Source organism: Aquila chrysaetos, chromosome Z (genome assembly GCF_900496995.4).
Source record: "Aquila chrysaetos chrysaetos chromosome Z, bAquChr1.4, whole genome shotgun sequence".
Lineage (NCBI taxonomy): Eukaryota > Metazoa > Chordata > Aves > Accipitriformes > Accipitridae > Aquila > Aquila chrysaetos.
Window position 1 is genome coordinate 74,002,005 of NC_044030.1, and position 144,179 is coordinate 74,146,183.

General features: G+C 37.8%; 1 protein-coding gene and 1 long non-coding RNA gene across 3 annotated transcripts; both read right to left on the reverse strand.

Moving 5' to 3' along the window:
• Positions 1-879: 879 nt before the first annotated feature.
• Positions 880-70,757, reverse strand: SLC1A3 (solute carrier family 1 member 3). Of its 2 annotated transcripts, none has more exons than XM_030004827.2 (10): positions 70,584-70,757; positions 68,706-68,980; positions 49,952-50,089; positions 21,675-21,879; positions 20,242-20,284; positions 10,888-11,183; positions 9,066-9,299; positions 6,294-6,488; positions 4,711-4,845; positions 880-3,445 (listed from the first exon to the last, which is right to left on the reverse strand). In XM_030004827.2, the coding sequence occupies exons 2-10, from the start codon at positions 68,884-68,886 to the stop codon at positions 3,241-3,243; spliced, it is 1,632 nt and encodes a 543-aa protein (XP_029860687.1). In that variant the 5' UTR covers positions 68,887-68,980; positions 70,584-70,757; the 3' UTR covers positions 880-3,240. The 2 variants fall into 2 exon arrangements, with proteins under 2 accessions (XP_029860687.1, XP_029860688.1); XM_030004828.2 differs by lacking the exon at positions 70,584-70,757 and adding an exon at positions 69,394-69,518.
• On the reverse strand, positions 44,093-47,461 carry LOC115336976. Its single transcript, XR_003922001.1, has 2 exons — positions 47,410-47,461; positions 44,093-45,446 (listed from the first exon to the last, which is right to left on the reverse strand). It is a non-coding gene; the product is annotated as an uncharacterized LOC115336976 (long non-coding RNA).
• Positions 70,758-144,179: the final 73,422 nt, after the last annotated feature.

Genomic DNA, 144,179 nt, shown 5'->3' on the forward strand with positions numbered 1-144,179 from the left:
TAACCCTCTTTCTTTAGCTCTTCCCATCATGATAGGAACTCTAGAAACACAAAGACACTTACCTGGGTTGAGTGAATGAATGTGTAGACAACTAGAAAAATAATTGGGAAAAGTTATGCTCATGCATGTCTTCTCTGAATTTTTTTTTACAAAATTGGCTGCGTTATATATTGTCTTGACTCAAAATACCACAGACAAATTCACAGAGGTCATTGTCCAGTGGTTTGTTGGTGTATGTTTGGGAAGGCAGGACTTCTCCCTGCTGCCTCCAGCTCTTCCAACCAACACAACTTCCCAGATGAAAGTGATTCAGCTCATGTCTTTTATATCTTTCCCAGTCCTTCTGACAAGACATTCACATCCATTAGATGATAACTGCTATCTGAAGTTGTTGCCGAATGAACCCTGACACCATCACAAACCACTTCTGTGAGAAAAACAGTGGGTTGTCTAGGATGGCTGTAATGTTATGACGCTGTAATACCCCAGTCAATGGGGGTTTCAGACCATCTAATTATACATCCAAAAATGAACTGGCAGCTTTGCAGTAGCTGAATCAATGAAAATGTAAATACTTACTTTTTTACCATTTTGCAGATATCAATATGAATTTGTATACTTGAATTTGAATGAACTTAAGTAGGATGAATATTGGTCCTTTTTATTTTTAATGTTCCTCCTTCCCCTCCTTTACTTATTTATTTTTGATCATGAAACTAAGCAGGTATTTGAAGTGAGGAAGCCCTGCTATATCAAAGCCCTGCTGTATGAAATGGCCTGGAATTCCTGAAATCTCATGTTATGAGTGTCAGCTCTAAGTTTGTGTGAAGCTTCTATTACAGAGCCTCTGAAAGAAATTCTAAATCACAAAAAAAGCAGTAATGTAAAACTATTTTTATTGAAAATACATCTACAAAGTAATGTTTCTCAATCCACTGCGGGTGCATACCAATGCAGAACCAGTGAGGGATGGGGAAGGGAATCTTTCTATAATACCTGATTTCCATAAGAAACAAAGTTAGTATAAAAAAAGATCACATTCTTTGTGACACAATTCATTTTTCTCAGCTGATGTCATAGAAAGACAGCCATTTACATTGTCTTTGCAATGTATTTCCAAACAAAATCTTAACAGAAAATTAAATTGTTACACCATAAAATCTACAGTTAATGTTTATACACACATTCTGAATACAGTATCTATATAAAAATATCTCTAATTACATATCAAAAGATGCCTGTCTGTATCCTAGATTTGCATTCTGTTAGCAAAAAATCCCCCATATTTGTTTTCTTTCAGTCAGAGATTCATTTAGAGCTTTGTTGGTTTGACTGCTCAATACTCTGTATTAAACCCTGCTCATTTCATTCACTGGAGAGTTCCTGCTTGTATTGTCTGGGTTACTGAGCTGGAGAAGATGGGGCAGAGTTTTCAGTCCTAAAAAACCAATCTTGCCTGGGAAAAGATTTGCCTTCAACCAGCATGCTGACTTTTTCACTACAGTTACTTGTACACTGTATTTATATTTTCTAGTGACAGAAGCAACATATGGAATGGTTTTTGAGTGGCAGCTGGGACATTGCAAGAGAATCCTTCATTCATCAGAATTTTTTTGGTAGGGAGAGGGAGAAAGAAGACAACCAAACATTTTAATAAAAAAGATCACTCAACACTATTGTGCCTGTTGATTAATATTTTTTTTGTTCCCTCAACTGTAACTACTTTATAAAAGTTTCCAGTTTAACCTCTATAATAATAAACAAATTCAAAATACATAATTTATATTTCTAGAAAAGGGCTTCATCAGGGAATAATCTTGAAATGAACAAATAATGCCACAGGATTACAAGTGCATTGTCTCCCTTTTTTCATTCTTTCCTTACATATTCCCTGAAAGAAACCTACAATATTGCGCTTTAAAATCCTTTCTAATTAAAATTTCAACATTTATTATAATATTTACTATTTTGCAATTTATATATTTTTCCTAGTAAAAAGTAAAAAAGCACCCATTAGTTTTACTTTCTAAAGTGTTATTTTTTCTTTTTGAGATGCTACTGATAAACACACAAGGATTTTGAAATTTCATATTGAGATAGGGAGCATTCTTCTTCAGATTGAAAATTGTAAATCCAGCTAATAGCTCTATAACTTATCAGTGGGATGACCAAACATTTGGGAGGTTTCCAATTAGAAAAACCCAGGGATTCAGATTTAGAATCCAGTCCCTTTAGGATTTGAGCATCTCACCCTTCTGCACCTTCTGCAGAAAGCTGGTGCTGCCTTCTATTATTATTATTGCATATTAAGTAGATAATTGGCATACCCAGAGCATGCTATGGGTTTTTTTCCAAAGAGAGATGAAGACACGTTTTCTGTCCCAGAGTCAATACAGCCTAGGGCCTTGCTCCTACGAACACTGACACACATAAATTGTTCAACTGGGTTTTGATGTTGAAATTAAGGGGGCAAATCCAGATTGGAGGTACATACATACATATGTAAATATTTGCAAGTCAGTGGGAGCTGACTAGGCTAAGTTTTTTTCAATATCAGCTGAGGCTAATGTGAAAAACTGTCTAGATAAAGTAACTTTCTTAGAAATATTTCAACTCAGCTGATAAAAGTGCTAATTTGGGGTATTTTTTTCTTTATTTGTGTTTTCCCCCTTTTTATCCTTTTAATTAATGTCTTTCTCTTTATTGTCCTGCTAGTATTTGAACAACAATATAACACTAGAGAAAAAAATCAGATAAAAAACCGAAAATCCTGTTAATTAACTTAGCTGGATGCAGTTATCAAGTTAGAAGTATTGATTGTGTGTTTATAGAAGTTAGGAAATTTGCAACAGGTATTTAAAAAAATAAAACCATTTTCAGGCTCTGTTATCTGTTTTACCTTCCAGCTCAAAAAAAAAAAAAAAAAAAAGTTCACAGGACTGAGTAACATGTGAGTAACATATACGCTGATTTTTGTTTTTATTTGAGAATCTCTCTTTTTTTGTCCTCAGTTAGCACAGGTGTAGCAGGACCAGTGTTGTGGCCTGTTTATTTTTTCTAAGTGGGAAGCCAACATATACTGTGATCACTGCTAATTTGGAATATATTTTCATTAATTCTTTCCAGTGCTAGCATACAGGGAAAAATCAAGGAATAAGTGAACTTGGTGAATTCAAGATATTAATGGCTGGAAAAACTGTGTGTTTTCCACAGTTGTGTTGGACTCATGCTTTCTTTACCCTACATCTTGGTTTCACTATCTAATGGTTTCTCACTCTCATTTTCTTGTGAGATCAGTTGGTATGGTTTCTTCATTTCATTCTCCTCTATCACAGAATTACCCATTTCAGCATCCCTGTTCTTCAGCTCATGCCGTGATAAATGTTCAACAATTCCTGCTCCAATGGAGTCTCCCAAGACATTGGTAGTGGTACGGAGACGATCCCTAAGGAGAAACAGTGAGTCAGCTTTGATTTCACCACTTGTTCAGGGAAGCATGCAGACTAGCTGTTAAAATGGCCTTTAAAAATCTACTAGATGATTCAGCTATTTTATATACATTCATTTATCTGAACTGTTAATGCCATGATTTCTTCTACAGAAATTAACAAATATACTAGGACTTGGAATCACAAAATGTGTTAATACTCTTGGCAGCTTCACAGCAAGAAACAGTTGTGTGATGAGGACAACAAAGGGAGCACACAGCAGATGCTTCTTGGAGGGATTTCTATACACTGGTGGTTTGAGTTTATATCCTCTGAACATGTAAGCCAATGAGAATCTACCTTGTTAGGGTCATTTCTGTCATGACTGTAAACTATAGTCAGTAATTTAGGGTGGAATTGTGCTGAAATAATTCAAATTAAACTACAACAATTCAGCCCTCTTAGCAGGCTCTGCCCAAAAGATGTAGAAGGCAGCTTGATGAGGAGTGACTGGCACTGTTACTTGATAAGCATCCACCTACATAAGGCTGTGGGCATGTGGTTAGATAATCATTTGAAGACATTATGTTCTCATAACAACACAGGCAACTTCTTCCAGGGATCACTTGAGAAGACTGAAGAGTAAAACCCTCTGGAAACTATAACTAATAGGCATTAGATGAAATAGAGGTCGGAGGAAACCTGTCTTGATTTTGCTCCTGGACCTAAGGGATTTCCCCATATACCTACAGGTGTCAGTCTTCTACAGACAGAGGCATGGAAAAACTGAGGGGCAATACATTGTGGTAGCTGGATAAGAGAGTTACACAACTGTTTTTCATTTCTGTGTCCATGGGGTAGACGTATGAACCTTTCCCAGAGTAGATAGTCAGCAGGCCTCCAATGTGAGTCAGATCTGAACCAGCTCTGACCCTAATTAATGGAAAGGTTTTCATTGCCATCCTACAAAAATAGAAGACTAAAGCAATTCTTTGCTGATTTAATTACAGTGTGTCTGAAATTTTTCTTAGTACCCTAAGGATCCAGGTTTCTAAGTAACCCTTTCACGTGCAAGAGGAACCATCATTAAGTAACACCCCTCACCATCTGCTCTAAGAAAATACCTTAATCACAAGAAATAGTGATTCTTTTTAACACTTCCTTCCAACTGCCTTCCACAGCAAAAGAAGTGCACCACTGACTGCGATATTGCCAGAATGTCCCTGGCTATTGCACTTCTAAATATGGTCTAAGCCCTTAGTGACTCCATAAAAATACTTACAAGAACCAGTCCACTGCAATGATAAGAGTGATATCATCTGTAGGCAAACCTACTGATGTAAGCACAATGACCATGGTGACCAGTCCAGCTTGAGGAATGCCTGCAGCCCCAATACTGGCAGCTGTAGCTGTGATGCTGTGCAAAGAGATGGCAAGAGCAATTAATTGACTTCCGTAATAAACTCTCCTTATCATCTGGCAAACATTAAAACCAGGTTTGAAGCAAGAATGCATTTGATTGGTAGTAAATAAAAAGATGAGACCAGCCCCTTATATTAACACTGCATAGCTTCAGGGGAGTGTGGATCTTAATCCAAAATGTTTACACTAAACCTTTATTCAGAACCCTTGAAACACTATTTTGTTAGGTTGTAAATCCCCTACTAGATGCTAAGGGCCAGACAAAAACACAGCTACATGCCCACACCCATTGAACAAACTCACTCCACAAGCTCAAACATGTTAAAAGAAAAGCTGAGGAGGTAATTTTGTCCTGGCAGAGCTAATGCAAGAATTTTTATTCTCTGTCTGTCTCCCTATAACTTCATGCCAGGTGAAGTATCTGTCCTCCAGCAGTTGGCATTCTGCCATCAGAAAAGAGAAAGCTGCCAGAAACCCTGAGTCATACAGTCTAGTAACTTGATAGAAATATGCTTGTTCACACCTGGTTTAGGAAGAATTTGTTTTGTCAGGTGATTTGGCAGGGAGCAGCTCTAGTACTAATGAAGGTGAAACTATTGCCTCGGAATGTGAAAGCAGAGTTTTGCCTTCTCTTGATGAATATTGAATTAAGCTGGCGGTTTTTATGGAGAGAATCACTTCTCCTTGAAAATCTTCTACATTCCCAGTGCATTATATCTGAACTTCCAGTGTTCCTGAGTGATAAATAAGTCTCTCTCTGTCCTACAGTGTCCCTCTCTCCCCTTGCTGACCTTTTTTCTTCTGCACATGTACCCATCACCCTTATCTCTTAAACTGTTTGATTAACATAATGAAATTAATGCAGATCAGTTATCACCGAGTGCTACTCAGTGGGTTGTTTGCTGTTCCATTTCAAGCATGAAGGCTTGTGTGCTTGAAAACATACCTATCTTCTCCACCTCTATCAGCTGGTGTAATAAAAGGTATTACTTGCTCCTTACACAGCTTGCTCTATTTGTATCCTGAGACCATCAGGACTAGGAAAACACTACCTCTCCTAGCTTTAGCACTGTGACACTTTTGTGCTACTGCTTTTTACATGCATTATAAACTACCTGGTATTGATTGTGAGCCTATAGCTCCCAACAGCTGCATGAGTTCTTAAGAAAAAAAATTTAAAAGTCATTAAAAAATGTTCTTGTTAACTTTACTAAGTGCGGTGATAAGTGTGTCATGTTACAGTTTTTTAAAGGTTTACCTAATGGACAATACGTACTGGGGGGGTTCTTTTGTGGAGAAGATGTAAATCATTACAGTTATTCAGCTACTGTAGCAGTTCTTGTTTTTAGCTTTAGACACTCTTGTTTAATCCTGCATATAACAGCAAGAAGGAGTCATTGCAAAGGTGCTTTTATTAGATGTAGGTAATAATGGCTTCTGTACCTGATTGTGATAATCTGCCCAAAGTTCAGATCAAAGTTGTTAACTTGTGCAATGAAAATTGCAGCCAAAGCCTCATATAAAGCAGTTCCATCCATATTAATTGTAGCACCAACTGGTAGTACAAATCTTGTAACTCGTTTGTCCACTCCATTTATTTCTTCTAGACACTTAAATGTAACAGGTAGTGTTGCAGAACTGAAACAAAAAGAAAGAATGTAATACATGATATATATTCTACAAAGAGGGAATGAAAAGTGTCACGCCTTGTAATGACAAGAGACATTATTCTGTCTGTCTTAATTTTTATATGATGTAGCAAAATATTTTTTTTAAAAATGCAAAGGCTGAATTTGAACACTTCTAATGATGGAGTACCTTATAATGCTCTTGGAAACTTTTTCCAATGGTTAATTACTGTTGCGCTCTACGTAGTCCCTAGTCTGAATGTGTCTAACTTCACTATTTTGTTACGAGATTCTTCTGCTAGGCAGACGAATCTATCTAAAAATTCCTGCTTTGCATTTTTTATGTCTTGAAGTTATGATTGAATCATCCCTAAGCATTGTTTTTCTGAAGTGATATAAATTAGGCTATTCAAGCCTTCAGTAAACAGCATGTTTTCTCTTATTTGCTGGTTCCCCTGGAAAGGGCATTTTGATGGATAGTTACATTACTTTACCACTTGTGGGTTAACACCAGCAGGCAGCTAAGCACAACACAGCCACTTGCTTACTTGCCCCCACACCTTGAGTGGGACAGGCAAAGAGGAAAGGAACAGTAAAAGCAAGAAAACACAGGGGTTGAGATTAAAAAAAATTAATAAGTGAAGGATAAGTGGAAGAAGAGAGAAAGAAAACAAAACAAGCGATACTAAAGCAATCACTCACTACCTCCCACACGTAGACCAGTGCCCAGCCAGTTTCTGAGTAAAAGATGGCTAGCCTCCCTACAATCCCATTTTCCCTTTGTATTGCTGAGCATGATGTATGTGGCATGGAATATCTCTTTGGTTAGTTTGGGTCATCTGCCTGGTTGTGTGCCCTCCCAACCTATTGTGCACCCCTCAATCTACTCACTGTGGGGGCAGAGCGAGAAACAGAGAAGGCCTTGACACCGTGCAAATACTGTTCGGCGATAGCTAGAACACCAGTGTGTGATCAGTGTTATTTTGGTCATAAATCTAAAACATGGCACCACACAAGCTGCTACAAAGAAAGTTAACTCTGTCCCAGCCAGGCCCTGTAGACCACTTAATCTTGTTCCCCTGCTGCTACATCCAAATATGGTATGAATGCAAATTTCATTTAAAGACCAACCCAACTGAGCATTTTGGCTTCATATGCTACAGCAGTGCCCATTCAGCCCACATGATGACAAGTTCCTTTCCAGAGACACTGTCTCAGAAGGAAGGGTAAGGTGGCCATTTTATAAGAGCTGCCTGGGCTCTTTGTTCTTAAAAAATGTATACCTGCATCTGATTACACCAAAGTAAAGAGGTTTTTCAAGACCCAGCAATTCAGATTACTCTGTCTCAGTGACCTCTTCATTGCTAACTACTTAAAAGACTTTCATGTCTTTGAGAACTTTACTAATATTGACAAAATAAAATACTACTAAAATGTAAAATAAAGAAGGGCTGTGGATGATTGTACTAGAAAAATCTCTTTGATGACAGTCAATTTTAAATAGCTATTAAATACACTCACAGTATAGTATGCTCTCTTACATCAATCTAGGTTCTTACTGAGAATCTTGAGCAATGCCAAGTGTAATGTCTTACAGAAGCTGGAACGTACCCACCGGAGTTGTAGCTTCATTTTATTTTCTCTTAAACTATATTGACTGCCATTAGTTATATTATCTTCTTTTAAAAATCATTATTAATCAAATTCCCCTTTAGGCATTCCACAAACTTGCAAGGATTGACATCCAAATGTCAAACGTGAAATTAGTAATTGTTCCTCTCTACCCATTAACATACTGTCATAATTTTTCTAAGTCCTCAAGAGCTTTTTCAGTGATACAAAACCTAATTAGATTCCACAGTAATGGTCACAATAGCTTCTCATCCAGATCTTCAAAATAATCCCAAACACCAGAGACTTGAATTTAGTAATATAGAATGTCTGACTTAAAACATTTGTCTTTATGAGACAATTTTAAAATCTATTAAAATGAAAGGTGTTTTATGGAAAGTCATATGGTATAGAAATGTATATTTAATTACAATAATGTTTCACCATAGATGAAAACAAGTTTTTTGTTCATATGTTGCACCTATAACTTCATCAACAAAGAGCAAAAGTGACATTTCTGTTGCAGGTTGTATATCCATCACTGGCTATCAGGCTTTTGAGCACAGAACATCAGCTGCCAATAAGGACTCTCAGCTCTCTCAGAATCCTCTGTGAACTTTCCTGTTGCTGCTCTATTTTGTCATGCATATCCTTTGCCAGCTGCATTCTTTACCAGTAAGCCATTACAAACTACTTAAAAAACTCAACCACCAAGGGTAATCAAGGCCACAAGGGTTCCAGCCATACAGTCTGCATCACCAAACAGATTCATTTCATCTCTGTTCAGGGATTCTTATAGAAAACAGAGTTCAAGTCAATATAATGATAATTATCTCTGTTGGAGAGCAGCAGAACTGAAATAAAGTGCCCAAGTGAATACTTGCATACAGAGTTAACCAATTACATGAGGCAAATTTGTTTCTCAAACCAGTAATATTATAAAAAAAAAATATGGCCTTAAAATATTGTATTATACCTGGAAGATGTTCCCAAAGCTGTGACTAATGCCTGGATTAAGCCTCCAATAAATACCCAAGGGTTCTTACGAGTGATCAGGAAGTAGAGAAGAGGTAGGACAATGACAGCATGAATTAGCAAACCGATGATAACTGTTACAGTATACATGGCAAGCTGACCACCGATCACACCCATATCTTCCATTTCAACAATTTTTCCAGCAATCAAGAAAAGGATTCCAAGTGGAGCATACCTGCAAATAAGAAATCATATCAGTATTGTACCGAACAAAGCAGAAATTCACTCCCCTATCCATACCTTTTGTGTTTATATGCATGCATGAATGTAGGATTTCACTGTTAGGATGACTGTAATTATTCAGAAGCAGCTCAAGGGTTCAACACTTTAACTCTTAACAGTTCAAACCACAGCAGTGAATGTTTCTGATGGGCTCCATTGGATTCAGGATCTGTTAAGGATGTATAGCATGCCTTTCAGACATGTAGGGAGATGAGCTCCCTTTGGAATTCAAGTGTCATTTAAAAGCTAGTTTAGCCAATTCTGTTACAATTCTATCTGTATGAATGAAGGCTCAACTGACATAGCTGTAGACTGTGCCAAGTACCCAGTTCTATTATCTCGCCAGTGCTGTTTCCCATGTTGCTGGGGAACGAACCCAGAGAGAAGGCTGATAATTTCCAATGATTTCAAGCTGCTTCTGGCCATGGCCCATTTTATCCAGTGGGGCACTGGATAAATGCTTTAGTATGAAGCCACCTGTATGACAGAAGTTAGCTGCATTGTGGGGCAGCAGCAAAGGTGGTACGATCTGCTTTTTCCTATCGGTAAGCACAGCTGCAGATGAAGAAAGAGCTAGTGCTGAGCATAAAACTCTAACATAATTCTGCTGCAGCTGGACTTCTGGTGCAGCCTTATTTCTATAAATGTCCACTTGTCTTTTCACACTAAGTTACCACAGAACAAAGTTTATCCAGCATATCTCCACTGCACTTTAAGCCATCAAATCCATGTAGAAATTTCTCAGAAGTAACAATTCTTATCCACTGCTTTATCATCAGAATTTTAGTTACTGGGAAAAATATACTTATTTTTAGTTTTGTATCTAGTACTGCAACATATAGGTGTGTGTTTTTGGATAGGCTTTTGGTGTTGATTTGTTTGTTTGTTTGTTTTCTGTAGTAAAGAAGGCAACAAGACACAATTTCTTTCACAATTAACCTTCTACCTAACAAATAATGAATCTTCATTGCTGAAAAGTCTACATACCTAAAGTTTGAGGGAAAAGTTATTGGTTTTATTTACCTACTGAACACAATAAAGAAAGCAGGAAAATTATGTGTATGTGCAAGTGCAGCTACAATGCAAGGACATATGTATACACACTACACAACTGCAGGAACCAGTTGTGTTGAAACTAGTGAAAATACAGTCTTGCTGCATAGAAATAAGATTATGGGGGAGGTTTGCCAGTTTCCTTTAGTGCAGTTAGATTAGGATGTAAGGAAACTTTGATAGCATATTGTTGTGATTGCTATCTTTATGAAGACATAGAATGTCTATGTATAAGCATAGCAAGTTCTGCCATAGACCCTGATTTTTCTCCTGTCAAAAGCTAAAGACATTGAAAGAGCAGGTATGTTTGGGCAAATTATTGACATTCAGAGTTACAGTTCTTGGGTTCATTTATGAAAAAAGCCACAAGTTAGGTAAGATCTTATTGTTTGACCTCCTGCCAAACAGAATCTTGCTATCCAGTGCCTGATTGTAATGAAAAAATATTGTTAGTAGCTTAAAATGGAATTTATCAAAGAGGCACTTACCACATGATTAGAGCTACCAATCTCATGATAGCTTCATTAAGGCTATCAAAGAAGTCTTTTAACGCCTGACCTTGCTCCTTCATGCTTCCAATCACCAGGCCAAAGCTTATTGAGAAGACCACCAAGCCAAGGGCATTCACTCCATTTACAGAACCTGGAACAGGAACTATTTCCTCTTTCATTTGGATGAGGGTTTCCACTGCTTCTGACACATTGCTTATTATGGAAGCCACTGTGGATGTGTCATTGGATGGAATATCTACTTTAAACATTCTCTTTTCATAGTTAGTTTTGAACTGTTGAAATGAAAATAAAACGAAGATAGGAATTCTGTGAATTATAGCAAACAAAGGTAAAAATCACACATTAAATCATTAATTACTATTGTAGGGCATTTGAATTCTTTGTGTAATATTTGTTGGTAAAATGTACTGTGTCGAAAACCTGACTTTCCTGAATGCAACAAAAATACACATTAACTTCAAGAGCTAAATCTTCACCTTTAGCTTCAGAACTCACTTTCTCATAAATATATCAAAATCAAAGACACAGATTTGTCATGCTCATGAATTTTGTGACAAAACTATGATACTTAGTTTACATTTTTATACATTGTTGTTTTTCCCAGCAACATATTTCCAACTGTCAAATAAATAGGTCTCTTTTGGCTAGTGAAAATATTTTCATGTGCTCTGGAGTTTCCTTACTTCTTCATCTTTTTGAATAAAAAAAATTAGACTGAAAGTAACTTAAATATAACATACCTCTTTTTTCCTTAGCTATGGCAAAGCCATTAGTTTTCTATGCTTCACAGTAATACATCACCACTTTTCTTAATTAAGAAAAGGGGTCTACATTAAATGTTTCCACTATGGAATGGGCAAATAAATTTCAAAATCTCAGTGTGTCCCTAAACATCTACTTTGAAAACCAGTCTTTCACCACCTAATGCTTTTCTAGAGAGAAACGTGCATCACAAATATTTTTGTCTGAGCTCAAAAAGCCCTGCAGCCCTGTCCTGATTAAATTCTGTTGAACACAAAGAAAACTAAATATCACTAATAAAATGTTTCTAATATATCTCAGGATTCTAAATACCCTATTAAAGCCATGGGATGCTGGTGTGAAGGTTATTCAGCAACTTTGGATTTTTATTCCTTTGGGCTTGCAAATAAAAGATAAGTATTAAGTCCGGGAGCTGTAGTATTATTAGTATTATCTGGACAGTGTTGCTCACTCCAAAAGTATTTGAGTGAAATGGAGTACTTATGACTAAGATGGGAAACTTGAATTTCAGTATCTATCTACACTTACCTAATTTTCTGTTATTTTCCACACCTGAATAGTTTTATGCACATTTTTGCTGTATCCCCTGAAGAATTTAAGTCTTTCAGAATTTCAGGTAAAACTTGCTTACAGGAGATTTATAGAAAGTTTCTGAATAAGATGTAGCAGAACAAATTTCCATGGAGGTCAGAATGCTTGAGTTTTAAATGAAATTTGCTAAAATGTTTTAAGATTTGGGCTGTGGTTAGAGGAGACAGCTGAGCTGTTTGAACAGTTGGCTGACACAGAGAAGCCCAGTTCCACTCTCTCACCCACTCACATCCAACCTGTGATAATTTGTCCTCTGTGTCAGGACTAGTTTGATCTCTCAGTAAGCCAGTTCTACTTTTTAAATTGGCAAAAAACTTACCAAGCAAAAAAAGTGGTCATTTGGGGGTAAAGGCTATGGAGATGAATCAGCTCACTGACTGGTGAATGCCAGACAGAGCAAAACACTGAGACTGTAACTACACAGCTGGGGAAGGAGGGATGGGATTGCCTCTTTAAGTGACAGAGAGGTATTAGAGTGGAAATGGAAATTTTCTAGAAGTGCTCACTAACGGGTTTTTAATTCAGTCCTGACAGGAATGATAAAATACTGCCTAGCATTGTACATGAAACACTTCTAATTTTTTTTTTTTAATGTGTATAGTTATGATACTTGTGTTACAAGTATATTTTTACTACTGTTTTTCAGTAGAAAAAAACATAGGTAAAAATTCCTTAATGCAAGTATCTGAAGGGTGTAATTATGTTGGACTTGTGGGTATACAGATTAGACAAACATAAAAAAGCAAGCTGTTTAATGCGGACTGGAATTAAAGCCTAATTTCCTACCAAATTTCTTATTTGTTTCCTATTTTCCCTAGACACACCATAACTGACTGTGCCCTGATTCTCCTCCATTACCCTCAGGTCCTCCTCTCATTCCTACCTATTTGACTAGGTCAAAAGCCGCACGTGAGGCGGCTGTCAGTCGGTGTGATACGTGTGCTGCCTGCCTGGCTGGCTGCTGCCTGTTGGAACAGGCCATGAGCTAAGTCATAAACTGCTTTTCTTTCAGTGCCAGCACAGTCTCACTTTGCCTGAAAATTGCCCCTCTCATGTCAAAATAGGTTGGAATTGACTATTGGGCTCAAAAATTATGGCAGGGGACTGAGAAGAAGTTGAGCATTTACAGGGGAGAATGCACAATCACATGAAGTTTCCTGCCTTTAAAAACCCCAGTTAGAAATCGTTTTAGGTTGTAAAAAGCATATTCCTTCTCCTTTGTGCTGATTCTGGAATTCTGTCCCAGCAGGAAGATGCCTCTAATTCTTTATTAAAGTCTCTTTAGGGGTATAATATGGATTTTAGGACCTCACTTAGCAAAGTCTATTTCCATTTCAGCTACTAGACTGGTACAGGGAGATGTAGATCTTATCTGTTGACTCACCCTGTTGGCCAGACTTAAGTGTTCAGGAATGTTACTAGGGAGGATAGTCTTTCTAGAACCCATTCCAGAGCAATAGAGAAATGGTTTATTTAGAGTGAGATTCAAAATGGGAATCTGAGTGATAGGATTCAGAGCAGCTTTATGTGCTCTGGGACAGTCACTTGAACTAACCTTTCTTTCACTGTTGCTAAATGAGGTTAAGGATAAGTCTTGTGGCTGTAGCTGTCTACTTATGCCCAATGCTGTCTATCAAAAGTCATGAGAAGGCTCCTGGTGAAGCAAAAGAAATTAAGGAAAACCAAATATGGAAAATGTAAAGGAGATACCCACTAAGGAAAAAGTGTAGGTTGAGTTTTATTCTTGTTAGTACTTTTTCAGATGACACTAAAGGCAAAATACAAGATTGTATTTTGTGTGTGGAACGGTGAAAAAGTCAACTGTTTATAGGAAGTGACAGGATGAAAGACCACCTTCAAGATGATAGAAAATGTCAAAGGTTTTGAAATAGATGAGGTAACAGCAAAGTTGACTATTACTGCTCTGCAAAGAAACTGGTGATAGATCATTTTGTGAGCTTTTATGAGATTCCTACTTTCAGGCAGATCTCTGTCTTGGTGGGAATCAAAGTTATCAGCTGTTCATGTAGCCCAAACTGACATTTTAATATCCCACTGTGATTCTGCAGATCCTCGTTCTTTTGCAACATTGAGTAATGGAAGAAACTAGACAAAGAAAAACTGCTCATGTAACAGATTGTAGGCTTAAGGGTCTCAGAAGAGCTGGTTATATTTTACTAGAAGTCCACATACCTACACTGCTCATCTGTGATGGGCTAGAAAACATCACTGAGGTGCTGTCATTTCTGAGGATGTTTGATGCATTTTGTCTCCAGGCAGAGGTATTTTTGCCTGGTAAGATGTTAGATGCAAAATAGTCATAATTTTTCCTTAAGTTCATGTATAGAGAACAAATTAGGAGCAAGGTAGATATTATTTGGAACATGTTAATACTAATAGCTTTCTATGAACAACCTTATATGCAAGTAAAAATGTAAAAATAATGGCATTTCTGGATTTTTTACAAGACACAGTGCTAATGAACAACTTAAAAATGAATTTTAATTAAGTTAGCTCTTTATGAAATAGACAATATAATTACTTTATTGCATAACATAATGAATTAGTTCATACTTTTATTATTATTTTGTTTTCATTAGTGGTACAAGATACCCACAGTCATTTGACTTGAATATATTGCATGACCTTTTAAGAAGCAGCATTATAACACAGCAGTAGCACATTCCAGTGGTTAACTTGCAGAGAAGGTAATTGCATGGGTAACTGCTCTGAAAACTCATAATTTACTGTCAGTACTCTGAGATAGTATAATTAGCAGTGTCTGTGCTAAGTCTGTATGATTATGTAGTTTTTACTGAATGATGACTTTAAAAGCAAGAAGTTTGCTTAAATGCAAGCCTAAAAAAATGAAAAGAAATGAAAATAAGGCAGTGATATCCCATCTTGCTAATTAATTTTTTCTTTCCTTTCCATATGGACCCGTGTGAAAGCATCTAAATTGTCTGCAGAAGAGCTGATGATATAGGTTAAAATATATCTTAACAACCCAAAATTATCATGAGGACTAGACAGCATATATTAGTTAGTATTCATGTCTGGATGTGTGATTAACCCTTCCAGTCCCCTTGATAAGAATGAGTTCAGAAAAGAATTTTTAATTAAATATAGCTCAGAAGAAATTAGATGGGATATTAGAAAAAATTTCCTTACTGAAAGGGTTGTCAGGCATTGGAACAGGCTGCCCATGGAAGTGGTTGAGTCACCATCCATGGAGGTGTTCAAAAAGCGTGTAGACAAGGCGCTTCAGGACATGGTTTAGTGGGCATGGTGGTGTTGGGTTGACGGTTGGACTCAATGATCTTAAAGGTATTTTCCAACCTAAACGATTCTATGATTCTATAAATGCAGTTATCAGATGCACCTTTCTAGTTCTTTAAGCTTCAGCTGGCATCAAATTCCACCTATTCACAACAGAATAACCCTCCCCAAATCATTAAATTGATTCTGTTTCTCTTGATTTCCCAAGTTCACCTGTGTTTCTTTTGTCTTTTGATATATCCCCAGAGCACAGCACAAAGAACAAGCAGTTAAAAAGCAGTATCTGCTTAACAAGGAGACTACTTGTTACTGCTCAGCCCCAGGCTAGATAGCATTTTTGAATTTAGCAAAGAAAGAGAAGTGAAGAGATAATGGCCAGAGCTGAAAGATAAATCCAAAGATTTCTTTAGCTACCCCTGAACTTGGGGTGAATATAGAGGTTTAGAGAAAATTTTGAACAAAGTAATCTAGTTTTAACTAAATGTGGAATATTTATCTAGGTGCAGTCTTTCAGAGTGTACTGTTACTGATAAAAATCACAAAAGCCCCCAAATGATAGTGAAGGTAGCAACATACGTCATATGGAAATAACCAGCATCAGAAAGTATGCTGTTTGGATTAACAATCTGCTGTTTCCAGTGATCCCCATCTGCCACTGATTTAATTCGAGGAGGTCCTGATAGAGTCAGGTTGCCAACAGGACTTTGGTCTTTCACAGGGAGAGAGGGAGTAACTCATGAAGAACAGAGTTAAGCTAAAGCCCAACATTTTCCAGATTGTTCTTAACTTGACCTGCTGGCAAGGGTGGCCCCTTGTCCCTGTAGACTTTCCTGGGGCATGGGCCTGAATGCCACCAGCTAAGACTGAAATGGTTCTGCCAATTCTCGGCTGAAAGGTTTGAATGAAAGGATTTCCTTAGCTTTTCTGTGGGCTCTATTTCTCTCCTGCAGGGACTCCTCCTAGCTTCTGGGATCCACAATGGGGGGGGGGGGGGTTCCTTTTTGGAGGGGAAGGGGCATTTTGTTCCACCTCTCTTCCTGTTTCTGGGGAAGAAAATGTGCAAAGAAAGGAGGAGCAGGAGAAGAAGAAGCAAGAGGAGGCAGCTTTGTTTGCCTCACAGACTTGCTGGGAAAGAAGAACAGGAAAGGCAATCCAAAGAACCATTAGACTGAATGAAGAACAGTAGAAAATTTAGGAAGACCCTTCCTAAATAAGTCCTAAAGTCTCAGTCTTACTTCCTGACTCTTCTTCTTCCAGCAGCAATACTACAAAAACTTTTGCAATTCCACCTAGAAGCCCTCTCCACCTTGGTTACCCTCTTCACACAGCTCCATTTCATCTTGCAGGAGAGCATTTCCACATCCAGAAAACTAACTTTACTTCACTAAAATTAATTATGCAAAGAAAAGTACAATTTTCCATGTCTTGGTTTTACAAAATTTGAGTAATAGTTGTTCTTTTGAGGTTAAAAACTTTGAAAATGATAGTTGGTCCTGTGTGTTAATGGACCTGCTTTGGGAAGTGCTTGCTGTTGATGGGGAAAGTAACAGGATCAAAACTTGCTGTGAGTACTGACACAGTCATTAGACGACCTGTCTGCCGGCCATGGTGAGAAAGGAAAAAAACCTTCCAGTGGGTTCCAATGCAGACCTCTGTCAGGAAAGAAACCTGCCTAAGGGTTCTATAAAACAGAGTGTGAGCGCCTATTAAATCAAAAGATGTGGTCTGAATGTGGAGTGCAAATGCCAGTGATGGTTTCCAGGTGTGCAAAGCTGTGGATCAGTATTAAGGCTTTGAGTGTGGACTACTATAAGTAGTAGTCTGGTTTGTGTTTGGGCCAGCAAACACAGTGTTACAGAACCAGATTAGTGCCAGATGGATCATCCTTTTTCATAAATCTTGTGAGAAACATATGAAAAACCTGATGTAAACTTTTGAAAAGGAAGTTATGGAGTCAGATGTACAAAGTCATCTGGATACCTATGAATCTTACATATACTTGTTCCTCCATAAAATGTTTTTAGTTTAAAAAATCTGCTACAACAAAATAACTTATACTTAAAAAATCTAGGTTTTGCTACCTGATTCAAAAGGTAATAGTATCAGTATGACAGATTTAAAATCCTGGTGCTTCAGTAAGCATAGCTGTTGATGAATGTCAGAAAAAACTTCCATTAAATATTTCCTGGTTTTTGAACCATTTTTTTGAAATCCCTTTAAGCTGTAAAGCACATGAGAAATACAATATACTTAATGTAAACAGAATCTACAGGACATCTTTAATTAAGAACACAAATTTAGGACTGATAGTCACTAAGTCAAGTTTCCTAATGCTGTAGGATACTTTATCGATAAAGAGAATTTTTCAAGCTATATCTTAAAATTGATGAGGTAGTTTGTTCCCATGACTCCTAATTGAAGATTTTTCCAGGACCTTATCTTTTAGGTAATGAATTTTAAAAACCTCACTAATTCCCACTTTAATTCAGTTACAGTGACTTCCATTTCTTCTTGTATAAACATTTTTCTTAATCTTATAAAGGTCTGCTATCACTTTGGTTTTTGTACCTGAATAGTTTTTAAATCAAGTTTCTTTTTGCTTTATACGCTGTGTTCTTTTGATAATCCCAGCAACTCCTCTCTCCATTGTGCTCATTTTGCCTGAATCTTCAAATGAATGTAATGACCCAAATGTACTCTGTATTCCAGACAGTCACATTCCTTTGGCTTTATTTCCTCTCTTAGAGTTATGTCACCTAATATATCCTAGAGCTGAATTAGAGGGGTTTTAATTTTTTTTCTTTCTGATGATGACTTCTCATCTCAAAGCAGAAATTACTGTTGATTTCTAAATGTTTATTTCACATGGGATAAAGAGCTACAAGGAGATAACCAAACATGCCAATGTCTGCAAGAGCCAATTCACTTTGTTGTTGTGACTTTATAGTATTACAGTGTGCCAGGGACATACCACCTTTGGCATTTGTTAGATATCTTGATACGAAGTGCTTGGACTTTCTTGTCATCTGTAAATTTCATTATGTGCATCTTATGGCAATGTCATTTATAAAAATCTGAATTAAGGTATGCCTAGTCTTTCAGCATCTTCCATGGCTATCTCCACAAATTTTACAGTTCTTACAATAATCTTATCCCCTGCTCAACTATTTCACTTCCCTCATATTACAAACTTTGTTTTACAAAGTCCAGAGAGATTAGCTGCATTGCACTTCTGTGGCACAAAAGAAAAAAAAAAAAAAAAAAAAAAAAAAGAAAAGAAAATGAGCAATCTTGTGGAAGAAAGGTGGAAGGTTATTCTGGTACAATCTATGTTTCAGAAACCTGTGTTATTCTTTATCTTTTTTTTTTAATGCATTTTTCATTTTCATGTATTATGAAGTCTTTACTCTTTGCTTCAAGGTACTTCTATCCTTCCGTACAATTGAGATCAAGCTAATGGGTTATTAGCTGCTTAAATCAATTCCAAAATCTTTTTGAAATTGCAATTCGAAAGGCACTATTATTGCTTTCCCCAATTATAGATAATAACTTCCCAACTTGAGTTGGAAAAATACTTGCTGCTAGATCTGTAACATCACGCCCTAATTCTTTCATCATTTTGAGATAAAGATGATATCATTCCCTGACTTTATTACAATAAATTCTTTGAATTTTGTTGCTAGTTTAGAGATAGACTTTTGTCTTTCCATACCGTTCTTCTGCATCACTGTCCTGAGTTCATCATCATCCTTGCTGAAAACAGAGGCATAGCATTTGTTGGTTTTGGACCTGTGTCTAGTTTATCTTTAATCTTGACCAAATCTTTAATCTAGAAAGTCATTGCTTTTTATTGGTCTCTGTTTACATAACTAAAGAAAATGTTACTGTTCCTTTTCAATTCTTCTGCAAGATGTAACTCAGCTGATCTTTGGAAAGTTTCTACTTCATCCTCTTGCTTCTTGACCTCCAGATTTCAGCTTTTTCTAATTGCTACAACAATAACTGGTAAATATTATCAGTTCAAGACTGTCTGTGGGGTCAATATGAAGCAATTAGATTATGGAAATACACGTTATATATTTCACTGAATCTATACTGTCCTCCTTTTAAAAAAGGAATGTAACTAGTTACTATTATTTTCTCCATAGAACAGTTGAGGTTAAGACCAGGCTAATGACAGAGGAATTTGGGAAGCAACATAGAAAGAACATTCCTATGCACTCCTACCATAGGTGACAGGAAGTCCCCTAGTTTGATTTTGTTATTGATGTCCACAAAATTGTTTCCGCTGTTTCGAACCTATGCACATTTCTCACATGACATTCTTGAACATCTTCCAGTCTTTGTTCAGATGGTGTGTATCTCAGTATCTCCCAATTTAACATAACACTGTTTATGAAAAGTAAATTCTGTATTGACTTTAATGAAACTTGCTGTAGACTTACGAATTTGACATTTTGAAAAAGCTTATTTTCTGATTTGCTGTGCCAGGTGTTTTATTCACTTCTCATAGCAAATACTGAGGTAATATGATTGAAAACAAGGCACAGATTTGGTTTGGTTTTTTTGACAGCTGGCAGCACACATAAGATTTGTTTCTGCTGTAAGTACAAGTATATGATATTCCTAAAGAAAATGCTATTACATTTCAATTTCTTACTTTGTTATGTTTTAGTTAGAATAACAAAACATTTTTACCTGTTTAAAGCAAGCTTCCACCAGATTTGGAGGGAACATATTTCTGTGAAAAAGAAGGAAAAAAACATGAGAAGTAATAAGATTCTAGTAATACCTTAAGTAGCGGCACAGCTAATAAAAGAATTGACCACCTAATTTTCAAAGGAATCCTAAGACAAATATGTAATTATGTATAAAGTGAGTAGAGCTTTGCATATAGCATTAGACTGGTTAGCTTTATCAGGACGAAATGTAGTAGGGTTGGATAGATACTGGCAATTGCAATCTCTGTATCCAATATTGCTTATCAGGTCTGGCTATGGAGCAGAATGTTAGCTAAATTATCAAATGAACAAAGCTCTGTGGGTCAGTGCTGACTTTTAATTTTGTATTTATTAATGCTTTCTGAATCCAGATTAATAAAGAAGTTATTAATATTTAATGCATTTGTACTTCTCAAACATTTTTTGCAGTCACATAGCCTAGTACATCATGACAGTTATCACTTAATTTAGAGTCTTGTTGTGATGAAGAAATAAATATTTCTGAAGTCTGAGTATTCTTATATGATTATATATGTGTGTGTATACTTGTTACATATGGGGGTTTGTTTCTTTGCTTTCCAGAATGGTGACATTTCTGAGGGAATTAGAAGCAGCCTAACTGAATAAATCTTGAGGAATCTGAGTGCAAACCTCTTCATGGGTCTTTCTGAAGTCCCCCTTCCTGGCAGCATGACTCTTGGAGGCCTTTCTCCATGTCTCTGGCTTCTCCAAATGGGTTAGTGGAACACAAAATTTTGGTGGCTTTACCTGTGGAAAAGCTCCCGAGTTCAAAACCTCAGCTTCCCTACTCCCTGGAATACATCTGTGACATATTAGCTCTATAAAAGAGGCATTGCAGAGACTCTGAGCAAGGAGAAAACAAGATTTTATATCTGTGCCCCTCTACTTCAAGCATTTTACTTGCCTGTTCCTGGAATTTATTTCCCATCTATACAATTTAACAAGTTGAGTAGATGCACCCAGATTGGCAGCTACAATTCAAAATTAAGATGAATAGCTAAATCAGGGATCCATGTCAAGTGAGAAAATTGTCGGAAGTTGGAAATAAAGGAAAGCAGAGGAATTTAGTAGTAAGGACTGTGCTACAGAAGGAGGGGAAAAGACCCATGCAGATAGCAGAACAGAAATCTTTCTTTTATGCATGAAAGAAAGAACCTTTCTTTGAATATTAAAAGCAGTTTCTTCCATTGCAACAGCTCAATTTGAAAATAAATCCATGTATTCTTTTGTAGCGTTGTAGGGGTTAGAGATATTGGTATCACATAGTTGAAAGAAATTTGGCTAGTTTATGTAGTCACTGTCTAAAATTCTCTACATTTGTTCTCGTATGAATCTAAATATTACTGTCATTTCTATCAGTACAGAAAATGTGCAATATCATAGCCATACCTGATTAAATCAAGAAAGGCATCTGCTGCTGTCACTTGCACAATTTTGCCTTCTCTGTGCATGTTTTCTTTAGTACCTTTCCCAGGGTGGATGATGACCACAATGATTATACCAATCAGTACAGCAATGATCGTAGTACTCATGTAGTAGACTACTGCTCGGACTCCCATCTTCCCTGATGCTTTACTATCCAGGGCAGCAATTCCTAGTAAATTGAAGCACAAGGACATTCACCTCATACAGTTGTGAGTAAAGACTATAAACTCAGCATGATGAGAATGGTTTTGTGGGAAGAGTTTTGATGACCGGTACATTTAAAGCTATGCAAGGTAAGTTGGCCCTCTTTTGCAGCTTGTACTGCCACTGTCTTCCCATCCCACTCCTAATGCTTGTTATTACATAATTTATTACAAGAGTTACTGTGCTTTGTTAACACTTTGTTAAAAAGCAAAGATTATTGTTCTGATGCAGTGTGGCATTCCCTATGTTCCAGTGAGCCAATTCATGGGTTTTGATTAACATAGTCAGCATAGTCTGAAAAATGTGCCTTAGAAATGTGCTGCACCTAATTCGTAATAGTAAGAAAGAAAGCAGAGTACTCTCAAGTAATGTTGATAATGTTTGCTACAATTAATGTGTATGAAGAGTTTTCTTCAATCCCTAATGGAATGACCTCAGTTTACCTCTGTCCCAAGCCATGGGAGTTTAAAACAGATTAAATGCTGTTAACTTGTTTCAGAAAATCTGTACTATTGTATGAATTAGCCTTTAGAGTCTTTTATAAGCTTTGCAAAACTTGCGACATTAATCCTAATTCTTGGCTCGTCTTAATGCATCTGATCTAATGTGAATACTAGGGTGCTTACTATGGCATCTGTTAAAGTGTTTGTTTGTCAAATTGCACCAACAGAACTGCACTGTTTTTTTTAAATGAAGGTGCAGTTCTGCCAGAGAAAGAGCTCTGAATCTCTGAGAAGGAGTGTCTCATAAGGAGCGTCAGAAATAGAAATGCTCTTTCTCTTTCCAAGCAGGTGCAGTTAGCGTTCTTCTCCTTAACATGCCCCTTTACTTCTTCTCCTTAAAATTTCAAGTAGTCAATAACTTCCCCATACTTCATCTGGAGGACTACACCATCTGTCTCAAAACAGTGCTGATGCTTCATGTTGGAATCCAGCTTTCAAAGTGCAGGAATGAGAAAATTGGTCAGGAAAGAATCTCTTTGCTTTACCATCTCCTCTTTTAGCCCCCTATAAAACTGTCTAATTCAGATGTCTGCAGACTGCCCACACATTTATATAGATGCCATCTCTGAACATACAAAATATAATGAAAGTTGACCACCTTCTGCTCTCGCTACCTGTCTCAGAGGAGAAAGCATTTTAAATAAGGCAACAGGACTGCATAAATATCAATAATATAGAAACATAAAACTAGAATCATGACCTGGCAAAACTAAATGTTTTCTCAAATCATTGTAGATATATTGTACTTCTATCTTCTAAAGGAGGAAATATGTGCTACTGGAGTTACAGTGAAAATACTCTAGTCACTGATGTAACTGAGATCAAGGCTGTGTTCCAGGCTCTGATCAAATCTTCAAAGTATAAAACCAATCACATGCTTCATACTTACCCTTTCATTTCAGCTAGCGTTTGCCTGTCCTTTCAGCAGAAGCCATTAGAACCAGTAAGATTTGTACCCACAAAATGAATTGCAAAGGGAGATCACTAGATTTGCACCCTGAATTCCTTGATTTACTTGTGCCATTGTAGTGCAAGAACAAAGTGTTACTGGCACAGCAAGAAACTGAAAATGGAAACCCAACATTTGAAGCACTTGATCCTTCATTTCTCTGCCTGGCTTTTCCATCTGTAAAACTGGATGATAATGCTTGTGGTAAGTTTACATTTAATGTTTTGAAATTCTTTGAGGAAAATGGTAAGTGCTACCAGGTAACAAACATTTTTCTTATCTTTACAAACAGCAAGTAAGCCCTGTAGCCTTATTGCTGGTGGATAGAGGATCGATTACTTTTTTTGAGTCCTCAAAATAATGTGAATGCAAAATAAAGCAAATATAATTGACCAATGCATAAAAATACTGGTAATAATTTTTGGAGAATTTCAGAGCTGCTACTGAGTTGCACAATGTTTATAACAGACAGCATTTGTTAAAAGTTGTATTTTTAAAGTATTAGTATGCAACTTAAAACAAAATATAATTTAAAAAGTGAAAATGCATGCATACTAGTCCAGGCAACTTTATATATTTTAATTGCCGGTTTATGTTCTTACTTGCTCTTTCTAAAGTAGCAGCAAAGGGCTGTGTATTTTTTCATTTTAGCTAAGATCAGCTTTAAACTTGGTTTACATACTGAGCATGAAAAGGTTAACTTACATAGTTTGCTAGGTAGGTTTGGAAATGCACAGATGTTAAATCAGTCAGTTCCCAGTATCCTGCCCTTGCCAGGTAATAGATTCAGCACCAGATGCCAAGCCCTGTCAGTCTGGAGGGTTTGCAGGCATACGTGCTTACTGCTTTAACCAAGCCTGACCTTCCTTTATACTCCACACTTGATACTAGGTTGAGTCTCCTACACTCCAAAAATCACTAGGAGTCAGTGTAGGGCGTATCTTATCACTAAAGATTGCTGCGTTGAAGGATTAGAGCTTGTGATCCTATTTCTTTCTTGGACTGATTCTGGGATTGAGTGGTGAACCATGTGCAAGTGATATGTCAGGAAGCAAGAGTCATGCTCTTTCCTTTATAAGCTGCTTTCCAGCTTGCTTTCCTATTATGCACTCCAGCTGTGACTACATGGCCCCTTACTCTAGTAAGGCCCCCCGTGCTTAGTCTCATTCCTGCTCTTGCTATCGTATAAAGGACTTCTCAGCTTGAAAGTAGGGAACAGCAATTCCTCTCTTGAACTCTAACCACTTATGGCATGTATAGCAGCAAGCATTGAAAGCAGAGGGATGACAGGCTTAAGTATGAACAAAAGCTATATGAGGAGGAAGCAAGTTCTAACCTCAGCGAGCCCTTGCTGGGGAGCTGCAGGGCAGCCTTCCCTCCCCCTGAAGTTAATGGGAAGTCAGGGAACTCACAAGAGGGACACTTGGTACCGTCCAGGGCTGAAACTGCAAAAGCTTCCAGCATACCACCAACAAGAAATTTCTAAAAAAATATTTTAAATCTGTTTTTAAAACACGAGAAAATGAAGGGGGTTGTTTTCTTTACATTTTAAGATGTTGACAAGGTTTCTCAAAGCTGAATGGGACTGTGGGAGGGTCCTTAATGGAGAAGCAATAAAGTTTGCTCCAAAGTTTTCATGTGTCGCAGACCATTGTATCCTCAGTGTGTCCTTTCACAGCCAGCCAGCAAAAATCCCATTGTCCCGCGGGAGATGTATGTGCCCCTTTCATCCTGCTTGCTGCTCTCTCCTCCACATGGCCGCTGGCTCCAGCACCTCTGGCTCCTCTCTTCCTCTACCCTCCCCTTCACCAGGGGGCCTGGGAAACTTTGCTGTGCCACCGGTCCCCATGCACAGGGATGCCTCGGAGTTGTCAAGGCAACCTGGAGCAGAGCGCCTGTAATTTCTCCCAGCGTGTGTGCGCACACAACATGAATGGGAATGATTTTTTAAGTGTTGATGGGCAGGGAGGGAAGGAGGAAAGGAAGACAATAAAGAAGGGGGCAGGCATAAGTCTGTAAAACTGCAAACAAACCCAAGCCCTTACCCCTGTCCTCTCCCTTCACCTACTCTTTCCCTCTCTTCAGAAGTAAGTGAGGAATCAGTCGCACTGCGAGTGAAATAAAGACATGACAAGAAGTTCTCCAGAGTGTCAGGGCAAAAAAGGAAAGCACTAGGTTGTTCTTTAACAAATGTGTTAGAGAAGAAATGAAAATATTTTAGGATGTAGGAAAGTCAGCAAGCAAGTATGTGATTGCAAGAGAAGAAGAAAGAGAGAGAGAAAGGATGGGGGGAAAAGGAGAAAAAAAATCTAGTTGGGGCAACTTATTAAAAATTCTGAGCTGTTAATCTGATAGTTCTGATTGTTCACCTGACTTGATCATGGTTCTGCAAATCAGCATGAACTAACGATGCAGCAACTTTCCTGAATAGTTACAATACTATGACTGGTTTTGTGTCAATTATATTTTTTTATATTGTACTTCTGATTCTAGATTATACAGAATTCTAGAATTACAAATCCAGAGTTGCTGCTATTTTTTTTTTGTTTTCTTGACATTGAAAATAAGCTGTACATAATCTATATGTAATCTTGGGTTATACTAGGGCACACTAGCGCCAAGGGATGGTACTGTACTCCTCAGTAAGATTAAAGGTAAAATATACTAAGTATGTTTTCTTTAGATAACACTTAAGCCAGTAATAGCTTTGGATCTCCTTGTTCAAAAATAAATTCCAATGAATTATTTTGAAAGCCAAAAAGCAGAGCCTATGCTAGAAAGTCCTACAACTTCAGAACACTTTCTCCCTTTAATTATCGCAAATGCATTGACTGATTTTTTTGCAGTACAGTCCAATGTCCTCAAGTCATAAATTATGAGCTATTTGAGTTTAAGTACGTACCTCATTTTCCTGTTACAATACCTAAGAGCTTCTGCCTCTGGGTTTTTTTAGGAAGAAGGAATATACATATTTACATAATTAGACAGAATATGCATATTTACCACAGTGATAACTGGTTGGCAGCTGGTATGACTGAGGCTGTATTTCTGTGTGTAAACTCCTAGTCAGCAAAGCATTCTTGGACTTACATTTGTCCTCAGTGTTAATCGCTAACTAATGTGGTTTGCTGAATCAGGGTCCATAACTGGCAGTTTTTAAATGGGATCTTTCCTTCGCTCAAAGTGAGTAGTATGCCACTGAAGAACTGGGCAAGTAGCAAGGTTCATTTTCTTTTGCTTTTCCTAAAAAACCAACTACTTACCACTGATCCTAGTACCTTCAGTGATTTTATCATTTGTCAGAGCAAGTGAGACTCTGTCTCTGTGGGGAGAGGGTATGCATGTGAGCATATGCATATATGCATTTGTATAATTTCACTTTGAAAACAGTTAAAATGCTCACCTACTGCTTTTCATGTTGAAAGTCCTTGTTTCTGAAATCTTTCTGCTGCCCTTTAAAAACTTTTGGAAAAACCAAGAAGTTTATGTGTTTGCTTTCCTATACTAAAATTCTTCTGTTTGTAACAAGAGAATCTAACACTTTGCCCACAATATTTTTAACTCTTGGTTTCTTTAAAATCACTTTTGATGCATAATGACAAAAATTTTAAATATATAATAGAATAGCTCAGTTGGAAGGAACCTGCAATGATCATCTAGTCCAACTGCCTGACCACTTCAGGACTAACTAAAAATTAAAGCATTTTATTGAGGGCATTGTCCAAATGCCTCTAAACACTGACAGGCTTGGGGCATCGACCACCTCTCTAGGAAGCCTTTTCCAGTGCTTGACCACCCTCTCAGTAAAGAAATGCTTCCTCATGTCCAGTCTGAACCTCCCCAGATGCAGCTTTGAACCATTCCTAATGTAGTTCTTGATCCCCTAAGAAGTCTCTATTTTGGAAGAAACAGTGTACAGTGACCCATACAGACAAGCTGGAGTAATTCTGGAGTTTGCCAATTTGTGTAAAATAAATTTCAACTCTGCCATTTCTAGCTACTACCAAACACCTTATTCACTGGTGAAGTCAGTATCCTGCTGAGACATTGCAATATGTTGTTGCAAATATATGAAACAGTTCTGAATGACTGTGTGGAACAAACTGTGCATTTGGGTCTTCATACGTATTGACTACTGGAAATAAAAAAGAGAGGATTTCTATGATCATGATGAATTCTTTCCTTATTCAACATATTAGAACTGAATTGATGGCATTTCCTTGCTAATGTAGATTTTTACATAGATTTCCTTTAGATGTTTTGGACTCAGTCTTTAAAAACAGAACGTTATGAACAGAGTATATTTTTATTGCTAATTATTTTCCTGTTTATTTTTTACAGTCTCTTCATTAGGAAATTGCAGTTTCTTGTTAAGGACTCCTATGGTGGAACAGCAATAATGGCAACTGTTGACTCAGGAGTGTTGCCCTAATTTTGTTTCTTTAAGGTTGTCTTTCACTCTCCTAATGAAGCAGTCTTAAATGAGCTACTCTTGACCCCCTACATCCACTAAGCACTGTGTGATGAGTAAACTCTCAGTGTGAGACCATGAGAACAATCCCTTTTGTGTATGTTGACGAGGATTTGTGGAAATGAATAACGCTGTGCAAGGTCACGGTAAAATATGCTGACAGAAAAATTGTAAGGAAAAGCAATAGTTAGGTAAAGACAGTGGAAGTATTGCCAGAGTTTAATTAACATGATTAAGCCCTAGAGTTTTATTCTGATAGCTGCTGAGCATGTCCTGAGTGGTGCTGAGCATTCCCAGAAAATAAAAGTTAAATAATATTTAAAGCTTTGACAATTGAACCCTTCACAAGATCAGGTCCAAAATTAGTCCAAACTCTAGACTGTTATTTTTAATAGCAGTAGCAGTAAAAGAATAAAATTGCAAAGAAAAAAGCTAAATAACATTTTCAAAGAACTATATGCATTGGTGAAACTAATTAATATTAAATCAGTACAGGTAATGACTTCCTGAAGCGACATATAATGTCTGAAATATAGCTCTGTATGCATTTTTGCATGAACTGATGGGACAAGCTGCCCCCAAATCTCAGTTTAACTTATCCTTATTTGAATATGGAAATTTAAATAATGAAATTAGATATTTCATTAATTTTTCCAGGTCCATTAAGAACATTTGGCAAATATCTCATAGGAAAATTAGCAGTTGTACTTGATCCAAAATTACGTGACCATTATTAAGCCAAGCTGACTAATGAAACCCATGGCTGGGACATAGTAATGCAATTCAATGAGCCAATTAAATGTCTAAGAGTGGCTTCTAAAGGACTAGACCTGCCCCACAGCTTTGTAGTCCTGCCCTGTCCTTTGCCACCAGAGAACCATTAACTTTGGGTTTTGGAGGGTTAGTTTTTCTGTCAGTTTGTCATTCTGAATCATCTCAGAATCGTATCATGTGAACACTGGAACTTTTACAAAGGAAGCAGCAGGAAGAGCATGTCTGGGGGTGGAAAACTAACATTTTGGCAGGAGTTTGCCATTGCTTCAAGTTGGCTATATTGTTAAACTGCATCCTTTGCTCTTTGGTGGCAGTGCTGCTAAAGCAAGTTAAGCATTCCTAACTTCACCCTGCTTATCTTCAAGCTGGCTCTGTTCTCACCAGGTGGCTGAACAAACACCATCCAACATTTGATGGCAAGGAGAAAACAAGGGTGTGTGAAAGAGCACCTGGGCTCAGGAGAGCTCTGGAGGGCCACGGCTACTCAAACCAGCACTGCCTTCAAAAAAAATCAGCATAAAAATATACCCTTATGAAGATACACTCACGTTCCTGTTACATGTAAGAAAAAATCTCACTGCATGAGTGAACCAGAGAAATCACAGACCTTTAACAGAAAGATGGGACTTAACAACAAGTAGAAGAGTCCACATAAGCACTTAAAGAAAGCGATGTACCTTCCTTTGTGGATTCTCCACTACCACAGTGAGGAGAAAGGTTGTATATGATGAAAAAAGACCTTTTCTAGAGGATGCTAACCTAATCCTGCCATACGTACTTATTTATGACTTTCCTAGAGTGCTTGTTTTGAAATATACCTGAATGTGGATGCTGGATACCTCTCAGTGATTCCGAAAGCTTTTGCATGTGCAAAAATGATGGAAACTGAACATTGCACTCCCTCTGTTGGTCCCATACATCTTGATGGAAACAGCGTAAAAATATGCTAGCAAATAAGTGTAATGTGTGCTAGCTTCAAACATATTTCCTCCATCCCTTTCTAACTTTTGTTAAGGGAAAATATTTTGTAAATGACCACGTTTTTTTATCCTTCATCCTCTTGGCTGCAAACACATGCTCTTCTAGCCACAGTTTATTCATTAGAAGGAAAACCTTTATGAAACCATGGTAAGAGAATGTCAGATCATCATTGACTAGTGTGAATGGTTATATTGGGTTTGCGTGGCAAGGTTTTGGTAGCGGGGGGGCTACAGGGGTGGCTTCTGTAAGAAGCTGCTGGAAGCTTCCCCTGTGCCCGATAGAGCCAATACCAGCTGGCTCCAAGACAGACCCGCCGCTGGCCAAGGCCAAGCCCATCAGGGATGGTGGTAGTGCCTCTGTGATAACAGATTTAAGAAGGGAAAAAAGTTGCAGCAGGCACAGAAGCTGGGTGGGGGAGGAGGTGCTCCAGGCGCCGGAGCAGAGATTCCCCTGCAGCCCGTGGGGAAGACCATGGTAAGGCAGGCTGTCCCCCTGCAGCCCAGGGAGGTCCACGGTGGAGCAGATATCCACCTGCAGCCCAGGGAGGACCCCACGCCAGAGCAGGTGGACAGGCCTGAAGGAGGCTGTGACCCTGTGGGAAGCCCACGCTGGAGCAGGCTCCTGGCAGGACCTGCGGATCCGTGGAGAGAGGGGCCCATACTGGAGCAGGTTTGCTGGCAGGACTTGTGACCCTGCAGAGGACCCATGCTGGAGCAGTCTGTGCCTGAAGGACTGCAGCCCGTGGAAGGGACCCACACTGGAGCAGTTCGTGAAGAACTGCAGCCCATGGGAAGGACTCATGTTGGAGAAGTTCATGGAGGGACCCCACGCTGGAGTAGGGGAGAGTGTGAGGAGTCCTGCACCTGAAGAGGATGAAGCAGCAGAGACAATGTGTGATGAACTGACCTCAACCCCCATTCCCTGTCCCCCTGTGCTGCTGGCGGGGAGGAGGTAGAGAATTTGGGAGTGAAGCTGTGCCCAGGAAGAAGGGAGGGGTGGGGGGGAAGGTGTTTTAAGATTTGGTTTTATTTCTCATTAGCCTACTCTGGTTTGATTGGCAATAAATTAAGTTAATTTTCCCCAAGTTGAGTCTGTTTTGCCTGTGACAGTAATTGCTGAGTCATGTGTCCCTGTCCTTATCTTCACCTACGAGCCTTTTGTCATATTTTTGTTTCCCCTCTCTGGTTGAGGAGGGGAGTGATAGAGTGGCTTTCATGGGCACCTGGCACCCAGCCAGGGTCAACCTACCACAATGGTAGAGACCCAAATAATCTCTAGTGGCTTTACAGTGATTTTTACCTTTCAGTTAGCCATGAATAATGAAAGACCATTTTGTTATTCATCACTGATACTGCTCTTTCAGTAGAATAACTTCACTTTATGAAACTCTGCTTGGTTTCAGTGCATCAAGATTAGTTGTCATCTTATAAAAAAGTATGACAATAATCTCTGCTGGAAAGTACTTCCTGGGCCATCAAGTATAGTGTTCTGATATAGCAGGCAAATATATTATACAGTCTTGGTTAGAAATTTATTGAGCTTGAGGTGCAAATCAGTTGCTATTTTTACCCTAACTCTTTTCATGGTAGGGTATTCCACAGCCTTGCTCACATCTTACTTTTCTTGTTTCCATGCACAAATAACTTGACTGGTGAGGTTGACACACCTGAGGGACAGGATGCTGACCAGAGAGACCTGGACAAGCTCAAGAAGTGGGCCCATGTGAACGTCATGAAGTTCAACAAGGCCAAGTGCAAGGTCCTGCACCTGGGTCAGGGCAACCACCAGTATCAATACAGGCTTGGGGATAACTGGATTGAGAGCAGCCCTGTGGAGAAGGGCTTGGGGTGTTGGTTGACAAGAAGCTTAACATGACCTGGCAATGTGTGCTCATAGCCCAGAAAGCCAATTGTACCTTGGGCTGCATCAAAAGAAGTGTGACCGGCAGGTCGAGGGAGGTGATTCTGCCCCTCTGCTCCGCTCTGGTGAGACCCCACCTGCAGTACTGCGTTCAGCTCTGGGGCCCCCAACATAAGAAGGACATGGACCTGTTGGACAGAGTCCAGAGGAGGGCCTTACAAAAATGATCAGGGGGGTGGAACACCTCCCCTATGAGGACAGGCTGAGAGATTCGGAGTTGTTCAGCCTGGAGAAGAGAAGGCTCCAGGGAGACCTTACTGTGGCCTTCCAGTGCTTAAACTGGGCTTATAAGAAAGATGGGGACAAACTTTTTAGTCGGGCCTGTTGAATAGGACAAGGGGTAATGATTTTAAACTAAAAGAGGGTAGATTCAGATTAGATGTAAGGAAGAAATTTTTTACAATGAGGGTGGTGAAACACTGGAACGGGTTGCCTGGAGAGGTGGTAAATGCTCCATCCCTGGAAACATTCCAGGTCAGACTGGACGGGGCTCTGAGCAACCTGGTCTAGTTGAAGATGTCCCTGCTCATTGCATGGGGGGTTGGACAAGGTGACATTTAAAGGTCCCTTCCAACCCAAACCATTCTATGTTTCTTCCTTTAAATTTCTTCTCTGTTTCAGGACAGTGTCAGTCAGTGAGGGCAGGGAAGAATTCCATAAACCTCCCCAGATGGCTTGTTGCTAAATAATTTATAGACAGCAAAGTATTACGCCTCCCAGTAAAATGAAATATGTAGATATGGTACACTTAGATGCTACATTTATTGAGTGTCAGCGATATTTGCATTACTACAGGAAACCTCTTGCAGGAATATGCTCTACTGTTCTGAAAACATAGTTGATTTACTTTTTGGGTTTGCAGTATAACAGAATACATTTGGAGAATGAGTAGGAAAGTACATTTCTTGAAACTCACATCTGCCTGAGAAGGACCCTGCTGTGGGGCTGTTTAGATACCCATTTAACTCTTCGCATTATTCCATCTTTTGCTCACAGTATTGGAATGTGCCAGACAATATGCTTTTTGAAAGGAAACTAGGGAGTAATTTATCTTCTTTATGTGTGCTAAGCAGAGCAGGAGGGAGAGGCAAGCAGGGATTCACAGCAAGCCATGGAGCAGTGATTAGTAACAGCTGACAGTCTCAAACCAAGACTCTCTTTCTTTGGTTACCTCATTGTAATAACAGAGTACAAAGGACTGACTGTCTTCAAGCCAAGAATCAGAGACCCAGGAACACAGAAAATAGCAGCTCACAATTTTTTTGGTAACAAAACACTACTGCTACCTGCACAGTGCAATTCTAAAAAGACATCCTTCTATGTCCAGACATTTGGACTAAGCTTTCCTGGAAATGGGATTCTTCTGTTGAGCATAAAGCTGCTTATTTTCTGAATCAGGAGTGAAAAAAATGAGCACATTTGCTTAAGAAAAAAGCAAAATGTAATATCGTAAATTATTTCAGTTTAGTTAGGAAAAAAGTTAATTGTGGTAGCTGAAAAGCCAAAGCACATTAAGTTAGCTTGAATACTACAGGACATGTTGTTACAAGACTGAAATAAATATGCTAGTGGTTGTAAGACTTCTATCCTATTCCCCAAGGATGAAAACATTAATTTTCACTTATTCTGAACATATTGCCAAAAATATCTGCTTGAAACATGAAACATACCGCATCCTGGCAAGATACCACTGATAAAGATACCTTTGCCTTCTGGATGGTGTTAAGCACATTACTTAGTGCTCCATAAAAATCCATAATGCAATTTCTTAAAATATATGTGGAAGCTTTTAATCTGCTGAAACGCTGGTCTGAGTTTTGGCAGACTGTGCCTGGAGTCCTTCACAGACATGTTTTTGTATGTGTAGCACTTATTAAATAGCATTCCAGAAATATACAGTGCTTGTGTTATCTGACTGGCTGTATACTATGTGATGAAGCTGTAAACTATTTAGTATCGTAAATCACTTCTGATCTACTTTAGCTGCTACTGAAAAAATAATATGACATCCTTGAGAATACAGATGTGAGATTAGAGGTATCTGTAAAGGAACAGTAGCTAGTAATGCAGTCTAAAGTAAAAATGCATTTGCTTTTACATCTTTGGTATGTTACAGATGTCTGAAGAGACACTCCTGTTGAATTGCCAGAAAAATGAACACAATTCTAGTCAGAGAGGTGCAAGATTTAAAGAATGGAAAATTAAGGTTGCCTGTCTAAAAAAAAATAGAGACGTATCTCTATCTATGTGCAAAATTACATGGTTTTTGGGGTATGGGATTGTACCGGCCTGTAACTTGTCACAGCTCTATGCTGGAGGTTTCACCTTCTCACTCAAAATGTGATCTAGTATTGTTGGCCTGCCAGTTCTTGGCTTCTTCACTAAAACTTCCAATAATAGACTCTAGTTGCAGTGATAGTGTCTTTTATTTGGATGATTGTCCACTAGGATCTGACACTAGTTAAGTTAATTTTATAGCGTTCATGCAGCAGCCATGATTTGGAAAGAAGCTTAGCCCATTTGGATGTGACTCAAATAAGATTTGAAGTAATAGTAGTGTGTTACTAATGCATCTGTTAACAACCTGGTCTTTGGATTTCTGCTTGGAATGTTAATTTTAGCACAATTTTAAAAACCCTGAGATCATCTTTCTTTGCTAATTCAGCAATGTTAAGGTAATTTGGAAAAGAATGGTGTGACATTGCCTTTAGATATGTTCAACAAGACTTCACTTTTTTGAGTAATCTGAAGTTGCTCTGGTAACGGCCCACTCCCTAAAGAATCCTGTGTATTTTTTGTTGTTGCAGTAGCTACTATCTCATCTTCTACCAGGTTTACTAGTAATCAAAATTGCTTTGTCTTTTTTTTTTCTTTCTTTAGAAATCTTGTCAGTGACACAACACTGATTGGTGCATCTGTGTCCAACTTAAAAGTGATAAATTTTCATTTTGCTTTCAAGCTAGCAGTTCATTCCTCTGCTGCTGTTTTATCCATTGCTCTTCCAGAGAATTTATCTGAGCTGTTCATGGAGCTGTTGCTCTCCTTTTTGTCTATGTTATACACATCCTGCTGGTGTTTACATGTTCTTGTAATCCTTTCAGTTTATTACATTCCTTCCCATGTGCCATGCATTTTTTCAGTTTGTACTATTTTGCAACAGTATGTATGCTTCCATAGACTGTTCTTGATGAATTCACACTTTGTTCACTGACTTTTCTCCTCTCACACCTCAAGTATAGTTTTAATTTCTGCAAGTTGTAGTGCTATCTGCATTCACATGAAGCAACATAAATCACTTTGAATGGAGCTCCATGCTGCCGTTGCTATTCTGCTCCCCATATTGATATAAAATTAGCTCAGTTATCTGTCTATGACAGTGAAGTCAGCAATGTCGACAACATCTCAATCTGGGGAAGTTTGTCCTGAAAGACATTACCCCTAATACTGTATTGACTTTGGTGCAGGACCTAGTATAGTGGGGCCTCAGTCCCTCTGACTGCTTGAGTACAAAAAAGATGCACCACTACGTACTATTATCTCTCTGCATCAAAAGGAAATGCATGTCGCTCTTTCATGTCTCTAAGTCATTATTTTCATTAGAAATTGCAGAACAGTAACTAATTTGACAATACGGAGTACTTTTAGATTCTCATTTTTCAAAGAATCACATTAACTTGGATTTGATAAGAAAAATTCTGCATGTGAAGTTTTATGTGGCATCAAAAAATGTGAATCTTGTATTAATAAAGAATCTAGAAACAATCTGAGACTTCCTTTATCAAGTATAGCAAAATCTATTTAAAGAGCATGGGATCTGATGCGACAAAATTTGAAAACATTTGTATAGAATTTAGAAATAGAATAGAAAATATAGAAATAGCAGCATTTTAAAACACCACTTACAATCTATAAGTTAACATCTTGATAATGAATAAGAACATTCTAATGCATAACATCATAAGCATTTTTCCATTTTTTTCATGGGCCATAGGAGTAAATCGTAGTTTAATTACACCCTAAACCCCCCCCCCCAAGAATTTAATGGGTAACAATCAAATCAACTTTAGGAAAAAAATACTTCCTATTTGTGAATTTAACGTCCTCTGGTAATATGCCATATGAATACTAAGGAGTCATTACTTTAGCTGCAATTAGTGTATTACATTTTAAATTGTTGTTATAATTTGGGTTTTTTTTCACAATTCAGTAATGATGTTAAGGCTGTTCTGAGAACTCATTACGAAAGTGTGGAATTGGAATTTCTTGTGAACAAGCTTTTGTTTTCCTTCTTTTCTCTCCTTTGTTTCAGTGACCTCTTGAACTTTGGGTCACTGATTCAGTTACAGCCTTACAACATCAAAGCCGTACATTTTTTGCTTTCTCTTTCTCTACCTTACAGACTTGTAGGAGGCAATGGAAAGTAGTTAAGGCTTCCTCTGGAATGCCTGACAGTAGCAATCAGTGCTTTTTAATAATATTATTCAGCTTTTTTCCAGGGTGTTACAGTGCTAAGTACAGCTGAAAAATAGGTTTTGGCTTCCACAATTCAAGTATTACACAGTTGCCATCTGGGCATCATCTGCTTGCAGGAGATGAATTTCCATGAGAAGTCTGAGGTACCAAAGAAAATATCAGCTCTTTTTAAACTAAACGCATGAAAGACAGGAGAGGTTTTTTAGATCATTGTTATTATTGGACTGTGATGTTCTGCAGAACAGAAAAGAAGCCTATTTACTTTTTAACAAACTATTAAACATCCTATCTTGAATTTGAAAGCTTTATTTTCTTTATGGATGTGGGCCCTTTGCACAGCTTCATTAGCCTTGAGCCAGATATTAGGCAGGCTTAGTAAGCTAATGTTCTCTAACTTTGTTTTCAGGATTTGGGGAGTTAAGACATACTGCAATTTTAAATATTGGACAAAGCTGATTTTTAGTGCAAGAATGTATTCATTAATGAAATAGCCATTCATTAGATGAACTCTTGACCAAAACCTACTTTTTCTCTATGAAAAGAAACTATATTCACTGGAGAATCTCTGATATTATCTAAGTATTCAGATCTAAGTTAGAAGTGGGTGGTGAAATGTCAGAATAAAGTAAGTATTTAGCTTTGCATATGAGCAGAGAGAAAATAAAAGAGCTGTTTATGGAGGAAAGAATAAGCATTAGTATGTTAATTCTAGTGCAAACAGTGCACTTCTAGTACGATGCTGTACTTTTTCTTATCTACCACCAGTAAGGAGCTAGTGGTACAGTTATCTGAGGATGAAAAGGTGTAATTATCTGAAAAAACATTAATTCTGTTTAAGTATATTATTATTACTACAAACCAAAGCCTGATCCTGAGCACATGCTTAACTGAGGCATCTAAATAAATGTTTGTGTTAATGTACTTGATCCAAAAACTTCTTCACAACTTGTGATATGCTTGAAGCCCATCAAACTCTTCAGTGAAGTAGAGATGAATATTGCTTAAAGATTAATACCAGATCTGATAACTCTAACTACTCAGGAACTAAAACTCATGCTCTCCAAATACTGGAATACTTTAAACCCCCAAATTTTTTCAAATAAGTGCTCTTTGTTGTGTGACTCTTGATTTTTCAGAATACAGTCAGGATCTATTCTTGAGCTTTTCTTCACAACCAGGGGGCCAGGAATTTAATTTGCTTTGATACTTGACTCCCAGAGGTGATGGGTCTTTAAGAATAACATTAAGATCTGAAAGCTTCTGTTGGCATGGGAGTTGAGCACTTGACTGTTTTCTTTATTTGCATGTTTCTTACTCAGTATTAGAACTGAATTGCTATTCAGTTGTGTGAAACTGTAAAGAATTTTATCTTTTCATTCCCACATGATATGGCCAAATAAATAATGAGACTTTTTTTTTTTTGCACAAGCCTTTCTGTATCCTCATATTTTCACTTCTCAACAGTGAGAGATCAACACTGTTGAGAAGTGTTGTAGACAACACTTTGTAGATCAACATTGGTATATCTGCTTTTGGTAGACTCCTGCAGAGAAAAAAGTCCTTTCAAGATATTATGAATAGAAAGAATACATGGAGCTTTTTTATCTGGTGAGCCACGGATCCAAAGTTTAAGAGCTTGCCATCCCAGGTGCTTTTCTTCCAGTTTTGCTAGATGTAACTGTCTTCACAGTAACAGGAACTGAAAGTTTGTGGTATACTAAACTGCCCTGTTTGCTAAGTGTACAAACCTCTGAGGAATCTGTGTTTGTACTGATTGCACGTGTCCCTCTTTCAGATGGAAATGCCATGCTTTACAATGATGAGCACTTGGTCAAGATAAAAAATGCTAAATATAGGAACTTTCTTAACCTGAGAATGACATGAGACTCAAGAAAGACCAAACTTGAGAACAGGTGGGGGCCTGTAGGATTTTCTTTTTTCCCCATTTCTGGAATTCAGGTGGTACTTGCTACCTTCCAGATACACACAGATGGGCTTTTAGGTAAATTGAATTAACTTGGCTGTGGTATGTATCAGTGGCATCATTCAGTGAAACCTGGGAAGATCAAGTCCTAGAAAGAATCAAAGGAAAAAGGCCTTGTGTAAATGGGGAATTGTCATCAGAGTGGCCCAAGTAAAATATCTGAGGCAATGCATAGAAGTAGCAGACTATGCCCAGACCTAGCTGAAACTGATGCTTTCTAGAATAAGCCATAACCACAAAAAACCAGTCCTTTCTGGGATTGGTGGTATGTTACAAGAGTTTTGTGTCAAACTTCAGCAGTATAACAGCACCCTGGACTCACTTGCATGAGGAAATCCAGATCTGACTGTGACCCTGAAAAAGTTCACATTGAGAGACTTTCCACCCAATTAACAAAATCTCTAAGGAGATTCTAAGTTTCAGCAAACATTTTGCTGCATTCATGGCTGCCTCAGGCACTCATCTGGAGACAACATTGTAACAAAAGAATATGAAAAGGTATGCTACACTGTGCCAGTCACATCTCTGCAAAAAGTTATCAGCTATGAAAAGGAGCTATGACACAACTGCAAAGCAATTCCTAGCAATGAAGCAAGCTCTTAAATATTTGTGGAGGTATTTTTGAGAGATTCTTCATGCCATATACAACAGCATTGTTTATATTTTGTTGCACTCGTTTCTCAAGATCTGAACTGGAGGATATAGAATATGTTCAGAAACACCCTGGAAGAGAAAGTAAAGAAAAAGTATGCACTAACAGGAGTGCCTGGATGAGAGGAATTGTAGCCAATGGAGGATCTGCTTTGTGACTCCCTAACATGCAGCTCAAATCCCAGATGTTGCTGTTCCTTAGTTGTATCTGTAGTCTCAACAATTCATTAGAGATTTGCCTCTGTTTTCTCCTTCTTATCCTCCAGCACTAGTGAGAGCTGCACCATGTGGCCGGATACCAGGATGAACAATTAGCTGGGCAGCTTTCCTCCTCTTCCAGACAACCCAACTTCTTACTGGAACCCAGACCCAGGGCTTAGTCCTGTAGCTCTTGTGGTGCACAGTGACTTGTTCTCCATTGCTCAGAGCACAGGTGGGGCATCCAGCAGTGCTATCAAGAGGCAAGTGTTCAGTATCTCTACCTCCAGTAGTGGTGGTAATGATGGCTCTGCCTTATAGGAGTTTATAATCCAAATAAATGGCTGAAGGACAGCATGTAGGAGATCCAGCAATTAATTTTGAGAATTAAATGGAAATAATGTATTATAGGTCAACAACTGCCCATTATCAAAACATGGAAAAAAAAATCAGGGTGAAAACAAGGGTAGAGGACCTAATGATAGCATTACAGTCTCCTGTTTCTGAAAGATGACAACCTTCTGTGTGTGTCTGCAGTTGGTCCTTCTGCAATGATCTGTGTAGCTGACGCAGTGATTCAGAAAGTACTTTGTGTCTGTCAGATTTTACAACATTGATGAAAGGATGATATGTGTTACTTCTGCTGTTGTTTAAGTACTCTGAGTAATGTTCCTGCTGTCCCCCAAATGCAGCCTCAGGAACTTTCTTGATTAGATTCTTCTGGTCTTCATGAGCAGTTACAGCAAAGACAAACTGACAAAGAAGCAAATACAATGGATTTGTGCTACATTCACATGTAGGAAATGGGGATGCAGATCATGGTATTCAGGCTAGTGGTAAAAGAGGTGAAAGGATTAGGAAACTGAAAGCCTGAATGAAGCCTCTGTGTACCTAACTATCTCTTCGTAACTCTTCACAAGTTTTCATACTGGTTTTTGTCATACTTTGTTAATGGCTCTTACACTGTTGTTATTTGTCAACTTCCCAAGAGTGGCATAATTAAGAGCTGCTGATATTGTTGTGCATAGTTCTTTCCTTCTTTCTTGACATATGATTTGCCTTATCTCTTTTATTTTTAAGTCTAATTTCATGTCAGTGGAGTGAGTTTACATTTGTTGAAAGTGAAATGATTCTCAGATCCTGGAATAGTTTTTCCTTGGTTTTGAACTGGCTCTGGAAAAAGCTGTGTATGTCAGAAAGCTCAAAGTGTTGACATTAGTCATTTCCTTAGAGCAGTTGGTAAGTGAAATCTTAACATGTGAAAACAGAGAAACCCTTTCAATCTGATATGAAATTCTATGGAGTGCAACAGTAACATAAACCTATGGGAAATTAATCAGTCCAATGGCTGGCCAAGTAATTTCTTTGTCTTCATCTCTACCTGACAACAGATTCTTACTGAAAGACTTTGAAGAAACAGAAGAAGATAGTGTTCACTACCCTTGCTTGCCCTCCTTGTATCTAGCTACCACTGGGGACTAGGGCCTTCCAAATGGCTAGTTCCCCAAATTTAAGGGTCAATGATGGCTGTTATCTGTGAACTCTACAGTTTCATTTTGAAACTATTAACTTCTGGCTTGTGGCACTGCACAACACAATTTAATTGTGTGCTGTGTGAAGAAGTACTTCCTTTTCTTTATTATAAATGCACGCCCTAGTTATTTCATTGGGCACCTCATATTTTCCTTATTATGAAAACTAATTGTGAGATATAATAATAGTTACTCCATCTAAGCTTCTACAAATGATTAATGATCTCTGTGGACTTTTATGGTGACCTTCTATGGTTGTATCTTTTTCATGCCAAGAAGTTGTAGTCTGTTTAATCCCTCCTTGCATTTCACTAGAACTCCATTGCACTAATAAGACCTGTCACCTTCTCTGGACTGTTCACAGGGAGTCTGAGAACCCTTGCCTGTGTACTAGTGGCCATCTGAGAGCTTGTGATTAGGTGTAGTATAGGTGTAGCACATTCCCCTTTCCCAGGTGTATTACTTTGCTCTTGGCACCATTCTAGTTCATCTGTCATGTTATCACAGAGTTACTCGTTATTGAAGACATCGTTCTTTACAGTTTCAGTCTTCAATATCCTGAATAAAATGCTTGCTCTCAGTGTCCTAGTTCCCAAAATTTTGCTGTACAAAATACAAACTCAAGTCTTCTCCATTTACAATCTAATGTAGCTGATTTTACATTTTATAATATTTTAAGTTAAGTATTTTTAATTTTCAGGTGTGCTGTTTTTCTGTAACCAATTTGTATTTGTTTGTATCAAACTCAAAAAATTGTTTTGAGCTGTCCCTAGGATATTTTTAGTTCTTCTGCCTTTGAAATAGAAATTTTAATAGAGAGACAGTGTGGATTTACAATGGTCCAACAGTGCTCAGGCAGGATGCTTTAACTCTTACGTGTTCTTCCAGTTTTTGCTTTTTGTTTTGCCAGTGACTTGCCTGTCAGCAAACAAAGTCTTGATGTTATGCATTTGAACTAAGATAAAAAATCAAAACTAAGTCTTTGAGGATGGGAGGTTGTTACCTATCACCAACTCAGTTGGAATCCCATGCAGAATGGAAATTGAATAATAGTGTATAACAATTGGTTATTCAATATTTGTGAAAATAATAAAAGTAGTGGTTCACTATGAAAAGCTATAGGTTGCAATGAAATTTTAATCAGCCTTTAATTAAGGGCTTCCAGCAAACTTGAATGATTTTAGAGGTTTTTTTTTTTTTAGTTTTGCTGTCTTTAATTATTGCAGACTTTGTTCTTGAACACCCTTGCTGTTTGTGCATTACTGCTTGCAGAGACTAAGACTTCAAAAACACAGTGCTGCATACTTTCTGCTTTTGGATGCTTAGGTTTTCTTTTTTAAGGTATAATCAAATTTTATTTTATACCAAGTGTCATTATATGCAGAAATTTCATCTCTGCTTTTATTGCATTTTAATTTTTAGTGGGATCTGGGTTCAGTTAGAATTGTTCTCTCAGGCTTTTTTGAAGATAGATTGCTGTGCATTTCCTATTGCAAAATTGTTTCAGAAATGGTTGAGAATTGAGTTATATTTTCATTTTATGATCCTTTCTGTAGCTCCTTGCTTTTAGTATTTGCATAGATTGAGATATATAGCACTTTCTGAGTAAGAGTTTCCACCCAAAGATGTATTTATTGTACACATATGTATGACATTTCGTTATGATTTTCTAACATCCATGCCTTGCACAATGCTTTCTGACTTCCAACTGGGTATAGTTTGTTTCCTCCTGGAGCACTTTCTGTGTAAAAACTTGTTCAGGACACATATTTAGGATGTCATAGTCAAACTGATTGCCAACACACACTGAATGTGCATATAGTTCTTTTTGTGTTTCAACTTGAAAGTTTATGTTTCTAGGTGCTGAATAGTTTCCAAACTACCTTTTTTACTTATTGATTTTTCAAAATGTAGCTGCCTGATACTAAACCTCACTTTTTAAACTTTTAAAAGCTTTGTCCAAAATACTTTAGAAGTACATGACATAATTATTAAACTTATCCTGCCCACATTCCCTTAAAGATTGTGGAAAGGAACAGTATAAGAAGGTTCCAATATTTTATTGTTTGAGTGCCTGTCTCAATAATGGTTATTAGAAGCTGTATGCCAGACTTTATAGACATTTGTTTTATACAATAATACAGGTACTGAAGAGCAGGTGCTTAAAGTAATTATGTGTATAAGGTTTCATGTTTATATATTTTTAGCTGCTGTTGGCCCTCATCTACCATAAAGATGCTAGCCTGAGATGAAATTGTTACAGAACATGGATCAACACTAGTAATGTTTCTTCAATTATTTCTTTATCCCTATAGGAAATCCCATTTACAAGATGACTGGATCTTTACAAACTTAGTAACTTGCATGCCCACATTTTTAGCTACAGATTTTGGACACACACAGATCAAAGCATGAGTTTTCCTTTTTTTGTGGAAAAAAAGGGTTTGGATGTTCAAATTAAATAGCACTGTCATACAGTTATGCAAATTGCATATATAAATACTTATATGAATGCATAAACTGATGTGTGCATGAAATGTGCAAGTGCATAAAATCAAAGCTGCCATGCAATTAAGCTTTTACAACGTTGGCATGCTTATATAATATTGGGTGGGGGAGAAAGAGGAAAGAGTTGCCTGAAAAAGAAGGTAAGTTACTTTTTAAAATAACATTTAATGTATTAAAAGAAAGGCATAAGTAAAAAAAAATATACTCCTAGGATGTTCATGGATTGGTGACTCATAGCAGGCTTACTACTGTAGGAGGTATCTACAGGGTTCCTCTGTAGCAAGCTTCCAATACAAATATACAGGCAGCTCAAATACACTGCCAATCCAAAAGGTGCTTCACTCATAGAGAATCTGTCAATTCTCTTCTTTTCCCTATAACTAGAGTCAACTGAGATCAGTATAAAGCTTTTCATTGATTTGATGGGTTTTGCTTATTTTGACTTCTAAAATAATTTCTCGAGAACATGCAAAAATGAGAGAATTTTGGGAAAATCAGAAAATTTCCAAATTTTGGAATTTGGAAAATGGATTCATTGCTCTGGTGACCACCTAAGCTGAGCAAACACTGCCTAATTGTTTCTCAATTTACATGTATGAACTATATGAACTGAATCAGGAATGCTATATTTCTTGAACTGAAACACAGAAGAGTAAGACTGAATTTTGTTAATAATTTTGGTTTCTAGCTTTACTGTGAGTATCCAAGATGTTGCACAGGCACTGGTTATAGGTCTGTTCTGCCAGAATGATTTAAAGGGAATTACTGCTAGGCCCTCCTTTTCCTTCCTGGGAGAAGGATAATGCTGGCTCCACAGCATTTGTTCCCCTCTCTGGAATCCTGCTAAATAAGAGACTTTCCATCTGTTGAAATTACCATAAACATTTGTGGCTGATATGAGACAGCACCTGGGACCTTGTAGTAAGTGATAGCCTTTTTTCCACAATAGACTTGTCAGCGAGTAGACAGGAGAACACTGGAAATACACAGAGACTTCACGCAGTATGGCTCCTGCGTCCACAAACCTAGACACAGGAAGGATTCCCAGCCTCTTTTTTGAAGAGGTGATGCGCAGGTCTCTTTATGAGACCTTCCTATTGTGTGCTCTGATGTGAGGGGTTAGGATGAGCAAATTGAAAATTCTGGCCCTTTATGTTTACTGCTATTTATTTAATACGTTAATAAAGGACATTATAATTGTCAAAATGAAAAATGCTAATAATTTACTAGAGGATAGGTGTTTTGATAAGTTTTAATAGCATTTGCATCCAGTTACACTTGATCAGTCCTTTGCTGCCTCATTCTAAATATTGGAAAGGCAAATAAAAAACCTAATTTCTTAAATTTAATAACATGAGACTGTAATATTTTCTAGAATTATGTCTTTACAGAAGACTGGCTACAGCTGCTATCTGAATGTGGGAGGCTGTGCCATTGTATCACAGTTCCCTGTCATACAACCTAGTTTAGGTCCATCACACCATATGCTAACGTCAGGAGAATTTTTTTTAACTTCATCATTAACACTTTCCTGTTAAACAGTTGTATACAGTGAAAAAATATGGTCCATTTATGCATATCTGATTATTAGTGATATCATCATAACTAGCTGCAAGCAGTCACTAGGTAACTTTGGGTGTAGTATTTCTACAGCGACTTTCTCAGTGATGGCCCCATATACCATCCTTGGCTGTAATTATTTGCTTATTTCCATCTCTACAGTGATACAAGTAAAATAGCTATACACACAGCTGAGCTATATACACATAGCTATATACACAATAGCTATATACTCAGCTGACCTGTGACAACTTAATCTATATGTCTCCATTAAAATTTCCATCATATATAGTTATCTTCATTTCCGCCCAGTAGCTGTAAAAAAACTTCACCAGCACTACATCTGAAAGCAGAAAGAAAGCAGAGATACAAAAGGGAAATATCATTTGCCTAAGGTTATACAACATGACATGGCATTAATTTTCCACATTTTACATCCATAAATTGCTTTGGGCAAAATATGGCTTTTCAGCAGTTGAATCTGTTCATATCCAGATGTTGTGTTTTTCCTGACTTACGTAAGGGAGTGGCTTGGAGACTATTCAGGTTCAGTTGTTTCTTTGAATATTATCCTTGTTTCATTATAGGTAATTTCAAGCAACTGCATCTGCAACTTGTCTGTTAATTGTGATCTCTACTTGCATTTTGTTTTGTTACTCGAGTCACTCTGTGTGCCTTTTTTTTTATCTCAGTGAGGGGATAGACCGTGTTCCTTACTACTTGTTTTTAACATTGTCACTGTTCATTGCACTCCTTTGATAGCTGAAATCAAAAGCATCATATGTACATCTAAGGTTAGTTAAGAGACATCCACACATGGAAATTTCAGCTTTCTGCACTTTGTCAACACGTTCTATAGCTTTTGTGGTGGTAAACACTATGAACATGTTGAAAAACCAGGGGTTAAAAATCTTATGTCTCTGAGCCTGCCCAAAGGAAAGTCACTTGTGTCTCTGCAGTTATCAGTGTTGTAGTCTGTTATTAAGAGGCTGCATCAGAGGCAGGGAAGTTTCTGTATCTTCCAGAATCTGTGAAAGACAGCCATGTCATTATTTGAATTAGAAAGGGGAGTGAATATAAACAAAGACATACTACAAACTACATACTAAGATGTTTTTCTTCTTTGAGGTAAACCTTCCATGCTCAGGCTTCTAAACTGTTTTACTATACAGCCTCCTTTTGTGTAAGAAGATTCACAGTCTTTTTCTTTGTGTTTGTACAGAATCTTGCACACAAAATCCTGGTGTGTGATTAAGATTCGTTTGCACCATATTAGTGTTTCTCCCATTAACAGTTTGGACAAGCATTGGACAAGCATTATCATCTAATGCACATTGTGTTGCACTGATAATCATTGACGAGCCAGTGGACCTCACTGTTTCACTGTTTCTACATTCCCTTTCTCCTTCCCCGGCTTGATTACTGTTAGTAAATAAACAATTTTCATACTGTTTCTGCAATGTGCAGGAAAAATTAGTCTCAAATTTTGACTGGGCTTTTTATGCTTTGCTATATTTTACCAGACAAAGATACTTGAAAGAAATGCACAGAATTTAATCCTAGTTTACTTGCATTTAAAAGTAGATGTCCCTGTACAACTAAATTCCAAGCTTCCACAATTTGGGGGAAGGAGAAACAGCCTATCTATTAAACTGAGCTATGACCAGAATTGTGAAAATATTTGCCAACAACCCTTGCAAAATTTCTCTAGCTTTAATATTTGTCACAAATGTCATGTTCCAGCTACGCTTTTTATAAAGACTAGTCATGAATCATTTTTTGTGAATGTGATTTCAGGAAATACATAGTTTGGTTAAGAAAAAGTACCTCATTCTGACACCCTTATATTCACTGAATAACTGAAACATGCAGATAAAACTTGTGGGCCAGTTTTAAGGTCTGGAATTTCAATTTCATTATGATCTTGCTATAACAGCTCAAAAAATGTTAATGCATAGTAGTCTTAATGCTGGTGCAAATCTTGCAGTCTTTGCCTATTTCATGACAAGTTCAATTGTTATCATATGCATATATATTTATTTTATATACCTTTAAGGGACAATGCATATTTTAAAATAATTATGTCAAGAAATTTGTTTATGTCAAATGCTTCAAATTATAATCAAATAAGAAGGTATAAAATATTTTGAACTCCTATAACTGCAACAAATTCAAAACAGAAATGGAGCAAAATTGTCAGCCCTGTGTTTGTATAAGAATTCGGGTCAGATTTGTCCATAAAATAATCCAGATGGGAATTTAATCTATTTCTTTGGTTATTTATGCTGCCTCCCATATACTGTGCTTTAATTTTGCCTTTGACTTTGTAACAGATACTGATTGGGAATGCTGACTTGGGAGTTCTCCCATCTGAAAGACTGTAGAGAATAAAGACCAGCATAGAGTATGCAGCTGGATTTGTGTCTAAACCACAAAAGATAAAGAATACAGGTATCCATATAATCATATTTTCCTATAACCAGTAGAAGATGGTGAAAGGTATGCATACAACCTCCATTTTCTCCCAAGCAGATGTTAGTACATGCCTTGTAACATACACATCAGAAGACAGAATCTCATGGAGAAAACTGTATACCTGCTTAAGCCACATGCAATAATGGTAAGTCACAAGGCAAATGTGAGTGGAAACCTGAATATGAGTCTGCACTGTTTCTTTCACGAAGGTACCAAAACAGGCTATAGAGAAATGTAGCTGGGTTGACTTCACCTTTTATAGTTTATTATCCCAAGAGTCTGTGAATAACCGTCAGAACTGTTTACCTGTATAGCAGAAGTCTTCACTTTCTCAATTTATGTTGCACTTACATAACAGCCCATAGCTTCTATATTTATTACTTTGTTTTTATTGCTCTAATTTCTTTGACATTCACAAAATTTGTGAAGGAATGTAATCATCCCCAGCCTATTTCTAATACCTCAGAGACCATATGTTCTAATATTGTCACAACCAGTTATATTGAGCACACTTACATAAATACAAATGGAAACCCAGAACATCATATCTGGGAGACACTGTCATGCCTGCAAAGAGCAAAAAATATTTATTCAGATCATTTACAATTGGAAGAAGCAATTATATTATCAGCGTGCAAGGCCCTGGAGGAATCTTCTTGAGGTTAGTTAAGAGGCATCCACTTTGCTTTGCCAAACAAAACACAGGAAATAAGAGATTTGGCTCATGGATGCCAAGAGCGGTCTTAAGACTGACTTGAGAAATATAAGACTTTTACCCAACTAATTATCCTGTAATGTGTAAAAAAAGAGAAACCAATAGAATCTATAAAATTGCACAGTAGTATACCTGTAAAGGTTATAGTTCATTATTATTTAGATGTTCAATAATACCTGTATATTTACTTGAGTATCAGAGTTCTGTAGCAAATATGTAAGAGCATCTTTTTTTAAAAAAAAACCAATTTGTATGCTAAATGAGGTATTTTTCAGTGTAGAAAACAGGTTTTCAACAGTTTCAGCAATGAACAGGGAAATATCTTTTAATCCCATGAAAAAAGACATAGTCCTCTTGTATTTAATGATTTTTTTAAAAGAATTAAATCTGTCATTTGTGAATTGCATTGAGTTTTCTCTGATTATTCCCTGCCAGACTAAAGAAGTTTAAAATGTTGTTATTCACCTTGAAAATTACTGTCTCTACTTCAAAGGGAAACTCTAAGAATAATCTATTTAATATTGCAAGGCCCTTGTATGATAAGACAAATCTTATAGATATATAAGATTTCTCTTTGCCACAAACCTTTATATAATAAAGGAAATTATTGTTATGATAAAAGGGCATAAAAAAGGATAAAGGTCTCAAAAAAATTTAAAGGGAAAAAAAGCCATCAAAAAGAAGGGTATTGTTTGAATCCAGAGGTTGAAGATTCTTTTCAGAATAGAACTACTTGGAAACTCATTGTTCTGGTGTTTCGTAAAGTCTCTGAGACGTGGTGATACAGCAGATGATCTTGTTTTGTCACAAGGCCAGCTCCTTGTGATGCTTACGACTCTCTGAAGTGGATTTGCTGATCTTTCCCTGAACAAAGTGTTTCTTCTTAAAATCTTGAAAGTGAATTCAAATCCTTGTATAGGATGATCTACCTAATTTCCTGTTTTATCTTGAGCTCTTTCAAAGAACCAACATGGATGCAGAGTTACGAGGAACTGAGCAGGTAAATTCTCCTGCAATAACTCATCCTACAAAATGGAGCAGCAATGCCAGACTCAGCTGACACTGAAAAAGGGTGACCATCTCTCCTTTTCTACTTTTAATGGTTCTTCTATCAGCCAACCTGGGAAGTTCTGCAGTTGGAAGGGACAAGAAGACTGCAAGGAGATATGACATGTAACAGAATTATACACTGGTTGGGAATAAAACCTGTCATTGTTTGCCCTACAAGATTTAAAATTTTCTCTCTAGTTTCAGTGTTCATTAAGCTTTCATTATCCATATAATACGTGTGTATAGAAACAAGCTTTAGTTTCTCCTTGAAATATGTGAAGGCAAATGATCTCGTAACTGTGAATACCCTAGTTTTCTGCTGTTGTATTAACAGCTTATATACATATATGCTATCTTTGGTATCTGTGAAGGTGGAGTGTATGCTCATTTGCATTTGTAGGGGAGGTCTTAATGTTAAAGTATTTGAAAATCGTTGAAATAGAGAACAGCTTATAATGTCTGGATCCTCTGACAATTAAGGTAGTATATTAGGTGTTTAGAACGTAGGACTTCACAGTGGCTGGTTTTGATTAAGTTCTCCAAGGTGTACCACTGATGTGCTGATAGACCAAAGCCCATGCTTTCTTTTCTTCAGATAATTAATAGGATGAATAAATCACAGGTATGACCTAAATATTCATAAAAAATCTGAGAGCTCTTCCATGAAACTCAGGTAGAATGACAAGGCATACATCATCATAAAAAATAAATTATTATATCTCTAGGTCAAGGAACAACTTAGTAAAGAGGGCTTGAAGCTTAAGAGAATTGCTGACCAGAAGACAGGAAACCAGTACTGGTGGAATGAAGTTTCTTCCAAACTATTCAATCTATCCTGTCTATCACCTATTTTTTCTAATCTGTTGCTAAAAGATTGGGAGGTAGATACATGCTTTACAGATCTGGGTTTACAGGTGTGGGTTATTGCCCATGATCAATAGTTTAAGCTTTCTTGTGTCTTGGAACTGTTTTTCTGAGATACCTTATCTCTGATAACAATAGGACATTGTGGAAGAAATATCTGTTGAGAAAGTAAGAGAAGGAAGTGGAGTACAGAGTCAGCTTCATAGCACCTACATATAGTTACTTGTACAGTTAGATCGTCTTGGAATTGGGAAAAGCATCTTTTGGTTTCTTTGTATATTAATTCAAATGTATTGACACATTGTCTCGCAAAGCTATCTCTTTCTGCAGCTTATAACATTTCTGGAACATGGAATGTTCATTTTTTATGATTTGGTGTGTGCATCTTTATCAAATTATTTAAAAGAAGAAAAAAATTTTCTTTTTTACCTGTGACTAAACTGGATACAATTAGTGGCAGGACCAGCATTTGCAGCATTCTCATGAGTAGTTCTCCTGGAAATGAAAAGTACTTGACTTCCCGATAGCTCATCTTATATGATCGGAGGGAAAATCCAAGGATTACACCTGAAGAGAGGGAAAAGATATCATGATATCTAAAGTAGTAGTAACATCTGAACACGAATATCTGTAGAGTACTTATTTGACATATCTGATTGTAACATGCAGGTTTTTTTATGTCCCAGATTGCCCTCCTGATTTGCTGTCTCAACTATTCGGAGTAGTCCTCCTGAAACCATTAAACTATTTTTCACTGTAAGAGATTGAGAATGTTATTCGTGCTGATATTTTTTAAAATATGGATTAATGTAAAAGGTACATCTTGAGCATTAATGAAAAGGAAATAGTCCCTGCTACTGCAGACAAGTGCTTTGAATTCTGGGATTTTGAGTGTAATCATATATGCAATGCATACCCATGCTAGCTACCAGCCTTCAGAATTCCTGTCCATGCCTGATCACTCTGTGGGCCCTGACCATGTAGATGTGCTTCAGACTGGATGAGATAACCAGGACAGGCATATCTGAGAATCCCCTTGTGGTTAGGCCGTTACACAGCAAAACAGCATCAGGATGTAAGTAGCTTTATACATCCCTACCTTCAGAAACACAGGCACTTGCAAAGAAGCAGCTAATCTGGGTTGGAAGGTCTTACTGGCTGATTAAGTGGTGGATTTCAATGCCTGAGGGAGTGGGTAAGGGAGTGCCTGGATCCATTTGTCTTGCTGGGAACAGATAAATGGTGCTTGAGATATATTTACACATGGAAGCCATAGACGGCTGAGTATAGCAACCCAAACTTCTCAGCTAGAACTTTGTAGATTTTGTCCTGTACTTGGCACCAACTGCTTTATTTGCTTATTTGGTTAATTATTTGGTTAATTGACATAACTATTTACAATTTACTGAATGTTAAATGGTTTGGTGCCTATCTGCCTATCTATATCCAGCCAGGCAACACATGGCTTTATCTGGAACACCTTAGCCATACAGATGGTGAAACTCAACTATCCCTCCTTCCCATTCCTGACTCCATGCTCTTCTCCACTGTCTAGTACTGGCATTTGTGCTAACAGTGGCTGTATAGAAAGTTGGATCAGAGAATTGATCCTGCTGCAAAAAGAATTTATTTTACTGGGTTAATTTTCAGCCAGGTCAATTCCCTGAGGTAATTTGTTTGCGTGGCTGCCCAAGTGTTGGTATCTTCATAAGGGAATAGGTAGAAATGCACCTTGGAGAGGAGCAGGACTGCCCTTTTTGGCAGACAGGTAGACTTAGGTTTCCTAAAACTTTTCATGAAACTGCATCCTCAGTGCTGTTAGGCAGCAGAGAATTCAGGTTCACTTCTAGATCATGTTAGAACTTGGGTATATCCTGAAGATGCCATAACATTGAAGGCTTCTGGAAACTGTTAATTCCAATTCTTAATCACTTTGTGGTTTTGCTTTTTTTAAATCAGATTTTAGATTGGTACATCCATGCAGCAGATAATATCTTCATGCCAAATTCTACTAGCTAAAATGTGCTGTTATGCCTCCTACACTAGCTTATTGCCATCTGCTGATGTAAGGAAACCGCTATAACTCTCATGTTAGTGATGCCTGTCTGTCTGATCATGCTGTTACGGACTTCAGCAGGTTAAGTTAGAGGAGTCCAGAATTGTCTTGTGTAGGACAGAAAATCTCAGTGTTACAGGATGGGAGAAAGTGAATAGAGCACAATTGGAACCAAGCACAGAGTTCACACTATGGAAGAGAGCACTGGGACTAGAAGGCATTTGTTTTAGTCTCATTCATGTTCTATGGAAAAAAGTGCACTTTGCATAAATGATATATTTAGGTAAAAGCAGACCATAAAATGCATAGTGGAAGGGCCTCTGAATTATTCTTGATTGAAAGACCTGCCTTAGAGTTTCCCTTCTTTTCAGTAAGGTTTTAAATCCCACTGCAGTGTTACTCATTATTTTCTTTTTATATGGGAAACACATTTCTCAGATATAAGGAATCCATCTGGACCCTTTGTTTCTGCACTTAATGAGCACTACATTTGACAACTGGATAACAAGCAAATAGAGCTAGACCAGTTTCTTACTTGGGCCACAGTTCTGCAATTAGTTCCACATGAATTAATCTCTGCACTAGTACAAAGCCTCACTGAAGTTAGTAAGGGTTTCTGAGGCTGCTATAAGAACTAGTCCTTATGCTATACTATAAGGGCTCGATTATCTGGTCCACTACTGTCCAAGCAGTACAAAGTGGCCTAAGAGAGAATGAGGGCCTGAGTAGATGGCTGTTTGAATGAATATTATTGGTACTGAGAGCAAGTTTCTGAAGTTCCATGTAAACCTGTTGAGTGAAAAATTATTGCTTTTTTTGTCCTAAAGTGCTCTGTGCATAATTACAGGGTTGTCCAGCACTGCAGTTTACAAAAAGAATTTCTGCGATGTGGAAAAAATGTGCCCTGGTAGTGTATTCTGGTGAACTGGGTCAACACCCGATAGTTACTAATTCCTCAGCCTTTATCTTAGCACTGCTATTAATTTATACACAGTCGCACCTAGCCATAAGAACCTTTCTCTGACTCAGTTTCCCTACTTGTAAAATAGTTATAGTAATAGTTGCTTCACAGATGTTTCAGAAAATTAAATGTGTTCACACAGTGATCTTAGCAGTGCAAAAAGGAATTTAAGCAAATTATTTCCTCATTGTAGTGTGTGATAATGAAAGCAGAACAGCATGATCTTACCAGTCTCTCTTGATTTTAGAATATATGGAGATGAAATTTTATTTTCCGTTCTGAGTTTAAATACCTGTATGCTGGCTATTACACCCTGTCTGACAAAGTTTTATTAACAAAAATTATGAACTTGAAAGAGAAAAGTCAAACTTGGCAAGGTAGCTTTGACTTCTTTGAATTCACTTCTCAGAACCAACATTCACAGGTTTTAAATAGTGAGATAACAGCATACAATGATGATTTAAAGGTAGACACAATGACAAAGTATCAAAATAAAATCAGGAGGTAAGACCTGGTAGGAGGTACTAAACCTTTGGAAGGTGTGCAGTATTTCAACAACCATCCACGTCTTTGTGTGTGGTAAGAGTCGTACTGCTTAGCACCCTCCACGATCAAGACTGAGGTTAAATACTGGAGCTGGCCTTTCTCAGTAAAAGTTTCAAGCTTCTGATTAATTCTGAAAATTGTAATGAAACAAAGCCTTGTGTAAAACAAGCTCCCACAACCTGTTGTGCAGGTTTCTGTCTACCCTTTGTAACAGAAAAGAACAACTAATCAACGCTATCAGAGCCTGACTTCTCAAATGGTGAATGGTGTACCATTTCTGCACTGCAAGGAAGAATAGATTTCTCAACAGAATTTGTAAGGCTTTTTCTGGACAAAAGTCAGCAGTGCTTGTTTAAGTTAAGGAGCTGAATTCTATATGTGTGTAAAGTTGCATAACAGAACCAAATTGCTGAATAATTTATACAGTTCATAATGAAGAAGCAAATCAGATTAGAGTTATAAAAAGATTTTTGAGGTATTCTTGTCAGTGACATAGTCAAATTTATGGAAGACTGATTTGCAGATAATCCTGATGACAATCAGAACAATCCTTGAACTAAACTGTTTTATTGCATTTTTATACCAATGTAGACGTTCAAAATAAAACTCAGTCTGTATGAATACACTGAAGAGAGGATTTAAAACTTGAAAGGAACAGAAGGCGAAAATGATTCTGACAGTGATAGGAACGGGATGGAAATGGCAAAAATGGCAGATAGGATTTGGGATTGCTTATTCCTAAGACAGAAAGACATTGATGAATGGCCTAGGGTTTTTCTGTTGCATAGATGAAACAGGTTGCACATCTACACATGGGTTTAAAACACCACATCAGTAAAAAAAAAAACCATAACTCTTAGAAGATGAGAGATGGGGCTTTACCCTGGTCTAACTGCTCATTCAAGAACTTTAAGGAAGCTTAACTCTATCCTCCTTTCTGGCCTACTTAGAAGAATTAGATATATAAATTCAATAGAGTGGATTTTTTTTTTTTCACTCCTTCAAATAATTCATAATTTTAAGAGAATAAGGAAGCTCCTAATTGGCATGATGTTTTTAAGTGAACAATAGCAGCCATTTCATGAAATAATGAAGTCTCAGTTTTTAAAATGAATCCTTATGAGCTTCTGGTCTCTCTCTTATTTCAGAAACACAGAGAAATTAAGACCATAGCATTATTTGGAGTTAATATTTTTTACAGTGTCCATGCTCTCTCCTGTATTTTCATGCAGAAAGTAGAAAATCTAGCAGTTTTACTTTTTAATTTATTAAAAATCACTCAGTCATATTTCAAGAGGAAATTACTAGGTGGTATACTAATGACCGTGCAAAAGCTGCCCTTTCTGTATTAGTGCTTGCTTGTTCAAAGAGAACACACCAATAAGTTACATACACTTCAACTTTTTACCAGTACATCTCAAAACACTTAAATGAGGTCCATATCAATATCCTTTTCTTTAATAGATGAGGTACAAACTTACTTTTTCTTTTCCAGCAGGGAATAGAAAACTTCATGATAACGGGAAAAGAATACCTTAAAAAAGGTAGAACGGTGCCCTAAAGTAACAGCTGTTAATAGTGCTCTTCCAGAAAACCCTTGTAACCAGCAAGCAAATAACATTTTTTTTATAACACAAATTGGTCTAAAGCCAGTAAGAGAATCAGACTCCTTCCAGTTTAATGGGACATTGTATATTTTTGTTAGCTGAACAGCCATTTCATTCTTATGTTCCTGCAGAGCTCTGGAATGAATGCTTTTGTTCTTTGCGTCATTTGTTTCTGCTTAATTTACCATTTTGTTCTGACACCTTTTCTTCTAATAACCAGTTTCAGATAAGGCCGCAACTGTATTTACCTGAGACAAACAGGTAAATAACTTCTCTAGTGATAAGAAATACTTTAAGTTGCCGACAAAATCACAATCGTTCTTAATCTCTTTCTTTTCTTGCCACAAGAACCACAGACTCACCAATTCACTTGCATGCTTTTGATTTTCATCTTTTTTTCCAGATAAATTTATATTGAACCTTCCCCCCACTTACACACACACACACACACACACACCCCTTCCATATCACCCCTCTCCTTCCTTACTTTCTGGTTTTCCTTATGTAGGTAGAGAGGTATGTTTCCTTTGAAACCATTTTGTTGAACCTAAATACTAGGTACTTAACCCAAATATTCAATACCTAAATACTGCAGCAGACTTTTTTTTGTGATTGTATTGTTACTGTTACTGATTTTGTCTTAAAGATTAGTTCTTATTATGCTAATTATTGTTTAGTGCTAACTAGTTAGTTTTTTTTACTCAATTCATTTAATTTAGGATTGCAGCAGAATTACTGCTCTTAATCATTTGAGAACTACTTCTTGTATTATACAGTCATCAGTGCTCCCTTATTATTGACCTTTTTTGTCCTAAAGGTGTAGGATTATGACCCTCTTTAAATGTTCTTCACACAAAGTATATTTGATGGGATAACCTAAAAAGCACTTTATGGGTCTTCATTCCAAGAAAGGAGAAATGCCCTTGCTTCAGGAGATACAGTTACAGGCTCTTTTGTCCAAGTCCTGTGGTAGGCAAATAACTAAGGTAAGGAAGGGCATGCATGGCATCAAGCTGAGGGGAATAATGCTGTGGAGAGCACCAAATTGCTACAGCCAGGAATAGTCTACAATTTAAGCTGATCTTTTTTATAGAATAGAATAGAACAGAACAGAACAGAACAGAACAGAACAGGATAAGATAGGATAGGATAGAATAGAACAGAACAGAACAGGATAGGATAGAATAGAATAGAATAGAATAGAATACAATAGAACAGAATAGAATAGTTCAGTTGGAAGGGGCCTACAACAATCATCTAGTCCAACTGCCTGACCACTTCAGGACTGACCAAAAATTAAAGCATGTTATTAAGGACATTACCAAAATGCCTCTAAACACTGACAGGCTTGGGGTATCGACCACCTCTGTAGGAAGCCTGTTCCAGTGTTTGACTACCCTCTTAGTAAAGAAATGCTTCCTCGTGTCCAGTCTGAACCTCACCAGATGCAGCTTTGAACCATTCCCACATGTCCCGTCACTGGATCCCAGGGAGAAGAGCTCGGCACCTTCTTCTCTCCTTTCCCTCCTCAGGAAGCTGCAGAGAGCAATGTGGTTGCCCCTCGGCCTCCTTTTCTCCAAACTAGACAAATCCAAAGTCCTTACTTCAATGCAATTGTACTTGTCAGATACCGAGATGACCTCATTTGAGGGCTAAACCAGGGAGGAGTTATTTTTTACTGGGTTAGTTTTCTGCCAGATTAGTTCCCTGGACAGGTTTACTGCTGTGCTAGATGATGGTGGTGCTGGTGTGATGGCAAGGAAAGAAAGCAAACATTTGGGGGTGGAAATACACAGCCAGGGACAGAGGTAGGACTGGCTTAATCAATCACAGAAACATACCCTTAAGCAACCTTATCAGTTACTCTTCCTATGGCAATCCAGAACTGGAGCTAATAGGTAGCTTAAAATTCCTTTAGTTCTCTTCTTCTGAGGCTGAATTTAGAATAAATATTTTCCACATGAACTTGATTCTCTGTTTCAGACCTGAAGATGACCAAGTATCAATTGGCTTAATAAACTAGCTGTTATTCCTCTACAGCTCTCATCTAACAGAGACCCAGCAGACAATCTCACATGTATAGGTGTCTATATCTTTGTGTGATATGTACCTTCTCTTTTAACTGGATGATGCCAGTGCAGCAGAGAGCTTAAGGACCTGTGCTCCAAGCAGCTCTTATAGGTGGCTATACTGACGTGGAATATGGGTTAATTTGGACACAAATAGCTACTTCTCCTTTGCTTGAGAGAGAGCATGAGGGAAGCCATGGGAGAAGTACCATAGAAGAGCTAGATATCCTAGACATGACTGGGATCCAGAAGGTCCCAATGTTATGATATATTGTGGTATGGGATGGTTCTGGCAGCAAAGTGATACCTTACAACTTGTTGACAATTCTGTTGGGAAGAATGAACTACCTGGTTTACCTGTATATAAAACGCATACCTACTTTAGTCAGCATGCACTATACTTATTGTGCACAAATGGACTACCCATGGTAGTCCTGGATGGCACATACTGCTTTGTGGCAGGCCTGGCACTTCCTGGGAGTGCTAAAGTCATTGCCCACAGAGTCTACTGTGCATGCATACATGCACTCTGGGACTCTCCAAGACTTCCAGTCATCAGGCAATTTAGCTGAAACTCCTGCCTCAATTAAGCTGTGAAAGATTAGAAAACGTCAGGCAAAAATCCTCCAATTCCACCTGGACAGAATTCTAAAAAGAGACACATCCAGAGAAAAGCAAATGTATAGTTACACTGATGTCAAAGAGTTGTTCCCTGCATCAGAACAGAGGTCAGTGTGTTACCTTTGCTCAGGGGTCTTGAGAGTGCCATGGTGCTCTCAGCTATACTGAAGAGAGACAGAGGTGCAGTGCTGCAGTCACTGTGCATCACGAACACCTGCCTCCTGAACCTGACCCTGAAGATTTGCTTTATTCAGTGAGAGTTATTACCTTCCAAAAAAAATCACACCGGACTTCTAACATCACTATTCGGTTACAATTTGCAAAGATCCAGACATATTTTATAATATTCATTTTATGGGCATTTCGAGCTAGATTAACATAGATACATAGGAACTTAATTCACAGCTCAAAATTAAGACACTCAAAGTCTCTGCCTGCCACTGCCTAACTCTGGAGGTGCCTGAACTCCTGAAACACCTTTACAGCTATGGCTGAGCACTTGCATGTTGTCTTTACTTGCAGACACAGCAGCACCTCCTTTGATTTTGTGGACAGAGGGCATATGACTGGAGTCTGAAGCTGTGAGGAAGAACTGATGTAATGAAGGAATGAGTAAAATCACTGGTTTATGAGGTACTGCCTAAACCAGGACACTTCTTATTCCACATCTGAGGATATAACAGTATCTGAGTGCTGTTAAAAAGTTTTTTACAAAATCACTAAATTCTGTCTCTCGCTACTTCTTGGCTCCAGTGTTACACATTTTTTCCCCTCTCTCTCTAGTTATTTGGTTCATTTGCCCTTCTTCCCCAATTAGGAGGTACTTTTCTTCCTTTGAGAACATGTCCAAAAGATTGTTCTCTTTTTATCCAACTTCTGCTTCTCTGTTTGCCTTCAAATTTTTTCTTAATTTTTCCCTTCTATTCCCTGAACTGTTTCTGTATTTATTTCTCATCTGTGATTTCTCTTTTGTTGTTATTTATGACAAGCAATTGCAGGGCATTTGTAGAGGATTTGGAATGAGGAAGAGTTGTCACTGCTGGCACTGAAGCAGACTGTTCTTTATGGAATAGGGACATTATTCTTGATTTCCTCCTCAGACTAAAGACTTTATTAAAAGACAAACTACTCCTAGTTTATGTACTCTTATTAGTCTCTGAGTTATAGAAAAAATACTTCTGCAAAAAATAACAAATAATTCCATCAAAATTCAGGAATACTCTCTTACTATGCATATAAAAAGATCAGGTATTCACAATATATGCCAGATGGTATTTTGTGAAGTATTATTTAGAATTACAGTCCTACTCAGTGCTTTACAAAGTCACTGTAATAACTTTTTTTCATGCCTGGGTTTACTTTGCTGCTTTACCTTTTTGAATAATGTTAATGTTTTTATCCCTTAAAGAATAGTTCCGAAAAGATAAGAAAACTGCTCTCTTAAAGTTTACATCGTTCCTTTCTTGCCTTTACTTTTCTTTCTGTTTTGTTTTTCCTCAACTGGAAGCTGACATAGTCCTTAGCAGCACTGAATTTTCTTCTTCTCTACTACAGTTTCAGCTGTCCATCTGTATTATTTTCTTTTTTACAGTATAGTAACACTGAGGAATTGCAGTCAATGAGATTGAGATCCCTCAGTGCCAAGAACTTTGTGCAAACATGCTCAGAAAACAGAGCTCTACTCTGAAGAATGTCTAGTGTAGTTTAACAGAGAGCCTGAGGTTAGACCTTGATAGTTGCCTTTATTTGTTTTTTTAATTCCACCTTAGATATACACTGCAAAACAGTTCATTGTAGGCTTGGCTTCCTTGATATGCAGTTTTACACCATCATTTTTGGGACATTCATATTATGCATTCATGTCTCTGTGGAGCTAGCCCAACTTTTCATTCTACAAAACTACCTGTTAATTTAGCTTAGCGCTGATAGTCTAAACCTGTAACTGAGATGTTTGCCAGAGGATTAAGTGTTTTGTTGAATCAAGATATGCCTATGGCAGAATGGCTTGAGTAATGGAACACAACTCACGTGGCAGACTGTTAAAAGATTTTAAAGAATCTTTTTTATCCAGTATTTTGCTGACACATGCAAACAACCTGGAGAGACTGAGAGGCAGTGTTTCCTGTTGTAGAATACAAGACTTTTGTCATATAAGGTGTAAGCATTACTGGAAACCTTTATTTATGCTTGATTTATCATTCAGTGAATTCCTTTGATAAGGAAATCAGGTTCATGACTGAAATTCATGGAATCATGTTACTATCTTTTTAAAAAGATAGCTAGGATGCTTTCAGTCCCTAGATGTTTAATTTTGCTAGTTGAGCCACTTCATCCCTAAAAACCTCAGTATGACTATGAAACTATTCATAACTAGAACCTTCTATCTGTTTAGTTTACAGGTCAACAGCTCTTTCAACACATGAATTTCCAAAAGTGTTTCATTTCAGTTGATTAAAAAGAGGTTTCATGCCTAACTTCTTGTGAGTTAACTCATCTGAAGGATATGTTGTAGCATAGAGGATTAATTTAGATGTAGCCTCCATATAGGTTATGATACCTTTCTTCTCACTGTTAGGTGTTATTCAGAATGGCAGAATTTGCCTACCTTAAAGGTCACAAAAATGGCAAAGGGAAACTGGCACCTGGAACAATACTTAATTACACAGTAAGTACCTGAGTCCAAATCCTGAACTTCAAAGTCTCTCTAAATAAAATTAGTTCTGGATATGCATAAAGTTAGTGGGCAGTTCTCCGTTTGTTTTGGAAGACCCCTCACTTCTCACTGCTGTGCTTGTATTTTTCTCAGAATTGCCATGACCTAAACATCTATTTGCCTAATTCCAGGCTAAGTCCCGTGGATCTAGAAACTGAACACAACTGACCCACACATGCAGAGAATCACTGGATTTGGGATGCCCTGTGTTCCTGCTCTTACTCAAAGGATTACTTCACAGCCTGGGACTCCCTGTCACAGATGAGCGTTTTAGCCATTAGGTTAAAACATCATGATGCCTTTTGCTCTCTTGGCATATGTATTTGCCTTTAGAAATCTTGCATTTCCTTCTGCCTGATGACAACTTTGAAAGGAATAGTGGAGTTACATCCCCCTGTAACTTGCCTTCTGAAAGGAAAAGAGTAAGCCAATTCCTCAAGCACTGCTGACACCATTCCTAAGGTGAGGGCTCTTGTGCTTCTGGATCTTGACTAGGTGAAAATATCTGGCACGGTCCTTCCTGACTCACTCAGAAAGGAGTGGGAGTAGGAACGCAAACTGTTTGGTTGGTTGGTTGGTTTTCTCCTAGCAAGTTTTAGGCAGTTATATGCTTAGCTTGTGGACTTGTGGGGTTATTCTTTTCAGCTTCCTGGCTCTTGCTCATACACTAAAAAGACACCCAGGTCTGAGATTTGGATTCCATATGCAGCTTCCTTTGCTTATGTTTTAGGTTTTGAAGGACTAGATTGTACACCTATGTTTGCTTAACATATGTATTCCCAAGTCAAAATTATTTTAAAAGACACCAATATATATGTAGTAGCCTTATTTATCAACTGCCCTTTGTTAGTATACCCAAGAATACCCTGATTAATAGTCCTGCTATATTCATACAAAAGCAGTTGTATTCTTTTTTTGAATTTAGTCCTCGTGAATGGTAAAACCAGAGGATTTACTAGAGCCGGTTTGAGAGACTAGCTTATATTTCAGTGTAAATAATGCTTCACACTTAAGGCCCACCTTTTTAGACTTCTTTTGAATAAATGAATTTTCAGGTATGCCAAGTTACAGTAAATGGTGAAAAATAAGCACACACTTTGTAACTGTCAAGCTGATTTCTATATATGATCTTTTATCCATGCTAATAGAAAATACATAGACATATCAAATTTCAAGCAAGAAAATGCATTTCTTCAATGTACAGAATTGAACAAGAATTCAAAAGGTGCATATAACTGCTGCTACAATAAAGGACATGGAAGAACAATCACAAAATATGAGTAACAGTAACACTTTGTTATCCACCTCATTCTCCTGTTACCATTCTGGTTTTCTTTGCCTTTTTTCCTGCTTTTAACTGTTTTCCTTTTCACTGTTGTACAGTTCACTGGACCTATTATTTTCCTCTTTTGTTAAAAAACGCTTTATAAAATCTATCATCAAAATAAATTTCTTTTGTATGGATTTTAAGAAGTTACACAGCGCGTGGTTTCATCCTGTTGATTAAAAGTACAAACAGTGTCACTACAACTTCAAGTCTGATAGGTTGATATAATAAATGGAATAAATGGAGTAAAATTTCTCTGGAATAATTTCCATTTGTTCTTTCCATATTTGCCATAGTTTCTTTCCTATTCCATACCATCTATTTTTGTTGTATCAATGACTAATTTAAAACTCCTTGGTCAGAAGCCTAGCTGTTTTCAAATATACATTGTTGATAGCATAGCATATTCTATGAACTACACAGTCGGAGAAATTAGTATAGGAGGAAGAAATCTCTTAGCTCCTTACTATTTTTTTATCACTTGTATTGCCTTATTGCTCCAAAGCTCCAGGTTGAACTGAACTGTAATATGCTGAGAAACAAATATATGACAAAATACACTAAATCCCAAAAATCATAGAATCATTTAGTTTGGAAAATACCTTTAAGATCATCAAGTTCAACTGTTAACCTAACACTGCCAAGTCCACCACTAAACCATGTCCCTGAGTGTCAGATCTACTCGTCTGTTAAATACCTCCAGGGCTGGTGACTCCACCACTTCCCTGGGCAGCCTGTTCCAATGCTTGACAGCCCTTTTGGTGAAAAAATTTTTCCTAATATCCAATCTAAACCTCCCCTGGCGCAACTTGAGGCCATTTCCTCTCGTCCTATCGCTTGTTGCTTGGGAGAAGAGACCAGCACCCACCTCACTACAACCCTCTCTACAAGTTGTAGAGAGCGATAAGGTCTCCCCTCAGCCTCCTCTTCTCCAGACTAAACAGCCCCAGCTCCCTCAGCCACTCCTCACAAGACTTGTGCTCCAGGCCCCTCACCAGCTTGGTTGCCCTTCTCTGGACACGCTCCAGCACCTCCATGGCTTTCCTGTAGCCAGGAGATTACTGAGTTGTAATCTGAAACTGAATGAAATACAAAATCTGAAGGGTATGGACAGTAAATGAAAGAAATTGGGAGGATGGACAGAGGATATATACAACTAATGTGACTGCATGGATTATTTCATGCAGTTCGTGGTTCCAGAACATCTGATTTTTTTAACAAGGCATGAAAAAATAAAAAAGTCAGTATCTCTCAGCAACTGATCTAGAAGTTAATGTTACAGTACAAATTATGACAATGCCTGCATTTATATCTTACTTTTTTAGCAACCTTATTAACACCCAGGAGATCTAATTTCTTTATTTACTTGTCTTTAATATTGGAATTCTTTGTATAGTTTTTCAAATACACTTTATCTTGATTCACCTAAACAGATAAGTATTTTATAAAAATATTTTTTCTTTGGTACCATAAAATCTCTGGAAACTTTTAGATGCCTGGTTATTTCAAAAAATTGTGTGAGAAATTTAAGCCACATGAATGAAAGTTTCAGGTATTCATAAACAACTGAACATGCCATCTTCAGCTACACCTTCATTGTGGCCAACTCAAAAGCATTCCAGTGCAGATGACAACTCATTCTAACTTTACAATAGCTAGGGTGCTAGTAAGGATCTAACAATGTTAAACATTTACTCAGCATCCATATAATTGGCACCTTGCTTATGATTTTGTACTGCTTTGTAGTCGCCATAGTGACTACAGTGCATGACTACAGAAAAGTGGAATGGACCAGCAAGCCATAATACTAGTTCATTTGATGCTGAAATGTCTTCTTAGTCCCTTTTGATGCTCAACAGAACCGTTTTTTTGGACAGTCTTTGAGATGACCTCTGTTTCTGTTGTAACATATCTTTTGATAACATGATTGCCATATCCTACTGGCATTCAGGGGATTTTCTTGTAAAATCTCTGAGAAACCACATAAGCATCCTAAATGTCTCATGCAGTTACTGTCCTGCATTCCACCCGGGATAGCCCTGAAGTCTGCTTTGTAAGAAGTGGTATTACATAAATAAATTTAAATTTAATTTCTAGAGAGAATTTTGAGAATCTCACCTTCCTTTTCACAAGCTGTATGAAAAGTCCAGTGAACGTATGTTTCTCTGGATTGTTTTATGACCACTGAGACACACTACTTTTGATTACCAGTTTGCAAATCCACTGATTTGACAATTTAGAGGAAGTAAGACAGTAATAAGTCTATATTTAGTACATTTTGTATCTTTACTGTGCATATATGCAGAGCTGCTGTCTCCAGAATGCACAACTGTGATTCACAAAGTACCTAAGTTTATTGTTTTTACTCTGTGCCACATACGGCAGTCCAACAACCAGTGCTGTTTCTATGGTAAGAAATTAAGGTTATGGTAATTAATTAACATAAGTTTATTTTGTAAGTAACTGCTGAATTAGTGTACCGTTTGTATTTCACAGTCTGACTTTTATTACTGGCTACTTAATAGTAGAATTAAAGTTCTTTCTATTTCTATACTTTTTCTCCCTTTTGAAAAGGATCATCTCTTTTAAATTTTTAAGTGTTACTCTGGATCCTATGGCATCTTTGGTTTTTTCATAAAATTATAACTATTTCTTAATTTCAAAAAGAATTAAGGATTTGCTTAGCAATTTTTTCAGAATATTACTTAGGAAGGTTTTGTCACTCAAGAGGGAAAGCAATTGTGCCGGGCAGGTTCTTTAGGAGAGCATTGGGACAGCGGCAACCTCTGAGTTCAGCATAAATAAAATTAATTTCTCCTTAGATGTAACCAAACTATCTTGATTTTCTTCTATATATCTTAATCTTTTGTCTGGTGTCACGTTTCTGTCTTTATGTTTTAACATATTCTCTCACCTAGGACTCACCTCCTACAGCTATTTCTCCTATAGTGTTGGATCTTTGCTTTGTTCTCATGCAAATTTTACCAAGGCTGCCTTAGGCATTGTCATCATGTTCATTGTCAGTGTGTAATGGGGTCAAATACCCTTCTCTGGGTATGTCAGCTTCAGTCTTCAGTGGATACAGAGGATCTGCCAGTAGCAGAAAAGGTATCGATTCAACATACAAGAGACTGTCTTTTTTGTGGGCATTATCCAGGATTCTGTCTACCTGGGTATTACAGACTTGTACCTCTTAGTACTCGTTCTGAACTATTGTTCAGACCAGGAGTGTGTTGAGATAGGAGAATCTCTACTCTGCACAGCTTTTCACTGTTCAGATATTTTAGGGGGTTTGCAGGAGTTTTTTCCTTCTGTATTATGAATGATCATCTGCAGGCTTTATTTAACTCTGCTGTTTTCAGGGGCATATGGACATTGGCAATGCCTTCAACTTTCCTGTCTTCCTATACTTTTAACTAGGTTTGTGTATAAAGATGTTGGAAAGTTTTGGAATCATATATGGTGCATGCTGTTGTAGAACAGGTGTATGGGCCTGTCTACATTTCACATTTATTGTGACTGGGTTCAATGACACAGCCAGTCCTGTGCTCCCTTTGGTAGACAGGTAGCCAGAAAACAGAACTGGATCCATCTCCATACTCCTTGAATGTCCCAGTGGACAACTGCAGCATATAACTTTGGTGGTGTAAAGAGGATTTTAGCTAACAATTTGGAGCTATAATGGCTTCATAACTATGCAGAAACTGCTTTTTATAGTACTTGCTGCACAACCTCCCTCTACTTCACTGAGCCCCTCAATTAAACAGTATTTCTCTGTGAACAGCTTCTCAGGATCTCTGCTCAGCAGCTCTGTGTGTCTCAATCTTTCCTTCAGTACAAGTTCAGAATCCACAGGAGATTCTTTGGCATTTAGGAGTCCTGCCAGAGTAAAGTCTGGACTCCTGTGGCATTTTTGGAAAATGGGAGGTAAGTAGTAGAGAAGCAAGACAGTCTGCTGAAGGAAGGGCATCTGAAAGGAAGGCATTTTAGGGACAGGATGATGGAGCTAAATAGCGTGGGAGAGAGGGCATTGCCTGAGATTTTGCCAGTAATTTGGCTAGCACTTCAAAGTTTGCAAGACTTCCTGCAGATTTTCCGTGAGCCACCATGACCCCTAGCCTACCTTAAACTGCTCCTGGTCATCGTGACTCTCTGAATTTACCAGTGGTCAGCTTCCCAAGTTCGCCTCACATAATTGCTCTCATCTATTGGCTTTTGACAAGATCCACCGCAGAAAATGAATGTAATATTTCTAGGTGTACCAGAAGAATCTGAAAAACTGTATCATAACTCACTTACTGACCATGCTTTTCTCAAAGTTTCTCAAAGGGTTTGAAAGCAGTTTAAATTTCACTAAAAATAGCAACAACGATGATAATGATGATATGCTAGACAGACCCTCCCTATGCAGAATGTGAAGTCAGAATGATCTTCATGAGGTTTTTGGGAAATGGAGAATAGTGCTAAGTAATTCTCAACATGAATTATAACTTCTTTCATCTTAATCATTAGGTTTTTTAGAGATTAGTTGGTTGTGTGTTGTAGCACCTAGTGAATTTAGTTTAGAATTCAGTTCAGAATTCCGTTCAGAATCAGAGTAACAGCAGAATTTAGGGTAGATAGCTGTATTTCTCCTTACCATGTGAATGCCAGAAAATCTCTACTCTCTCTGCAAAATATCAGTATGTAACACAAACAAATGCATGTTGCAGTTGCCCACTTCATAACAAAATACATGTTGCCACAGACACAAACTCAAGTCCCTATTATAAACTACAGTCCTGAAACTGGGCTAAGACTCATGATCCTATCCACTTAACCTCTACCAGCATCAATCCTGCTCAGCAAAGAAATCAGAATTGCTCTATTAAATAGGCTTTTTTCATGTCAGTCCTTTGACAAGAGGCCTGAAATAAATGTTTCTGAAGAATTGTTGCTCTCTTTAAAGCTAACGTTTTTTCTGCTTTTCCTGAATTTAGTCTTTATGAAAATTGTTGGACTGACTACCCTAAAAACTGATGTCAACTGTCTGTTTAGATTACAGAGAGCTTTAAGCATCATTTCTTGTAATGATTCAATCCTGGCCAGAGTGTAGTTTGGTTTCCACCTACGCTCACATCCAAGCATCTCTGATAAGACTGCTAACTGGTGAATTGATTTCACAATGTTGATTACTGCCTGCTAAGAAAGGGATCAAGCCCACCATTTGATTTTCCACAGATCACCAAACAACTGAGAGATGGTAACAATTTAGTCCTTGCCAAACTAGACAGATGGAATTCAACCACTGAGTGTTTTCCAAACTCTTTGTTCCCTACTTCCAAATATTTCCACAACAGCAAAAAAACTCCCTCCAAACTCCAAATCTTACCTTGTTATCAGTTACCAAGTGTAAACTTACTGTTCTAATAACATATATGTACTGTAAAATTACACCACAAATAACAAATGTGAGAAAATTTTGGAGCATTCCATTGTAGTAATGAGAAGACTTTTTTCCACATATTATACCAGATATGTCTATACGTTCATAAACAGAATTGGAGCAGCCAGCTCATCCTAGGCTGCACATTTTCATTAATTCTCCAACTTGTATTTCAGCCTTACTGGTACTCTGCCATTGCTGTAGGTGGTAGTGGAGCTGTGGGCAGACGTTTGTCACTAGTCACCCAAAGCTAATCGGAACATGCAATAACAGTAGAAACACTCGTACAGCCTACATTTCTGTTCCCACATTGCCAAATTTATGGGAGTCACAATGGAGCTAGATGACAGTGAAAAGCTGCAGCAGCACATTGGTCTTGTGCAGTGTAAGCAGGTGACAATCTAAGAATTGCATTCCTTTGAGATCAGACAGTGTTTCAAAACCTGCTTAATTTGTTCTGCCTTTTGTGTCCATTGTAGATAAAATGCCTACATTTTTTACCCCTGATATTAAGGGGTTTTTTGCATTGAACTAGTTCTTATTTAGGAATTCAAAGCACTTGTGATCAAATACTGTTGATAAATCTGAGAGACTGACATTTCTGTTATAGCAACAAAGTATATTTTACCAATATGCAAATTAATATAATTGTCTCCCAGAAGAAGACCATCAAAACTGAAATTAATTTAAAATAACCCTGCAGATGTGGTATCAAGCAACAATAATGGTAAAGCATTAAAATTTTACTTCCTGAAGCAACAATAATGGTAAAGCCCTAAAATTTTACTTCCTGAAAAAGTTGTAGAAACATAGCAAGCAGATTTGTACAGAACAGCATTATCAAGGACATTAGGGCCTACATCGGTGTAGGATATATACCCTTATCTTTAAGTGCTAACATATGGATTTTCGTGAGCAGATTCACAGTTTTATATTTTAAACTAATTAGAAAATAAAAATGAAAGTAGTACAGTAAAGCCATAATGTTCTTTCTCAAACTATAAAGAATGGTATTCCATGAAACATATGGTGTCATTTAGAAAATCTGTAGTTGAAGGAAAACTACTAAAACTGGTCACATAGTTATACAAAGAAAAATTTTTTTAAAAAATTATATGTTTTTCTCAGAAGATTCTCTTTCTAATGTAAATTCAAAAAGTGTAGCAATATTTTAAATTTACATTTTGGTGCATTCCAAATCTAAATGCTGTTTGATATTCTGGATTCCTCTCCATATACTCTAAAAAGGCATTTAATCAGGTGTTATCTTGCAGTCCTTTGAATAAGGAACATTGCCACTGTTGCCCCAATTGCATCTGAAAGATGCATGTGTAAGATTGTGAATGACTGAGAGAGCATAAGCTTGTACTTATGTTTGATTGTTTTGCATTTATCAAGGGAAAACTGAAAAGATTGAGGCTCTAATATACACCTTTGCTTGAAAATGTCACTTCATTTCATTCATTGAGGACTTTGCTTGTCACTGCAAGGTGTTATTTTTTGATAGATTAGGTAAATAAAAGTTACATCCTGAGCATTTTGCTGCAGCTGGCTTTGGTAGAAAAAGATTTAATTTAAAACATTCAATTCAGTTATTGTATCTGATTTTTTAAGAGACGAATCCATAAACCAATTGATTTTTTTCACCAAAATTCTCCTTAGGGATACTTAATTCCTTATTCCTTAGGGAATAATTAAACTCCAACATGCAGCTTTCAAGGCCACAAGTCTACAAGTTAGAGCATTCTTATCAGTGCAGAAGAATTTGGGACCTCATTTGTAATGCAAATCACCCAGGGAAATCATCATTATCAAATGCACCAGTGAACAGAATATTCCTGTTGAACAAATTACTCACCAAGAATCACAGCAACAACGGTGAAGAGCACAAAGGCATTCCTCAATAGATAACTTTTAACATCATCCTTTGTTATGCTCTGCACTTTTTTTTTTGCCAAAAGTGTACGTTTCCGGACTCCTTGCTGAATGCGTTCCATCCTACTTCCAGTTTTTGGATCTTCTCCGTTACCTTTAGTCATCTGTCTTGCAGTAAATTTTCTTTTATAATTAAATTCTGTCAATATTCCTTCAGAAAAGTGTAAGGTTCTTTTCCGTGGGAGGTACTGGAGAAACCTACAAGACAAGAAATATCAGACACTGCAATAAGATTTTAGATAAATAATTAACCATATGTTTACATGGAAGCAAATATTCTTCATGTTTCAGTAAAACTTGTATTATTTGTAATATCTAAGTTGTTGATTGCAGGTTTTGATACATAGCCTCAATGACTGTTGAAGAACCCTTTGAGAGGATTATATGGCCTGATCAGATACGTGTCCTGCATCTTCAGAAATTAATCTGACTTGCTGTCGTGCTGTAAAACCCAGGAGTGACATTTTTTTTTGCAGCTGCGAGAGGTATACTAATGTAAAATTAGTACAATTTGTAGAAGCGTAAGGTGCTATAATGTTTAAAACTATCTGTCAGGCTCACTTTTCATCTGTTCAGCAGGCCCATATCATCTGAAAAAAATTCTAGCTCACCTTCACATTAACCATTGGAGAGAAATATTTTGCTTGAACTGGTTCGTTTAAAATGTTCTGCATTTCAGATGTTTTTAAATGGTTGAATGCATTGGCTGAATTCCTCCTTTTCACATGGCAAAACGCAGCAGGAATAGTTTGTTTATCCCTCAACCACTATTTAGAAGATATGCCTTTGACAGTTTTGTGTTGATAACATTCATCTTTGAAGTGTATAAACTATTCAGAACACATCTGTAAAACATCAGAAATTATATCCCACTTAGCTTGTCGCTTCAGACTGTAATACAAGTTCACATTACAAAGTAATGCTTAGCTTGGCCTGACAGCAATTATGGGGGTAAAACCTGATTTTAAGAAATCACACACTGATTCAACCTTAAAATGTTTTAATATTAGAAGTCTTTCATTAGGACATTATTTTTCATTTTTAAATGGATATTTTTGTGGCTGCTTAGTATGAATTTATTTAATAATGGAGCCTGTACAAAGGTATTTTCCAGACTGAGAATCCCATTTTCTGAAGTCTTAGTTAATACACTGGCATGTTTTAATGACGAAATTAGAAATTAATAAATGGATAGGGTTAGCTGCTTCCACTGAAATCTCTCCCCATTTATACACAGTCCAACTCTAACATCTTACTTTTCATAAACCTAGTACTTAAATACCTTTTTTTAGGAAGCACTTAGAATATAAATACACGGGGTTTTCAAACAGCATGTTTTAGAGGAAATACCATGTTGTAAGAAATTTGTTTTGATGGGATTTGATTACTGCTTTTACCATACATTTCAAGATTGGCACTTTAGTGCAATATCCTCCCTGAATTTTAACTGAATGCTATATGCTTTGCTTCTTTAGAAAGAGGAAACATTCTGCAACTGAGCTAGGTATTTAAATTAGTAAATATTCTAGCTTGGACACGCCTACTGTGTGCAAGCAGGATTTTTTTCAGAGCAATTAATTTTAGTGTTTTGTAAAAACAAACAACAACAAAAAAGAATCATTCACGGTACCTTGTCTTTCCAAGATGATTAATGCAGCTAATCTGTCCTTTATAACTTACACTAAGATCAAGAAAGAACATGGGCACAGCCAAAAGGATCATTACAGTAACATACAACGGCAGAGAGTGGAAAATTAAGACTTTGTACTCAAAACCCGACCAAATGAAACGATCTGCTCACCTTTTCAGATCTTCAGTGCTCTAAGAACACGGTGGTGGCAGGTAAGGCAGGGATTTCCCAGCAAACACAACAGAGCTGCGGAGCTGAGCGAGCGGGAGACAGAGAAAACTGACAATCTGCATGTGCTCTGGAATACAGCAATTTACTATCACTGTAACTTAAGGAAAGGGGAGGAGACTGCTAGCCTAACTCTGAAAAAAAAAAAAAAACCCACATCAGAAGAGTGGGGAAAGCTGAGCTTCTGGAATATTGATTAGTCTTGCCAAAGTGAAAGCAGGGTCACTTTCTTTGTTTTTCCTTTTAGACCACTTTCACGCTTTGTCAGTTCAGCTTTGTTAGAAATGCAAAATCAGAACCCAGGAAGAATTGAAGGATTGCACACACACACACAGAGCAGGGGAGGCTGGAGCCCTTCTTCATTAGACATTCCAGACTGGAAATCTGAAAAGCCCAAACTTAATTATATAACACTATTCCTGTGCTTGTTTAAATAAATGGTAAAATATGTGAGCATGCTAATTTGTTCTAAAAAGAGGCTATCACGTATTTCCTAATTCTTGAAGACAGTTAGTCCTGATCTACTTTTCCCAGGGTGGGGGACCAGACATATCTTTCAGAAGCAACTGAAGCATTATCAAGAATAGAAAAAAACATAATCGGCTATAATTCTTTGTGTGTTTCTTGTAGATACTCAAAACACATGATGAGACTTGCCTCTTGTTTAGCAATTTAAACTCACTGGTACTAATCCCCATTCATCCTGTTTCAATAGCACAGAATGAATGATGAAGGGAAAAGCATAAAACATCCACTTTTGAGAAATAAGTGGCCTTCAGTTTTTTTAGCATTTAAAAGTTTGTACTACCCTAAAGATATTTGCAGAGGAGGGTCAGGGGAATTCCCAGAGACCTTCTTTCACTTTTTAGAGGAACACTTTCATTTTAAGTGTGGGTAAAGTCAGTATAAAATATTCAATAATTGTATTTCAGTGCATCTTTATGAGATTTTAAGTGTCTTTCCTTATAAGATGAACAAATACTGTAAATTGAAATGTATATAAATTTATGCTAAACATGTACTTTAAGAAGTTTGTTTATAGATGATGTGGCTTTTAATGTTTTGGTTTTTGGTTTTTTGGGTTTTTTTTTTTTTTTCCTGAAAAGTCATTTTAAGTATACAGAAATAATCTTATGTACTAGCCAGCAAAAAATAGTCAGGTACAAAATAAAATTAAGAGCAGTGTTACTTCCACACAGTCACAGATAATGGTTTTGCTAAAGTGTTTTCTAATTTAAATGTGCTTCAAATAATGATGTATAATGTAGAGAAAAATCTTACAATATAATGCAAACTCACTCATGATTAATGTAGGTTTGAGTTTGAACTCTGTACTGCAGAATCTTGATCTTAGAAATTTAACTTAAGAAAGAAAATAAGCATCTAAATTAACTTACTAATTGACTTTAAAAAAGCAAGAAAAAATGTTGACAGCTTGTGTTGCAAAGATAGAAAGACATGCTGCATTTTCTTATACCTGGCAGCTTAAATGTCTACCTCACTCTTATTTTTCATTGTGCAGTTTTTAAATACTGTCACCATTTTGCCTGGAGATGGGAACAGACCTCTTAACTGACCTTTGGCCTTTAGTGATCTTCTTGTTTGATCTTTCTCTTTGGAGCATGGCATGCTTTCTGTAAAACCTCCCAGATAAGGACTTCATTCTGCCTTCTGTTCATATGAATAGTAATGTTCAAGTTGCCTTAATGGAACAGGGGTCAGGCCCCAAATGAGGTGATCCAAAAGTATGTCATCGTTTAATGCTTTCATTAATAATGAAGTCTATGAGAAATGAGGATAATCCCATGAGAGAATTAGCTATTCAGTGACATAAAATGAAGATAGACAATACAGTTGTACAGTTTAGCTTAACTTCAGCAGGAATACTTTTATCAGCTCTCAGTGAGCAACAGATATTATTACACAGTGCTTAGAAAAACACAATATTAAGAGCTTTTTGGCAACATGTTCTTGTTCAAAATTTTATTTCTGTTTGGTTTTTTTTTTCCTCTCTCCTTCATTTCCTGACATCCATTTCTTTTATTGATTTTAACTTTGATGGTGAAATAAGGAAACTATAAAGAGTATTATCCTTTATATTACAAAAAACATGTGTCTTAGATATCCCTGGATAGCAATAAATGAGTCACTGTTCATAGTACAGTGTCACCCTGCAATACATGAAATTACAATGTACTGGAATTTTCCTTTACGTATACAATAGATTTAACACATTTAGTGTACAGTGTTTAATACTAGGACTAGGACAAATTTAAAATGTTACCAGTTAAGTGCTTCTATCTGTAATTTTCAGTAGTATTATTAGTTTCTAGGAAGAGCAACTTAAAACATAAAAGTTACTAGAAACATTGTAGACTTTAGATTGGATCAGCCAACACTAAGAATATACAAAAGCATTGGTGTGTTTCATAGAGTAACACAGAGCAGCAGTAATTGGAGTTACCGCCAATTTTACACTAACAAAATAATTTCCACATCCTTCAGGATTGTTTCTTTTAAAATTGACAAGGAATGACCTAAGGCCTTGCCAGCCTGTCTGTGTTGTCCTACTAGCTCAGCACTCTAATTTGTGCTTTGGGTTTCAGTTTCAGCCCGTCTTTGACAATGCACCAGGTGGCTTGCAAAGCAGCGAAATGCAAGTATAGGGTAAGGACTGGCTTTAACTTGAACCTCTTCCTCACAGGCAGTGTGGATTCAGCCAGCTGAAATCACGTGTTGTGGTAAACTCAAGCCCTATCTCGTTGTGGCTAACAAAATCAGTTAGTAAATGTACTTTGCATGTTGGCATGTATCTGTATCTGAGCGCCTTTGTAAAATAAGTAAAGGTATTAGAGTGGAAGCTGCTGTTCAAACATAAAGTATTGTTATTTTCAGCTGACTAGAGCTATCAAACAAAAACCCAGGGAAGTCAGTTGTAGCAAATGCAAGAAGTAGAAATGAAGCAACAAACTGTACAAGCATTTCATCTCCCAGACAGTCATAAATCCCGTATGAGAGTGCATGGATCGCAGCTGAAATAAGCTTTTTAACATTCAGAGTAACCCAGTCTTCACACTAATAAATCAGCACTATAAATTAATACTGGCTGAATCTTTGAAGTTTTGGAGGTTTAGGTAGAAGCTCGGTGAAGTATTGTTAAAACCACAATGGCAAAACTGGAATAAAATTCTTGCGAAAGAATATGTTTATTCATGGTAAATGGTATGTTGGTACATCCACAGTCTTCAATTACGTTGGACAAAGTAAGAATATATATGACTCCCTTGCAAGCTCCAATCCAGCTCAGAACTGTTAATTACCATTATATGCTGTTGTACCAGTGAAAAAACCTGAGTCTCTGAGAGGTCAAATTTAATCCATACGAGTTAGCAAATAGTTGGCAAAGCTAAGACACAGCCTTAGGCTCCTGAATATTTCCACACGACCATGGTATGTTTTGGTTTTGGTTTTTTTTTTTCCTGAGATACTTGGTTGGCTCTTGCTTCTTTGAGCATGCTAAAATGAGTATGAGAAATTGAGGCTTGGTGTTTGTTTATTTTCAAATCTGTTTATCAGAGTGGGAATTTACAAATACCTCAGTTTTGGACAGTCAAATGTGAAAAATATACTTTATTTTTTATTAATATCTGATGCAATGAAAGTTATCACATTGCTTTATTGAGGACAGTGGAAGGACAATTTATAATTTAATAATTATAGTAGTAATAGTAATTATAGTAGTAGTAGTAGTAGTAATTTATATACTTGCATGTGCTCTGCACACATCAAAAAAGACATTGGCTATGTTTTGTTAGCAAATTTTAAGAGCTGCAGGAAAATATCTGTAGATTCATAGTTGGTATTGAGGACATGACATTTGCAGTGTACACATGGCAGGAATGTTACTTTGGGTTAGTTCTTACCTTGTTTTGTGGCCCAAACACCCATTAGTGCTTGGACTGTATGATCTGGTTTTGTTTCTTCTAAAGGAATCCAGTTCAAACCTTCTAAGACTACTCCACGATAAGAATCAAAGCACATTGCTGTTGGTCACTTTTAGTAAGAAACTTCCTCTACTGCTTATGCTGAACTTGAGTTTATCTTTGATACATTCCAAATCATTGGTCAAGCTCAGTTATCAATAAAAATTATGTTGTAAAATGTCCTGTTGATGGCAAAGATTAAATGATTATTATAAAATATTATTATTCTGCCAAAAGAACACTTCAAAAGCAAAGTGTTTTGCCTGACATTGGTAGAATGATTAGTAGTGATGGCCAATCTAAGCTGCAGGACTCAGATTTTCAGTGATCTGTTTCTATATTTCTATTTAGTGTCCCATTACTGTCTTAACATTGCTCACTCAAGCCAGCCAACAAATCCTCTTGGTAATTTTTTTTCCTACATTTTGAGGTCTTGTGCCATGAGAATAATTGTGATTTTATGCTTTCGAGCTCCATCAGTTGTCAGTCAGAAGTTGTACAACAAAACCGTGGCATTCCTTTTCTGCTCTGTGAAAATTCCCAGCAGAGAAACATGAACCTCTAGTATCTCCATTCAGCATCATGGGCTGTCTGGGCCTTAACAGGTACTGTATGTCTGACTGCAACTGAATAGACAACCTTCTTTCCTTTCAACACAGGGAGTCCAATCACCCACTCACTCTTGGGAGAAGGGGGAAGGGAAATGAAGTTATACCAGCAGAGGATGTGGCTCATGAACTTTTCCCCTGACTGTCTTACCAAGAATGTGAATGTCTGGAAGTACAATGGAGCAATTCTTACCAAAGAATAGGTAAGGTTGTCTAGGAAGGATGGCAGATAGGATGGGATTGTGTCATTGTAAGAAATCTAATGGGATACAACTGATAGCTGATAGCATTTCAGATCCAAACCACTGTATAGTATGGCTTCACTGGCTTTCCCACAGCTAGTGGCAACCACTTAAATGGGTGTCGAGGGACAGACAGGTTCATTTGAAAAGTTAACACAGCATTGTAGCTAGTTACAAAAGTGTGTGGCATTGGAGCCAGAAACTTGCTACTCTCTTTCTCTCAGGTCCGTCTCTGTTTCCTCTTCCTGATTTCTTTTTTAAACCTTTTCTCTGATCAGCTGTAAACTTCAGTAGCTTGTGAATCAACTGAGCTACTGAGAGTCCCCTGGAGAAGCTCTGGCTGGAGGTACACACTGTCATGGGCATTCTAAATCATGACCTCCAACCCCTCCTTGTCATGGTAGCAACAGAGCAATGATCCCACAAAGGTCCTATTTTGGGATAATAGCATCATTGGTGGGTGTCCCACTGCCTGAACTGTTTTCCGTCTTTATTCCCTACCAGACTGGTTGTTGAAGAAGCCCATTTCTTGGATCCTGTGATGCTCTTTATACTGGATGTTCTTTACACAGGTACAGGCTTATCACTAGTACATGTGCTGACCTGTATAACAGACATGGTCTCAGATTCCTTTTTGCCTCTTCATAGCTTTATTTTCTTGACATTATCTCCTTAAACAAAGCAAGGGCAGATAGGTGAGAAACAAGACTAAAGAGAAAGGTGCATTTCTGAATCAGAATCTGATATTATCTCTGTGAAACACATTTCATATAAAACATTGCTTTTCATTTGACATCTTTGTCCATAGCTATTTTTACAATGAAACAATGGTTTATCAGCTGTTTAATACATCCTAGTGTGTTGTCAGCATAGCAAGTAAGATATATACAAAACCCCCCACTCATTTGTATGAAGTTCATTTAAGGAAACTCATTTATTTGGAGCAGTAAGCTAACGTGACTTTTTAAATACACATTTACTACTATGGAATCATAATTACTGCAATCAAGACACATAAAAATCTTTTGTAAAAATAATTATAATTTAAAAGCACACAGCTCAAAGTTGCTGCTATAATAATGACTATAATAGCAACTGTTTAGCATTTGGACTTTTTTTGGCAGGAGGGCTTTGCATTGTTTATTGTGAGAAAGAAACAGGCTCTGAGAAAACATGCAAATTTTCAGCAGGGGAAAAAAGCAGCATCAGGTTTAGAAAACAGAATAGCAGAAAGTCTTCTTTGCTTCTATCCTTCCAGTCCACATAGGCTGAGATGATTTAAAGTCATTACGTTCTTCTGGATGATCTCTCTGTAATATTCCATGGAAGATCTCAAAATATCTGTTTCACAGTATCCCTGGCATCCAGACACTCAGGCTGTGTGGTGGTCAGCATTTATTTTCTTGCTGTGTGTTTCGTTCTGAAATTCCATTCACTGTTGGGATCCAGGGCCCACAGAACTCACTGGTAATCTGCTATTTACTTAAAAGAAAATAGGAACAGTCCTTTAATGTTTATTACTCATTGTTGTTCTTGAAATGTGATCAAATGCCTGTCATCGGATCTATAGAAAAATTAAGCATTAGATAGCAGGGTGAACAAGTATGTTTCAAAAGAAAGATAACATATCACTGGTGTGATATATTAGCTCAATTTGTTCTGTTCAGAAGGACTAGGTTCGTCATTCAGTGTCTGAGAGGATATGAATATTATTGTTGTACAAAAGAAATTTAGAAAATTATAATAAAAATTAAGAAAAATAAAAAATCAAAAATGTGTTGAGTCCATATTTTAAAACTGTCTTTTCTGTAACAACACAAAGGATTGATACGTGGTACATTGTTTTTGTTTAGATTTATTTGGTATACAATGAAATCTCTTCTGGCACACATTTATAATGCATCTGTAGAAAGAACACAAACAGTAGTCTTTTCATTCAGACCAGAAATTGTTAAAAGAAAGATGTAAATCAAATATTTCAGCCGTAGTATAGTATCCTATCCTTCATTTACAGATTCACTACATAATGTATATATCAGGTTTGCTTTTTCATGCAATCATTTAGTCCACCCCTTCTGCTCCCTTCCGAACTTCTACCCCAAAACAGCACTACCTCCCCTCCTTGTCCTCTTTTCCTTAGTAGAGCAACTACTCCCCATGTTTTTGCAGGTTCATTGCTCTCCTTCTCCCTTTACTTCCATTAAGTCTATCTCCTTTTTTACTCCTTAGCCCACCACTTCTTTCCTTTGAGTCAGAGAAAAATGATTTAGGACAGGTCTTGTTTTCATTTAAATCAATGAATCTAAGTTTTGAGGGAAGCTTAGATCTTGACCACATTTGATTCTTAGACACCTATTCCAAACCATCCCTTATTTTATGCTTTGTCTGTGTGTAGTCTGTAATACCCCTTTTCTCTTTGTTCTCTCATGTTCTTTTTCCCCTGTAGGCTTTCTTGTCCTGTATTTTGTTCTTTTTCTTTATTTCACTCTATCATCTCCTTTTTCATCTTTAGCTTTTCCCTGTGTTCTGCTTATACCAGCTCTCAGCTGGCTTGGGAAATGGGCTTGAAGGTCTCACTCATACTGATGTGTTCATGGGGGAGTTTGTATCACAAATGTATAGCTGGGAGTGTCTCTATAGATTAGTGGATATGCACTTACATAACAGCATGCTGAGAACTGGTTAGTTAGAAATCTCTCCCTCCTACAACTAAAAAATGATAGACGGTATGGACAGCGGAAGAGATTTCTGTTTTCAGCTGCAAGGATGTCAACTCTTCCCCTCCAAAGAGGGATGTCTCTTCCGCCTACAGACTGCATGCAAAAAGGAAATTATTTTAATTAATTTGTTCAGCCAAAGGGAATGTCAGAACGAACAGCCAGATACCTTTCAAAACAAGGGGGAAATAAGAGACAATACATTTGAAGTGCTGCTTTATACAAGTCTTTCACATGGCTCCAAAAATGTCTGTATTTCTTCCAGTAATGTCTACCACCTAGTGTTAACTTCAAAATGGTGATGTATTGGGTGCTTTACTTAGCTACTTTGTGAATGGCTCCCATTCACTAGAAGTCCCAGCTCACTCCATATGCAGGCAAAACTCCCAGTGAAGACAATGGGAGTCCAGGTCTCCTGACTCACATTTTGCTCAGGCAAAACCCTCATTGTCCACTGATTGCTTTGCTCAATGAGCAGTGATTCAGAAATGCTGAATAGGAACCCAGTCAGCTGTGCTTTGATATTAATTTCCTGATGATTCATTAATTCTGTAAAATCACTATCAAATTCCCTGGAGAATTAGGCAGGAATTTTGCTTTAGCCTAAACATTAAAGACACATCACCTATGAGAATGTGTCATCTTGGGAAAAGTATCCCTAAAGCAGTATTTTCTCTGAGATCTGAATACTTCTTGAAAAGTACTCGCTATTCTTGACTTCCTCTAAGCCCAAGAATATGAAAGCATTTAATTCTTTGATCAGGTTTCTGGTAAGTTATTAAAGAGAGAATTCCAGTGATTCAGTGACTCAAAATTGGGGAATAAAATTAGATGAATGAAATAAGATGATCACATTCAACTGCTTTTATCATGCTATATTCAAACAGCTTAAAACAAGATATGTGAACTTTGTATAATCACAAGCTATTAAACTCTCCAATGGTTCAATAAAAATGAAGCTCAGAATTCCTGTTTGCACACAAAATGTAGTTAGAACAGTTGAAATCTTGTTTCAACTGTAGGAATAATGTTTTACTTTGATAGACCTATGTGAATACCATGAAAATCAAATATGCTTTGCCTCAGATTAAAATTTTTTATTTATTTTTATTTTTATTAGTGACATGTGAGCACCTTTATTCCTTTTTTCCCTCTGATAGCTAAATGTTTTCTAAATGTAGTGCAAAAGAAGTGTAAAATGTTACTAATTTCACTTCCCAGTAATTCCACTGACGTGAATACTTGTGTAGGTTGTGTGTATTTAATGTTTATTCTGTAAGTCTGGTTTTCACACATTTGCAATGTACTACAAAATTATACTTTAAATAGATATGAAGAAACCCCCTTAATATATTTCATTTGCATGGCTAGAAACTCCAGGAACCAACCATAACAGTAAGTCTAATCTTCCACAGATAACTCACTGTTCTGTAAATGTGGGAGCAGTGGTCCAGAAAGTGCAGCTCTGCCTACCATAGTACTTGCCCTGGATTACATTAAAAATGTAGATGTCCCTCAAAGCCTCAAAAAAGACAGCATAGTGTAGGAGTCATGAAGCACATTGTGTATCAGATGAATGTATTAGTGGGGAATTTATTAGGTAGGAATCTTTAGATAATCCTGAAAAGGCATTTTGCCCAATATTCTGGAATGGAGATCAGCTAGGTATCAGACTTCCATTGCTAGTAATCTATCAGGATTTTGCTTTCATTGGGATTCTGGTTCTTTTCTTTACCCCATTAGGTATCCTATCATCCTCTAGTATAAGATCATTTTTAAACATTTAGCATTCATATGGAATATTCCAACACTTTTCATCCTTCAAGGGAAAGCTCTCTGCTGATGGTTCTTTTCCTTGCAGGGTTTTTATTTACTTTTAATAGCTTTTTGAGGTACTTTTTTTTTTCTACGGAGATAACCCTTTCCTACCAGACTGTAATCTTGGTTATTGTGGTTGACACAGGGTACTCACAGGCCTTCTTCCCATCCCAAATACTGGGCTCCTCAAGATTCTTCCAGTAAACATCACAAACTACTCATAAAAGCCCAAATTTCCATACAGTCTTTAAAGGTAAATATAAACACAGCTGTTTTTTTCTTCTGTGTCAGACTGTTTCCTGAACTGTTTTCCTCTGAAATCACATTGTTAAACGTAAAAGGACCTATCACATCTCTTCTCATAAGTTATCAGTATGTTCCAACCTTTGAACTATTGATTATGTAGATTACAATAAGAAAGCTGCTTGAAGAGGCTTACAAGAGATCTTTTAGCTTCCTCTTGATTTTTTTTTTTTAATTTATTACTATACTGCTTTGCAGAGGGAGGTTTCAGCTCTGGAATTCTAAGCACTGTTGGAACAATTTACAGTTCTAATAATTTTCTGAGTACTTCACATAAGAGCCCTGGAGAAGGGATGTACTCAGTTCCTGCAGTAGGGCATCAGTACATGATAATAGCCTCTCCCAGTCTCAAGGTCTCAAAATTACTCTCTTCATTCTGGTTCTTTTAGCACAGTACAATATAATTGGATTTTCAGAGTCCTCACACATCACTTCCAGCTGAGGTCTCAGTACCCAGGATGCATAGCAATCTTCAGGCAGCAAGATAATTTGTATTACAATCTGCCTCTCTTTTTTTTTTCCACTTTTGTTTTTTTAAATTGTACACTTCAGTTCTTATTCAGCAGAACAGCTCTATAAAGAAAACTGGTTTTAAAGCATGTTTGTTTGGTTTCCTTGACACGCTCATGCTCTCTGAAAATAAACATATACACATATATAAAACTTATTTGTAAGTAAGAGTACGAATGTGTATAGTATGTGTGTAAAACAGAACCCCAGCAATAATTTTGAAAATATTATTTGTAACAGTTTATAAATGTTATTGTATATTATGGTACATCAGAGTACAGCAAAAAGAACATAAATTTTCAGGGTTTTTTTACTGATACTTTATTTTTATTTGCTACAGATATTATAAGGATAATAATAATATTTTACTAAGTTGTTTTTAAACTAAAAAAAAAATGAAATTGCCATTTATGGCACTTTGGAATCTTTCATTGTTAGCAAAACAGCATGTACCCTTGTGATGGATGCATTCGACCTCCTCCTTGGCCAAACTATCAGTAGTTTGGTACAGACTCCAAAGGAGGTAAAGGCCTGAACTGTAGCAGGGCCAAGAACTCCTCTAGGAAACCCACAAAGGAGACACAGTGAACACTGCTTCTCTGATTAACACATGAATAGTGGGTGGTTTTTCCAAGACTCATTCATAGAGGAACAAAGAATGTTGAGGGTGCAAGGAGTCTTGTCCATACCTCTCCCATTGTATGCAATTTGACTACAAGACAACCACCTTATCCCATAAATAGGACAGCCTAAGTGAGCCTTCTCTGAGCTCTCCCTGCTAGGAACCATAGCTGCATGGCGGTTAACTCCCCTTGAGCCGGGACGCCTGTCAAGGTTGCTCCTTGAAGCAATGAGATCTTTTACCAACAACAGATTGTTGGATGAGGCCAATTTGAGTTCTGCCTGGACAGCAACTGGACCGCACATTAGGCAACTCTCCCCTTGAGCAGGGATGCCTCTCAATGTTAAGAGATATTAGTCGTTTAGCTTAAATAAGTAAGTTTTAAATAGAATTAATCACTTAGAGTTATAATGTGTGATTTAGTATGCTGTTTGCTTAGCTTTACTTACTTAGCATGAGTTTGGGTCCCCCCCAGCTTTTCCCTCCCCAGAGGCACCCAGCTTGAGCCAATCCTGCTGCTGTACCACTCTATTAAATTATTTCTTTTTATAAGATTCGATGCCTGAGTCTGTGCTTCAGGAAACCTAGGGTTTGAACTACAGAGTGAACTAACACCAGACGCCTGGATGGAAGGTGCTTCTTTAACATCAAGGTTTGAGATTCCTTACCTGAGGCTAAGAGACCCCTTATTTGCAACAGATCCTCAGTAAGTGACTGATAGCATGCTGAATGAATGTCTAATGAAATCCATGTAGCTAATTCCATTAGCCGTAAACTGTTGACCAAGTCTGGGGCCACGTCTGGATCCAGTTGCAACTAGATTCCTCTCTGAGATGGAGTTTAGAAAGCAAGGGGGTCCTTTCTGAACCTCATGACTCAATGGAAGGTTTTCCTTACCCTTAGTATCTCTTCTATTAGACATAAACCATTACCCAAGTCTGACACTAGGATTGGACATAGCCGCCCTTAAGCTCCATCAGGAGTTCAGAAAGCAAGGGGGTCCACTCTGAACCTTGTGACTCAATGGGAGGGTCTCCCTTACCTTTTTGCATCTCCAGTCTCTGTAAATCATTCTAAATCAATTCTAACTCGATTTGCCTTTGTATGTTTCTTCCATGTAGTAAATAATAGAGTGAACCTTGCCATCAAACTCTGTTAAGTTGCACTCTTACTTTTTTAAAATCACTTCAGCTAATACCTTTGATGTGATTCAGGTGATCTAAAATGCTCTTCCACAACAACCTTCACATCTAACTGTAATAAAGTTGTCTATAAAACAGTCAGATACATTTTGACATAGTAGATCATTCTTGAAGACAGAGTAACATTCAGCAGGCTTTAGGTCTTGTAATATATGTAAGTAAATATTATTGCCACAAAAGGAGCCCAACATGGGAAAATGGGTTTTGTTTTGATTCATATTTTGTGAAATAGAACTGTGAAAATGCTATTAAAAGCATAGTGAACTGTGTGTTTCTTGGTGTTTTGTGTTTTTCAGATTTGAACCTTAAAACCTGTAGCAGGTTACAGCAGTTTCAGTTTAATAAAATAATGGCTTTCAGAGTAATGTCATGGTTTAACCCCAGCCGGGAACTAAGGACCGTGCAGCTGCTCGCTCACTGCCCCCACATGGGGATGGGGGAGAGGATCGGAAGAGTAAAAATAAGAAAACTCGTGGGCTGAGACAAAGACGGTTTAATAGGTAAAGCACAAGCCGTGCACACAAGCAAAGCAAAACCAGGAATCCCTTCACCACTTCCCATGGGCAGGCAGGTGTTCAGCCATCTCCAGGACAGCAGGGCTCCATCACGCGTAACGGTGACTTGGAAACACAAACGCCATCACTCCAGACATCCCCCCAGCTTTGTATGCTGAATATGTTGTTCTATGGACTGGAATACCCCTCTGGTCAGTTGGGGTCAGCTGTCCCAGCTGTGTCGCCTCCCAACTTCTTGTGCACCCCCAGCCTGCTCGCTGGTGGGGTGGGGTGAGGAGCAGAAAAGGCCTTGACTCTGGGTAAGCACTGCTCACCAGTAACGAAAACATCTCAGCATTATCAACACTGTTCTCAGCAAAAATCCAAACCAGCCCCATACCAGGTACTATGAAGAAAATGAACTCCACCTCAGCCAAAACCAGCACAAGTAATTACTATAATAAAATAATTACTTCAGAGTAACCACTAAAAAAGAAAACCAGTATAAAATTTCTGCATAAGCTGATTAAAAGTACTAAGTAGTAAATAGTAAGATGAAATCTCAGTTTTCTGTGGAATATTGGCAATGCTATTCTATATATGATGCAACTTTTGTTCTTTATATGGAAAATGTTGTATGAACCAACCACACAGGTGTAATTCTGTCTGAATAATCATGCTCAGTCTAAAAATTCAATTAAGTTATCCATTTATGCCACTGTTTTGACAAGTTTCTGAACAGGAAGACATGAGACATATTCAGACAGGTGGCTAACTATTGAAAGTATTTAAACTATTTATATGTATACTATTCAACCCCTACATGGTATGAACATTTCCTTTTTAAAGGTAAAATGAGAGAAATTATTCTAGCAAATTCCACCAGGTGCTAAATTAAATATGAGAGTTAGAAGTTTTTTTCTGCTTTTGAAAAATAGCAGAAACTGTCCATTCTTCCTCATACAGATGAATCAACATCTTCCTGCATTGTAATGTTAAGATCCCTTATAGATAAAACCTTATGATTTCATTGGCATTAGTATAAGTCATTATCTTTGACTGTTGAAAACTAGGTGTTTTGAAAAAGTGTCACTCTGGAGGATCCTGCAAGATTTCTGTTTAGCAGCTGATTTTTATCTTGTTCAGAAGATATTCTTTAATCTGAGATAACATTTTAAGGTACCCACCAATCCTTTTGGATATTTTTTAAGATCTTTAAAAAAGACCATTACCCTCATGAATATTCTTTAGGTGGCCATTTGATCATATTACGTGCTAGGAACGGTCCACAGAAAAGAAGAATTTTCTGACATCTATATTTGCCTTTTATGAGCCTGCAAAGTTTGCAATTTTTTATTATGTAGCTTTTGAATGAATCCTTGACCAACAAGTGAGATTATTGGAATATAACCTTGTCTACAAAGTCATGTACAAACTGTTTAGATTTCAAAACTCCTTGAACCAAATCACAAGAGGATCCAACAAATATCAGAGCCAAGTAAGAATAAAAGGCAGGAGAGTGCAGCTGGAAGTCTTTCAATTCATTATTTAATATCCTTAGCTAGTACAGGTTTTTATCATTTGGGGTCAAACTACAATGTTTGTAAATGCCAAGTGCTGAATTTTTTTTTGTCATAGATGAGATAACGTCTGTGCTATCATAATAATAGGAAATTTTATTGTCATAGATTTTAGTTTTTAAAAAGATGGTAAATGAAGGAATAGTCAGATTCTCCTTTATGAACCAACAGGAACTGCAGCCCAAAGCAGTTTGAGGTGGAAGAGCCAAAGAGAAGCTATGTCAAATGGGCTGGTGTGTTACAAACACGAGGCTGCAGGATTGACAGGCTGTAGTTGTTGATGTGTGTGTGTGCCAGAAGCAGAGAGCAAGAGAAAGCACAAACAGCGGTGGTAAGCACAATCCTATTAGGCAGCTGAGAGTCAGAGCTTCTTTGGAAAATGGTTATCACTAGAAATGTATACTTTTCTGAACTTGGAAGTGACCTGTTAGCTTATATGCTTAACAGTGAAACAGGGTCTTGTGCACATTTTTGAAAATAAAGAGGTATCTGGCTATCATCTTTCTAGTCAACAATCTGCTTCTGCTCCTGAAACTGACTAAATGCCAAGGGCTGTACATCTTTACTTGCCCCTCTTTACCATTATCAACAGATCAAATAGCTCTTGAGTGAGAGAAATACTCAGTGAAATCTGGATGCTGCCACAGAGTGAGTACAAACGTTGTGGTTCTAAACCTAGGCTTGAATATTTAAATAAGCTGTATGTGTTAATCTAAAAACTATTCTTCTCATGCTAAGATCTTTGAAGTCTTTCACCCTCTGGACAGAAATGTTAGTTCTACCCCAGGGCAGAGAGAGTAGACACAGTTTTACTTGGAATTAATGTCCAGAAGAGACACCCTGCCTACCTTCCATTTTGACAGCTAGACATAAATAAGTACACTCTGGGTATGATTTTCCCACAAATTATGCACCCACTCTATGTCAGAGGAGTCAAGAAAAAGTTCCCCTAAGCTGTTCATACGGATGTCATATGGGACAGTTGTCAAAAGCCTTACTAGTGTCTGGAAAGTTGGCATTATCTGCTGTGTCCTCAGTTGCAAGTCCTGTTACTTTATAGAAGACTTGACTTGATTTCATAGAATCAGAGAATCATAGAATATCTTGAGTTGGAAGGGATCCATAAGGATCATCGAGTCCAACTCCCTGCTCCTTGCAGGACTACCTAAAACATTATTCTTGACAATGTTTGCAAGTTATTTATTTGTCCTTCCTGAAGAGGAATTAATGAGAGCAGCCAGACATGAGTAGTTTACATCCTGCCTACCTTGCTATCCTAATAATATCCTTCTCTTCCTGCATTTGATCACAAACAGCCTGCCCTTTCCTAAACAAAGAAGCAAAAAGATCCTCCCCCTTACCAATAATGCTTTCTCCTTTTCTAACAAGATATGTAAGATAATACCCTGGCTTTTTTATGTACTTTTACTGGTGAAAGTCAGTACATGCACTGACATTTGAATCACACAAGCTCTGTGCAAACTGCACAACTGATCAGCAAATACGCAAATAGAAAAGTTCTGGACTGGTGGATTTGGGACAGAAAAGTCTTAGAAGAATAAATGCATTAGGATCACCTTTATATACTATTTCTCTAGTTTTACTGCCACTATAGCTTATTCTGTTAAACTGACTTGATCATGTCATTTGGAAAATGTTTTTTACAGTATTTTGGGGCCATCAGTACAGCACTCTCTAGAATTTTTGAACAACAGTCTTGCAGACAGGAAAACATTAACTACTTTCTCCCTGTAGGTACTCCTGCAGTTTCTCATTGTAAATTCTACCAAGATTAAAACAAGAATCTTATTAGAAATGTGTAATATTGCAATATTTTTGCCATAGGTACTCTCAGAAAATTTTGGGGGAGACTGTTCCAAATAGCTACAGCACAGCTTTTAAACCAGACATTCTTCTGGGTTCAGAAAAGCTTCCAAACATCTCAATTCCAGCATGTTAATCCATCACTGATTATATTACACACATATGAAACTTGAGGGACAAATCTCTGAGCTACATTTTTGCAACATCATTAACGTCATTCTGCCCTTCCTCTTTATGCCCGCCTCTCCCTTTTGTTCACAAATGTGGTAATGAGTGAAATCTTCTTGGTATGAATGTACAATGATTTTGTATAGTTAAAGTGTTTTTTTTTTTCCCTATTCTTCATTGTTTTCTTGATAAATCTGCACTTTGATCTTGAAGCTGCCTTACCCCTGGCACAGCTCTCGTTCCAGTGGCGCCTGTGGAGTCTTTGTGAATGAAGAGTAAAAAGTCGAGTCTCCAAGCACATGAGAATGTGAGAGTTGTGATTCAGATGAAGTATAGAAATCTGCTGTTTTGTTTTCAGAAAAATGTGCAGTCTCTGGGCCAACTCAGAGGAAAAAAGTGCATTTCACATAGCTTACAATAAGAGCTATGAATTCCTTCCCCAGGGCTACTGTGAAGAAATTTCATATAGAACTTAGATGTAAGTTAAGTGAAAGAGTGAAACTGGACTGAAACGGTTATCCCATTATTTCCCATCATTATGATATCTTCTATCAAAATTTAAAAATGGAACAATTAAAACAACTTTAGTATACTATTTCTTTTCCTCAGATCTGTTTCAGTTAAAAGTTCTAATTAAATTATTCCTGTGAAAAGAGACAATTCAAATGATTAGAATTTCTTTCGTCACAGGTGGTTTATGTGAAATTCTATTCCTATAATATGCACCTTCTCTGTAATTCGCTCATTGGCAGGGAGGTGGTGACTGGAGAGGATGGGAGAGCTGTTGTCCTTAAACACTGCATTATAAGGATACCCTTTGGATACACTTCAATAACTGACAGTGATCTGAGATACACCACAGTGAGAAAATAAAAACTGAAAAGGCAGTAAGAAAAAAATAGACATTCTTAAACTAGATTTCTACACTTAGGATCTTTTTCAACCTGAAAAGTATTCTCATCAGCTGTTGTGCATTTAGAAATGCCTAATTATGAAGGAGCATGGCAGCCCAACTCCTGCAAAGAACTTATTATTCAGAGCATATGCAGTAAAATAGTAAGTATGGCATGTACCACTGGCATGATATAGTCTTGTCGCTCATTATTTTTCATTCAATATTTGTCTTTACAAAGGTTGATATGTTGGCACAGTGGTAATCTTATGTTTGTCCTCTAGCTGTATCACTTGCCTGTGTGATACAGGCAGCCACACTGGGAGCTCCCTGGTACTCTGCCAAAAACCTCAACCCTGCGATCAAAAGCAATATTTTCTTCATGGACAAGAGATAATTCACTCTCTGAGCTTGCTCGGTTTGGGCTTAGTGTGATGGGCAGTTTAGAAAACACCCTTTGTATTTGCATGGTGATTTCGTAACTCTTTAAGGACAGTGGAGTCAAAACGCTCGCAGGGATTTGTGTTCCATGTACTTACACCACTATGACTATTGTATCTGCAATTTTTGCATGTTCAAAAATCCATATTTGAATGTGTATATTGGGAGGTTTGGTTTCTGAGTATCGGGCCAGCTCATATTAGGCTGCATGCAACTACAGAGTCCTGTGTGCAATAAATTGTGAGCACAGATTCAGCGATTGTAAGGGATGGATTCATTGTGCTTAGGTTGACATACAAGGACAGTAAGGACAAGGAGTCTTTTTACAAGGAGAAGAAGAAATGTACATTCGTTTGTATATGGATTTACTGTCTGATGACAAATGTAGAAGAGCCTCAGCAGTCTGAGCCCGATGTCTTGTAGGGATGGCCTGATAATGGAGGGAGATCAAAGCATCTGTTAGAATCCAGATAGCCTCCAGGTTCCCAGCGAGGGTTGGGCCTTTTGTGTCCTTTAAGCACAGCAAAGAGACAGACTGTGCCCTGAAGGGCTTTCTGTCTGAAGATACGGAATAAGGGCAGGTTATACCAAACAAATCAATTTGTTGGGGAATTGGCCCTGCTGTCAGAGTTGTATGGAATGCACTCTGTTTCTTCTGCTTTTCTTCTGAGTCTGGACATTGGGAAGGAAGTAGCATTAAAAGGAATAGAGGGATGGGAAACAGCCACAAAATCTTTATAGCTGGAAATTTGCCAGGAGCTTGAGGCCTTACAGCGGGATTTGGTGGAAGATGAAGTAAATTCCAATTATTTATTGGAATTCTAAGAGGAAGGTTTTCCAAACCACAATAACATGATAGAAGGAATTTTAATTGTGCTTAGGATTTTGGTGATAAAAGGGAAAAAGAAGAGAATGTAAAGTTGTTATAAAAACAGGTATTATTTATGGTGTCATGACTTCGTGTATTTTATTTACTATAAATTAGCCTGGACCCATGCTCCTTTGAACTATTAGTATTTATTTAGGAACTAGACATACATGTAAGATTCCCACTGAATCCTGTGAATTTGACTCAGTTTGACTGAAATGTTTTAGGAGGTGCTTGCAGAGAAGCTCTGCTGGCAGGACAGAAAGCATGGTAAACACGGCAAGGGGTGCACCAGTGGGTAGGCAGGGATGAATAGGAGTTGTAGCTTTTGGAGCTGGCACAGCTGCAACCAGAAAGGACACATACCCTGTGTGTGACCAAAAATACTCATATTCTACTGCTGTACAAGTGGGTACCTCCAGTGGAACATGCCAGGTCAGCAGCGAACGTGAGGAAAACACAACAGCAAAAGAGAGGAACAGTCTCATTGCCTGCCCAGTCAGTACGAATGACATAATTCAGCTCAGATGTACACTGATCCTTTCTGTACATCTTTCAGGCAGGGCTCGACATCATATAATCATACTGACTAAAAAGCTTGGAGGGTCTGACTGGCATTTGTACTGTCTGAGAATTGGAGATCATGTGGCTGTACTGCTGGGGTTCAAATTTAATCAATTTTCTGGATTCTGCTATGTTAAACAAATCGATTAATGAACACCCCCCCACTGTTTTGTGGAGTGACACATTTCAAATACAGTTTACTAATGGCTGTGTAAGACACTCAACAGGGTTGGAGATAAATGGAGTGCTAATAATTTTTTTGAATTATCTGGAATTTTGGTGTCTTTTTTGTGCTATGGAAAACTTACTTTTCTATAGCACTTTTGATATTGACTTTTATTTTTAGTAGCAAAGATAATTTAATTTCCTTTTGTTTGGTTCCTTCTATGCAATCACAGTAACTTTTACATGACTGTTTATGGCGGTAACTCATAACAAATGAATTAAATCTGTCCTCTTCTTTGTTAAGCAGTTACAGTTGACATGATTCTCTCTTTTTTCACACTGCTGTGACTTTTGGACAGCTGCAGATCACTTTTTAGTTCCATTGATAGGTTTGCACAGCATCTCCACTTGCATTAGCCTTCAGGGCTGACCGTAAAATGTATGGCAATCAAGTGAACAGGGCATGCAAAAGCCTTGATAATAAACTCTGCTGACTTTTCTGGACAGTGCATCTTTGATCATTTTATCTTGGTTTTTCTCAACAGCTTTTTTGCTCTGAGTTGTTTTTTCTTGGCTCTTCTCTTGGCAGAACAGCTGCTTCTCTCTCGCCACTGGGTATAGCCTTATTTTATTTATTCTTGTCTTTAACTTTTGTAGGGCAGCCAGATACATGGGGATGGGTGTTATATAACAAATACAATAAATAAATAAAGCCCTATTTGCAACATTCTTGCTGTCCACAGTGAAAGCTGTGGTCATGGAGAAAAGAGTTCATCACACAAAAATGCCCTGTTTGATCCTGTTGGGGCAAATGGCTAAAAAATAGGAGAGGTAGTTTGAACACAAAGTTTGAAAGCTGAAAAGTGAAATTAACAGAAAATCAGCTCGGTTAGGGACAACTGCTAGACTTATTGAGTGTTTTTGTTAAAAAATAAAATTGAAGCATAAAATGTCCTTTTAGGCCAAACAAGTCACTAGATTTAGATTTAAATTCTTAATCCTTCCAAATTTAAAATGGTCAAAACTCAGGTTGCTGCTGGCACTGGCCACTGAGGAGCAATGCTAGAGTCTCAGTGTACTGCAGAAAGTTGATTATGCAGAGCAAAAAAAATGATGAAGGATTCACACACTGCAAGCTGTTACTGAGTGTATTTGAAACACTAGGATAGATTTTATAGCATTTAGAACTTTAAAAGGGTTTGAAAGAGGAGGTCAGCAGGGTCTGGTTTTTTGCAGTAGGCTCTAGAGCTTGAGAAGAGGCCTTTACTAGTGTTGTCAGGCTTTCCAGATGCTTATAAAGTCTAAAGACTGTATCTTCCCTACTTTTCACCTCTATAATAATTCTCTTGCCCTTTACCCTACCTTTTCCCATTTTGCCCTTTCATTAGTCCCTTTTCCTTTCTTCCCATGCCATTACTCCTCCTTGCTGTTTCTCATTACATCTCTTCCCTTGAGCCATTGCTTCCTATTGTACTCTTTAGTCATAGGGATCAAATACCATTTGCATTATTTTTCCCTTAGGGGCTAAGGGGTAAGTTGCCATCTTGAATGGAGAATGTCTCCTAAGCTGGACAGTAAAGTATAAGAGATGCATAATTGTTTTGTTTGAAATTTGAATAAGAAATGCCTGATGATACATTTAAGCATCCAATCAAAACAGAACCTTTGTTTTTACTAGCCTTGTAACTCAGTGTCCGTGTATATGTATCTTCACCTCTGTTAGGAGTAATGTATTTTCATAGGTATGTTAGTGTGCCCTTGCAGAAGGCCAACCACATTAACAAGATGACTTTTAGAGTTTAGCCAGTATGTCAAGGGAACTTGTTTTTCCCCTCTACTTGGCACAAGTAAGTGATACCTCAATCAGACTACTGCATCCAGTCATGCTGGAGTGAGTCCACCAAAGAGCTGTGAAGCTGGTCACGGGGGTGGAGCACATGACATACAAGGAGAGAACTGGGATTGTTCTGCCTTTAAAAGAGAAGACAAAAAGGGGCAGATCTTAGTGCTGTCTTCAAACATTTCAAATACGGGAGGATATAGAGAAGATGGATGCAGACTCTTCTCAGAGGTGCACAGCAGAAGCACAAGAGGGCAACAGATACAGGTTGGAACAAGATACATTCTGACTTCATATGAGAGGGGTTTTTTTACTGCAAAGGTGATTGATAGACTTTGAAACAGGGCACCAGATAGGCTGTGGACTCTCCATCAGTGGAGATATTCAAAATCCGAATGGACAAGGCCCTGAGCAGCAAGGCCTTAAATCACACAGATCTGTCTTTCTGTTGACATACTGTTGACCTTGCACAGTGTCATTGTGTTGAGGGTATTACCCTGAAAGTCATAGTAGGATGTAATTTGGGCAGAAGCATGCTACAGATAAAGACCATAAGCCAGCTCAAAAGAATAACAGGGATCAAAACTGTCTTGAGCTACTGAATTTATTTATATTTTGCTGAAGTGAATGTAATGTCATTTGAACTTGGCCTGAGATGTGCATTGCCATAAACTAGACTCAGAGTCTCCTTTCACTCTTTTGCTCTTGAATTCCAGCAGGGCAGACTGAGGCATCAGGGTTTAGACCACAGGGGATGTATTTGTGCTGGAACTGAGTTTCTCACACTGCCATACAGTCCTTTTGGAAAATGTAAAGAATGACATACAAGGAATACACAAAGCAAAGCCTTCATTATTAGCACAGGAAGAAAAAATACTTGGGTTTTACAGGGCACTGGTGTTTTGCTTCTTGCATTCCAGGTGTTCATTCCTCCATCAGTGTAACTCTATCTCAGTCACTGAAATGGTATCTATTCACAGTTCAAACTTAAACCAATGCAAGTATGTGATGAAGAACAAAAAGTGAATCAGTTTTGTTCTGAAATAACAAAAAAGATTTAATAGCAGACATAAAATATATCCAGTGAAACCTGCCTTTAGTGGTCATCCCAGCTGCATAGATTTAAATTGACCTGGAAAGGTTTTTCTCAAGGAAAGCTTGTACAAAATTAAACTGAAGTACAAGGTGAGTATTGAAGTGGGTAGTTATAGAGGTTTCTGTTTACTTGTAGAGAATATTAAAGGAGCATCACATGTGCAAGAAAAGTTCTCTGGTACTGGCTGTGATGCCATCATGAATGATATTAGAAATTATTTTATAAATTTCTGTTTTTTTCTCAAAAGAAAAAATTAAAATGCTCTTCTGCATCTTTATATGTTTATTGTCCTAGTGCAATAGAGACTGCTTAAATTTACCTCCATAAATGATGCAGTGACAAGTTTTCATCATTGTTACACTAAGTCAATACAACATAAATACAGTCTTTAAGTGCTAGGAACATCTCCCCCAAATTTGGATTTCTATTTTTGCCTAGAACTTACTAATATAAATTATTCCATTGATATCATAACATCTGTATTAATAAAAGGAGCGGGACCATGGCATGAGTTGCAGTACTGATCTGTAGCTGTTCATTCTGCTTAACTGAAACATGCTACCTGGTGCTGTTTTGGCTATGGACCAGCTAATGCTTTTCCATATATTGTGGCTGGGCACAGGTCAGGATGCAAAACTTGCCAAGGACTGTTATACTGCCCTGTTTTAGGAGGGATGGACATTTAGTCATGTAGATGAGAATCGTGCTGGGGCACTATATGGCCTTTATGACATATTTTCTCGTTCTTCCTCTTCCCCAGGTTTCATGCAGTCTTTCAGAGCTTTTTCAATTACCATAAGCTCTTGAAAAATAAAATAAAATCAGGGTAGAATTTTGGGATTGTAATGAAAAACTGCACTGGTCAAAGTAGTGAGTCAATGGAGAGAGCTGTTAGATAACATTGGCCTTTACTGGGTCTGCCACTATACAGCAAATTAGATTCTGTCTCTTTATATCTCTTCTGTTGGCAGTTTACGAAAGATTTATGGAGAGCCTGGAATGAGGGGGTGTGCTGGCTACTTCCCTCCTACAGAATTTGCTATGGACTTCTGCTAGCTGTCTGTACACTAATAAGTTCTGTACAAATATAAAATCTATATTCTCCCATCTTTTCATGAGTTATATGAAACTGCGCAGCTAGGTGTTGTTTAATAAAATTCATATCCAACAGGTTACCTCTTCAGTTTCAAGCTGTAAATAACAACTTTGGCCAAGCAGCTGTGTAAGATTCCCTCCCCAAAGGCAGGTCTGTGACTAAGCCTAGGACTTGGAAAACTCAAGGGAAATTACCGGTTTCATCTGGCTCCTCCTCCTCAAACACGGTCTAAGTGTTCCTCTTGAGAGGAAATGCACATAATTTCTTGGTCTGAATGACCAAAGGCCTGGAAGAGCTTTTCTTGTTACTAGTCTCATAATTTAATCACAGATTCTCTGGATGACACCTCCCCGAAAGTCCTACATTTCACCACTAATATTTGCCATGTAGGGTTGAACTCCCTGAAAATTCCCTGGCTTGCTTAAAAAACAAACCCTGCTCATGGTGCAGCCTTAGGGTATTCTGGTTTTAGTAGGATCCTCTAAGACATACTTGGAGCAAGTACAAGGCAGTAACACTGGGTGAGTATATGGGGAAGTCACTGTGTGCCTGCTCTGTTCTTTGATGTTTGTTCTGTTCTTATACTCTTCCCTAGGGATCCTCTTTTTGGACACTACTGGAAACAAAATACCGTGCTACAGAGATCTTCAGTCTGACCCAGCACAGCCATTGTTATATTCTAACAATGAATTACATTTGGGGGGGGGGGGGGATTTTTCAACTGCCATGTGAAAGAGAGGAAACTCTGTAATATGTGAAATATCTATATACAGTTTTGTGTCTCTGTTTCTTTACCACTTCTGGGATTTGGGAAAATGTCCATTCAGTGTTTAATATTCACAAAGACTTAATCCGTTGCTTCAGGCTTCTTCCTTAGATTATAGTGGGTTTTTTTGTTATTTGTGCATATTTCCTTTCACTGTCAATTGGTAAGGCAGTCTAAAAATTTTCTTTTTTTCCAGGTGGCATGTCTCCTTTCTTCTCAAACTTTTAGATCACAGTTTTTAAAACTACTGTGAGCATCTTGGTTCTTTGCTCTGTTCTTCCATGTTAGACACATCTATCAGATCATAACTATTAAATGGTAGCAACTTCTTTGGCTGGTTAGTAACTTCTTTCAGAGTGTTAGGAGGCTGGGTCCTTTTCAGCCATTTGTGCATGAAGGTTTGGAGTAGTACACGTAAGTCATACACATAAGAATTGGTTTTGCATAATTTATAGAAATAAAATTTAAAAATTTGTACAGAGACAAATCTAAATATATACAAAATTGATGCTCTGAACAAGGCAAGTTTCAACAGGATTTAATCAGAAAACTTTTGCCACTGTAATTCCTTTAAGGTTCCTGGAGAATATTAGTCTTTAGGAGAGAGTATTCTATTCTGTCTTTGTATTTTTGTAAACTTACGTTTTATCATGGAACAATTTGTGAGAAGTCTGATCTTGTGAGTAAAAGAGGCTAGGAAACTAGTCATGACTGCTACAGCAATAATTTAGTGTTAAGATGTCCTAATTCAGTAGTCTAGATGGAATTCAAATTACTGGGGCAAACTTGGAGAAGATAAGAATGAGATAATTTACACCTACTTCTGTGCTGCATAAACCCTCAGGACAAATTCTTCCCTTTACTCAGAATTTCCATTTCAGGGCAAATATTAGCTTCATTCTCTCTACTGCAGAGCACACTTTTTTATTTTCTTTTTTCTTTTTTTCTTTTTTTTTCTTTCTGAGGACATAGACACAGGGATGTCTTGCTGTGGGTTCCAGGTGGCCTCAGGTGAGAGCTGGATAGCTGAGAGTGCATCTGGAATGCAGAATATGTCAGGTTTAGACAGGTAAAATGTTTTGGCTTAAAACATTTGATACTGCAGATATTGCTTGTCACAAACATCTCTTAAATTCTGCACAAACTACACTTTGAGTCCCTAAATTCTACTTTTGATTTTGCCAAAGATGGGGACTAAAAAGGGGAAAGGTTTAAATATGTTTTACTAGCCCTCCCCAATGTTGTTAAAGATATAATTCTTTTCCTGCAACCACACTTAGAGTCATGAGAGATGCAAAAAAGAAACCTGGGCTTATTTAATTAATGTTTGAAATGTATTCCTACTCTGCTGCTTCTTCTGAAGGGGTAAAATGAGAAATCATAGAAGCTGTGACTTTGGTATCTGCATAATAAGCTTAAAGCATTAGCAATGACTACACACTGTAATTTTACTCACACATAAATTGTTTCAGTTGAGGGATGTGTGTGAAAATGCAGGAAATGCTTTTACTAGAACTCAATTACTAGAACTCACGTTCTCAATGAAGTTTAGAGAATCATGAACAAATATTTCTTTTCCTGCATTTCCTTTGGTGTGAAGTTTTCCTCTGGCAACACGAAAAACAGGTTCTTTTATTTTGCATTTGTTAGCACTTGGATGTCTTTAAAGACTCCTAACAATACGTAGGCAATGGGCTGAATGCCTTAAAACCTGGAGAAACGTTTTTAGGGCTAACTAATGTTGCATATTAAGTTGCAAAACTGAGGGAAAGTGAAAAGAGAGATGCTATTTTGTACTCATTATTCAGGGATTTGTGTACCCAAACTAAAGCAAGAGCCCGAAGAACAGGAAGGTAAGGTCATAGCAGTACTGCATGGAAGAAATCTGTTTGATCTGCTTAAATCTATCTGTTCTTGTATTGGGACAGACCGTACTTCTAGACAGAACAAACATTAAAACATTATAGAAAGCACAATGCAAAGTGAATTCATTTCATAGAGGGAATGTTGATCTTTACAGAATTAACTGCATATACATTTAAAAAAACTTATTTCTGGTTCCCACATGATTCTATAGTTACCTCATTTACCTTCTGATGAACAGTGGAATGCTTTACTCAGATATCTTTACTGACTCTACAAAGACCAAAATATTCCAAAATAAACATTTCATGTGCTCTTGTTTCACATTTATCTTTAATGTGTGATGTAAGACCAAAACAAAAAAACCCTGCAATCACTGAAAATCTCACAGGGGGAGATTGAACACAAACAACATTTTCTAATGACAAGGAAAATGCTCAAATCACCAGACTGCCTTCTTAAAGGTAAAACTACCAGTCCCCACTTACATTCTTTTACACTGTTAGGAGAAAACAATGATCTGTGTGCCAGTACTCAAATGCATGACTTTGCTTTTTGAAGTGATCTAACATCTACATCAAACCATTCTGACTGCTCTAGCAGTTAGTCCAGACTGTCTCCATTTAGTTCCCTGTGTGTCCTGCCCTCATCTCACCTCCCTGACCCCCATCGCACTCCTCGGTGTTTTACATAGTATCTAAGTAGATGTGGAGACAGTGGTGAGATCTGATGGGAATGCAACTTCTCCCCCCCCCCCGCCCCAACGTTACTTTAAGTCAGTTTTGCTTCCTGATCCAGCTTACTTAAGTGTCAAAGGAGCACCATTGCTAATGCAAAGGAAGGACTAGACATATGAACAGAGACCAAGGGGAGAGCTGTTCTGCCCGTTAGCAGTATTCAGCTATTAGATGCACTTAGCTGTACCATTATACCATATCCTTAAGCTGCAATTTCCTGGTTTCTTTAAGCCTTTGCTCAGGCTGCTGCCCAGTCTCATTTGCCAGAATGAATACTAGCCAAGCTAAACAGTTGGTCAGTTTTGGTGACTGATTTGGCTGAGAATTAACTTTGTGTCATCAATAATAAAATTGCAAGTTTTCAGCTCAATCACCTCCTTGATTTGTAAGTGCCAGCGTTAACATGTGCCTGAGGGCTCTGAGTTCTGAACTGAAGTTTCACAACTGTAGCTTTCAGACAGGCAAGGGACAGCATTGCAGACCACTTTTTTCCTTAGCATTTCCTGCCACCTGGATTAGGTATTGTCTCCTCCTTACACTGGCTGCTCTCCAGATAACTAACTCCCTCCCAGTCACTATATAGGGACTTTATCATCACCTTGGATTTTAACTTTTAGGCACGAAGCATTAAGTATCTCAATACAAAACTCATTTTTTGGATCTCACCCAATGAATGAGAATAGAGGACAGCTAAGGAAAGATTATAAAAAGCATTCCAAAGCTTTAGTGAATCATTTTATTGGGGGAAGGGGGGTGGAGAAAAGGAATGGAATAGGTCTGTGTTACTACTTTTGTCTGTGAAGAAGTTCAGGTAATTTGTATCATGCCAGCTCAGACCTGACATCACTTAAAGCTGTTTTTCAGACAATAGTTCTTGAAATAAACCTATGGTTTGGAACAATGCCAACGCATACCAGTATGTGGCATCATCTGATATAATACAGTAATTATATATAATATATAAAAACGATAACATCACCTAATTTTCCTTGCTGAATATATTACTTTCTGAACTAGGTTTTCATTATTTGTTTGTTTGTTTGTTTGCTAACAGCATATTATAAATGTATGTGGAATAAATGGCTTCCATGAGTCTTATACATAACACCTGAGTTTAGACTCCTGTTTACAAAGATACTAATATAAATATTACCCTCTTGGTCACAACACTTTGAAAAAAAAATGTTAATTTTATGTAATTAATTAACTTGCACCTGCATTGTATATAAATTAAGCATTCTCAAAACCTGGGTATAAAGAGCTAGATTTTCCCTCTCATACCAGTACCTCTTGGGAAGATCTCTTTTTGATGTGAAGATGAAAGATTTGCTACTGTATTTTCCACTGATATGTGGCAGTTATTGATATGAAACGATATAGTCATAACAGCTGTTCAGAGGCAGAAGGTGCAGAATAACAACTGTCTTCTCTTTCTGCCTCTTACATTGTCTTGGAATCAATTCTGCCACTGGTACTTTCCCAATTTCAGTTATTGTTTTGCCCTCTGATGTGTTGCCTTCCTGGAGTATATGGAGTTTAAGTATTACCTAACAACATGTCCTTTCTATTTTACAAGAGCTTCTAAAAGGCAGAAATACTTGGCATTATGCTGGAAAGACACAAGCTTTCCTTCAAGAATGTTGGAGTGTATGTCTTTAGCAGTAGTGGTTATCCTACTAATGCAGCTAGGATATATGCAAGTAGTATGTTTTTGTTTAAGAAAGTGATGGATGTAAAGCATTTAAAGAATTTTATAGGAACCAGCTATGAATGAGGCACAATGTGCAAGCTGGGGAGAACAGCTAGAAATAACTCTAAAAGATGAGATGCAGGATAGAGACTTTTTGCCTAAATGATCCCCTTACAAAAGAAAAGTGGCAGAATAGGAGAGTCTGAGCAAGCATGTGCACAGGTGAACCATCCTTCTTTTGGGACTGTAGGGGAGGGATGCTTCCTAGCAGAAAGAAGTGAGAACAGTGCCTATTCCCCAAACATGGCAGATATCCAAGGACAGACAGAAGACTCAATGGAGATTGCACGACTCTGTGCCCCCCACACCTGCAGCTGAGCTCCAGAAAGCACAACAGGTGCAGAAGTCATTCTGGCTGATAGGTTTGCTCCACAAAGGACCCCCATTTTTACAGCTTTAGAAATTCTCTACAAGATGGAAAGAGATGATGTGGATTTTAGTTATTGCTCTTTCTTTATTCTGCTCTTTTACTGCTTTCTCATATATATTGAGGAGGCAGAAGGAAGGACCTAGGTCAGTCTCCTACAGTGTATTACTTATTATTTTGTTTCAACTACTTTCAGATGTTTTCTGCAAGAGACCGTGACAGTAGCAAAGTTACATTCATGAAGCTTTTTCACTACTATGTCCTTTCACAACCATAAAATAATGTCGCTCTCCTTCATAATTGTGCCTTAAATCTCTCCTATATCACCATCCAGCTGTTACTTAGCCATCATACCTTAGGCTGTAGACTTCATCCCAGCTCTCACACGAACATCTTTATCTTTCTGTTGATCTTGTCTGACTAGATTCCACTAGCTTTTGTGCATTGAGTAGGTATTAGTGACAGTAAAATTGTTTCATCTTCACACAGCTTTTAATTTACATGGTTTATGTGTAATGACAATCTATATTGAGGGATCTAAAATGCTGCAGAAAGAAAGCTTCTTTTTAGACTTCTGTATGGCATCTTACCTTTGCAACATTAGCTCCTTTACATAAAAAAAAACATGAAGAAAATGTCTGTATGGGTGGTGCAATTTGACATCCTGGAGAAATAGTGGGGAACTCAGAGAGTACTGCATTTGCAAGCAATTCTGTTTCTGTGACTCCTAATATTTTATAATTCCATTGCTAATTGTGGTTGTGAGTTGTAAAATTGATTTCTTTGTTTAGTTTATAAGCTTTTGTATCTTCTTTCCAAGACTGATGACTGAGACTTACTAAATAATACACTAACAAAACAGGTATTCTTAATAGTTCCATATGCTACTTCTAGAAACAGCTTTGTGTGATACTCTTGTGCTGCTTATTCTGCAAGCCAGATGAAGATTTCCTGAAAATGGTTATGAGAAGAAAAAAAGTTGCCATTTCTTGGTTTGCTGTTTGGCAGATTAAAAACTCCACTGGTTTTGTAGCCAAGAGAAATAATACATTGCAAACTCTCTGGAAGAGACTTTTGGAGTTTAGGTACTTTCCCTGCTGTCACATTGATGTCAAAGAACCTCTAGTCTCCCCACCTGAAGATCTCCCTTTCACGTAATACAGCCTCCAGACTTGCCCATGCAGGTAGCTGAAGTATCCTGTTACCTCCTGGACGCCCTTAAGATTTTCAGTGAGATACTTGATGCTCTCAGAAGGGTCTTGCTTTCCACTTTTCAAAGCTCGTAAGAATATGGTGCCTTGCCCTCAAACTGCTGCCTTCTTTAGATTTAATCTGCACCCTTCTCATAGAGCTTTCTCTGAGCATAACTTTATAAGAATGTTGACCCTTTGGGGGAGGGTTTACCACTTCTACGTAATGTATAAAAAGCCTAAAGCCAGCAGTGCCTATTTAGGTTGAAAAGTCTTCTGTCCAAGCAACAGACATAACCTGCTAAGAACCAGCAATTTTTTAAATGAGAAGAATAGTCTTTCTGCCCTGTGAGCTGGGGTTTAATTTGAAACTTAAAGTTTAAGTTGAAACTTAGAACTTTTATAAATATGGCCATGCTAGTAACTGTTTATTATATGAACAAAAATAACACATACAGGTTGTTTTAAGCCTTCTGAGACTGAACACGGTAGTGATGAAGTATTCCTGTAATAGATTTGGGTTCCATGACTTTTAACTTAGGCTTTAAGATACCATGATGTCTCCCATATGGCATTTCTGAACTGTAAGGTAATGTATTTAATTTACGTTTGCCATGGCTAGGAGCATGCATAAAGTGGTATTGTGCCTTTGCTGTTGACTGTGATTCATTACACTGTATGCACTCAGCCAAGTGTCTGATATTTTATCTGTATCTCCATCTTCCCTCTGCAAAATGCTTGTCCAGGTCACTGGAGTGTTTGTACAGGAGGTTTTTGAAACTAAATACACTAAGAATTGTCTCGTACCTCTGTACTTGTATGATCCATGTAACTTGTAAAAATGGTGATAATGGCTGGTTTTAAACTAAGGTCTACTACAGGAAGTTTTTTTAGTCAGCTGTATAGTGAGAGCAGAAAAGAGCTCTGTGGCAATGGGAAACTTAAGCTTATGAGGTAAATTCAGATAGTCTGATTCTTTCTGATGATAGCTCTTTTCTCCATAATCAGTCCTGTGCCTTAACTCACTGAGTGAGAAAGGGGAATGGAATCTGGTCCTGCAGCAAGTGAGCTGAAGATAAAAATGTTTTATCTGCCTGCTATTTAGGCAAGATGTGTTTTCTTTGATTCCTTTTCTCTTTTCTTTTTTTTTCTTTTTCTTTCTCTTCTTTTTTTGTCTCTTTTCTTCTCTAATTGTCTTTTCCCTTCTCTAGTTGTCTTTTCCCTTCCCTTCCCTTCCCTTCCCCTTTTCTTTTCTTTTTTCTTGCAGTAGTCCATTACGAGTTGCCATAGCAGTCATCGTTGCCATAGTAATTGTAAACAAATGAATTAAGTGACCAAAAGTTGGAACTGGTAGAGCACACAAACAGCAGCCCTGTGGGCAGTTCCTGTCACCACCGGAGAGTGAAGGAAATGTTTTTTTAAAAAAAGATGAGTACTCACCATCCTTAAGCGGCACATAAAAATGAATAGAGGTTCCCTGGGGCATCGTGAGTAACAGGATTCAGTTACAGGTGATGGGTCTCACTTCATTGCAGTATAGTCAAAACTGCAGTAATTGTACAAAAAAAATCCCACTTTCTGCTACGGCATTTTTCTGGAATTACTGTTCAGGCATGTTTGTAATGTACCAGTGCACAGAGGAAAATAACAGTTATTAGAACCTGCTTCATGATTTTGCTCTTCATTTTTGCTGTGTGACAGGGTAGCATAGGCCCATATGCTTCCATGAATGATTCTTCCATTTTTATCTTGCCCGAGAGATTCTGAAGTCCACATTCAGAAGTTGCAATTTTTATCAACACAAAAACCAACTAAAAAGGTCTAGCACTTTCTTGGTAATTTAACTGCATTTCATGCCCAGGGTTTTATTATATCAAAGACGTAGTGTGGTATAATAGCCTTCAGTACGAAGCAGGGTTCAGCTGAATCTGAAAAAAAAAAAATCAATTACAAGGGATCACAACTGCACCTGAAAACTTTATGACACAATGCATCCTTCTTCATCTTCCTGACTTGCTGGAGTTGGAGGAGAGCTGTGTAGCTGCTCCGTTTCGATAGCCTCTGTGGAATGGAAGAGATGTGTGAGCCAGGCACCTTAATTGCTCTTTGTGGATTCTTGTGCTCGCTTTACCAGCAAAATGCAGACAAGTATGTCTGCATGGAATTGTATTTTAAAAGGAACAACAAATCATTATAGTATGCCAGGAACAAAGCTACCACTCTCAGAATTAAACTCCGTCAAAAAAAAGGGAAGACGACCCTACCTTTTCCACTAATTTCAATATTAATATTGAGTGCTAGTGCTACGTATGGAGATTGGTACTGTCCCAGTTTTTTTCCTGCTGCTGAAATGAAAATCTTACCTACAAAATTATTAACGAAATCAATCATAAGGCTGACATTGCAGGGAAATTAAAATTGAAAAAGTCAGGACATAAATGGGAGACATGCTCTGACTTGCTAGTACTAATGGTTATATAAAGAGAAATCTGGAAGATTCAAACATGGGCAAAACTTTCCATGACTTATTCTATCTAAGAGACTTTTGGAACCTTAATGAATTTAATTTTGAAATTAAGATCTCAGAAAAAGCCCCATTATTTAAAAGAGAAACTGCAAGGGGAAAATAATAAAATTTAGTAGGTTGAAACAGATATAGTTGTATAAAATTAATTTCAAAATAAGTAAACATAAAGTAACAAAGGATAACACTTGTCTGTTTTTTTCCAACTTTGTCAGTTGGTCTAATAAAGACCAATTTTCTCTTCCTATATACCTTGCTTGCTCAGTTTTGCATCCATTTGTATCCATAGTTTCAAGACCTCCTACAAGAATATAAAATTTTGTAAAACTTTTCATCAGAGAGGTGCCCAAAACCCACATATGTGACTTACACTTAATATAATCCATAAAAATGTAATCTCTGACTACTTGGATAACTAATAGGCAGTAGGTGTAAATTATTGATTTTGTATTGCTGGAGGTCACAAATTCTGCTTACACTTGTCACTATTATTCATTTACTAAAATGTTAGTGCAGCAAAGTTTACTGGAGGATGTCCCCACCTTTCTGTTGGTATTTGTGGTACTTCAGAACACATAAGGAAGTTACATACCTATCTCATGTTCCTCTTTAATTCTGCCTACCTTTTATGGTTTTTCAGTCATGTTTAGAAGCTGCAGGCAACCCAGCTTCATTGGCTGAATTCCTGAAGTAATTATATATAGTATGTGTTGGTCTGCCATAGGGCAGCTTCAGACAGTATGTTGCTGTGCTCTGTTTAGGTTTGTTTCCATCCTTTACTAGCACAGTCTACTAGTAAACTAGATGGCAGGGAAGTCCTATATTTCTATGAAGCCTAGCATGAAGCAAATATCTCAAAATATGCAGCAGATAATATATTTGAGGTAGTTTTTGATATCTGTCATGAAGTACTGTTTACTTGGACAGGCACATAAAATATATTTTTACTTTGTTCATGACAAAATTTCTGAAAAAAAGACAGTAATAAGAAGATTCATATCAGTTTAATTTTTCCCCAGTGTATGTCCCAGAATATTCATGAAGCTTGCTAAAAGCATTTCTGTAGAATAGATATCCATCCAGAAATTATTCAACATGAGTTTGTGTACCAGCCCATAATAAAAATCATTCCAGTGAAGAAATATTAGAAGCATGCGGAAAATCAGTTTGAAATCTGTATTTTTGTTAATAACTGAGCAATTAATATCAGAAACAACAAAGAAATCTGCTAATATCTTATCATTCACAGATAATTCTTAGCAGGAAGTGTTTGAATTGCATTATGGTTTTTGCAGTAGGTTCTTCACCTAGCTAGTCAGAAATATTGCCTTCTCAAATAGAAAAAAAAGAAGAAAGCATGAACTGTTGTGTTAATCAAAAGCATTTCGTGAAATGAAACTAAATTTAACTGCAATCTGAATCTGCAATTAAGTCTGAATCTGGGATGAGGTGTATGTTATTTATAGTTTCACATTTAATTTAGAGAGAACAGTTTATGTGCATTCAGACAGAAGTATGTTCAGCAAAATTATAGGATTGTACAAAAAATGCTTAAGGCAAGGGTAGTGGTTTTGACATCTGTAAAGAGATGGAATGGAGGAAAACTAGTGATTGAATTACAATATTTTGATCTATATTTTGGTTTCAGATGTGATCCTGAGGCAGCATACTTGCACAGTAGCTGACTACTTGAAACTTGTAACAAAGTCACAGTTGAGTCTTCACAGAATTTATAGCTTCCAGTTCCAGTGAACAGTATGGATTAGTTTCTGGTTTATTCACTAACTTGATAGTCTACACTTCCATGTGCACTGTCCCTGGATTAGTGCCAACCTGGTGGAAAGAATTAGCCAAGAGAATGGACTGCAAATTACTTATGACCCAAGTGATTACTACATTTCTTTTGTTCAAATATGTAAAAGCAAGACAGTGAAGCGAAAAACCAAAACCCCTAAGAAAACGTATTATGGAACATGTTCACAACTTGAAGAATGAAAATATTTTAAAATTAATTAATATTCATAAATTAACACTCATATGAAGAGATACTAGAGTTTTGTTTTATATTCTGCTGTAGAGGTCATTTCACTGCTATAGCATGTAGTATTTTATTCTGTAGGTCAGACATGAAAGCACGGATTGCTTCTACTGAAAGGTAGGTTGGACTAAATAGAGAGTTTTGGTATCTGAACAAAGGGAAAAGGCATAAAAAGAGTTTTCCTGGAAGGGTGCACATACAGTTAAACCCAAGTCTACTGGAAGGATGCATTACCTATGGAAATCTGCAAACTTTTATCAGGCCTTCATTTTCAATTTAAGGCAAAGAGTGATGTCAGGGGACACCTGTAGATGTGTGAAAAAGTGTATGTGTGTTGCACTTATTATCCAGATTATTGTAAACATTTTCCTAAGGTTTCAAATTTTCAGGCATGTCTTTTCAGACTGTCTAATGTCTTTCATCACAAATCCAGAATCCCGTGTCCTATTAGAGTTTGAAAGAATGCTGCTGTAAGCTCAATATGTCAAATACTCACTTACTGTATAACTGCTTGGACAGTTTATGATGTGAAAGGAGATATAAATGTATGTATACATTTATCTGCATCTCTGTAGAGTGTCTAAATTAGCAAAACTTCTGTGTGTAAGCTAGTGTCCCAAAATGTAGATTTTACTCAATATTACTAATATTAGTTATTAGTTGTCATGTAGTGCTTCACATCTGCAGTTCTGAAAGTATTTCACAAAGTAACTCAGTACCTTTTATTCATTTTATAGATGGAGAAACTACAGTTAGTGGAGGAGAAAGGACTTGGGGTTGATTATTACTTAGCATTTCTTTGTGTTCTCTAGCATAGAGGGCTTCATTTATTTTATGTCACGAAGACTTTTTGCTGTGTAAACGGAAGAACAAGTTTCAACTTAGCTAATAACCTATCACAAATAGTATTTACACGGAGGGAAGAATTACAGAAATGAGGCATTCCCCTTTCAAAATTACGACTTCAGTAAATAGAGAGTAACAGGGGGTGTACAATTACAGTGCTGATAAGCTAACTTTGGTGCTAAATTGAGTAAAAAGTTAGATGTATAGATAGGGTAGTGAATGGGTGGGACTGAAATAGAGATCTCTAGAGAGCTTAGCTCCCTTCTTGTTTCCTTGGAAACTGTATTTATCCGAGTTACACTGCAAAGATTTTGGGGTTCTCTGGACTGATAATGAACAGATGTTAAATCCCATAACAGGAAAGATTTTGAATATGTGGTCTAACTAAAATTAAAAATTTAAATTTTTGTTAAATAAAGATGGTTTGCTTGAATTGCACCAGTTTAAAGAGAATAATCAAAGACACCCAGATATAGAAGATACTATATATCTGTGGCATTTTTAGCACCTACAGCTGTCATAACCCAGAATTTAATGGACATTTTTGAATGAATCTTCCTGAGTTTTTCCCCCTGAGTAAAGACACCCCTACAGAATTTCAGAGTTCTAGTACTCAGGTACAGGATTTAAATACAAGAAACTGAGTATTTCATAAATTTTAAAAGATAACATTCTTGCATGTCTATAACCAGATTTGTTCTGAAATAGAAGCTATAGCTATAATACAAGTATATAGCTTAGGATCCAACAGGACCCTAAAAAACTTAGATTTCACCTCTGCAGTCTTAATTTTATTTATTTCTCCTCTGTTTAGCAATTATATAAAGTTATTCCTCACTCTAGTGTTCTATTTAGATGACCAGTATCTAGTATAATTCTTTATGCTTAAATAGGCAGAGACAGATAGAGGCAGTGCTTATGTTTCTGGGGTTTCTTCTCTATTTCTCACTCTTCCATGTGTGGATGAATGCATGATTCCTACTGAAATCTACCAGTGTTGGTTGGGTAAACTAGACAGTAAATTTTCCATTGTAAATTCTCTTACTCAGTAATAATCTTTTTATTTCTTTCTATGGGATATGGACCAACCCCAACCATATAAATCACTTGGGGCATATTTTGACCTAAACTGCATACATATGGGTCTCACTAACATAAACAGGAGCCAGGTGCTTTCCTGTTAAAGTTATTTCAGACCACTTTCGAATGCGTTATTAAACTTACCATATTCACAGACTTGCCTTTATCGCTGGGCTTGAAAAAAGAGATGTGAAAGATTATCCTTTAGTAAATGACTGGTAAGAACTAGAACTTCAAAAGTGGGTTTATAGATTCAGAAAAATATACTTTCTGTTCTTTTGTTTGAATCCTTAAACTACATAGCTTTTCATGAAAAGCCCCTTCACTCAATCTGTTCAGCAGTAAAATGCCAAAGTCATAATGGAAAGGAGTGACTCCGGCTAAAGCAGCTGGGCTGCATATGTCAAGTGCATTCTGCTGACCACCACAGAGCAAACTTAAAAGCTCTTTGAGAGCAATAAACAGGCAGTCCAGGAGAATTCTGGGGCCAGAATCATACTCAGAAGAGTTATGTTCTGATCCTGAATATTTCACAGAGCTCCTGTGTGTTTTTTGAGATACCATGTAGCTCAAAATTTTCAAAAGTGCCCATCATTTTTATAGAACATTTGAGAAAGCTGTTTTTTTTTTTCATTTTCAAAAGGACTAAGCATCTACAGTTACCACTCAGAGCCAGTAGATAGAACCTCCGCATCAGGTTCTCACTATAAATATTTCAAGTGAGTTTTCTGAAAAATGAACCATTCACAGCTGTTTGGGAAAGTTTTGAAAATATAGCCTTTCTGTGCCTTATTCTTTAACAAAATAAAAGTGGAAGTTCTTCCTCACCCTAGCTCACAAATCTTTGAAAAGTACTTAGTTCTACTCCAATAGGAAGTGCCACGTAAACATACATTACTCTAGATTATGAAGACAGAAATCTCTTCCACATAACTTAGACACATGAATAATTAGCAAGTAACCCAAACACTAGCTGAGTTTCCTCTAAAGTTTGCAGAGTGAAAGTAAGGAACACAGAACAGGAGAAGTGGCAATGCTGTCAAAATGCAAATATTTATATGGATATCTGCCAGAGTCACAATCTAACCTGTTTTCCCAAATCTGTAGAAGAGACTGACAAAGGGTACAGTTCTTGACATATGACATACGCATATGATATATGGATACAATCTTTAAAATTAAGCACTCATGAAATGAATGTATCTTTTAGTCTTAGCAGGTTGAATTGCTGTATCCCTGTTCCAGGCTTTTTTACTCATTTCTATTTACACACAATACACTTTAAACATATGTGAAGGAATCATAGGTTGGTGTTTACAACTTAATTCAGCTCTATATACCAACAAAAGAACTACTGTGCAATAAGTAGAGCTCTGCCAATCCTTTGTCAAGTGACAGTATTGAATTTCTAAAGACAAATAAGCAAGACTCTTGAGAACGTAAAGTTCAGTAAAGTTTTCAGTACTCTGCTTACATTTGTCAGGGTTTGTAAATAATGATGGCTAATTCTTCTTGCTTCGAAAGAGGAGTAGCAGCAAAAATGATTAATAACTTTTTTCAAACCTAATGCTGATTTTCCAATAACACAGTTTAAAGTGTCCCCTTGCAGCTGCTCAACCCTTTCTCATTGGAGAAACTGCTGTAGGTGTTACATAGACTAACCAAATCCTATGTCAGTCTGTAGTCTAAACAGGTCTCTCAAATTATTCTGGTATGTTCAGTAGTTGCATGTCATATCTTGGAAAAAGTGTTGCTGCTGTTGCTACCATGTTAGCATTTCAGCTCATGGTAGTTTCTCTGTGCTAGGTATTATCCTACATACTGTTTCAGCAATGTTATAGCACAATAGCTGCTGGTACCATTTGAATGAAGTATGACATCAAGCCCTTGCCCTCAACTGAATAGTGAAAATATTTACAGCACTATTCTTAGAAGTAGGGTTATTTACCTTTGTGTCTTTGCCAAGGTTAAAAGGAAAAAAAAAGAGAAGAAAATCCAGCTTGGTTACTGTCTGTTGAAGTAACCCTACAATTTTTTCCCACTCCTCACAGAGCTGCTGCATGGCATGCAACAACTACTGCATGCCTCTTCACAGGGCAGGGGGGCTGTGGGAGGAGGTCTGCATTTCAGCAGTGGGTGCATTCATTCAAGTAAATTACAGACATTTCAGTGCATTTGGGGAGGACTTAAGTTCTGGGAGTTAAAAAGCAGAGTATTCTTAAGCTTACATATCCCCTGAAGAATTTTAAATCTACTGCTTATCACATATTAAAACCCATCAAATGTTTACAGGTTTCAGCCCAGGTTTAATGTTCTTAAGAATTAAATTAAAATATCCTTCTAAAGTATTTTGTAATGGATTTATAATTTTACAAGTGGCACTTGCAACCAGGATTTTACTACTGTGATGCGAGTTTGAGATACAATTTGGGTTTAGTATTTTTTTTCTCAGCTTTAAATTTTATGTTTATATTTTCATTTTGTTCATTCTTTTATTCCAAGCACTTTAAACAACTTCACTGCTGTTAGAAGCATCACAGACTGTTCTGTGGCTGGCAACATGAGGACCATATTTCACAGGGTGGAAACAACTGTTTGAGATTGTGATAGCAGAAGGACTCAAATTTCCTTGGCAAGTTTGAGTAAAGAGCAACCCAAATAACTACTCATACATAACCAAGAGTGGACTATATGGCTGCCATAGTTCTCTACATTTTTCTGACCTGGCAGTCCCATAATATTAGAAATGATACTTTCATCACAGGCAACTTCACATCTGGTAAATATAGAGAAACACAAAAACTCTGTCAACTCTGGCTGGACTGTATGTTGAAGTGGAAAAAGGGAATCAGACCCTGGAAGCGTAAGCATGCAGTCTTGCACTCTGTAGAGTGGATCTTGTTTCTGAGTTATGTGCCAATCCCTGTATTTTGTGTAGGTCAAGATGACCCTCAGTTTTTACTGAAAAATGATGGTCTTATTATTGGAGCACAGGATAGAAATGAGAGGTTGAGTGTCTGCCTCCAGCTTTGCAAGGAGTGCTTAGTGTGACCCAGGGTAAGTTACTTACAATCTTTAAACCTGAGGGTTTTTTCATCTACAAAAATGGGCTAAAAAGAGACATCTCTTTCTAGATCTGTAAAATGCTCTGAGCTCCATGGAAAGAAGCTAGCTGCTATTATTTCAGTGTCTTTCAGCAAGACAGATCCCAAAATACTTGGCAAGCCATGTAGTTTAAATTCACTTCCTCCAAGTGGATATTACTTCTTAAGAATATAAGGACTAGACTGAACTTGAATAACATCCAGATCTGTGGTCAGGCATGGTGGACTCCATGTTCCCTGCCAGCCTTCAATTCTGTTGCCCAGACTCCAGGACAAAATAACACTTTAAACTACAAACTGAAGCCATGTGGTGACTTTTGGTAAATAAGATTATCCAAAATGGAATTTGTTGGAATACTTGGGCCTGTTTTTGCAACAAGTGATAAGGGGAGAGATTCTCAAATACCCAGGGATTCATTTTACAATCACACAGATACGCCTGTGATTAAATTATCCCAGTTTTTGAAAATGCTTTCTTACACTATCATCCCATTTCTAGTACATACTATGAAGGTTTTTTATTAACATTAGGAATTAACATAAAAAAAATACCACAAGGTAATTTTCTGTGAGAAAGCCTGAAGGTTCTGAGCATAAATCTAATTCTCTGGTAAAATAAACAGTTTTTAAAAATAACTGTACTTCATGAAAGTGCGTGTTTAGAGTCCCAATTGCTGTTTGATTTTGTACTAGCAATTTAAAGTACAATTAGGAGTAAAAATAGCCAGTTGTTAAGGCCACCAATAAATTAAAGCCAGAAAACAATGGTGACTTGTGCTTAGTATGCAGATCATATAATCCCCAACTGCAGAGCTGAGCATTAGGATTCTGGACACCTGGTCTGCTCCGGCGGTGAATAAAGAGCAGGGCTGAATGTTGGGCTTCAGTTGGACACTTCTAGTAGTTAATCCTCTTTGTAACGGTCGATTTACATGTTAGAAGATCTAAAAGACAGGAAGTACAGTGTCTGGCTTTGAGTCTTTGTCTGAGAGCTTTCTGTTCACCTTCCTATGGCAGGAATCGCAATTTATTACCCAATATTTTGTAGCTTGCTTTGAAACATTTTCATACATTATATAGTAATATAGCTAGTGAAAACCATGAATACAGTTCAGACTCTGTTTGTATGTTGTATTTTCTACAGCTGAAAATAAAGCTGTTCATAATATATATTAAATACAGAATATTGTCTAGAAAGTGTAACAGCGTTATTGAATATGACTCAAATATGGAAAAAAATGTTCAGGTGGATGAGTGTTCAGGTGGATCTCAGGCCACCTCATCCATAATACACTGCATACTTAATGCAATTTTTCTGTTTTTTAAACTGTGGTACGTATTACTAAACCAGCTATAAACCAGCTTGAAATGTAGCAGTCAGTCACCACAGGTCAGACAATGGGCAGTAATTTGCTAACGTAACCCAAACCCATTGTCCTGGTTTCAGCTGGGATAGAGTTAATTGTCTTCCTAGTAGCTGGTAGGGTGCTATGTTTTGAGTTCAGTATGCAAAGAATGTTGATAACACTGATGTTTTCAGTTGTTGCTAAGTAATGTTTAGTCTGAAGTCAAGGATTTTTCAGCTTCTCATGCCCAGCCAGCGAAAGCTGGAGGGGCACAAGAAGTTGGCACAGGACACAGCCAGGGCAGCTGACCCAAACTGGCCAGCAGGGTATTCCATACCATGGGACGTCACGTCTCATAGGAACTGGGGAGTGGGGGCGGGGAATCGCTGCTCAGGGACTAACTGGGTGTCGATCGACAGGTGGTGAGCAATTGCACTGCGCACCATTTGTACATTCCAATCCTTTCATTATTGCTGTTGTCATTTTATTAATGTTATCATTATCATTATTAGTTTCTTCTTTTCTGTTCTATTAAACCGTTCTTATCTCAACCCACAAGTTTTACTTCTTTTCCCGATTCTCTCCCCCATCCCACTGGGTGGGGGGCAGTGAGTGAGCGGTTGCGTGGTGCTTAGTTGCTGGCTGGGGTTAAACCACAACACCCGTGAAAGTACCCTCCTCGTCACAGAGGGTCCACACTCCTTAACGAAGCCTGTGAGCAAAGAAGTACAAAACCCCATCCCCCCGCCATCACTCAAATTGCCCCTTCTAACTAGGCTGCCCTCGGCTGAGACCTTGCCAACCTTCGGAGAACCTTCCAGAAGGGCAGGCTGTGAACACGGCAACAGCCAATCGGCAGGCGATGCTGGAATTTGAGCCAATCAGAACCAGGCATTCTCCACCCTGTCTGGGGTTGCCGCGGTGACTCAGCAGCGAGCGGCCCAGGGCTAATGGCAAGCGGGGGGACACCGCAGGCCCGTCCCCTTTGCGTGCACTGCCAGCTGGGACCACGGCGCTGGCCTGCCTGGACTTTTCTTCTGGATCACACCGTGCCCTGCTGAAGGACAGGGAGGCCGTGTGAGAAACCATTATGCTGACCAGCCCAGCTTCTCTCCCGGGCTGTGCCGTGGGTGCTGCCCAACAGGCAGGTTCTGGCACTTGTTAACATTCAACAACATGTCTGTGGCTGAACGTGCTGTGGTATCTGAGCCCATTTATTTAGTCTTCACAATGTCAGTTCAGTCTCAAATGTCAGTTTGGTCTCAAACAGACTCGAATAGAGTGGTGCTTCTGTTTCAGTGGTCACTTGTTTTGTCTCCAGATGTTCTGTGGTGCTCTGTCTCTCCCTGTCTCGCAGCAAGTTCTTTTAGCTGGGCAAGCAATTTAATTACTTAGATCAGCTTGAGTCTGCATTTCTGTCAGGCATTTCCTGTGACTTTTATCTTTTCTAACACAGTCAACTATGCAGATGGGATTTTGCTTGTAGCTCATTAGTGAAAAAATATAATATGTTATGCTAGATGTTGAATGGTTGCTAGTAAGTGTATCTTTGATCTAGGGAAGTTTCAAACTTCACTTAAGCTGATAGGTATGTTAGCTGCCACTCACTCAGTCAAAATGTGGAAACAAGTACGTTTATTATTCCTTGACTGATGGCTAAACCAGAGTGAGACATCATCCAGATACAAAACCTGGGGAATGATTTGGGTTCATCGGTAAGCAAGGCCACTCCGGTTTCCACAATTAGGAAAGAAAGGTTTGCCAGAAATTTTTGAAGCATAAATGCTGCTAACATACGATATGGACTCCAGATTCCCTTGCTGTTTCTCAGTGATGCTGAGCTTTGCAATGTGGGCTATTTCTTGGGCAGATGAAGGATGATGACCGAGTGCCTCTTTAGTATCTAAAGGCTGAGTTGTTTGTAGATCACTATCTGAGATTTTGGGTAATTGTTGTATCTTGTACAATATCTACGAAAGGGAAGGTGAGGACAAAGGTGTGTGTATGTATTAAAAATATCTAAAGAGCAGAGGCATGGTGGAAACACACATATACTGTGATACAAGCAAGCAGAGAGCATAAGAGATTTTTTTCTGCATACTGGCTGGAAAGACAGTCTTGGGCTTGTGAGCAAGGAATTGCCTGATGTAGTTTGATAGTACCATGTTCAACAAAATGAGACTTTTTATGAGCTCTGTTTAAAAAATAAAAAAGCCAGCAACATTAGAAGTGTCTTATTCTTTCATGTTTTTTTTTTTTTTTTCAACAGGAATGCAAAAGAATCTGGACAGTGTTTATACTCTGGCCACAATGGATAATAGTATTTTCTCTGTTAGTGGAGTGTAGTGGACATGAATACTTCTGTCACTTTCACAGGAAGAAGATTGGACTAGCTTATATCCCATTTTATTTTTTGATCAAGTTCATGACCAACAGCATTACAAGCATACAGTTTTTGGTTTTGTCACAAAAAATCTAGTTCAGCCATATAGTGCTGGCTACTTTTCAGAACCAACGCCTACTGCCGTTGGTCTTTCTTCATTCATGATACATTTTGCTAGAGATACGCAGAACCAAGGTAATCAATGCAACTAAAGTTTTAACAGTAATTTGCTATATTTGGGGATTTTCTGGTCTTCTTTTGCTGTTTTGGACTGCATCTACTACATTTATCACTGCTTCCAGGTGAACAAAAATTCTTAAAGCTGCAAAAGAATTTACTGCTTAACATTTTTCCAAAAAGAATTCATTTAAATCTGTAAATTTTCAAATAATCACAATTAATCAGCTTAACCAAGACTTAAAACACAAGTGAACAAATTGATATAAGTGGGGAAAAATCAGAAAATAAGGCGTCATCTGAAAAAATAATATCAGGTGAAATTTGTCCAACTCAGCAAGTCATTTCAGGGATTTTGAAAACAAAATACAGATTTTCATAAGTGTATTTCATATTTTTGTTATTGTTTTGAAATGCCTCACTTTTCTACATTTAATTGAAAGAAAGGTAAAATACCTGAAAGCAAGGGGTAGCATTTTATTTCAGCCAACAAATCATTTTGATCCATCCAAAATTGTGTCTTTTCTGTTTGTCCAGGGGAAAAAAGGATCAGTTGTTCACTCAGTTCCACAGATTAACTTTATGCCATTCTGGTGTAAAGCTCTGTCAGACTGGTAATGGAAAAAAAATTCCAGGAGTGAAAACAATTTGGCAAAGATTTTCAGAATCAGTCAATATTGGCCTTACCTTAATTTGTTTCCATCGTGTCATCCAAAGCTTTAGAGATCTGTCACTGGAATCCTCCCTTTGATTATGCCTATACAAAAAATATTGTCATTGGTATTTGATTTCCATAAACTCAATCTATAAGGGTGAACAAACTTTATTAGGAATGAGGCCAAAGGAGAGGTAACCTTTCACATAGCTTAGTTGGTTTTCCAGATCATATTGAAGATCAGCTATTAAAAATTGGAGGGTGGTCTGGTTTTCAGGAGGTCTAAATGTAAAATTCTTGCCGTCTTAAGTATACTATATAAATAGCTTTAAGCTAGACTTCTTTAATAGTAAAACAAGCCTTTTGTGTACACACACTGTAATCCTTTACAGCTTTCAAAGCAAAAAATGAAATCTGTCTAGTTCAGTATCTGACCACATTATTTAACTTTTGGAATAACATCATTAGCTAACTTCTGCCCATTATCTACACTTCTTGTCCTTGCATTTCAGGCCATTTCATAATTTCATAATTATGAAAACTCCCTGTTTGTCTGCACAGACTTATATCATATTGTCCCATTACAAATGTTGATAAGAAATCTTGACTTCTACTGTGAATTTGACTGTTTCTTAAAACATCATGGTTGTTTGGGTTTTTTTTTTTAATTTGTGTTAATGTGCTGCCTAAACTAATTCCTGTGGAATTATTTTTTCCAATCAGATAATTCTGTGACACCCACTTCCTTGAACTTTCAAGAAATAGGCTGTAACTTGTATAAACTTGCAGGAACACACAACCTTGTAGCTGTAATGTATACAACAATAATTATAGGTAGGGCTGGTAGCACTTTCTTTTATGAAAGCTGCCTGACATTTTTATTCAGAATCTACTTTTGTTTGCTTATAACTTTTTCAAGCTTTTACTCACATTTCAGACTGAATGTCTGTCATAAATCAAATATTTGGAGGAATGTTTCTGTATGTAATACTTCGATTCAGGTGGAAGAAACCTTTTCTTTTTCAAATTAAAAAAGATATCTATCAACCTTTTCTTTGAAAAACCCTGCCATCTCTTTACGATGGTATTTGCAGTTTGGCAGAGTGTGCTTATAACTATTCCCATGGAGCTCTACCCACACATAGCCAAGTTATGCCTTGAATTATGTCACTTAGAATATGCTCCAAGACTTCTTAAGAGTTCAGCACCTTAATCTGAAGATTGATGGAGACGGCTTCTCTCAGTTCTCGATGCTGGCCAGCTTGTACACATCACTGAAAACATAGCTGTGCATGCTGTGTAGTAGCGAAGGCTCAAAACCTCTCTCAGCATAGTTACTCCCAGCTGCTTGTGGGCCAGGTCAATTCCAGGCAAGCAAATGCTAGGAGCAGCAGGGTCCCTTCTGCAGTCAGTTGTGCAGCAGCTGGAGACACCTGACTGGAGTGCAGTGGAGACGGGCGTTGAACCACGGGCAGTATGGTGAGCTGAGTGTTGACTCGAGAGGGCTAGGTGGACAAGGGGAAGGGAGTACCAAATTGGGGGCAGAGGGTGGGACACACACACGACACAACATTATGGGCAGGGAACTGATAGGAAATGAGGCTGGAAAATGCTGAGGTAAACAGGTACAAACAAGATTTAGGCTGCAGTTCCTTACGAGAGTGAGCAAACCAAGATGGAGATCATCTGTGCCATATCTCTTCATCCCGACTCCCTTCCTGCTCCTACCCCTTCCCCTTCTTGCATTAGGTACGTTATCCTGTTCCTTGCCTTGACACTGGTAATGCTGCCTTTAGCTACCTTAATGCACTGTATTCAGCAGAAACCTACCAGCTTTTTCTACTCAGTTTGTCTTAAGCAACATTAGGAGACTAAAGTGATGACTCAAGGGGTCCAACAAATGCCAATTCCAACATGAAGTAAGTGGAAGGCGGACGTAGCCCATAGCACAGAGGGGAGGAGAATAAAGTGCAGTCATTGAGAAAGTCTCCTTTTTTGCGGCAGTTTGTTCAGTGTATTTCGTGGAACTGAGGAAATTGATGGGGCTCTAAAAGTGGCTGACCAAAAGTACAGGTAGTGGTGGGGGCATGGGCTGCAGCTCAAGGGAGAGAAATCTGACAAGATTTAGTATGGAACCAAGATGGGTTTGACTGTGTCGTGGTTTAACCCCAGCCAGCAACTAAGCACCACGCAACCACTCACTCACTCCCCCCCCACCCAGTGGGATGGGGGAGAAAATCGGGAAAAGAAGCAAATCCACGGGTTGAGATAAGAACAGTTTAATAGAACAGAAAAGAAGAAACGAATAATGATAATGATAACACTAATAAAATGACAACAGCAATAATGAAAGGATTGGAATGTACAAATGATGCGCAGTGTAATTGCTCACCACCCACCGACCGGCACCCAGCTAGTCCCCGAGCGGCGATTCCCCGCCCCCACTTCCCAGTTCCTATACTGGATGGGACGTCACATGGTATGGAATACCCTGTTGGCCAGTTTGGGTCAGCTGCCCTGGCTGTGTCCTGTGCCAACTTCTTGTGCCCCTCCAGCTTTCTCGCTGGCTGGGCATGAGAAGCTGAAAAATCCTTGACATTAGTCTAAACACTACTAGCAGCAACTGAAAACATCGGTGTTATCAACATTCTTCTCATACTGAACTCAAAACATAGCACCGTACTAGCTACTAGGAAGACAGTTAACTCTATTCCAGCTGAAACTAGGACAGACTGGAACAAAAAGACAAGTGATAAGGTCTGAAAAGGCAATTAGATTTGACCCATACTTAGGAATTTTGCTGTTAATGGTAAAGTGAACAGTAAACCAAGAGGGTGAATTTACTTCCTTTTTGTTTTTATCACTGCATACTTAGGAACTATAAGCCAAAATGTGGAGAACATGAAAAGGGGAGAACAAAAGATAACCCCATTCAATTTGTGGTAGACTGGGTAGGCAAGGGGAATGGGACTGCAATTAAGAAGATACCAGTATATCTTCAGATATATGTTTCCACTTAAAGGGTGGATGCAATATAGATTGATTAACAATTTTTGGAATACCTGCGAGTGTCAATACATGACATATTCTTCACAGCATCCAGTTAGCACCCTTTAGCACAATGCAGTATGGAAAAAACAGGAGATAATGTGAAAAAGAGTACCTTAAAGAATATTCATATCCAGATTTTCTGTGTTTCACTGTTCCTCTCTCAACAAGTATCTATGCATCTGGCCAAGTAGCAGTTTGTCTTGATACCTCTCAGGACCTTATTAAGGACAGCAACTGCTAATGATGTGGGTTACTCCTTTAGCACAATTGCTGTGCCATAAGTCTAAAATTTTTGTTCTCTTGGTTTAAAAAACAAAAGAACAAACAAGAACAAACTAATAAAGAAAAAAGGGAGAAAGGAAAAAAAAAACAACAGGGAAACCCCATAATGAAACTTGGGGGATTTTTGTTGTTTGTTTGTTGTTTCTCATTTGCTTTCAGGGAAAGCCTAGGAAATAATGCACGCCTCAGAGTAGTTGCCTAGAATTAGTAAGTATCTACTTAACCACATTATTGTACCTGTAAAGTGATATGTCTCCCCTTCATTTCGTATGAGTGTTATAGAAGTTAAATTAACAAGAATGAACAACTTAGATATTATATTAATAAATGCCAGAGAAAAACACACAAGGAAAGTAATAATTCTTGTTGTCAGACAAGATTTTAATAGCATGTGCTAAACAATTTCTGGAACTACTACTTAGTGAGCAACATTCTTGTTCTTATTTGAATGAGCAGAAAAAATATTTGTGATATGTAAAAAATGCCAGATAATGATTATATGTGACAAATGTTTATTGCAAATAAAATTGTAACCATTGATATCATTAAGAGGAAGAAAAAAAATACCAAGTTTGTCATGTCAGTGATGGTGTTAGAGACTGGTTGGCCTAGCATTATTCCCACCCACAAAGCACTGTTTTGCAGTTTAGGCATTGGCCTGAGACACTGGTGATCTGGGATCATGTCTTGGCTTAGTTACAGACATGCTGTATGACACTATATTTAACTAACATGGACTCTGTGGCCTTAGCTCTCATCTAGTTTCTCATATAATTTCTCTTTTACATAATAATTTCAGACCGTAAACTCAAGGTAAGAACCTCTGTAATGCCTGTATGCACTGCCATAAGATTGGGAGGCACCTGATGTTAATTGTGGTCATACAGAAAGATTTGAATGGCCTTGAGACTGGACTAATAGAAATGTGATAGTGTGAAGTGTAAGGTAATGTATTTCTAGATCATTGAAAACATTTCTAGGAGCTTAACAGTTGGAAAAAGCTGATTCCAACAGATGAAAAAGGACTTAATGTGCTACTCAGATGAATGTGGCAAATCCATTATTACAGGCATGGTTGCAATAGAACTGTACAGAGTGTATATAGTCCTTTTTTTGCTAAATGTCAGCTCACTTGGGTATAAGCACTTCAAAAAGTATTGGGTTTTTAGACATATCTCTTTGCACACTCATAGCTTATTTCCTATCTGTTATCTGATTTGGCTGTGTTGTCACTTTTTCTCATTCCTCTTTAGGTGTATGCTGCATTTATACTTTGTGTGTATAGGACTCTGTTTACATGTGTTTCTGCATGTTTGTATAGAAGGTATATAACAATGTATGTGTGTGAGGTGCTGAATCACTTCCACAGTGGTTTAGCTTTTATTTTCCCCAAATAGTTCTTGTTTTGTTATTTTGTGTTTATACCTCTGTTTTGTCAGTATCCCTGTCCTTTGTTTCCTTGCCCTTTGATATTTGGATTTCTTGCAAAACACAGTATCCCAGTTGGTTCTGTTCCGCTGTAGGTTAGTAATCTTTGGTGAGGGGTACTCTGCTCCCCTCTTTGCATGAGACCGGGTGGGGCATTTAAGCTTCAAAATATTAGTTTTATAGTGCAGAGATTGCTTTCTATTCTAGCTTTGGACACAAATAGCCACATTGCCATTGTTCAGTAAAAACACTAATAAAGATATGCATTAGAAAGTAATGGGGTGAGTATACTGCACAGGAAAATGCAGAAATAATGAGATGCTTGTTTTTGATCAGTTATTGACACATTTTTAACAAATGTACACATTGAAGTATGCATTTGTGCAAATAATAGGCAGAACTATTTTCTAGATAAAGGTGTTATTTTGATTATATTACTTCAGTTTCATGTTAATATTGAACAGAAAGCAAGTACAGTCCACTGATACATCAGTTACCAAATTAGCCAAAACCCTCTCAGAAATTAACTTAAAACTCTGCTGTTTAGTCTTCATGTTTTGTATCCCTGTTTTTTACTCTGCAGTTTTGTAAAAGACAAGTACTCTCGTTACTATAACAACCACAGAAACATGTGATACTGTATGTATGAAACATCTTTTAAGAAATTACACAGCACCATGGGAACTGAGCTGTTGACTCTTGGGGGCAGCAAATGCTTGCAATAAAAGCAATTTAAATACATCATTCAAACAAATGATGAAAGTGTCACACTAGTGATGCAAGACAAACAAAGAGTGAGTATCTGTGCTACTGTAGGACTCTTCAGATATTTCCTCTAATTGATCGCAGGCTGGAAGTTTTAGATGTGCTAGTCAGGAGATGGAACACTATGCTCCTTTTGCACTAGAAAATGTTTTCCTAAACCCACCAGTAATCCAGGCATTGTGAACATATTCCTTTCACAATACTTACCTTTCTAAAGCTTCCAATAGTCTTCTGTTTCCAATGTTATGCTCTTTAATTTACTTTTGTTAAACATCTCTGATTTGGACAGTGTTTAATATGTTACTGCAGATAACTTTGTAAGTCTACAGATGCATCTTAACTTTATACCAATGACTATGTAGATGAACAGAGCAAATATCTCAGAAGTCTTTTTAAAAAAAGGTGGGTATGTAAGCCATGTGTTTGGGAACTTTTCAGATCCTTTTACTTAAGATTAATTTGTAGTTCTCCATTCTTTAATTATAGCTATTTTTCTACCTTATGCTCTGTTGTGCAGAAAAATTACATTGCTAAAATGACACCACAAGGAGCAGAAAAAATAAATCAACACTCCTCTGTGTAGTACAGACTTTTTTACTTCTAAGTTGTGTAGACAGACATAACAAGTTCCCATAACAAGTTAGATTTGACATGTGGAATTACACTAGAAGCAACCACTAGCTGAACCTCTGTTTTTATGATAATGTCATGAATTGATTTAAGCCTCCCACATATATAATCTGCATTTTTACAGACCAGGATTTGAGAGTAGTGTAAGTTAACACAGCTAAGGCAACGTCAAATGTCTGAGCTGAATCAAAGATTAGCATATTGCTAATGTAGTTAATATTGCTAAGTGTAGTTTCCATCTGCTAAACTGCACCTAATCACATCAATCATTCTTTGCTCCTGAACAGGAAGGATTACCACATCAGAATATGAGAATGGCCACACCAAAAGTGTCCATCAAACTCTTGTCTCCAGCAGTGGTCATAAAGGAAAGCCAGGAGAATGGAAGGAGCTGGCCAATGTGCTCTCTACCACCACTCAGTTCTTTTCAGCTCAGAGACTTGCTATGCCTGTTGTGGTGTTATGGGTACAACTGAAGAGAAATATTTGTGTATAAGAATTCTATTGATAAAATGAAGTGGTTTTTTTTCTTAAAAAATGTTCTTAGTGGGTAAAGTAAGACTTGTGGTTTAAAGGGATAGTGTGTATTCATTCACCAAAATGGATAATATTCTGAATAATAGAATATGAACTTCAGTTATACTTATTCAATCTGTAAATGCACACTAGAGCTACCTCTACAAACAACTGAAGTTACCTTACCGGAGTGAATAGCTGGTCTCACTGAATCAATTCATTTTGCCAGAACTGTGATTCAACCTCAAAAAACCTATTTCCTTCCTTTTTAGATAAATTACTGAAATTGCCTCCTTTCATTGCCAGCCTTATCATCTAGTATTTTGTAAGACCTTTTGAACCATGTGGCACAGAAATGTAACACTGCAGCATCCCAGTTACTTGTAAATAAATCTTACATCTATTATTTAATCCTTCTAGCTTCCTGAAGGTGGATTAGGGAGTGTCCATCCTCAGGAGACTGCCTCCATTGATGCTGAGACAGGGAACAGGAGCCCCTCAGGGTCACTCTGAGGACAGAAACATAACCAGCACACTGGAACTAGTGCTGGTACTGTGATCCTCCTGGATTAAACTTCAAATGAGCCCTGCTATTCTCTTCAATTACTGTTGACTAGAAATGGCTACAGCTTGTTCTCATGACTGAAGGAGAACAAGATCTTATTTTATCAGGACCTACTTAGTAGCAGGTATGTGATTTCACCCTTTTCTTATACAATCAGTAAATGTGTCCTTAAAAAAGTCAGTTTAGCATACAGTAACTTCCATCTCTTTTACACCAAATGCAAACTGGAGACCCCCCAAACAAGGGAAAGAGCACAAGCCTTCAGTTAGTTGCAAGATGTAGCATTGCTAGGGTACTTGCAAGTGATTCACTACAAAAGAGAGAGCAGAACTATGAGAAAGGAAGCATACTGAAATGAAGAAGAAAAGACAGTACAATCCCTCACATAAAATGTCAACACTGCATTATGCAGATCACTGCATGGTAAAAGCACCTGGTCTAAACTGAAAAAAAATAGATTATATCATATCCAATCAGAATTTAAGTGTTACCAGAGCAATCAAGTTGCCTAGATGTTACCTACAGAACAAGTTTATGTAAGGGATACTTCAGGAACATTTTTAAAATTACAAATGATACCTTTGCCTATTATTAGTAGTATTGTAACTGCCAGAATGGCACAAAGTTTCTCTACTACTTTTGCCAGTCTGGAAAAGTTGTGTATGTCTGTCTGTGCCTGCAGCTGTGTGTATGTTACATAATTGTTATTAATAAATTTACCTCACATTTCTGTTTCTAAAACTTTATAAAATCTTTTTTTTCAATGCTCAGAATTTTTCCCAACTTTAAGTGTCTTGGGCTGGAATTTCTTGTAGGAGTGTCAGCTTAGCTGTTGCCAAAATTACACTAGAAGAAGCTGTCTTTTCCTCACATCATATTACAAAAACTCAAAAACTTTTTGGGTCAGGAATGTGCCATTTGTTGGAGCAGGATATCTGCGAAGATATTCAGTGTGAAAATACTGTGAACTTGTAAAAGCAAAGGTTGCAGAGGGGATTTCCTAGTTCTTCAGTGCTTGAGTTTTGCAACATTAATCAAGTTTTCATAGCTCTTTCCTAAATATGGAACTACTGCATCTAACCCATTAGCTTGCTGTTTAGGTATTGTCTGTAATTATTTAAAGCCCCTTGTCCTCAAGAACATGACAATATGCACTCATGCAATAAACAGGGCTCTATCGTGCTCTTGTGCCTATATGATTGCACTCATGTACCTGCCCTTATATGTGCTTTTGCACTTACATATTGTGAGAGGCTGAATTTTTACTATCTACTGGTGACAGCAGAGAAAGTAGTTGTTTATATAATATTTGAAATCTCAAATTCTTCTGTATCACCTGGTTGGACATCTGTTAACTAACCCTTCAAAATGTGGCAGCAGAGGAGATCTGAGAATCTTGGTTTCTTATGATGACAATAAATGAGTAACAATTAAAAAAAAAAAAAAGTTTCCAAACCCATTTCAGATTCTAGGATTGGCATTTTAAGGAGGAAAGATTTTAGCCTGAGTAGGCAAAACACAGTATGAGTTATTCTGTATTAATTCTTTTGCTGACTTTATGAAATACGAACCATTTCTGACCATAGGTTTTCAAAGCAGTAATGAATCTCAGTTTCTTTCCAAGAATTCTTTCTGTGCATTCACTGTGTAATGTATCGATGACTGTGTCTTTTGTCAGTCTAGCTGGTTTGGAAACTAATTCAACTCTCATGGTTGCAAGAGTGATGTCACTTGGATCTGGATTTCTCTGTCATTCCCTTATGAAAAAAATCCCAACCCAATACTAAAAATTCTTCCCAACAAGAGATTCAGTGAGATTTGCAAACTGAGATACAAAAGGGGGGTTAGCCTTCAACCTTAAGATGTGTTTTGTTTTGCACAGGTGAGCTACTTGACTAGGTGTTTTCTCGGAGTTATTTTAATGCCTTGTAAAACACCTTGAGAAGAACTAAAGAAAAGTGTGTTGTAAAAGCAGCTCACCTTGTACTGTAAAGTTCTCTATATTTGCATGAAACCTGAGTGTTCAGTGTCTTTGGCCAGTGGATAAACCTGACTTCAAAAAATTATTGAGATAGCCACAAATTTTCCATTATCACAATCAGTGACATTCCAAGGTGAAATTTAAGCATAAGAATTTTCATAGTTGGTCTGCTGTGAATTCTCCGCATATTTCACTTCCATTTTAGTTGCACAGGCTTAATTGTGAAAGCGGATCTTGCAGAGTGACCAGGAAACCACCACTCTTATTTTTTTCTGAGATGTTTCAAGAGAGCTTTCCAAATATGTGTAAGAGAGGTTATTAAAGGTACCTAGCTGGCGGTTTTGGTGGCTACTGTATAGGGGAGAGGAACAGGAAAGGAAGCTAGAAAGAAGAGCGTAACTATGATTTGGGATGCATTGCCTTAAAAGGAAAGTGAAGAAGCATTAAATAAATATGAAGAATTTGGGAGCAATATTTGTGTATGTATTACACTTTGCTTCATCTGAGGAACATGACAGTTCTGAGTTGGAGCTGAGTATGAAGATATGAATGATGTATAGTATGATATTTTCATTACAGCAATCAAAGCATAAACACAACTTCAATTTGTCTTCTAGAACACTTTTTTAATGCCTGATGGGAGCCATAGGAATGTGTCTAAGATTTTGGAATTATAGTGCAGTGGTACATAGAAAAATGGGTCCATCAGCTGATGGCAGTCGCATGCACATACAGAGAAAAACATTCTCTTTCTCTTTACAGTAATGTTTATATTCTTGAGTATTATCACATTCCTCTTCAGTCTTTAGGTTATGTTTTATTTAGGTTATGTTTTCTAGATGTCTGAAAATCCTGGTGCTCTCTGTTAGAGCTGCCCGGTGGATCTAAGCCTTTCTTGAAGGGCAGTGGCCCAAACTGGATACCCTGTTCTGCATACGCTATGGTTTTATCAGTGCTGATCAGACTAGACAGATTACTTCATTTGTTTTGTGATATATATTCTGTTTATATGACCTAGTCTGAGCTTTGCTTCTTCTATAACAGCAAGCCAATCCTGGGTCACGTTCAGCTTGTGATTTACCCCTAGTTCCTCCTTAGACAGCTGTTCCATGTACGGTATTTATACAGTTGGTTGATTACTCCAGCTTTCATATAGTACTTGTATTCATGCCTGCTAAGCTTCATTCAGATCATGGCACCACTCAATACTTCCTTCCATTTTGACAGCTAGACATAAATAAGTACACTCTGGGTATGATTTTCCCATAAATTATGCACCCACTCTATGTCAGAGGAGTCAAGAAAAAGTTTCCCTAAGCTGCTCATACGGATGTCATATGAGACAGTTGTGAAAAGCCTTACTAGTGTCTGGAAAGATGGCATTATCTGCTGTGTCCTCAGTTACAAGTCCTGTTACTTTATAGTAAAAGACTTGACTTGATTCATAGAATCAGAGAAGCATAGAATATCTTGAGTTGGAAGGGATCCATAAGGATCATCGAGTCCCACTACCTGCTCATTGCAGGACTACCTAAAACATTATTCTTGACAATGTTTGCAAGTTGTTTATTTTTTTAGTGGGATTTTTCTAGTAATTGAACATTTAATTCTTCTTTCCTGCTCCCTCCTTTACCATTAAATTTGTGTACTACATTTTCCCTCTGTAGAGTCTTCTTGTCTCTCAGTTTTCTTTTGCATTTTGCTAAGTAAATTTTGACAGTGGATCAAACTGATATGAAAATTATTTTAAGCTGGTTTCATTTATAACATATTTAAAATTGCCTAGCTTTTTCTTTCCTTATTTTAAGCTAAAGCCATATGTTTTATCACCTAATGAATTGTGTTAACTTCCTGTTCACAAATGATCTCTTTAGTGAATTCTGAAGCCCTGTAACTTTTCATCTCTGCTATGGAGCAAAGCTCTATTATCCTTGCTCTTCTTACTGTTACTAATGTAGTTATTACTTATATATTTCTTTCTTTTTACTCTTGGTCTTCCTTGCTAATTGCAGCTGTTTGTACCTTGGCCTGAGATTTGTGTCTTCTGAAAATACTTGTCCCTAGCAGTCTAACCTAATTTCCACTTTGTGTTCTCTTCCTGTGTTTGGGGCTAATAACAAGCTCATGACTTCGCCAGATTGGTCTCTTTCTACGTTTTCCATCCTTCCTCTGCATTGGGCCAGTTTGTACTTGTGCCTCAATACCATTTCTTTGAGGAATTGCCAGGTCTCTTTAACTCCTTTTCCTCATGAACTTGCCTGCCATAAATTCTTAACTAATGTTTCCCTGAGTTTACTGGAATCTACCTTCCTGAAGTTTATTATTTTTATTTTGCCTTCCTCTCTTTGGTTTCACTGCTCTTTAGTGTTATTCTCATAACAGATTTCTCTGTGGTAAGCAGTTCTGATACTCCAGGGAAGCAGTGGAAGTCTTCTGAACGTTTAGAAGTGCACAAAATCACATCCAGCATCAAAGATTTGTCAAAGAACACTCCCAATTCTTTTAGAGAACTGCATGGTCACTTCAGTTTTATTTGCTGAGACTGTGTCATGGGAAAGTATTTAATACATCTTTTTAGTGTCTTTTAGTTCTGTTTACAAGGTTACTGCCAGCACCACGTGACAAGCCAGCTCTCTGTGGATGACTGCAGACAATAGTTTCAGAACTACTGATTTAGAGTACAGCAGTTGCTCTATTGGAGCAGGTCCTTGGTCCATTCAAAACAAGGTGGAAAAAAACCCTTAATGACTTAGAATGCAATGCACGCATGTGAAGATTACCCAGGATAAAGTTTAAGAAAGAATTACGTGGAGAGCATAACTGCAGAAAATATTCTAAAGATTGACTCAGTCCTTAAAATTCAAGCACTTAATTTTCCAGTCTGATCCAAATTTTATAACCAAAAGAAAATTAACATTCCCACTGACAGCACTTAACATTATTAGAATAGGCAGGTTTTCTTTTCCCAGCTTTCAAACTTTTCTTAGAATTAACTTTGTTTCATTTTCTTCCCAAGCACATGACTTCTTTGAAAATCCTTTTCTCCTCCAAGAAGTCTCCCTCATCAAACCTTCTGTTTGTTTTTAAAAGGTTAGTCCATTTTGTCTGAGCTCAAGTTGTGTTTCAGAAAAACTGGTAACCTTGCCTGTCCTGATTAACCAGTCCTTTCTCTCTTTTAACTGCTTGTTTGTCTTTGTTACCTCTGAAGAAAACATCTTATGTATTAGGTTAGAGAATGAACCTATTTATTCAATATGCAGTGCTTTTCAATACTGAAATATTGTGTAAAAGTTGATGCACATACAACAGTGATCTTTTAAAAGAAATCCTTGAGTATATGTGTGTGCATATGTCACAAGTGTATCATAAGTATTAGGCTTCTTCTTAGAGATTTTTTTTATAATTCCTCTAACTCCTTTGCAATTACAACCTTTTCTCAAAAGGTTAGTACATACATTACATTTTGTATGTATTGTTACATACAATTACATACATTATTTTGTATGTATGAAGAAAGTCTTATCAGATTTCATATCAGTGTACTGTAAATTTCCACTGCTTTCATGCAAACCCTCAAGTGTTTCTGCAGTAGAATCACGTGTTTGACATAGATGTTAGTGAGGTGTGTGCTGATTTCTTTAAGATGTAGAGTTAATGCTGTAGCAGCAACTGTTCAGCTTGGTCCTTAACATTTCTGGAGGGGGGGGGAATAACAAGAAGTACTGAATTAATTATTTAAGAGGATTGTGTTAGTTAATGTATGCAGAGTGCTTGAAGATGAAAAAGAACCGTAAGAGTAATAGGCAAATGTAGTGTTAGTAGAAGTTCAAAGTCAGTCAAAAATATATAAAACACCACATAAACATACAAAGTAGGTGTTTGCCAAATTGGGATCCAGAACTGTCCAACACAGGGTAGTCTTGTAATCTTCATGCTGCTGCTGCATGGATATATAACACTATCAAGCCTCTCAGAACTACTGATGAAAGAATCCTGCTAAAGATTTACAGCTGAAGAAAGAACAGGATGTATGTTAAGTTTTTAATCTATTTTGTCTACTGAGGGTATATTAGGATGGAAAAGCCCTTATTTTGTAAAATACTGCATTTTTTTAAGGGGGAGGTTGTGATTTTGGTTTAGTCAGCAGTCTGTGTGTACACTTGCAAAAAGCAATATCTGTGGTTCAGATCGTTCCTTAGAAAGGACCCCAGTATGCCTCCACATATGAGGCAGCAAATCCTTAGCTCTGTTTGAGCTGGGTAACTCCACATCCAGTATAGACATGCCTTTGCTCTTGTTGTATTTAACAATTCTGCAATAACCGTCCCACAGTGCCTTATGCCAACTTCTTGGCCAGTGGTTTCAGTTCTGCTGGCTGAGGTGTGGCTGAGCAGGGGCTAGCTACCCTTAGAAGCCTTGAATAAAAAGCGCATTTCTGCAAGTCCAAGTTTTTAAAGAGGACCAAATGCTACTATCCCATTATGTTGGTAGATCAAGTAGCTGTGAGGAAAGGGTAGTGACCATGCAGACCACACTTCCTGGGAAACTCTGGGAAAGAAGTTCTTACAGTCTGTTATTAAATGACTTTTAGGAACCAGGTGGAGGGGTGGGATGAGAAGCAGTGGTATATCGCTGCCAGAGATACTGGAGTGGCTCTGTGAAACAAGAAGTATTGCAGTGAGTGCTGGACCTAGTGAAGCCTGGTTTCCTGTATGCATTGGTTGATTAACTGTTCAACTGATTCATGCTGAGGTTATGCTTTCAGCTCAGCCCTTACCAGACATCAGAAAATGAGAGAAAAATACTAGGAAAGGCTATGCTGTCGGAAAAGGTTCAACTGAAATTTGTATTGTGTGAGATACCAGAAAGCCTAAACAGAGGAGAATCCTTGGCTTACAAAGACTTGTATAAAGAGTGTTATCTCTTTTGAACCTTGCTTCCTCAAGAAATCAGGACAAAAAGTTTGGAGCAGCTGTTGAGACTGGCTCCTTCCGTGGGGAGTCTCATGTCATTCTTTCAAGGGGGCCAACGTTCCAGAGTTGCAACTGTGCAAGGCACTGTTTCTGAGCTTCATAGAGAAAAGGTGAAAGAGAAGGAAAAGAACCTCCTAACAAGGAAGGGGCAAGGTCTAGGTAGATGTAATTCAGACTTTAAGTCATTTAAGCTCTAACAAAAGAGGTAGAGTTAGTTCCAGGAAACAAACTAAAGTGAGGACAACTCTGGTAGATGTAATTTTCTTCCTCATACAGCATATTCCTTTTGTCCTTTCGCCTTCTATGAAACCTGGACTGAAAATAACTCCTTTCATTGCTCATGCATATACAACAAATAATACAGGGCTGGAAATGCCGTTTATTCTGCAGACACTCACTTCTTTTACAGCTTGGAGATCTGAGTCCACTGCCACATAATGCCCAATTCCTCTCAATGGGACTGATGCCCTCTCAGTTGGTAACCAAGCAGTGGGGATAAGAAGCAAAACAGTGCTGTCTATCTCTGTAGTTTCCTGCTGCCCTGTCACAGACTGACATAGCACATTTGAGTTGTTTGAGGATATTTTCCCTTTCTTATTTTTTCCTGTAAATGACCAAATTGTGGTCCAGCTGCCAGCACCCTGGGTGAAAGTACTGTATCCATACTCATTGCATGTGTATGTAAAGGAAATGGAGGTGATGTCTTGCTTTTTCCTGGGCCTAGGGCAGGATTTACTATCTCTGGCTATTGGTCACCTTCAGCAGCAAGTCAAAGTAGCTTCTAACGGCAAAACTTTCTGAATAAACATAGAATGTACTTAAATTGGAGGCAAAATAATTGCAAATGTGAACTTGAGAAGAGAGGTAGAGGTTCCTGAACACAAAACTTGCCAGGGTAATGGATTGGGCAGGTTCTAACTGAAGAGTCTACCTATAGCTGGTTTTAGTATCTTCAAGAAAACAGAACCTTGACTGCATTTTTCTGTAAATAGGTCTGGAGACTACCTGACTCAGATGCCCCATTCCTGATCCTAATGGAAACAACCCATCAGGGCCCTGAATTTGGCTAACTTTGCAGCCCAGTAGTGTGACAATATGTAGTGGTGTGAAGAAGAAGTGATAGGCTCTGTCAAGAAAGCAGATAGTGTTATGAACATCCAAATTTGAATACTGAAATTATTCAGCCATACAAGATTGCCTGTTTCCCTTTAGTTGTAATTCTGATTTTTTTTTTTTTTTCCTAAAGTTTTAGATTAATTCGGGTTCATATAATAATGGTCACATCATGGAGCAAAAGATACAGACAGACACTACCTTACCAAGACTGGAGAGGTATCTGCCTGATTCATCACAGAGTTACCATCCAATCTATAAACTCAGCTAAATGCCCTTACCCAGTAGAGAACTTGAGCAAGACACAGAGGTCTGCAGTAAAGGCTACATGCTTACAGCACAAGAACCAGGGCACAAGGCCAAGAAAAACTGTGGTGACCATAGCACTGCTATGCATCCTGCCATTTTAGAAACCAGAATGGTTTGGGTGTCTCTGGAGATGCTATTTCTCTGGGCTAGCAGTGAATCTGTGGAGGCACAGACATGACAGAATAGCAAATTCTGGTCTCTTGTCCCTTCAGTCCTGCGTTTGAAATCAGTGAATGACACCATTTGTTTAAGGCAGACTAAGCAAAGTTTCAGGCTGGGACAGGTTGTTTTCAAGAACTTAAAAGCAACTGATAACAGAAGGAGAGGGTACAATCCTCACCTCTCCAAATCAGCTTTCTAAATAGAAATTCTGCAATTCTAAATATTAGATACCAAAGCCTCTAAAGGAATTTCTGTGTTCCTGTGGGATGAAATATACTGCATAAAGGAAAATGTTGTTGTTTAAAAGAAATTGGGTTTTTATAGATTCTTGTTACACCCGGGCACCTCACAGTTTAATTTCAAAGAATCCCTTTTGAGCTAATTTTTGAGAATATATTTTTATCTTCACTTTTGGCTTCAAAAAACTTCTTATTAATCCAAAATAGTAAAAATCAGTTTTCAAAACAGCAGCTTCTCGTCAGGTAGTTAGTAATACGAACTTAAATAATCCATATTTACAACACCTTACATGCTCTCTTTTTGTAAAAAAAAAAAAATTATAAATAATTTCTCATTGTTTTGCACATGGACTAATACTTGACAGCACTAAAAACCTTTTTCACTGTCAGTCTGCATGTAAAATGAGATGAAAGCCCGGTTTAAAAAACTTGGAAAAGTCATCTCCTGTGGAAGAAAGATGTTGGTTCCTTATCTTGACAGTTCAGTCAATCTTTTCAAAACGAAGCACAGAAAAAATAAATGATTATTTTCTTCTCTGTTCTACCATGCGGCAAACGTGATTGAAATTGGAGGGCTGCATCGTTTTTATTTAGCAGCACATAAGCACCACCTTCTGGTAAAAGCTAGTATTTCTCAGTGATTATAGGGATAGAGGCGATCCCATTTGTTTATTAATGAAAGTCTGTATTTGAATTTATTCCTCTATGGTATTGTCAGTTTTTACACTGTAGCAAGATAAATAGCTTAAAGAAATGTCTTGATATTAATAATAATAATAATAGTTGTAATAACTATTATTACCTAATTAGTCACATTATCTCATAGAGTAATAACAGCATTACTTTAATGCCAATAAGCCTCATTCATGGGCCATGAGTCCACTGCGTGGGGTTTTTTTGCCAAAAAAATCTAACAACGTAAAACAAGTGATATTAGTTACCATTAGACAAGTACAAAGGGACATTGAGATACTGTTGGTCAGTATGATAAGCAAACCACAAACCGAATTATCGTGGCTATCAAGCATAGCCTCAGTGTAAGACTGTGGAACCTTCTTGAACAAAGTCTGAGTTCAAGGTGATGCCCAGGTGATACAGTAATTTGGGTGTGCTGAACTTGCCACCAGCCAGGGGCTAAAAGGGGAGGAATAGAAAGGGCTTTTCAATTTCTTCTCTTGTTCCATTTCAGGGAAGGGGCAAAACGACAGTTCATTGTATTGCTCCAGTCTATAGCTCTGCATACAGATGGCAATTCCTTATGGGAAAGGGCTGCACTGGTCCTGAGTTTTCTAGATGGCAAGAGAAGTGACTTCAGGAACATAAGAAGCTGCTGTTTGTGTACCACCAAATAACCAACATAGCAAAAAGGAAATGTGCCATATTAGGCATGAAGACTATCAATGAGATAAAGGCAGGCCCATCTGTTTCTGTGATACGTTTTTCTGAGAAATATCTGGCATGCTCAGGGTAAGATAAAATAATAAACAATGATAATTGTTTAAGTCATAAAAATGCTGTGCTTTGCATGGCATGTCTTTGAACTGTGAGCAAGGAAAGTAACGCTGGCAAGACAAAACAGACTTCAGGAACTTCAGCAAACAGCTGCACAACGGGGAGTAGTTTTAAAAGGCACCAGCCATGAAAGAATTGGGCAACTTGTCAGACTGCTTCAAGATTATACTGATAGACAGCATTTTTATTAGAAGCTTTCAGTTTGTTTTTTCAGATTTGCTCACAAAAAGCAGATGTTTTAAATTATTATGTGTTGTTTATTCAGTTAATGTTTTGCAGGTGGTAATAATTCTTCAGCCTTTGAAAAAAAAAGTGTATCAGAGAAAGTCAAAGACCCTCTTTTTCCAAGTGTCCCACTAGGGAAACATGACAGAAAGCCTCTAGATAAGTTCAAAGTGTAATTGAATCAATCATTGGAATTTTCTGTAGATTGTCACATTTTGCGTTATTAATATACAAAACAGTAAGGTGCCTGTTTAGAGGAATTTATGATGTGAATTAAATGATAGAATCATTGAATAGTTGAGGTTGGAAGGGACCTCTAGAGATTGTCTAGTCCAACCTCTCTGCTCAGAGCAGGGTCAGCTAGGGCAGGCTGCCCAGGACTGGGACATTCAGATTTTGAATATTGCCAAGGATGGAGACTCTACAACCTCTCCGGGCAACCTGTTTTGGTGTTCAATCACACTTACAGTAAAAAAGTTTTTTCTTCTGTATAAACAGTATTTCAGTTTCTTCCCATTGCCTCTTGTCCTGTCACTGGGCACCACTGAGAAGAGTCTGATTTCCATCTTCTGTAGTCCATCACCCCACCCCCAGTATTTATACACATTGATAACATCCCCCTGGGCTTTCTCTTCTTCTCCAGGCTGAAGCATCCCAGCTCCCTCAGCCTCTCCTTGTGTTCACAGACTCCAATCCCTTATTTGTCTTTGTGGCCCCTCGGTGGACTTGCTCCAGTACTGGTGCCACTACTGATCCCCAGGGTCAAGTGACTGGCTGCCGGCTGGATTTGTGCCACTTAGGACATTGGTTTGAGCCTGGCAGTTCAGCCAGTTTTCTGCCCATCTCTCTGTCTACTTATCTTGTCTGTACTTCATCAGTTTGTCTGCAAGGATGTTTTGGGAGACAATGTCAAAAGCCTTACTGAATCTGAAATAAACACCACCCGCTGCTCTCGCCTCATCCACCAAGCCCTCCAGCTGTGTAGTAAACAATAGAACACGCAAAGTGAGTAATATGTGAGAGATGGTTATAGTTACAGCATGTATTGAATTAACAAAAAGATGATACTATCTGGCTGCCTTTCTTTTATAGAAAGGGTTAGAACATGTTTGATTTGAGGACATGTGATCTGATCAGAAGTGAATATCAGTGCTACTGATACAAATCTTGAACAATCACTACAGTGAGGACGGGGTCAGATTCTAAGGTATTTAGGCACCTTTTGTAATTGTTTCAGGTAAATCAGATGCTTCCCTCCTTTTAAAAACAGGGAGTCTCAGGTGTAACCTTTTAAGGCATTTTTGTAATAACTGTAGTCGCTAAAAGATTCAAAATATCTAATCCAAAGTAGCCATATTTGTCATCTCCAAGTGTATCCACTGGATATTACTCTTTCTCATTACCACAAGCAGCGTAGCGCTTCTAATGTGCCCTAGCTCCAGATATCCTGTCTGCCTCTGGCCTTTTGATAAAAAGGTCAGTGTGAAGTGGAATCTGTCACTGTGCATCCCTTAAGATCTGCATTTTTACAATTAATTTAAAACTTTGTTTCTGAGAGGGACTTTTTTTCCCCAACTGTTAATTGCATCTTTTCTTAAAAGTATTTGCCATGATCTTAGTTATATTTATTGTAGTAGGAGCTGTTTTTAAAAAATCTTATCAGTTCAGAAGAAGATACTGTAAAGGACCAAACACCTTTCATATTCAAGGTGAAAGGTGCAATATGTCTAAAGCTTCCGAACACCAGCAACTCATAACAAATTATTTGTTCTTGTGTCAATTTCCAAAACATTGAAGTGTCAGTTTTAAGTAAATGTAACTGATTATATCAACAATATTACTTTTCAAAATAATTCCAATCTCTTCTGATGTCAGAAATATGATATGAAATCCGGTGCTATCTTCTGACCTCTGTTTTCAGCAGTTTAGAAAAGTTTTTATGATTCAGTAGTAGCATTCATCATTAAAACATATTTCTTATTTCTGGCCACATTTCTGCCTTATTTTTCTTGTCATAACTGAATTTTAAGTGACCTGAAGAAGGGTTGAAATCTCATCAGTAGAAGCAGAAGGCTTAATCTGTTATTTTAGGAAATGCTTACCAAACTCTTGATAAGCCACAGGTACACAGTTTTCTTAAGAAATCTGATGGTGGCATTGTTGTCTCTCAGCAGAAACCCTGCTGTGCCTGGATAGTTCCATTTGCAAAAGCATGTAGTGTGGTACTGTATGACGCAGCACTTCCAAGGGGAAGGACTTGCATGACCCATGGAGTACGAGCACCTAGAACCTCCCCTTTACCTGCTGCTTTATTTCTTTATTATGGTGATTTATTCCTTACCATGTGGCTAACCAAGTTTACTACCAACTCTGTTACAGAATGGAAATACACTCCCCTATCTCCTATTGACAGAACTAAAGCCAAGCAGAATATTTACACCTTTTTCAAGCTAGATAGTTATCTGGCCAATTTGCTTTGAAATTTGATTACAGCAGAGAGCTCATTTGGTCTGTTAATGTCCTGTCCTGTGAATCCTGTCTCAAGTCAGTGTTCTAAGGGCACCAGCTGTTGTGAAGCATGGTTATAGCTGTAGTTACCTTTTCCATTAGATAGGTGTTTGGAAGGTCTGGTATTCTTGACCTGATTTCTGGCAATTTGCAGAATTAATTTGAGAAGTTTGACAGTTTATTTCAGCTGTGTTTAAAGTTACAGGGTAAAATCTGTTTTTGAAAATCTCTGTTCAGAACACTTTTTCCAAATTAACTTTTTTAAAGGTAGATGTAAAAATAGTTACATTTGGGCCAAATTTAAAATTTCCTGTGAAATAGAGTTTCTGAGCTCTGTGTGCCTTCAGCTTAATGACCTCTATAATCTATAAAGATGAAGAGTTCACAAAACAGCAAAACAAATGAAGGTAGGAACTGGCTGAAACAGACAGTAATGAAACTTTACTTTGTCTTTATATCTTCACCTAAAAATACTTGATCATCATAGAAAGGAATGAGTCATTCACACACTTCATAGTAAAGTATACAGTAGTAACAATAAATTCATACTTACGGTAATAACAACTTCATACCACAGTTCCTTAGAGTTGCAAATTGCTGTAAATACTCTGAGATAAGTTTCAGCAGAGATGTCCAAACTGAAGCAGTGCACATCAACCACTACTTCCCTTTCTGAAGGCTAGCTGTGACACATAAGCTTTGTAAATCTGTGATAGAAAATGGACTCACAAATTACAATAGTCAGTAACCGGGATTGGTGGTCAGTCCTAAGGAAAGATGCAACTCTCTTTGGAACAGATGGTGATTAATTCACAGCAGGCTTACAACACAGTGCCAGCAAATACATCTAAATGCTTTCTTTAATTTTAGAACACTTTTTATTCAAAATATAACCCAAGATATGAGAAAACAGAAAAATCAGAAGTGTTAAGTTGGAACCACTTGTGATTTATCGTAAGTTATCAAACATGCAAGAAATTCTGACATTGGAGAAGAAATCACAAGAAAAAGTTGCCTGGATTACTGCATTCTGCTTGACTTACCTCCTTAAAGAAGCAAAAATTTTTCATTCACATACATTAAGTCTCAAGTTTAAAGACTATTGAAAAGCTTCGTAAGAAAAAAATCAACCCTTTTTTTTTTTTATTAAAGCAAGCCACATTTCCTGCTTACATTTTGTAATTTGTTTTGCCTAAAATTATTAAAATGTGTAAATATATATCCTGAGAGCTAAGTAGAGATGCATGTATGGTTACCTATTTTTGTTTTTCCTCTTTCTTCTTGAGAAATGAGTTTACTCATATTGAGTTGATGTTCATTCTATAAACTGCATGACCAAATGTTGCATGAAAATCTGAAATAATTATCTTTATATTGTACTAGGTCAGTCCAAAAGTCCATCTAGCCCAGAATCCTGTCCTTATAATTGCCAAAAGCACTGCTTAGGGGAAGAGTTTGCAAGCAAGACGGGAATATAGTGGTGTTTCCTTTGATGCGCCCTTCTAGCTTCAGGCAATATGTGACTTGTGAATGGAATTTATAAATGTGTCTTTGTGTTTAGAGGCTTTTACTTGATTTTTTTTCTTCAATTATTTTGTCTAATTTTTAAATTCCATTTATAGTGTTTAAGTTCAGAGAATCCTGTGGCAGTCAGTTCCATCACTTAATTATTCACTGTATGGAAAATTTTGCCTGTGTAAAGATTTCTGCCTGATAATTTAATATGATCCCTTGCAATTTTTTTTTTTAATAGAAGAAATTTTGAGCAGTCATTCCTTATTCATCTTCCATGTACCATTCATAATTTCATAGCCCTTAATCATACTCCTCTTATCTTAGCTATCATTTTTCCAAGTTTCATCACCTATTTAATCTCCAATTCTGTGGTAGCTGTCTCATCATCTGTTCAATATGCCAAAATTGTCTAGTTCTATTATGTTATTTTCAAGGTAGAGGAACAAGAATGTCAGTTTGCATAATGTTTACCATATTCATAAATTGCACAATTTTATTATATAAGTTGTTGCTTTGCTACCTGGCCATTCAGCCTGAACTCAAAATCAAAATAATTTTTTTTTCATAGATGGAAAAGGTTGGTTTTCAAAGAGCTTTTGAAAGCTTACCAGCAGTAACAAGAAACAATCTACAGCACTAGTTAACTGTTGAATTTTAAGGTACATGCTCTCGCTATGACCCCACCAGATTAATTTCTTGGATTCTCAATTCTGTAGACTGATTTTATTAAGTTAGAGTCCCTAAAAATTATGTGAAATGAAATATTACAAAGAGAAAAAACAAAACTTCAAAAAATAGAAACATATTACACTTAAATAATATTTTGTCTGAGCTTACTTTATCTTTTGCACTCCTCGATCTGTAATGATACTTTCATTCATGTTTCCTTTCAGAATACACAGAAGTGGTTCTTTATACACTCCTGTAGATCTGGTTAGACATAGAAATCACCAAAGATAATTATTAACCATTACTAAGCATAAACTGATACAGACATCTCAGACGGGAGTTTTAAAATCAGTCACTCAACATCCATTTAACTGTGCTCTTACTGATACCATTGGTAAAATTCTTTTGTTGCAAGATGAATAGAACTAAATGTTTTTAAAATCTCTCTCCTTTTGCATGTTTTACACTATTAGCATTTCTTTGGGAATTGTCAGTATGCAACAAATAGAATAGCATAGCATAGCATAGCATAGCATAGCATAGCATAGAATAGAATAGAATAGAATAATATAGTTCCAGTTGGAAGGGACCTACAGTGACCATCTAGTCCAACTGCCTGACCACTTCAGGGCTGACTAAAAATTAAAGATTGTTATTATGGGCATTGTCCAAATGCTTCTAATCACTGACAGGCTTGGAGCATTGACCACCTCTCCAGGAAGCCTCTTTCAGTGTTTGACCACCCTCTTGGTAATGAAACGCTTACCCATGTCCAGTCGAAACCTCCCTTGACGCAGCTTTGAACCATTCCCACGTGTCCTGTCACTGGATCCCAGGGAGAAGAGCTCAGCACCTCCCTCTCCCCATCCCCTCCTCAGGAAGCTGTAGAGAGCAACGAGGTCGCCCCTCAGCCTCCTTTTATCCAAACTAGATGAACCCAAAGTCCTCAGCTGCTCCTTACAGGACATTCCTCCTAGCCCTCTCACCAGCCTTGTTGTTCTCCTCTGGATGTGCTTGAGGACATTGACATCCTTCTTAAATTGTGGGGCCCAGAACTGCACACACAGCACTCAAGGTGAGGCAGCACCAATGCTGAATACAGCAGGATAATCACCTCTTTTGACCGGCTGGTGATACCGTGTTTGATGCACCCCAGGATGGGGTTTGCCCTCTGGGCTGCCAGGGCACACTGCTGACTCGCATCGAGCCTGCTGCCGACCAGCACCCCCAGATCCCTTTCTTGCGGGGCTTCTCTCCAGGCAGTCATCTCCCAGTCTATCCTTGTGCCTGGCATTACTCCATCCTAGGTGCAGAATCTGGCATTTGGACTTCTTAAATTTCATCCCATTGATCATTGCCCGGTGTTCCAACCTGTCTCGATCCCTCTGCAAGGCCTCCTGTCCCTCAAGAGAATCAACAGCACCTCCCAGTTTGGTATTATCAGCAAACTTGGTAATGGTGCATCCAACTCCTGTATCCAGATTATTGATAAATACATTGAACAGAACTAGCCCTAGAATTGAGCCCTGAGGAAAACCACTGGTGTCTGGTTGCCAGCCAGATGTAGCCCCATTCACTACAACCCTTTGAGCCCTTTTGTCCAGCCACTTATGTTACAAATGTCTTGGTTTCGCAGTTTTTATGTGTTGTTATCAGGTTATTGTTAAACGTGGTGTTGTAAGCTTACTGTCAGGAACATTTATTTGTCATGCTAGGTCATCCCAAGTGTTTGTCTCACCTCAGAGTCTACCTCCTACAGTGGCTCCACAGCAGCTGCTTGAGGAAGACTCAGTGAGAGAAAACATACCTTGTGCTCTTCTAAGTATTTCCTGATTCAGAAGCTGCAGAGCTTCACCGCTGCTCATTGGATTCACTGCATTTTGTCACTTTTCTTTTTAATCCCTTAAAATACTACTACTACAACACTTTACAGCAAGAAATACCTTAGTGAACTATGTTATGCTGAAAAAATACTTTCTCTTGAGATTATCAAATCTGCTGATGGGTGATTTCATTGGTGCCCTCTAGTGTTTAAATTGAGAAAAATATTTAGTAAGTATTTTCTTAAACCAGGTAATAGACAGCCCTACCAGAGGGGGATGAGTTACTGGACCTCTTGGTCACCAATGCAAGAGAGCTAATGAAAAACATCAAGACTGGAGGCAGCCTGGGTTGCAGTAATCATGCATTGGTAGGGTTCACAGTCCTCAGGGATACAGGACAGATGAAGAGTAAAGTCAGGACCCTGAATTTTAGGAAAGCAAACTTCCAGCTGTTCAAGGAGTTAGTCAATAGCACCCCCTGGGAAACTGCCTTCAGGGACAAGGGAGCAGAACAGAGCTGGCAGATCTTTAAGGGTGCTTTCCATAAAGCACAAGAGCTCTCAATCCCCAGGTGTAAGAAATCAGGAAAGGAAGGCAAGACACTGGCATGGCTGAGGCAAGACCTGCTGGTCAAACTAAAGGGCGAGAAGGAAATGCACAGGCAGTGGAAGCAGGGACAGGTGTCCTGGAATAGTATAGGGATGGTGCCCAGTTGTGTTGGGATGGGGTCAGGAAGGCCAAGGCACAGCTGGAGCTGAACTTGGCAAGAGATGCAAAGAATAATAAGAAGGGCTTCTACAGGTATGTCAGCCAGAAAAGGAAGGTCAAAGAAAGTGTACCCCCCCAGATGAACACAACTGGCAAAACGGTAACAATGGATGAGGAGAAGGCTGAGGTACTCAACAACTTTTTTACCTCAGTGTTCACTGGCAATCTTTCCTCCTACACCTCTCAGGTAGATGGACCTTAAGGCAGGGACTGGAGGAGCAAAGTCCCTCCCACTGTAAGAGAAGATCAGATTCAAGACCACCTGAGGAACCTGAATCCATAAATCTATGCAACCTGACGAGATGCAGCCCAGAGTCCTGAGGGAACTGGCTCATGTGTTTGCCAAGCCACTCTGCATGATATCTGAAAAGTCACGGCAGTCAGGTGAAGACCCTGGTGACTAGAAAAAGGGAAACGCTGCACCCATTTTTACACAGGTTAGAGAGGAGGACCCTGGGAAGTACCGACCTGTCAGCCTCCTCTCTGAGACTGGGAAGATCTTGGAACAGGTCCTCCCAGAAGCTATGCTAAGGCACATGGAGGACAGGGAGGTGATTCGAGACAGCCAGCATGGCTTCGCCAAGGGCAAGTCCTGCCTGACCAGCCTAGTGGCCCTCTCTGATGGAGTGGCTACATCAGTGGACAGGGGAAGAGCTACAGATGTCATCTATCTGGACTTCTGCAAGGCCTTTGATGTTGTCCCCCACAACATCCTCCTCTCTAAATAGGCAAGAGATGGATTTGATGGATGGACTATTTGTTGAATAAGGAATTGGCTGGATCGTTGCATCCAGAGAGTAGTGGTCAATGGCTCGATGTCCGGATGGAGATTGGTGACAAATGGTGTCCCTCAGGGGTCTGTATTGGGACCAGTACTGTTTAATATCTTCATCAATGACATAGGCAGTGGGATCAAGTGCACCCTCGGCTAATTTGCAGTGATACCAAGCTGAGGGAAGGGGTGCCATTCAGAGGGACCTGGACAAGCTCAAGAATTGGGCCCATGTGAACCTCATGAGGTTCAACAAGGCCAAGTGCAAGGTCCTGCACCTGGGTCGGGGCAACTCCCAGTACCAATACTGACTGGGAGATGAAGGGATTGAGAGCAGTCCTGTGGAGAAGGACTTGGGGGTCCTGGTGGATGAAAAACTGAATATGAGCCAGCAATGTGCGCCCACAACCCAGAAAGCCAACCAAATCCTGGGCTGCATCAAAAGAAGCGTGACCAGGAGGTTGAGGGAGGTCATTCTGCCTCTCTGTTCCGCTCTGGTGAGACCCCACCTGCAGTACTGCGTTCAGCTCTGGGGTCCTCAGCACAGGAAAGACATGGACCTGTTGGAGCGGGTCCAGAGGAGGGCCACAAAAAATGATCAGAGGGATGGAACACCTCTCCTGTGAGGAAAGGCTGAGAGAGTTGGGGTTGTTCAGCCTGGAGAAGAGAAGGCTCCAGAGAGACCTTATTGTGGCCTTTCAATACTTAAATGTGACTTATAAGAAAGATGGGGACACACTTTTTAATAGGGCCTGTATTGATAGGACAAGGGGTAATGGCTTTAAACTAGAGGAGGCTACATTCAGACTAGATAGAAGAAAGAAATTTTTAATGACAAGGGTGGTGAAACACTGAAACACGTTACCCAGAGAGGTGGTAGATGCCCCATCCCTGGAAACATTCAATGTCAGGTTGGACAGGGCTCTGAGCAACCTGGTCTAGTTGAAGACGTCCCTGCTCATTGCAGCAGGGTTGGACTAGATGACCTTTAAAGGTCCCTTCCAACCCAAACCATTGTATAATTCTATGATTCTATGATTCTATTTTCAGTCAAACCATGATCTTTTGTCAGCTCTGACATACTTCTTTGTTAAGATGAAAAGTCCCACTCTGCTCAGGCTCTCTTCATGTGGAAACTGTACCTCCCTCCATCTTTGTCACTCATTTCTTTATACCTTTTCTGTTTCCAGCATATTCTCTTTAGCAGTGAGAAAGGAACTGTGAGCAGTTTCAGGATTCATTAACAAAATGGATTTATAAAGAGGTATAACCATCTACGTTTTCTTTATTCCTTTCCTAATAATGCAGAGCATTTTGTAATGTTCTGATTCCCACTGAACTAATGCTTTCAGAAAACTATCCACACTGACTAAGATTTTATTCCCCGAGTGCTAAAAGCTCAATTAAGCCCATATTTGTATATAAACTTGGTGACTTCTTTTTCCTGTTAACCGTTTCCTATCTTGTGGTTGTCCTTCCACCACCCAAATGTGTGGTTTTGCATTTCCTTTGCAGCCGGCTTTACTCTTGACTGTTGTGGATAACAATGCTGCTCACTTTGTTGCTTCACTATGCAAGGCCTTTTCCAAATCACTGACAAATAAACTGAACACCTCAGGTTCCAGTACTGAACTTCTTGGGACTTTCTAAGTAACTTGTCTCCAAGTATTCCTAACTTTCCTCTTGTATCCTCTAACCAATTACTAGTTTAGAAGCACAGGAACTGCTGTTTTACAGACAGAAGAACAGTTCTTGTCCCCAAAACCTTACAGTTTTTCCCATATCCATAATGAATTGTTGGCTGTACAGAATTTTAAAAAGGCAAACAGTTACATTCAATAATAAAAAAGGAAGACTGAGTGAATGGGTGACAAAGATTGGAGAATACTACAGACAGTACAATGTGTCTGTGAGAAAACAGTAAAGCAGGCTAAAACATGATCCTGCAGTTTGTTTTTAGGCAAAAGTCCCACAGGTTTTAGTGGATCTGTGTGTATTGTGACCCCAGAAAACTCAGGAAGACCAAAACCATAAACTGGTCAGAAGGCTGGAAGGAAAAATAGTGTGACACAGCATTCCAATGTGTTTATGAAGAGACCACACACACAACCCCCCCTTACCATGGGTATGGCTCATTCCTCTGACAATAAAGCACGCAGTGGAAATTTCCACTGCAAGTTACAGCACATTTCCACCCTTTAACCCTACACATACTGAAGTTTTGCAATTCTTTATGGTAGTTGAAATGTATAACCTTTACTTTACTAAAGATAACTAATCTGCTTTTAAAATAAAATCTAATCTAATCTAATCTAGTCTAATCTTTCTTGTTTAATAAAAAAATACTTTTTTACACTTCTATATGTAGATACAATAATTTGAGTGATGAGCAGCCATCGTACCAAAATCAACAAAAATATTTGTTTTAAATTGAAATAATTTTACATAGGTCAGCATTTTTATAGATAAAATTGGTAGTTATATGTATGGCAGATATGAGTATTTTTAGGTTTTAATTAATAGTTGTTAATATGTAATAAGTTGTTTGTTTTATTCACAGCAAATCATTTCCATTCTGAACATGCTAATTAGCAGGATACTTTGTGAACAGAAGCTAGCTCCATTGCTGTGTTTGATGGGCAGAGCTTTTTAAGCCTGTGCAGCTCAGTACTGCCACCTAAATGCATCCCCATAAGCCTAAATGTGCATTTATGAACCACCGAATATGATCATTTTCTTATCCTAAAAGGGTTATTATTTAAAGCAGCTTGGATTAAAAGAACATAGCAGATGGGCACAGAAGACATAAGGAGAAATAATCAGGAAAACAAAAGAGCAAAAATAATTTATAGGAAAATGTTTTTTAAGGTGATATTTTGAGAAAGAAGAGAATAGAAGAACTAGAAATGAGAATGGTAAAGAAAACAAGAGTGTCCTGGAGTTGCTAAGAAGGAAGAAAAAATTATATATGGTTTGGACATATGAGACAAGGGCAAAGGAAGGAGTGCTTGGTTTTGAGATACAATGGCCAGATGATAAAATTTCCCATGATTCCTTCATGTTTGTTTGTTTTTTTCCCCCCACTATTTTGCTAAGAAAACTCGTGGGCCACCTAAGCTCGCCTCCCATCCCATTCTGAAAAGCTTTCATGTGGTGGTCTTGACTGTGTCTGTACTGCAACTCCTCTTGCTGCCTTCCTTTACTGTGCTGCATGAACACAAAGCATAAGGGAGAAATGAGGTGGCGGCAAGGGTAGTAATGCAGGGACTTACTGTTCCCAGACAAGAGTCTTTTTCCCTGGGAGTCTTTGATAGCAGGATTAATTTAGTTCAGGTCTGAGGTATGAAGTCTTAACAAAGATCTGTAAGCTGCCTGCTCCTCAGACATAACCAATTTGTCTTCCTTTCATCTGAACACTAGTGATGGTAGTCGGTCTCTGCCTGGTGTTATGCATTCAGTGCTTAGTATTTGAAAACATCTGCAGTTTTGCTGGAAATATGATCTCAATTTTGACTGACCTTTGTAAGCCTTCTACATTTCAGCCTTTCCATTTTTGTACGAACCGGGAGATTTATATTTCTTCTTCCTTGCCTCACGTGTTTAAGTAGTTCATTGCTACTTCTACTCCTTTGGCATCCCTTTTCTTACCATTCTCAGTTGTATATCTTTAGAGTAAGCCTCAGTTAGACTGAGTTTCCTACTGCAACATCTTTTTCTTGAGCTGATCCTTTAAAAATGATGTCTCTGAAAGCCATGTTCCCATCTCTCTAATTGACCATGGTCTTCCTATATTTGCAGTTTCCGTCTGCCACCTCATTAGATCCAAGCTTCTTGTCCTTCATAACTTCTTACAATTCATCATTTTTTTCTAGCA

Coding starts and splice junctions, on each gene's coding strand:
- SLC1A3 (XM_030004827.2), bottom strand. CDS start 68,886: ATGACTAAAGGTAACGGAGAAGATCCAAAAACTGGAAGTAGGATGGAA. Junction 20,285..21,674: donor GCCTTTCTTGATTTAATCAG/GTATGGCTATGA, acceptor TCTTTTTCACAG/AAATATGTTCCCTCCAAATC. Junction 3,446..4,710: donor ATTGCAGTGGACTGGTTCTT/GTAAGTATTTTT, acceptor GTTTCTCCTTAG/GGATCGTCTCCGTACCACTA.